This window comes from Nuphar pumila, chromosome 3 (genome assembly GCF_984573655.1).
Source record: "Nuphar pumila chromosome 3, dmNupPumi1.hap1.1, whole genome shotgun sequence".
NCBI lineage: Eukaryota > Viridiplantae > Streptophyta > Magnoliopsida > Nymphaeales > Nymphaeaceae > Nuphar > Nuphar pumila.
In genome coordinates this window covers 145,141,948-145,286,126 of record NC_143251.1, presented here as the reverse complement: position 1 = coordinate 145,286,126, position 144,179 = coordinate 145,141,948, and the positions used below count along the sequence as shown (strand labels likewise).

The 144,179-nt window shown below is 38.8% G+C and overlaps 7 protein-coding genes and 1 long non-coding RNA gene across 10 annotated transcripts; 5 read left to right on the top strand and 3 right to left on the bottom strand.

The window, feature by feature from the left end:
• The first annotated feature begins 6,370 nt into the window (after positions 1 to 6,370).
• Positions 6,371 to 6,949, top strand: LOC149844276 (receptor-like protein kinase THESEUS 1). Its single transcript, XM_090001067.1, has one exon. The coding sequence runs from the start codon at positions 6,371 to 6,373 to the stop codon at positions 6,947 to 6,949; it is 579 nt and encodes a 192-aa protein (XP_089857193.1).
• Positions 6,950 to 7,933: 984 nt separating this feature from the next.
• LOC149844275 (uncharacterized) lies at positions 7,934 to 9,859 on the top strand. Its single transcript, XR_016431187.1, has 3 exons — positions 7,934 to 8,479; positions 9,087 to 9,701; positions 9,845 to 9,859. It is a non-coding gene; the product is annotated as an uncharacterized LOC149844275 (long non-coding RNA).
• Positions 9,860 to 22,163: 12,304 nt separating this feature from the next.
• On the top strand, positions 22,164 to 23,044 carry LOC149844274 (GATA transcription factor 15-like). Its single transcript, XM_090002113.1, has 3 exons — positions 22,164 to 22,390; positions 22,498 to 22,662; positions 22,747 to 23,044. Exons 1-3 carry the CDS (start codon positions 22,319 to 22,321, stop codon positions 22,939 to 22,941), a joined length of 432 nt encoding a protein of 143 aa, XP_089858239.1. The 5' UTR covers positions 22,164 to 22,318; the 3' UTR covers positions 22,942 to 23,044.
• A 5,902-nt stretch (positions 23,045 to 28,946) lies between these two features.
• LOC149844273 (importin subunit alpha-1a-like) lies at positions 28,947 to 38,017 on the bottom strand. 3 transcript variants are annotated; one of them, XM_090000469.1, is made up of 12 exons: positions 37,930 to 38,017; positions 37,504 to 37,715; positions 36,946 to 37,042; positions 36,771 to 36,862; positions 36,548 to 36,679; positions 36,271 to 36,456; positions 36,021 to 36,184; positions 35,763 to 35,841; positions 30,520 to 30,648; positions 30,035 to 30,162; positions 29,572 to 29,946; positions 28,947 to 29,484 (listed from the first exon to the last, which is right to left on the bottom strand). In XM_090000469.1, the coding sequence occupies exons 2-11, from the start codon at positions 37,711 to 37,713 to the stop codon at positions 29,574 to 29,576; spliced, it is 1,590 nt and encodes a 529-aa protein (XP_089856595.1). In that variant the 5' UTR covers positions 37,714 to 37,715; positions 37,930 to 38,017; the 3' UTR covers positions 28,947 to 29,484; positions 29,572 to 29,573. The 3 variants fall into 3 exon arrangements, with proteins under 3 accessions (XP_089856595.1, XP_089856594.1, XP_089856596.1); XM_090000468.1 differs by having other exon boundaries at positions 37,504 to 37,739; positions 37,930 to 37,989; XM_090000470.1 differs by lacking the exon at positions 37,930 to 38,017 and adding an exon at positions 37,827 to 37,897.
• Positions 38,018 to 78,826: 40,809 nt separating this feature from the next.
• LOC149844272 (uncharacterized) lies at positions 78,827 to 80,388 on the top strand. Its single transcript, XM_090002112.1, has 3 exons — positions 78,827 to 78,871; positions 79,474 to 79,558; positions 79,671 to 80,388. Exons 1-3 carry the CDS (start codon positions 78,860 to 78,862, stop codon positions 80,375 to 80,377), a joined length of 804 nt encoding a protein of 267 aa, XP_089858238.1. The 5' UTR covers positions 78,827 to 78,859; the 3' UTR covers positions 80,378 to 80,388.
• Positions 80,389 to 81,713: 1,325 nt separating this feature from the next.
• Positions 81,714 to 91,952, bottom strand: LOC149844271 (PRP38 family protein). Its single transcript, XM_090000463.1, has 6 exons — positions 91,264 to 91,952; positions 90,733 to 90,854; positions 90,480 to 90,570; positions 84,068 to 84,188; positions 83,897 to 83,961; positions 81,714 to 82,566 (listed from the first exon to the last, which is right to left on the bottom strand). The coding sequence occupies exons 1-6, from the start codon at positions 91,551 to 91,553 to the stop codon at positions 82,035 to 82,037; spliced, it is 1,221 nt and encodes a 406-aa protein (XP_089856589.1). The 5' UTR covers positions 91,554 to 91,952; the 3' UTR covers positions 81,714 to 82,034.
• A 5,260-nt stretch (positions 91,953 to 97,212) lies between these two features.
• On the bottom strand, positions 97,213 to 117,117 carry LOC149844270 (putative polygalacturonase). The gene is made up of 7 exons (XM_090001066.1): positions 116,926 to 117,117; positions 116,625 to 116,855; positions 106,406 to 106,756; positions 105,616 to 105,736; positions 105,047 to 105,221; positions 104,758 to 104,828; positions 97,213 to 98,461 (listed from the first exon to the last, which is right to left on the bottom strand). Exons 1-7 carry the CDS (start codon positions 117,115 to 117,117, stop codon positions 97,791 to 97,793), a joined length of 1,812 nt encoding a protein of 603 aa, XP_089857192.1. The 3' UTR covers positions 97,213 to 97,790.
• A 5,906-nt stretch (positions 117,118 to 123,023) lies between these two features.
• On the top strand, positions 123,024 to 130,198 carry LOC149844269 (pumilio homolog 24-like). Its single transcript, XM_090000462.1, has 18 exons — positions 123,024 to 123,345; positions 123,451 to 123,729; positions 123,835 to 123,888; positions 124,070 to 124,131; positions 124,223 to 124,304; positions 124,474 to 124,597; positions 124,691 to 124,774; positions 125,464 to 125,578; positions 126,152 to 126,302; positions 126,410 to 126,523; positions 126,788 to 126,859; positions 127,676 to 127,726; positions 127,833 to 127,883; positions 127,991 to 128,101; positions 128,225 to 128,443; positions 128,546 to 128,620; positions 129,103 to 129,344; positions 129,724 to 130,198. The coding sequence occupies exons 1-18, from the start codon at positions 123,064 to 123,066 to the stop codon at positions 129,857 to 129,859; spliced, it is 2,304 nt and encodes a 767-aa protein (XP_089856588.1). The 5' UTR covers positions 123,024 to 123,063; the 3' UTR covers positions 129,860 to 130,198.
• The last annotated feature ends 13,981 nt before the right edge of the window (positions 130,199 to 144,179 follow it).

Genomic DNA, 144,179 nt, shown 5'->3' with positions numbered 1-144,179 from the left:
CTCGATCCTTCTTTAGGGATGGCAGTGGACCCAGGGAAAATGGGGCCCTGCTCCGCCTTGCCCCATTTGAACGGGGGACGGAGGACATGAAACGGAGATGGATGGCAGAATTTTGAGAAGGGGCAGGGGTGGAGACCTTGTCTCGCCCCAGTCCACTGTCATCCCTATTCAAGGCATTGATGAGGAACACATGTGACCCTTAGAACAGAAGAATTTCAGGAACTCATGCACGTACCGATACGATGCTTAAAATGTAAGGACCAATGTTGTCAGTATTACTGCGTATCTAGGGATGGCAGTGGGGAGGGGCGGGGCGGGGGACAAGGTTTCCACCCCCGCCCCGCCTCAAAATTTTATCCTCCACCCCGCCTCTGCGGCGGGGATGGATTTTATCCTCCACCCCCGCCTCCATCCCCGTTTCATACCCTTCATCCCCGGTCCAAACGGGGATGAGGCAGGGCGGGGATATTGCGGGGAAAAGTGGTCGGGGCAGGGATTAGGCGGGGATCGTGACGGGGACGGGGCGGGGCGGGGAAAAGTGCACGTCCACCCCCGCCCCGCCTCCGCAGCGGGGATGGATTTTATCCTCCACCCCCGCCTCCATCCCCGTTTCATACCCTTCATGCCCGGTCCAAACGGGGCGAGGCGGGGAGAGGCCCCGCTTTCCCCCGGTCCACTGCCATCCCTATGCGTATCGCCCTGTATCAGCATAAAATCAATAAGATACTAACTTGAATTAGCTATTTTTTAATAAATATAAAAAATGCTTAAAACGATTAACACTTTAAAGATATTTATAATAATATTTCAATAACAGGACCTTCATAATTTGGATCCAGTATTGTGATAAGCTTGATTAAACCCATCTCAGACCCACTTCAGAATGGTGGACCTGGAAACAAGATGATGGTTCCCCGATCCACAAGTTTCAAAACAAAAGACGACTCGGACGAGTCACCCCACCAACCGGTTCGTATCAAACGGGCAACCCCAATACGACTCGGAGAGAGTGACGACAACGCTCCAACGGCGTCACGTCATCTCCCTCTTCCCCGCCAGCACCGCTCCACGATATCACCACGTGGCATCCATTCAGTTCTCCATCTCTCTCTTCTTTCTCTCTCTACAGAAAGTAAAGAGAAACTTTTCCTCATCTTTTCACACTCCTCACTTCTTCAAGCTCTCTTTTTTCGTCCCCTTCCGCTCCTCCTTTCAACAATGGCCGGACCCCACCGGAAAACGCCGCTACTCCTCCTCCTCCTCTTCCTCCTGTTCGCGACGAGCCGCCCTGCATTGGCGTGGACACCACCTCTGGGCATCCTCTGCACCGCGTGCGCCACCTGCTGCAATCCCGCCGAGCCGCTGCCCCCTCCGCCACCACCACCACCTCCGGCCCTCCCCGAGTGCCCTCCTCCTCCCCCTCCTCCCGTTAACGAGTGCCCGCCTCCGCCGGACGCCACCGTCTACTCCTCCCCTCCTCCGCCGGCCTCCGACCTCCCCTACCCCTCTCCGCCATCGCCCTCCGGCTCCGGCTATATCTACTCTCCACCGAACCTCCCTTACTTCCCAGCCCCACCACCCCCGAACCCCCTCCTCCCTTACTATCCGTACTCCCCCAAAACGCCTAGGACCTCCCCTAATAAGCAGCAGCCGGGGTCGTCCGCCAACCGCCTTCGTGTAGGACCCTCCCTTCTGCAGTGTCTCACTTTGGGGGTTGCCCTTCTTTTGGCTCCCCATCTCCTCAGGTAACCACCACCCTCTCTCTCTCAAGGAAGAGCCACAGAGGCAGAATCGGTATCGTATCAGGGGATCCAGTTGAGATGTGAAAGGGAAAGATGATGAAGCCTCGCAATGGATCTCAGCCGTTGAATTATGTGGTGTATAGGTTGTTGTTAAGCTTTGATTAATAAGGAATTGTTAAAATTGATTTAAAAGTCTTTACTTTTCTTTTTCTTTTTCTTTTTTTGGGGGGTCTGAGGAGAGGAAGTAGTAGGGTGGGGGAGGCGCTAAGGCTGTTCGATACTTCAAACTGATATATTGGGACGTTAAATAATTGTTTCTGTCAAAGTGTTATAAGGTGATTCTCTGGATACTATTGTTGTTATAATATAATAAAAGATGCAGCTATTCAATGCAATGTTTTTGTGTACAGCAATTCTGCTACCAACCGTCTATCTTGAGATGGACGGTCCCTTGCAAGTGTGCTTTTTTTTCTTCTTCTTTTCTCATTAAGGTGGAGACCCTATAAACAGTAATGGAGTGGCATGTGCTTTGGAAATCTCTGGAATGTGGCTTTGCCTTTGTTTGCCTTTTTTCTTTTAGGGTGTTTGCATATCATTGAAACGCCAGAATTTCCTGGAATTTTTGGATTTGGGGACATAAAAAATCATAGAAATTGGTGATTTTCAGTTGCATTACAGCCACTTTCAAATGGATTCAAGAAGCAATTTGATGGGTTCCCATTATTTTTGCCTGTTCTTTTGGGAATTCGAAAATTCAAGAAGCTCTGTGTTTTTAAATGGCATAGAAAACGAGGACTCGAGGTAATTCAATTATTCAAGTACTATTTCAAGGTTTTGAAGTGGTTGCCCTACACTTCAAGAAAAAAAAAAGAGTGGTTGCCCTACACATTTTGGACGTTGGAACAACGACTCAATTTGATGTTCAGATTAAAAACAGAGGGTCTCCTGTAAGATTTAAACAAAGTCTACTCTCTCTTCTTCATGGCTTTTCAAGTATTTGACTTTGGCAAATCCAAAGGTGAAGAAGGAAATGCATATATATATATAGAGAGAGAGAGAGAAAGAGAGAGAGAGAGAGAGAGAACTGAACATATTAGACTCACTTTTCTTAGGCCTCATAGTTTGAAGTGTTTTATGATAGATCTGAACCGTTAGATGTGTTTAGCATACTCGATTTAGTGGGAATCCACTCTTGGATTATGTTTTCTCAACGAAAAATTGTGATTTTATGAGCCGAAAAAAACTGATACCTTCTTGGCCATTGATTTTGGATTACCGAAAAACCCTGTATACAGGTCAAATTGCAAAAAATATGATTTTTGAAGGTATATATATATATATATATATATATATATATATATATATATATATATATATATATATATATATGAGTAGTTACCTGAAAATTTTGTGCCAATTGCATGCGTACCGATCATGCAGAACACATTTGTAGGGAAGCAGATCAGGTCATGCTGAACATGAGCGTTTTTGCTCAAAACCACGTGGCATTCATCCAAAATGCAAAGAGACAGCCACGATGTCAGCATGAGCAAAAACGCTGACCTGATCTGCTTGCCATTTGTAGGGTCAGATTTTTGAAAAATAACATGAAAACTCTCTGATATATCATGTTTTTTTGTTTTGAGAAAAAAAAAATGAATTTTAAGCATTAAATATTTTAAAATTGTAGACTGCTGATTTTTTAATCATAAAAAAACCTAACCTGGTGTTGGAATAGGATGATCCAAAAGTTGATTCTCACAAAATCAAACATGTAAATCATATCTAAATGGTCAGATTTTAAAAAAAATAAAAACAATCTTTCTAAAGCTTGATAGGCACGTGGCAGACACAAAACACAGTCAGACACTTACGCACCATTTTATATATATATATATATATATATATATATATATATATATATATATATATAGAGAGAGAGAGAGAGAGAGAGTAATGGGTAGGTGCTAAATAATACGTGCTAAATGGGCTTTTATGCTCATTCGGTATTTTTTTTTACAGTTTTATCCTCATAAATGTGCTGTGCATGATTAATTTATGAGAAATCCCTGAATCTTGAGTTTTGTGTAAGAATCGAACACTTCAAGAGCTGATTCTTATGAAATCAAGTACATAAATCATATATGTATGGTTAGAATTTAAAAATAAAACAAAAAAAATCTGAAAAACACATTTAACACATATCATTTAGCATATTTTATTTAGTACCTACCCATTACTCTCTCTCTATATATATATATATAGAGAGAGAGAGAGAGATTATGCATGCTTCACGCGCTAGTGGATAGATGCAAAGTCAAACAAACTTGGGTTGTGTGTACTCAACTTGTTAAGGCTACACTCCTGCTGGTGGTCGTCATGCACTACAAGAATTTGGCGGATTAGCGATGGACGCTATCCAACGATAATCCATCGCAAATTCATCACTAATTCGTTTAGCGATGGATTGACGATGGCTTAGCGATGGATAGCGTCTGTCGTAATTTCTTGGTCGCTAATTAGCGACAGGTCTGATCTGTTGCTACTTTCATCGCTAATTAGCGAATGTCATGATCTGTCGCTAAATAATGACTGATTTGGTTTTACGACAGATACATATTCATCGTTAAAATTTAACGATGAATATGTATCCGGCTCTAATATTCATCGCCAATTTAGCGACGGATTAACGATGAATTATATTCCGTTGCAAAACACCAGCTAATTCAATTTTTGAGACAGATAAATATTCATCCCTAATTTGTCGCTAAATTGGCGATGGATAATATTCATCGCTAATCTATCATAAATTTTAAAACAAAAAATAAAATTATTTGAAATATAAATATCGAGAAAAAATTTCTCGTTACACAATTTATATAACCTGTGTATAAAAAATAAAGTACACATAAAAAATATATATACAAAGCAGATGAAACAAATTTAACACAAGTTATAAGTGAAACAAATTTAACAACCCACCATAATCTTCACCAAGTTCTAATTAGTTACAAGTGAACATATACAAAGAGTTTTGTTTGAAATAACAAGTACGTGAAACAAATTCAACACGTGAATCTAATCCTCGCCAAGATTCAGAGCATCATCCTCTTCATTGTCTCGATCTGCCCCTTCATCCATGCCTCCATCAGCTCCTCTACGATGATCGTCTCCAGCATCCTACAAGAGAACCAAAATGTTAGTATTGATAAACAAAATATAATGAAATAAATTATATGCAATGCACCTAATCTAAGGCAATCAAAATAACATGGTTGAATGACACATAGACTAGCAATAAAGTGAAGGACATTAACATAATTCAGATATGTGTTCTAAGGTTGTCAAAAAAATGTCATAGTGATTCAAGCATACATATATCATTTATAAGGCTGTCAAATAAATGTGTTATGTATCACAATCATGCATATATGTGTTATAAGGCAGTAAAAAAAAATCATAGTGATGAAATCATGCTTATATGTGTTTTAAAGTTGTCAAAAAACTTTCATAGTGATTCAATCATGCATATATGTGTTATAAGACAGTCAAAAAAATTTATAGTGATAAAATCATGCTTATATGTATTCTAAGGTTGTAAAAAAACTTTCATAGTGATTCAATAATGCATATATGTGTTCTAAAGTTGTCAAAAAAAATTCATAATGATTCAATCATGCATATATGTGTTATAAGGCAGTCAAAAAACTTTCATAGTGATGGAATCATACTTATATGTGTTCTAAGGCTGTCAAAAAACTTTCATAGTGATTCAATCATGCATATATGTGTTATAAGGCAGTAAAAAAATTTATAGTGATGAAATCATGCTTATATGTGTTCTAAGGTTGTCAAAAAACTTTTATAGTGATTCAATCATGCATATATACGTTATAAGGCAATCAAAAAACTTTCATAGTGATGAAATCATGCTTATATGTGTTCTAAGGTTGTCAAAAAAATATCATAGTGATTCAAGTATGCATATATGGTTTATAAGGATGTCAAATAAAAGTGTTATGTATCACAATCATGCATATATGTGTTATAAGGCAGTCAAAAAACTTTCATAGTGATGAAATCATTCTTATATGTGTTCTAATGGACGCGGCGGACGGCGTTCTGCGCATCCGCCATGTTCAATATATACCATAATTGTTGATCCACCTCCCCCCTGTTACAAAAAGAACAGGAACGAAGGGAAAAAAATTGTGCATCGACGGGCGTTCTCTCTTTGTTTGCTCTTCTTCCTCTTTTTCTCATGATTCTTCTTCTGCAAGCTTCAGCACCAACCCTAGTGTCGTTGGATCTATCTTGTTTCTCCGGGTTTGGTTCCTCGCCGACGGAAAAATCTTTGACGAAATGCGGCTGGCCGAAGAGATCGGTGTGTCCCTGGTCCCCGGAGAGATCAACGAAATGCGGCTAAGCAGGTCTCTGTTGGTTCTCCTTTCAATGGTATGTCCGTTTTGGCCTTGGAGACTGTCTACAGGCTCAATGTGGGAGGTCCTAAGATCACCCCAATCAATGATACATTATGAAGAACTTGAGAGAATGATAGGGTTTACCTGTTCTCTAACAACTCTGTGACGGTTGCATATGTGGATCCAACCTCCATTAACAACGGAACGATGGTCACCAAGGAGATTGCGCCCAATTGGGTATATGCCACTACTAAAGCAATTGCAGACGCGAATGTTTTAAATGTCAACTACAACATCACATGGTCTCTCCCCGTTGATCCAAGCTTCTTGTATTATATACGGCTTCACTTCAGTGATATCATTAGCAATGCTTTGAATGAGCTCATCTTCAATGTGTGTGTCAAATTTGATTATGGGGCAACTGGTCTTGATCTCTCCAAGAAGACCAATATGTTGAGAAGATCATATTATGCATATTTTGTTTTCAATACCTCTCTTGGATCAACTCGCATAAATGTGAGCATTGGCCCTAATTCGACTATTTGGGATAATGCCAATGCCACTCTTAATGGTTTAGAGATCACGAAGATCAGCAATGATGGTGGAAGTTTGGATGACCTGCTTTTTGTCCGAGACATTTATTTTGGTTCACAGCCGAAGAAGATGAAGTTGACATTCGTTCTTAGAGTGATAGTGGGCAGTCTGGCGGCAGTTCTGCTGGTAGCTATGGATTATCGTTGCTTTGTCGTTCTAATATCGAAAAGGCGACTCCATGCTCATTCGTGACTGTCATTGCCATTATATGGAAATTCACACACCATGAGCAAAGTTTCAACTACTTCTCAAAAGATCGGAACTGCCAGCTTTATCTCTTTGGCAAATTCAAATTTGGGGAGCTTATTCACCTTCCAAGAGATATTGGATGCAACCAACAAGTAAGTTTGATGTGGGTCTGCTTCTCTGTGTAGGCGACTTTGGCAAAGTTTACAAGGGAATGATTGACGATGGCACCAACGTTGCTATCAAAAGAGGAAATCCAATATCGGAGCAAGGTCTCACTGAGTTTCAGAATGTTGTCCAAGCTTCGACAACGTCATTTAGTTTCTTTAATTGGCTACTGCGATGATCTCTCTAGAGAGATTGAGATCCATATTCAGGGCAAAATTCCAATTCTAAATTCATATTCAGGGCAAAAATCCATGATTTAAGATATAATTGCATAATTGGATTCATATTTGGTTAAAAAACTATAATAAACTTGTTAAAACATGTAAAATAGTGAACGGATCGGGTCATATGATCCAAAATAAAGTAATTTGACCTATTATCCATGATTGTCCAAGTTGTTCGTACATTGTCATCAAACAACAGACATTTGGAACATAGCATTTAAGTAAGATCCAAACGAATGTTGAACTTAGAACAATTGTTATAGAACGAACAAAACCAATGTTTTGTTCCGTTGTTTTTCTTCATTTTGTCCAAACCTGAACTATCCATCAAACATGCCCTTAGAGTACGTTTGATGCACCGTTTCCAGTGTGATTCGGACGAAAATCTCGTTGGGAACGATGATTTCTAATAAATGTTGGATGCACTTCTGCCGAGTTCGCGTCCTTATACACATGACTTTTTCGTTCCACCCTCCCCGTCCTCCCCGTCTGTTACAAAAGTAACATGGACGACGCTAACGAAAACTTCTCGACGGGTGCACCTTGTCTCTCAAGGGGGGTTGCCGTCGGTGCTTTGTCTGCGTCGAGGGCCAGAGCCGCAACCGCTCTCAAGTGCGAGATCGGCATCCTTCTCCCTAAACGTCAGCGTGCTCTCGAAGCTCCTCCCCTGCTTGTGACTCTCCATCTTCGGAGATGGCGAGTGACGCAACGCCAGCGAAGGTGGCATTTGCACCACCACCAACGGCCCAGACTCTCGATCACAACGTCCCTGAAACTGATTTCTCTGACTCCCAATCTCTCCCCACCCCTTCGCCCAGCCATAACTGAACCCCCATCCTCAAACAAGCGAGTCTCGTAAACCCTAATTCCCCTGAAACCACTGGGATCACCGAGTTCTGCCGATGTTGAGTGCGATATAAAAGGAAAGGAAGAGAACCCATTTTACCCAATTCACTCTTTCCACCATGAGAGCTCGGATTGGGCAGCTCAGATGCTTCGCGTTGGTGTTACTCCACAGATCCCCAGCAGATCGACCTCCGCGAAATGAGTAGAAGAGGCGACCTCAATCCTATAAACTCCCTCCAGAGTGAGGAATTCATGTTCTTCTCAATGGAACCAACAATCTAGAGACAGAGAGAGAAAGGTTATTCTTCCTTGTTGTTTTTCTCTCCTTTTGTTTTTCTGCTATTTCGAGTATGGTGAATTGAATTGAATTTTCGGGTAGGTGGTAATTTTGTTGAGCCTTAGCTGAATTGAATTAATCGTCTTTGTTGAGATTTTCGAGTACGGTGATGTTTTCCTTTCTCAGATATTCATGAGTGTTGTAAAGTACTGTTCACATTTTTGTGCCATTTCTGAATGCTACCCATACTATGGTTCTAATGTGTTCTTCTTTCCTGTGAGATTTATAAACATCTTTTGGTGGGTCATTCTTTTGTATTGGAATTTTGGATCTTCGGTCGTATCCTACTTGATCGGAAAAAGGTGAAACCCATCATTGTCATTTATTGAATTTTTGATACTCAACGATTTAAACACTTTTCGACAATGTCATGTGGTTTACGAGTATCTATCTGTGTGAGCAATTCAGCTTTCTAGATGGTTGTGGATTTTTGGAATCTGATTGATTTTTTCAGACATGTTTGTCACACAATTGTTTGAGGTTTTCTTAGTTCAAGTTTTTCATTCACTTGTTTTTGTATTTGCGTAGTTCCTGAACTTGTTTTGTGATGATCACTTTTGGTTCTCAGATATTTAGGTTAATTCAGAAGGAGGATTGGTATAAGCCTGACATTTCTCCCTCTCTGAGACTTGTTGATCTGTGATCTCTTCTCCTTCCCGTGAACTCATAGAAGAGGAATGACTGATTAGCTCACAGACAACCAAAGCACTGAATTCAATGAGGCCTTCAGCATGTTTGATAAGGATGGAGATAACTCTCTCTCTCTCTCTCTCTCTCTCTCTCTCTCTCTCTCTCTCTCTCTCTCTCTCTCATAGCATGATTTTGTGATGTTTCAATTTAGGATTTACTTGATCGTTATGTTGCTGGGATTAATTAATGTCTATCAAAATTCATTGTGAAATGGATTTACTTTATAGTGTTTTGATTGTTTTCTGTGAAAATTTTGGGGCGATTAGGTTTTTGTGATAAAGTTTTGGTGTCGCACATTCAGAAGATTGAAGAAGCATAGCAAAAAAAGGAAAAAAAAAATGTTGAAGAAAATAAAAGTTGATTTTTCCCTCGTAGGGTTTCCCTCTCTCTTTCCTCTTTTCTTTTCCCTCTTTTCTTCTTTCTCCCTCTTTCAATCTCTCTGATTGTTTCGTTGCCAAGGTTGCAGACAAAGAGGAGAAGATGGAAGGCTAAGGTTGTTTAGTTGCCTACCCTCTTTTCTCATCCTATTTTTTTATTTCTTTATCTCCTTTCTTTTTGTTTTTGTCTTATTTATTCTGTTTATTTTCCTTTCTCTCCTGATGATTTAGATCTGACTATGTGAATGTTGTCATGCAGCTGCTTACTATTTTGTTGTTCAAATGAGGTGAAGAAATGAGTGGAGAGAACAACAACAATTTATCTTGTTGGAGAGGTAAAACATTTGGTCTTTTATTCTCTTATTTTCTTTAACAAAAAGTTGTTTTCTTTTTTGTTGAAGATTGAGGGATTTTTCATTTTCTTATTTTTTCTTTTGCCATGGGTTTAATTCGACTTATATTTTGTTATGCTTGTGATTTTGCATGTGCTTGATATTTTACCTGCTACAAAAGCCCTGAACATAAGGGTTTTCATTGTGCACAGTATTTCTTTGGTTTCATTTTGGGGAGTTTCAACCTACCGACTTAAGAGTTAACTATATTGCTGCACCCACTCATCTAGAAAACTGAGTTGCATATCCCAACAATTCCTGAAGCATGCATGATTCAGTAACACAATATCTTCCCGGAAGCACCTCAAATTCAAATAAAGAGAGAAAAATTGCCTACTTTGTTTTAGGGAGAGGAAAGAAAAAGAACATGCATACTTGGAGAAGGGGGGCAGCGGGAAAACAACCAACTCACAAAATAAGAACTGAAGGAGTGTTTAATCTAGAATCAAAGCATATGTTGTTGTTAATCATGTTTCCTTAGAATTTGCGAGCTAACTTCAAACGTAATAAGAAACACTCTTTTATTCTGTGGTTACACACACACCATGAAGGAATTTTCTGCCAGAACCAGGTAAATGATAAAACTCTTTTCATTTCACTACAACTCAAATTTTTCTCTTCATTCGTAGGGAATAATTGTCTATATGTGGTTTGTAAGTTCAAGGCGTTGAACTTGGCTAATAGGCAATTGATGAAATGGATCATGATAAGATCATATTCAAGGGGTGAAGCACCTGCATTTTGTCTTGATTGCGGCTGTGGCATATGTTTGCTTTTTATATCTCAAGAATGTTAACTAGGCCTTTGTAGTGATTGTCATTATCATATATAGAAGTGTTGATGGTTGGACTTGGATCAGGTTGATGACCTAGATGCTGGAAACAGAAGCATTGATCTTAATTAGATGTTGACTGGATGTGAGTGACACTAGCAAGACTTGGTCTAGGAGTTCAGATTAAGTTCCCTGGGAAGATCCAAACTGATTAGCCTAGCTGGGTGGGAAATCTATTGCATGGGCAGACATCCAAACCTGAATTGATGGGAAGAGGATATTAGCAAACTGTCTGTTAACTGGGCCTTTGAATTCCATTATCACATTTTAGCTGCCATTTGAATTCCAATATCTAATCTTGCTAACATTTTATCTACCTGCTCTAGTAGAAAGATTGTGCCTTGGGTAAGACAAAAGATAGATGTGAAAGGTAGTGCTTCATACACTTGGGTTTTTATTCAGACCTAAATAACTAGGTCTATGTAAAACACTAGGGTGATATCTTTATGATAGATAATTTGGAAAATTCACACAGCTGATACTGTTTGTGGGTTGTAAAAATTCTCATAAGAAATTGTCTTGCTGGAAGCATTACCATATATGCACTTTGTATTTATGCTTGCATATTTGTTTGCATGTGCATATGTATACTACACCTCCCTTTATTCTTCTCCTGCTCCTTCATATTTGCTTAAGCTATCAAGGACTCTTTCATAAGCCTATTGAGTGGTTGTGGTTAAGCATCTTTATATGTACTTTAAATATTGCAGTTAGTTTGTGGATGAAGTTTTGTTTCAATATCGATATTAATTCTTTGTTTCAATCCTTACCAGTTAAGCATTCTGGCTAATGTTTACTTGTACAATCATATCTCAAAGAAAGAGAGGGAGAGGGTTGGTATAAGTCTGACGTTTAATTCAGATGCATTTGCAGGTTACTTCACTCCTTACCAGTTAATGCTTGCTCATTTGTCTCAAAATTTGAAAGTATCTCATATTCACTTAATCAGTATCAGTTGCAGCTTTTGCTTAGAGAGCTCTTTGAACAATTCTAAGGTCAAAGGGAAGGTTCTGGTTTATCGACATGTTGATAGTTTTGCTGACTCAATGTTAGCTAAGAGCGTGGTGGTAAAAGCAGCTGGGGGTGTAGAAATGATTTTGATCGATGAAGATAAAGATGTTGCTATTCCTTTTATCATTCTTGCTGCAACTGTTGGCACAAAAGTCAGAGACAAAGTTCTAGCATATATTACCAACACAAGGTGTAAGTCCCTGCAATAACCTGAACAAATAAAAAATTTACTTGTTCCGAACATTATCAATTGTTAAGATAATTTTTATTTGACTGATTTTCAGCTTCTCTGATGATTAATAAAACTTATAATTTCTAGCCTTATGGATTTTGTTATGATTGCCTTGTTATTGAAAATCATTTGTTGTTTCTATTATTCAATTTGTTTTCAAGAGAAATTTATGGCACAAAATTATGTTAGTAAGCAAAGATCTTATTCCTTATCTTAATTCATCTATTTTCTTCCACCACCCGAACATTAAATGTTGTTGATGTCAATCTTGTTCTGCTATAAATCAATTTGAAAATCATATTCAGGGCAAAAAACAATTTGATATTCATATTCAGGGCAAAATCCAATTAGAGATTCATATTCGAGGCAAAAATACATATTAAGGCAAATATCCAATTCGAGATCCATATTCGGGGCAAAAATTCAATTTGAGATTCATATTCGAGGCAAAAATACATATTAGGGCAAATATCCAATTCGAGATCCATATTCGGGGCAAAAATTCAATTTGAGATTCATATTCGAGGCAAAAATACATATTAGGGCAAATATCCAATTCGAGATCCATATTCGAGACAAAAAATCTATATTTGGGGCAAAAATCCAATTTGAGATCTATATTTGGGGCAAAAAATCAATTTAAGATCCTTATTTAGAGCAAAAATTCATATTCGGGGCAGAAATCTTATTCGAGATTTATATTTGGGGCAAAAAATCAATTTAAGATCCTTATTTAGAGCAAAAATTCATATTCAGGCAGAAATCTTATTCGAGATTTATATTTGGGGCAAAAATCCAATTTCAAATCCATATTTAGGGCAAAAATTCATGATTTTAGATATAATTTCACAATGAATCCATATTCAGGTAAAAAACCATAAAACTTGTTAAAACATGTAAAATGACGGGCGGATCGGGTCATACGATCAAAAACAAAATAATTTGACCCATTATCCATGACTGTCCAAGTTGTCCGCACATTGCCATCAAACAACGGACATTTGGAACATAGCATTTGAGTACGGTCCAAGCAAACGTTGGACTTAGAACAGTTGTTACAAAACGAATAGAACCATTGTTCTGTTCTATTGTTTTTGTTCATTTCGTCCAACCCTGGACAAGCCATCAAACATACCCTCAAGTAACGCCACCAACATAGCATTTGAGTACGGTCCAAGCAAACGTTGGACTTAAAACAGTTGTTACAAAACGAATAGAACCATTGTTCTGTTCTATTGTTTTTGTTCATTTCGTCCAACCCTGGACAAGCCATCAAACATACCCTCAAGTAACGCCACCATGGGGTTGCCTGCATGGCGAACAAGGGTGGTTGCGAAGGTGCTGAGATGAAGGCACTGGATCAAAACTCACTGGTGCATGGGTGAATCCGTCGCTTTCAAAGGTGGGAAGTGGGCCTTGTACGGCAGGGTGGTTGAGCCTCACCCGGTTTTCTTCCTGTCAGCAAGGGTTCCTCATCGTAAAAAAAAACAGATAAGTTAATCGGACATGGATCTGCCTCTGAACACAGGAATTCTCTGATGTTTGAAATCTGACAATAGTTGGCGTCGCTCTTTGACATTATGGTATTGGTCCAATAAAAAGTAGTTGGAAACAAAATTATAAAGGGATTAGATTCAATACAATCCAATACCACGTAAGTCTATACCAAATCCAATTATACATCAGAATCTTATTTTCAGATCCGTATGCAATAAAATATGTTGGTTTAACATGATCCAATCCACGTCATGGTGACAATTGGTTAGCCCGGGAGCTGGAATCCAGCCACCATGAAAGCCTGATGGATGATCCAGTTCCACTTTTGGGTGCAGCAGTTCATTTCTAGATCGGATTTTGGTCAGACCTGAAAAGTTAGATCAAAATTCCAACCATTAACATTACTACAAGTCTAGCAACAAAGAGGGCTAAAAACAAGCCCCTTTCGTGGTACCTGATCCTGATTTGACCTGAATCCAACTAAAACACGTTTGTCCAAATAAGACCCGATTAGACAGATCCAAACCCCACTCTGATAATATTGCATCGTTCTTGTGATGTTTTAAGTTTACACCTAGCGGTGCATATGGATTGGATTCGGTTGGACTTCCTATCCGAATCTGGCACATTTTCTTGGTTATAGATTTAATATAAGATCCAAATGTATATAAATATTGTATTCAAACTTTCATGGTCAGATCTTTTGGATCAAACTACAAACTCGGATCAGTTTCTATAAATCAAGATCTAAATACAGATGAAATCTGATCTGTTTGCACTTTTCATATGTGAAAGTCTTCCTTTGCCTCGAGATCAAAGCTGGGTATAATCCCAAGTGAGAAGGGGAGGACCTAAAAATGATGGGGGGTTTTCCCCTTGATCTAGTGAAAAAAAAATAAAAAAAAAAAATGCTAAATTTTGCATTCATGTTCAACTCTGTTGCACCGGATTGAGTTCAAAGTGGCATCGGCACTTGCTGAATATTCAAATTCGAATCTACTATGATCACTACACGGAAATTGGGCATTACCGGCCGTTTTGTTTGCCGGTAGTAGTCTTCACAATTTTTATACCAGACCCGGGCCTGACATGAGTTCCGATCAAGACTCGCAATTTTTCAATGTAAAAATGGAAAAATATTATTTTACCAGGTATGGTCCGGGTCTGGATCATGTAGTTCTGATTGGGTCTGGGTGTGATTTCTCATATAGTAGACCTGAGTTGAGTCCGGACCTGATATCATACCCGAAAATCTGGTCCAAGTCTGATCCAACCTGTGTCAGAACCAAACCAAACCCGTTAACACCCCTAGGTGAAATGCAGGGCAGGATTTGGAGGAAAGGTAGTGCTTGGATAACTCGGTTCCCACATGGCAAGGACAAATCCTAGCAAAGCCTATCCAAGACATTTTTTGCTCAAACATAATTTCCTTTTTTTGAAGAAACAAACAAAAAAATTAAAATAAAATAAAAAAACTCCATTTGGATGAAAGCATAATGGATTTCATTCCTACCACTTAGGTCAGATATCAAGTCAAGTAAGCTGCAAGTGACAAAACGATCAAAATCTCGTTTTTCAAAAACTTGTGAGAAATTGAAATTTTTTCATAAATCTTGCATTTTTTCGCAAAATCTCGTTTTTCAAAAACTTGTGAGAAATTGATTTTTTTTTTTTTTGGTGATTTGGCAAAGCATGCATGACCCACATTAAAACAACAAGAAACATCATAAAAATTTGAACTCCGAGTAGTTTATGGTAAGCTAATAACAATCGACTGAAACGTCACAGCCTGTGGGGGCAAGCGAAGGACTCCAAACCTCTTGATCTTCCAATATTTCCTCGTCTTAACAAAGAGATGAATTGATGCTATAAAAATTGATGCACAAAGAATATACACAGAGATACTATCAAATTGATGCACAAATAATCAATAATAGTAAGCAAGGCCTGCATGAACTAAAAAGTAGAGACAGATCTTGCACTCAACAAACAATGATACGAAAGACAATAAAGCAGTAATGTGTCTTCAACATAACCAGAAGACTTTTTTCAGAGAAAGCAATATATAGAGAGCCATAAGTCTCTATACCTTCATATTCATATACCAAATATCAGAGGCGTTAGAATCAAGTGGTAAGATCCATAGCCCTAAATACTTGTACATGAGACTTTTGTCAAACATAAGGAAATTACAATGCCCATAAGAGTAGACAGAGATGGCAGCCTACAGTGAATGTTAAGAACAGATGGGACCCTGCAGATGGCAATTTCATATAGCAATCATATAAAATATGTGCAGAAAGCAGTCTACAACACATTATAAGAACGTATGGTACATTCGTTTGCTATAAAAGCAAGCATGATGGAATTATGTTAAATGCTCAAAAATATTAAAGGGAACTAGGGAAAAACTATAGAGTAACATCACCATGAACAAAATTATCCAAAACTTCTTGAAATTGTTCTTGGTTAATTGTGAATAAAAAGAAAAACACAGCAAGCTAAGAAGCCAATTTGCTGAGCTCATTCACATGTCATTTCCATCAATAATCCATCCCAGTTATTGGTTATCTTATCAAGCGTGTCCATGCTCGCAACAATCATGCATAGCTAATCTCATCAGTAACTGGAATACAAAAGTTATGACGCTTAAAACCAGGATAAGGAAAATCCAACCATCACTACAAGGAACTGTGTTTTTAAAGGTGACACTTTAACAACGACAAAAAAAAAAAGTCACCATTAAAACAAGGCAGTAATGGTGCTATAAATGTATCAGCGACCTTAAATATTGCCGTTATAGATAGGGATGGCAATGGACCGGAGGAAAACGGGCCCCCACCCCACCTCCCCCCATTTGTACCGGGGATGGAGGACATGAAACAGGGATGAAGGCGGAGATGGAGGTTAAAATCAAAACCCATGGGGATGGACTTACGCTTTCCCCTGCCCCGCCCCGTCCCTGATCCCCATTAGTAAAATGCTAAAATACTCTTTTGGGATGACAATCGATCGAGGGGAAATGGGGCTCCGCCCCGCCTTGCCTCGTTTGGACCAGGGATGGAAGGCAAAATTTTGAGATGGGGCGGGGATGGAGGGCAGAAGTTTGAGATGGGGCAAGCATGAAGTCGTCATTATATGCTATAACGGTGATCTCATAGTCATTGTTATAGGATATGATAGGTTTAAGACCTCTAACACCATTATAGCCTTAAACCTGCAAAAAAATAAATTTTTATATTAGTTTTAAAATAATTTTTTTTTACAAAAATTGCATATGAAACAATAACAATGCAAATGAAATTACTCAAACAATAACAATTTAAACATTACATTCAACAAAATTCAAACAATAACAATTCAAACATTAAATTCAACAAAATTTAAACAATAACAATTCAAACAATTACAATTATACAATTAAATAAAAGTATATGATATCTTTTAATATTTATTAACCAAAATAGAAGTTCAAGTTGCCTAATCATTGACATGATTGGCTGAAATCTTTCTTATCATTGACCCAATGCAATCACTCAATAGTGAATTAATCAACCAATCATTTTCATGTGCCAACGAACTAATCCTACTTCTCTCTGATTTTCTGTCATAAAAAAATAAAATAGCATGTTAGTACCTATGACAATTATTAAAAACGCAATGCTCAAAATCATAAACGCTCAAGTAAATATAAAAATATACTAAAATATTATCCCCTTGTTATACATTAATAAGAATTTAAGATATACCAACAAAGCACTTGATAGAGGCTTACATTGGAGTTAAACATGCCCTAAGAGAAATGTAGCTTCTTCACAACAATACCACAAAAAATAAATAAGTAAATAAGAGTGTTTTAAAAAAGCAATTTTATTCTCAAATTAAGTAACATTATTTCACACTTAATTATTTTCCTAAAAAATACGAAAGCACATTTGATTTAGCATATTTCATTTAAGAGAGACCCAATACTCTATATATATAGTTATAGATTTCGAACTTTTCTTTGCTTGAAAGGTTTCTCCTTCACTATATATATATATATATATATATATATATAAGAGAGAGAGAGAGAGAGAGGGTTATCCTTATCACCATCAAAAGAGGATCATTTCTTGACGAGAAATTAAGTAGCAGGAGATGAGTTCATGTATTTTTCAAGATGACAATAATTAATCTTAACATGATGATAAATATAAATATAAAAGCACATTTGATTTAATTAGCATATTTTATTTAGCACAGACCCATTACTCTATATATTTATATAATTGAAAATTTTTTGGCTTTTTTTGTTTGAAAAGTCCTCCTTTATAGCGATATATAAAGTCATTGTTATCTATAATAGTGATATATGAAGCCACTGTTATTGCCACAATTCTAGCTTCATGAATTTTGTGTAGTCGTTATAAGAGAGAAAACAAAAAGTGTGGGTAGAAATGAAAAATGTAGTAAATAAACTTGAAAATGAATAAAACTAATAATCAACATTGTCTAGGCTTACCAGCAAATGGTGGGTTGCTTCTGGCATCCTATTTTCTCTTATCTCACTAAGACTACTCTACAGAGCAAGATCTCGCTCACTTCATCTCAAACACAACAAATAAACAAATAAAACATCATAGATTTGCACACACACAAAAAATAAAAAATACTCATAGAAAAGGGAAAAAACAAAAGGAGTGGCTAGAAAATTAAAATACACACAAATAATGATCCACGTAAATCCGACGGAAACTCATTTGGGCCATATTTTGTGATATTCGTAAAACAAGGTATCAGATTCTGATTCTGATTCTGATAGAAGAATTCGATCCATTTTCATGCAATCCTACCGTGGGAGCGGATCGACCAAAAGATAACCATCCAGATAAAGCAAAGCACATTTGGGCCCTGTTTTAGGATCCATATCCGACTATAATACGACGGTTTGGGCCAAAGTTCAGACCTATTCCGAGTCCGTCTATGACCCTACAAGTACAACCCTAGCGTCGTAATGAAAAAGTGGTAATGGGTCAAACCCGGAACCCGAAACCAAAAGCGACTTAGGGTTTACACAACAGCCACGAATTCTAATTTTGGCGGCACCACGTTTCTTGGGAAAACCGAGGGAGCGGGAAATTGCGAGAAGGTCTTTGACAAATTTGTCAATGACAGATATACCCCTTCCGGAAATTACAATCACAGGCATGGGTATTTTGGTCACTGAAATTTTTTCGGGACCAGCCTAACCGATTCCTTGTGTTCCCTGTCATCTTGGTTCTCGTAAGACACTTCAATTGGTAACTGGATTCGGGTTGGGTCCATTTGGTCCGGTTTGAACTTGAATAACAGCTGGCCTGGTTGGGCCAGCCTGGTGGCCCCATTGCCATTTGTGTTGTTGAAAATGTCTGTACCAAAGGCCTGAGCTCGGCTGACTTTAACTGGGCTAAGACCAGGTTCAATTGGGCTCCAGCCTGAATGTTGGTCCAGGTTGACCGTAGCCACTGCTAACAAAGGCTCGAAAATGAGACCACCAGCTCATCATTCAGCTAGGCTCAGCTCGGAATTGAGCTCGGTGAGTCAAGCTGCGAGGCAGCTCGTTTAGGTAATTGAGCCAAGCACGAACATAGCAAGCTTGGCTTAACTCGTATAGGCTGATTAATATATTTTAAAGAATGAGACAACTCATGACGAGCTCTTGGACCAAATCGAGTGATATCCAGATCCAAACCCAACCAATTGACAGCGCTTTTTGCCGAGTCATCCAAGTTTGATATCCGAGTCGAACCGGTAGCATGTAATATCAAATGACTAAAAAGCCCTTCATCTTCCAATCTGGCCAATTCTGTGAACGGTGGAGATTCTTCTGAATTTTAATTTAATAATTAAAATTTATTTATTTTTACAAGAGTTGACCAAGAAAGAACCTGCAGAAGGTGACAACTAGAGCCTTTCTCCCCCCAAAAAATCCCTAGGGGTAGTTCACAAACCGCCGGTCCCCAATAATTACGTAAGTACCAACGTGTTTCCCAACCGCCTCAAGGGGTAAATCTGGAATTACATCCAAAAAACAGAACGGTGCATTTTTGTTAGCGTCCTATGCTCTTAGTTATCAAAACCGAAAATGACGCATTTGTCCCTCGAGTGCCTCGTTTCATTCGTTGAATTTTTTCTAAATAAATGTCTCGTTTGGGATTTTTACCTTTGATGTGGACACGTGTCATGCCTCCATGTTTTGCTTTTTTACTGCTTTGTGGCTTTGTTAAGGTTCTCGACATCTACGCCCTCACTTTCCGTTTTGCCATTTTCGTAATTACCTTTTATAGGAATGACTAGCGTATCCTTGACGACACCATTCCCTTTTTACCCTCGTTCGCATCCCGGGTCAAGATCCCGATCCGTCGAACGACTCGGATCTTATAATGTCACAAATCCGGGTCCTGTTTCTGGTGAAGGAAAATATCGTGATGAGTTATGAAAGTGTGCTCAAAGAGGTTTGGCGCAGTGGGATGAAGCCTACGCAGTTGGACTAACCGGCTGTCTGTCGAGGTTCCATTCCCACTGGCATCACCCTTTGTGTCATTAAGCCTAAGCAAGGCAACTCCCTGAGGATGAGGGAGGCACCATGGTTTTAGGCTGCCGAATAAGTGATTGAGGGTTGGCGAGAAACGACCAGCATGACCAGGTCTCTTACCGAGGAGGTAGTCACTAAAATATCAGAACTAGAAATATGGGCATTTCCAACACTTGTTTTGCAAATCTAACCATGGTTTTACGCTGCCGAATAAGTGATTGTAGGTTGGCGAGAAACGACCAGCATGACCAGGTCTCTTACCGAGGAGGTAGTCACTAAAATACCAGAACTAGAAATATGGGCATTTCCAACACTTGTTTTGCAAATCTAACCATGGTTTTACGCTGCCCAATAAGTGATTGTAGGTTGGCGAGAAACGACCAGCATGACCAGGTCTCTTACCGAGGAGGTAGTCACTAAAATACCAGAACTAGAAATATGAGCATTTCCAACACTTGTTTTGCAAATCTAACCACGTGGATGCGCTTGAATTTGCTACTAATAAACCATTGGATCATGTATTTTTCCATGAAAAAAATGTGATTTTTTAATGATTGAATATTTATGAAGATTATGAGTCATTGATCTTAAAGCCTTAAAAAATTATCGGTTATGCATCAAAATCGGATTATTCAAGAGCACATTCTTATAAAACCAAGCATGTAGATCACATAAGTATGGTTAGATTCAAGAGAAAAGAACAAAAAAATCATGAAAATAGCTGTTCACACATTAGTTCTCATATTCTAGTGACTCGTTCGAGAAAAATCTTGAAATTTTACTAGCATATTAAAAAACTAAAAAATGTAAAAACATAATCAAAACGAGTCAACATCGCATTAACATAACCATAAAATTCCAATAATTTCTAAATGTTTCGATAAAAACATGAAAGTCTCAAAACATGGCTGATATTGGTTACTATGGTTCCGAGACAATGAGCAAAATACATGTAACACTAGTCCTGCTTAAATAAATAATCGATGTTTAGTTAGGTCTCGGTTCACAAGTTGGACCTATCTAGGGCTTGGAAGTTAGATGAGCCGCTCGTGATCTACTTGTACATGAGTGGGGTTTACCCGGACCCGACCCATACCAAACCTTATAGGATTCAGGTATAGTGATAAATAAGAAAACCCAATTAAGACCTAAGTTCAGACTCAAAGATCCGATTAATACATTGACCCGGGTATAGTTTGTAAAATTTTATACCAGACCTGGGTCCAGTCCGAGTTCCGATTAAGGCTTGCAATTTTTCAATATAAAAATGATAAAAAAAATATTGTTTTATCGGGTATGGCCTGGGTCTACGTGGTTCATGTAGTTCTTATTGGGTCTGGGTATGATTTCTCTTACGGTGGATCAGATTATATTCGGATCCGGACCTGATATCATACCCAAAAATTGGGGTCGTCCCACCTGGGTATGAACTAAACCGGACCCTTGCTATCCTTGCTACCTTTGCTACTTGTGCCACCGGATCCATGGAAGTGACAATGGATCTGGTTCTTTGACAGAATGAACAGGATTCAAGTCCTGACCCATAGCAGTATGTAGGATTTGTGAGCCACTACTGTCTATGCTATTGGATTTGCTACTGATGTTAGGTGAACTCTTTCCCGATTGCAGAACCTAACCAAGTCTATCAAGTTATCACACGTAGAAAAAGATGGGTTGTGAGGATCAACGCTCAAAGTCATGAGTCATGGGTTATGCAGTATTGAAAGCTTGATTTGAGTAACTGTCTTGGCTTGGACGAACCATGAATTCAGACTGGTTCCGAGATGGTTATAATCCGAGACGAGACAAACCACTGTGGACTTCTCAATGTTGGTCTTTAGGCCTAATGCACATGGATAAAAAAGTAAAAAAAAAAAAAAAACTTCTACCTAGTGCCGACTTGGGCAGCAAGCTAGCCAAGCCTTCTCTACAAGGAATGTGTGTTGTCTCTGTCTCTATTCACCTCCCTATAAATCCCATCTTACCCCTAGTCATTCTTTGCTCACAAACGGTGTTGTAGGGCGATCTTGCTAAGATCTCTACTTCAACAACTTTTTTCTCACACGAAATCTGTTTAGATCTGTTCTTTCGGAAATTTCCTCCTTGTTGGTACCGACTTAAAAAGATATTTCAAGTCCAGCGTGTAAAGAATGAGATCTCCCCTCTCTGGCAGATACCCAACCTCCCCATTTTGAAAGTTGGTAGTTTCAGAGATGTTTCATCCATTTATGTCCCCCAAAGAGGAAGATCACAGTACCATAGATCTCAATCTTGATCCTAATGAGGTTAGTGCTTCCTATTTCTTGATTTTTGGTTATGTATGAGTCTTGTTTCTGACTAACTTTTAGTGTAACAGTCCTTTTGAGTCTTTGCCTCTGTTTTCTTTGATCAGGTACCTGAAACATCTGATTTCAAGGAAAAAACTGTTAGAAGGGAGGAGTTTTGGGGTGTGGGGAAAAGGATTGATGGGGTGAAGATGGGTGGGGATTCTAGAGTTTGTGTGGATTGTCAGACTACAAAGACTCCCTTGTGGAGGAGTGGGCCTCAGGGGCCTAAAGTATGTTGGTTGATTACAGGATTCTCTTTTTCTTCTTGTTTTCATTTTTTTCTCCTGTTTTTGATTATGGCGTGGTTTTTGCAGTCTCTGTGTAACGCTTGCGGGATTAGGTACAGGAAGAGGAGGAGGGCGGCTGTTGCGTTTCATAAGGAAGACAAAGAGAAGCAAGGGAGGAGGAAGAGTTTGGGGGTCCCTTTCAAGTTTAGGCTTCTAGGAAACGAGGAGGAAGAGGCCGCTGTATTGTTAATGGCCCTCTCCTGCGGCTCTGTGTATGCTTGACTCTCTCTCTCTCTCTCTCTCTCTCTCTCTCTGGAAAATGGGAGAAACCAACATGGTACCTTCACCTATCTATAGTTAAGAAATCTGAAATCTAGAAATTATAATCTCTCTCTCTCTCTCTGGAAAATGGGAGAACCCAACATGGTACTTTCACCTATCTGATAGTTAAGAGATCTGAAATCTATAAATTACAATCTCTCTCTCTCTCTGTCTCTCTTATATTTGCTAGCAGTGTAACTATTGAGTCCATTAGTAATGCCCTAAAAACTTCATGAATCTCAGAACTTATGGATGGAAAGGTGAAGATGATGAAGATGGACGCACGCAACCATCTTACCAACCGTTTGTACCGTAGCCAATGATTTTGTCACTTTTTGCTTTGCTCGACTTGTGTGGAGTATGATAATGATGAGTCTCCCTTCAATCTCACCTGTAACTCTGATTTTGCTACCATGGAAAGAAAGGAACTACTTGCCCCCAAAGGACCATCAAGTCGGTAACCACCATTTCTTCTGAGTTGTAGATCACCAACACTCGAGTACAGGAAGATGAAAACCTTTTATGTGTCGGTTGGATTTATGATCAACTTGATTCTACCTCTGTGGCTTGAAGTTGGACCAAGTTGAGAGCTAGGTTCTAAGGCTCGACTAAGTTCGTCCAATACGAGCTAAAGCTTCTCCATATTAGTGGATTAGAAAGGTTAGCGTTTTAGCATTTTGTTCAACTGAGTCCCAACCAAACTAGTTAAAAGGTCCGTCAGTCTGCAAGACCTTTTAAGTCTGAGTTGTCCAGTTCGGGTTAGTCTTGCACCACTCTTGTGGGTTGGTATGGTCCATGTCACCTGCAAGATTGCCGTGCAACGCCTGAGCTTGGACAAGTTGCCTGAGTCACGTGAGTATCCAGATGCTTTTAATGCACCTACACTTTTTTTTATTTATAACCCGAATAAACCACAGGCACAAAGACCTGGTCGCACTGGCTCAGCCTGCCAGGAACGCGTCGATCCTCCCGTTTGATTTAGCAATCAAAAAATCCTATGGTCTCTTCCCCAAGAGCTGCCTGGCGATGACAGAGGAACCCAACCTGCCTGCCTGTAGGGTGTGGCTCTTTTGTTTCACAACAAGACCAGGACGTTTATCCCTTCCCGACCCAATCACTAGCTTATGAGTTTACTGATAGGTCACAGTTTCTTTTCTTTCTCTTTCTCCCTTGTAGCTGTCACCGGAATTTCCCCAAGTGTGTCCACGCCCCCAAGACGGACTTGACCCGAAATCCATTCTCGCAAACAAACACACTTCTTACACACACCTAGGAGCACCCCTTCCTGCATAGTCGAGGTCCCTACAAGGGACTCGTCCCTCAGGGTTCCTGCATATCCATGCAAGACCCAAGTAGGTGGGTCGAGGTCCCTACTATGGATTCCTGCCTCAGGGTTTATGCTATGAGTTGTTGGCTTGTGCAGAGCTGATGCTCATGAAAATCGAACCTTCTAACTGTTAGGTTCCACTTCGCCGTGCACCTGAACTTGAAAGCAATGTTGGGGACCATGGTCTGATCTCAGGTGGCTCGACTTGCACTCATCTTACTATGGGTTCAACTTAGCAAGAGGCTGAAATGATGCAAATGGGTCTAGGGTGTGTAGCTAGATCGGTATGTAAATATATGGTGAGTAAAAAAATCATGGTGAGAGATCTAGTTTGAATCCCTCTGCCACATGGGGCTTAAGAGATATCTGGTAGGGGTTGCCTAACCCCAGGCCTATAAAAAAAAACATGGTGAGAGAGCACTGAACTTTTGATGATGAGTCGGTTTTCAGCCTGTTGGTGATATATGGTTTTTTTATTGTCCCCGGTGCCTGCTTGGGAGGCGTTTACTTGCACATACAGAACAGTCTTTTTTGGACACTATTGCTTGGGAGTTGGGAACGCTTCGTTTTTATTTTGCAGTTTTTGTCCCAAATGTTCCGGAAACCTCTGCTTCGGGAGGAGGGGCGTAATACCAAGAGACACCTAAAATGTATCTTGCAGCACGGTACACCATGAGTGTTCCAGGTGTCTCTCACGTCCGATGTTTGCGTGACGCAGTTGTCACTGCAATCAAACAACTGGTGTTGATGGTGTGTCAAACCTTTGGTTACTATTGGGTCTAGTGTGCATCGTCTGGGGGATAAGTTGATCTTTTATTGGTTCAATGCAAAGTATGAGCTGGATTTTTGGTTGGTGTGCAGGTTATTTTTATGTGATTTCCCTCGAGGAATGGTGGAGGCAGCTAAATGACATATTGTTCGATGTTGGTGTTGCTTATAATCGCTATTGCTGGATCTTGTTAGGTCGTGGTCTGCGTGAGCTGGATTTTTGATCGGCGTGCAAGTTGGCACCATTTCCATAAGAATGGTGGATACCGGAAATTATGATATTTTATGGTTGTAGGTATTTCGTGAAAGAAAGTGCAGGAAAAAAAAAAGGAGAAAAAACTCAGAAATCTATCAGTCCGAGAGTGTTCGTCCCTCTTGTGGCGAGCAGAACACTAGTCAGGTCGGGGACGATCAGAGGGAGGTGGGGTGACCAAGTTGCTAATCGAGGTTGGGGTATATCCCATTGCTGAAATGATACCAAAAGAAAAAAATTTGATAATGCCAAAAGAATTCAGAATAAAAATGCAGAGGAAAGAACAAAAGAAAGTGAAACAATGTGTATACTTCAAGCAGGAGGGTGCAACCCTTTAGCGGATAGGCGGTCCTCCTCCGCATTGACTGAAGTAATAGCACAAATGAACTACCATACCACTACACCAGTCGCACCAGATCAGATACACCGCAAATTTCACTTATGGAAGTGATACATGGGTCCCATCACCACAGAGAAAGACATTGGGTCCAACAGATAGATGGTACACATCATGAAGCACACACACACTATTATTTGGATGCTTCAATGATGCATACTCTGTCCATGACCAATGCATTTGGATCTTGTTGTCCGACGAAGGTGCTCGAGCGAAAATCTACTTAGGGTTATCGCTGACCATCAGATGTAGGCTCATTGAAAGACTCAAAAGATGGTGAACCTCTGCAGGGGTGATGGTCATCTCACCCAAAAAGAAAAATGAAACATGCCACTTCTCAATTAATGCCAAGGTCAGCTTTCTATTGGTTTTTAATATCGCGCCAAGAAACTAAACCCGATGACATTCTTCTTATTCATCTTAAGAAGTTTAGAAGCATTGTTCAGAGCACTTTAGTATCTCAATTTTAATGATTTAGGTCGTCGCTAATCCACAGGTCTCTTGTACTCGAAACAAACTTTGTTAACCAGGTTTCTCAGTTTATGCATGCTCCTAGAAAAAGTTATATGAAAACAATTAAGAGAATTAAACGAGCGAAAAATTGATTCACACATAACCATAAACACTCACACACCCCGAATATAATGTAGTTCGGATCAGTGTGATCCTACGTCCACGATACCCTCACCTCAATACGTTCACGTGATGAGGGGTTTATTCTCCATTGATGTAAATATATAGAACATACATGTGGATAATGACTTACAATAGATGACGTTTTTCTATGTGAGAGTCCTTGAATGACTTCATTTGATGAAGACGCGAGTGAGAGTCTTACCCATGTGAGAGTCCAAGGTCTTCATTTGCTTGAGAGTCCTTGTCTTTATAGGTTTTGTTGGACTCCTTAACTCTATTTTATTTTATCCTCATTTGTTTGCTTGGCTTTCTTAACGGAGAGGGATTCCTTAATTGTGAGAGCTGCTGGCATACTGATAAAAGTTAAAAAAGGCAAAATATGGGGAGTCATAAACTAGAGAGATTTTGAAATGTTTCATAAATCTGGCATTTTTTTGGCAAAATCTTGGCAATAAAAAATTAATTAAAAATTATAAAAAATAAAATTTATAAAAAATATAAACAAAATACATTTAAAAATAAAAATCTCAGGGGTTTTAACAATAAATATCTGCTAAAACCGTAAATATCACGATATTTGTCACAGTTTGAAAATCTCACGAGAAATTGCCATTTTAAACTTTCAGGCAATTTCTCATGATATTATCGTGAGTTTTTTTATAAATCTCGCCATATTTGTTACAGAGGCTGGTGGAACGTTCTTGTTTATTGGATCTGGATCAGTAGTCTAACAAGAATCCTAAGGTATATACAATGAATATAAAAAAGAATACAAAATTAAACATTGGGAGTCAGTCTGCCGGCACTGACTCGCATACCCCTGGGGATTTTATTGCTGCAAGTTGTTTTTTTATCAAATGGACTGTTGATGTGATTTACATCATTCATTTATTTAGTGAAGGTGGACATTTAAAATCACCAAATCCAACTTGTATGCAAGGATTTTTTTGGCAATTCAGGAGTATGCAGTGTTTACATTTTCACACCATGACGTTTCTAAACTATTAAGCAGGCGCCTAACATTTCACGAAAGTGCTTCTGTTAGGGTACGTTTGAAAGCAAGAAAAACTTTTATAGGAAAAAAAATTGCCTACGAGAAGTTTTGATATGACAACTTTTATAAATGAAAATTTTTTGCTTGTTTGTATGGCACTAGAAAAATAGTGAAAATGTGAAAAATGAGAAGGGGAGGGAGAGAGAAAGAGAAAGATATCTGAAAATGGTGGTGGACAGCTTTTAAGGAGAGGTTCAAGATATAGAAAGAGAGGGGTGGTCGACCACACCGAAGAGAGAGAGAGAGAGAGAGAGGGAGCTGCAAACGGTGGTGGGCAGGAAGATCTTGTGGCAACCCCATGGCATGTGTGGTGTGGCTAGGCAAAATTATTTTTTATAGAAAAAAAATTCTTCCACTTGAAGAGTGAAAATAAAAAATCATTCTTTAGAAAAAATATTCTTTCAAAAAATCTCATTTGAAACGTTTGGAAAAGTTGCCTCAAAGGTTAAAAAATCACTCTTAACTTTTGCTAGGTCATTACAAAAAAAGGACGGTTTGACCTTTCCTTTTCTTTTAACTATTGGATTACCAAAACAAAGCACACCAATGTAGAAGACGTTTGAAGTGAGAATGGGCATAACCGAGTGACGATGATGAAGAGCGAGAGTTTTTCCTTTGTTCACCATAGAAGCAGAGAGTTTTTCCTTTGTTCACCATAGAAGCAGCTACACCAAATTTTTGTTGTGGGGGCACATCAACGCTTGAAAAAGCTTAACGGTCAAACAACGGCCTCGCAGCTTAGCTCATCAAGTGGAATCTATCATACTAATCATCTCTCTCTCTCTCTCTCTCTCTCTCTCTCTCTCTCTCTCTCTCCATTCTTTGCACAAAATAAACAACAGCGCACCTTTCTAATGAGAGTAAATGATAGCACCGCCATGCATACTTTCATGGTGGACCCATTAATCGATCGGATCAAAAGCCCCCCTCATTGTAAATTTGAATGACAGTGGGTGATACAATGATGCCAATCCAAAAAATTAACACTTTCCATGGAAAACTCACCAACTATACAGGTAGTAGTAACTCAGGGTTTACTGCCCGTTTCTTTAGCGTAAGTTCAGGTTCCTAGTCGCCAGGTTGCATCCAAACCGGACAGATCCCTGTGAACCTGATTTTCCATTATTTGGTTTTAACCCACCAGGTCATTCTTACTTCCAAAATCTAGCAACAGATGAACAGATTATTGTGAGCATGGACTTACTCAGATAACAAGTTTTCATACATTTGAGCCTTTATTCTGGATCACACGGATGCTCTGTTCCTTGTAACCACCATCGTTCATACCAGCAAAGGAGTTGTCTCCTGACTAAAGAGGAGCTTGGTAATTGATGACTCAGCATAAGTGAATCTTACATTGTATTAAGCTTGTTATTTTAGATTTTACTGTGAATATTTTGGCACCAGATGAACTCAGCATGCACATAAAGGCCGCCTTCCACAGACTTACAATGATCCTTTGTGCAACGACCCAAGAGGAGATGCTTTTAGTGATTATATTTAACTACAAAAAAAGCATACCCTACAGCAATGATCCAACAGAGGCACTATATAAAGGAACACTGAGAACATGTAATCCCAAAATACAAATAACACTTTCCCTCTTTCCATTGTTGCATAGTTGCTAATACTTTCTAAAAACTCACTACAATATCCCAACGAGGACCCCCTTAAAGACCCTTCCCACTAAAAACACATGAATCTCAAAAGAAGCCCCATAAGCTAATATGACAACCGAAACTCTGACCAATCCTTATACAAATAGGCAAAATAAGAAGAAAAAAGACTGGATAAAACTCTTTAAACACCACCATCCGCCAATAAAGGCGCCAGCACCAGCACCTCCACCACTACCACCACACCGACAGACCCCCGACACCGCAGGCCAGAAAAGAGTGACAAACAAGGACGCTTCCTCTTTGCAAGTGACATACCCTCCAGACAATCCAAACAAGACTTGAATCCTGGCTACCCTTATTAACAGTAACAGGGAAGACCTCGACGACCATACCAGACCAATGACATGCATCCCTTCAGACCATCCACAACGACAACCCATAACATCCAACCTGTGTTAACCAAACATCAGCATCAGATGCACGACAGCATGACAATGAACAAAGACAACTTGAATTGTGGGAACAGTAGACTACTACCTCTAAGAGAAATTGAATTTAGCACCCTGAGGTGGGAGCTCAGTCTCCCCAAAGCGGAAAGCCCGCTGAGGCTGGTCGCCAGGAGGCAGTGCCTCATCTTCCTCCTCCAACCAGTAGGTCTCAAGAATTTTAACAGCCTTCTCATAGATCTCGGTATTGTCATGAGACTGCAGATTCTCAATCTTCTCCAACCCCTCAGCATCATCAATCAATTGTGTGTATTGATTCACACCTCCAGTGTTGCCAATGTTCTTCTCTGCTTCCCCAATCTTCAATATGTTCTCTAGCCCTTCAAGACAAACTGTCACAATTCTCGGGTCGGGGCAAACAAGAAGATCGCACAAAGGCTTGATGCAACCTTGACTCACCAGATACCTATAACAAGATTCCCAATTAGAGAAAAGATTATTCCTTAAAAAATGGATGAAAGTTTTTACTTAAAAAAGAACCATTAATAACATACTTTATTTGATCATGTGTGCCACCTGAAGTGGCATTTGAGATTGCCCAAGCTGCTTCCTTCTTGATGTCGAACTCAGCTGTTTGAAGCAACTGAACAAGTGGCCGAATGATATCAGCATCAATCACAGCCTGCGAACATAAAAGCAAACCTCAGTATACGCTGTATTAATAGAATGCACAAAGCTCTGTTAGCCGAAATCTTCTACTCAAACGGAAGGTCAGCTATGAGTCCTAGTCATGCAAGTTATGAGATAAGGAAGGTTAAGACCTTCCTAGTTCTCTTTTCTCCTCTTTGCAAGAAAGCACCTACTTGTCCAGGAAATGGTATAATGCTTTCTAACCACTGAGAAATCAGGAACTCTGAACTTATTATGCAGAAAAAACTCTTGAACTGAGAGGCATCGAAATAAAATTTCTTATGATCCGGTAATGAAAGCAGGGAAGATGTCCTTGGACTTTATCCATGTTAAAAAGAGATACATGTACCTGTATCTGTTGCTTGTTGCCAGCAGTAATGTTTGAAATTGTCCAGCATGCTTCCTTCTTTATGCTTTTCTTATGATTGTGTGTCAAAAGATTCAACAGGCGCGGAAGTGCTTGGTGGTTGATAACATACTGAAACAATAAATAAATGTTATCAGAACATGGAGTGAGAAATGAAGTGTACTCTAGAACACCAACACGTATTCTAGAAGAACACCATGTCCAATCTTATACAATACGAAGCCTCCAAAATACTAAAGATTAAGAAAAGATGGAATTAAAACTCATAACAAAGATAAGGGCCACACAGAAAAGTGTTGAGACACTAATCTTAATAAGTTGACATAACAAGAACCCATGACATCAAGTGATTGGCAACGTCAATTGATAAATAAAGGCAATGCTGCTAATATCTCTCTCTGGTTCTTCTTTTCATTCATTGAGAGAAGAATCAAAGAGAGGAAATAATTATTTTCATTCTCCTTTTAGAGCCTGTCTTTTGGTATATTCTCTAGGCTTCCTGTTTGATTTAATTTTTCATCTAATCTACCACCTTCATAACTTACCATGACTATATCAATATAATAATGACATGCATTCATAATATTGCTTTACTTTCTTATTACTTCATTTTTCTGTTACTATCACTTGTTTATTTCTGTGTGTTTGGGCTTCAGTGCTTCACTATAAGGGTTCTGTCATCTGTGTGATTATTGCGGTCTACTATTTTTTACACTTTATAGTTAAAATAATATTTTTATTACTTTATTTTAAACTTCAGATTTGTCTTTAGTATGCCTCATAAAGGGAAAGTTTTGGGTTTCCTGATAAATCATGAGAAAATGTCACAAAAACCTTGAAGATCAAAAACACAAATAGAAAATCAATTAAAAAAAAAGATCGGGCTTTAGTTCTCTTTGGTAAAAAAGGACAGGCAAAAACTTTAACAGTAAAAATGATAAAAAATAATGGCATCATATTTGAAATATAAATCGGTACTGCTGTGGCAATATTGTTAAAGATATTTTCAATTATCCAATATCTTGAAAACAACATGATCGTTTCTATTTTTATTGGTTCCCATTACATCAAGATGAAATTAGAATATTTTAGAACTGTTTCCTATATATGTAACAATGACTTTCATAAATTTAGCAGTAAAAAACAATCCACTGACCAATCAAAAAATATGCCAAATTGATAGTTTAAAGCTTTCACTATAACCTTTAAATTAAGTCTGTGAACTTTATACAACAAAAAACATAAAAATATAGACAAATATCATTGCTTGATCATCACTGAAAATGACGAAACTGACAACAAAGAGTTAGGAACCTCTACATTAGTTTAGAACTATATGCATATGCAAGGACCGACTTCATCAAAATTGCAACTGAGAAATATCATTGAACTAAAATGATGTTAGAGAACAGCTAAGCGCTTAACTACGCAAACCCATGGTTTTCATCATGAAGAACAACAGTTCACAACTCCAAATCCAAAGACATCATGTCACTCTGGCAGTAGTCAAATGTTACTGTCATAGTCATTGGGAAAGAAGGGAGGAACCAGACTTACCGGAAGCGCCTAACCTAGTGGGGAAGAGCGCTTCCCCGAAGCGCATTTCAGAAGCATGAAAGATCGCACTTTCGAAACGCGTTGGGAAGCACTAATTTTTTTTGGGAAGCGCACTTCCCCCTCGCTTCCCCCCTTTTTTCATTTTTATTTTTTGTTTTTTTTTTGTTTTTGTTTTTGTTTTTGTTTTTTTGTTTTGTTCGCTTCCCCCTCGCTTCTGAGATAATTCTTGATTCGCTTTTAAATCGTCACACGCTTCCAGCTTCCTAAAATTTTGAAAGTGCCATGCATCCCGCTTCCGCTTCCCGCTTCCTCGACTGGTAACCATGGGAGGAATGATAAAGAAATCATCATGTACAAAACAGTAAATGCATCATGAGGCAACAAGGGATAGCAATCCAAATCCAAAGACACCACGTCCCTTTGGCAGTGATCAAATGTTATCTCCTACTGAGAAATAAAAAAGGAAAAAGAAAAAGTGATTTAGTAGTGCTAGGATCAAGATTCAGGAATCCACCGTTTTTCATTTTTCCTAGATTTAAATGTAAGATAGCGGGTGGCATGAGAAAGGTGGCTAAGGAGGTATTGGGTGAGTCTAAAGGCGATGCACCGCTAGGTAAGGATACATCATGGTGGAACGAGGATGTCAAATTAGCTATTAAGGTTAAAAGAAAGTGTTATAGAAATCTAAGTAAGAGTCGTGATAATGAGAATTTGGAGAAGTATATGATATCAAAGAAGGAAGCTAAAAAAATAGTTTGAAACGCGAGGGATAAGGTATATAAGGAGGTTTATGACAAATTGTATACCAAAGAGGGCGATAAGGATATTTATAGGCTTGCAAAGATGAGAGATAGGAAATCGAGGGATCTGGGTATAGTTAGATGTATCAAAGATGAAACGCAAAGGGTTTTACTCAAAGATGAGGAGATTAAGGAGAGATGGAAAGATTATTTTGATAAGCTATTTAATGGAAGTCATGCTCAGGATCTTAGAGACTTCTCCATTCCTTTTCCTGAGATAAATCGTGACTTCATGCGCAAGATTCAAAAGAAAGAAATTGCAAAGGCTTTGAAGAAAATGAAATCAAGAAGGAAGCGGGCCCAGATGGTATACCTATCAAGGCTTGGAAATGCTTGGGTGAGAAAGGTTTAGAATGGTTGACAAATCTTTTTAACAAGATTTGACGGACAAATAAGATTCCTAATGAGTGAAGGAATAGTACTTTGGTGCCTCTATATAAGAATAAGGGTGATATACAAGATTGCACAAACTATCGTGGTATAAAACTCATGAGTTATACTATGAAACTTTGGGAGAGGGTGATTGAGTATAGGTTGAGGAAGGTTGTCATGATATCGAAGAACCAATTTGGTTTTATGCCTGAAAAATCAACTATGAAAGTTATACATCTTTTTAGACAACTTATTGAGAGATATAAAGAGAGGAACAAAGATTTGCATATGGTTTTTATTGATTTGGAGAAGGCATACGATAGAGTACATAGGGATGTTCTCTGGTGGACAATGACGAAGAAAGGTGTTTCTCTCAAGTACATTAGTATAATCAAAGATATGTACGAAGGAGTAGTAACCAATGTCCGCACTTGTGGAGGGGTGACAACCAATTTTCCTATAACGGTTGGGTTACATCAAGGATCTGCATTAAGCCCTTTCCTATTTGCTATAGTGATGGATGAGCTTACGAGATCAATTCAAGAAAATGTGCGGTAGTGTATGTTGTTTGCTGATGATATTGTTTTGATTGATGAGTCTAGAGCTGGGGTTAATGCTAAGTTAGAATTATGGAGACAGACATTGGAAGCAAGAGGTTTTAAGTTGAGTAAGAGTAAGACAGAATAAATGAAATGTCAGTTTAGTATGCAACGAAGTAGTGATGGGGTGTAGTGAAGCTTGGTGAGCAAGAAATACTGGTGGATGACTGTTTCAAATATTTGGGATCTAGCATTCAAAAGTATGGAGAAATTGATGAAGATGTAAATCATAGGATAAAGGTTGGGTGAATGAAATGGAAAAGTGCAACTGGAGTGTTGTGCGATCGTAGAATGCCATTGCGGTTGAAGAAAAAGTTTTATAGGATGACAATTAGGCCCACTTTACTATATGGTACAGAATGTTGGGCTGCCAAGAGACATCATATTCAAAAAATGAGTGTAGCTGAGATACGTATGCTTAGATGGATGTGTGGAAATGCAATAAAAGATAAGATTCGAAACGAGGAGATACGTAAGAAGGTAGGCGTTGCATCCATTGAAAATAAGATGAGAGAGAATCGTTTACGGTGGTTTAGACATATTCGGCAAAGGCCTAATGATGCTTCAGTTAGAAGAATGGAGAAATGAGAAAATATATTAGTTAAAAGAGGTCATGGTAGGCCTAAGAAGACTTGGATGGAGATGATAGGAAAGGATATGAATGCTTTTAACCTCACCGAGGACATGGCATTGGATAGAAATGATTGGAGGAGAAGGATTCATGTGGAAGACCCGGAATGATTTTCTTTTTTGGTTCATATCGCCAACCCCAATTGTTTTGGGATGAAGGCGTAGTTGTTGTTGTTTGTTGTTAAATGTAAAATGCACAAATATTCAATATCGGAAAGAATATGTCCTAACCCTTAAATGAAAATGAAAAGCATTCCACTACCACTGGCATCCATATCGAGTTTAAATCCAATGTACCAGAGAACAAAGACAGACAAGGTTCAGTTTTGTGGCTGAACATCTGTTCATATGACAATGACAATAATTAACACTAGTGTGAGACGTGACTGCTATAAATTCGAACACTTGCTTTGAATGAAAACAAAATGAATCCGTGACCTAGAAATCAAGCCTCATGGGAACGGGGTGCAGTTGGGAATGATTTATCCAAAGGATGAGATGAGTTGAGAAAAAATGTGAGGCACACTTTCGTAGTTGATACCACAACACAACCTTGACTTATAAGAAACAACGAAAAAGCCGGGGTCCAAATGCCTAGGCAGCTAGACCATTTGTTACGCAACCAAGGAAACAATGGAACACAAAAAGACCTACCTTATGTTTGCCTTTCTAGCATACTAAGCAACCAAAAACATAAAAGACTGCTTGGAAATTTTCCAAATCTGTTTCATTGTTTCAGGCAAGAACGATTTTTAATAGGAGATATCACTTATTAATACAAGTTGGGAGGGAAAATAGTAGCAGCATAAACAAAATATCTCAATAACAATACTACACAAAAAGTTTCACAGTATTATGGGTATCTACAAAATATGATTGGAACAGTTACATAGGTATATATAAACATGGTTGCAAACTCAACTGCTCTCAAACAAGCTACTTCATCTTTGACAGGCATGTTATTTGAAATTACTTACAGGATTACAGCTTTCATACAGCCACGTAACACAAACAAGAGAAGTAACATCTAAACACATATATCAAAGGCAACAATATCTCTTCATACAAAATCAAAGTATAATTGGATCAATATTTTTAGGCAGAATTGCAATGCTGTTATACAAGTGAGACACTTGATAATGATTTCCCAGGCTATTGGTAAGTGCAAAACAAGTGACACTCACAAAGGAGAAAAAATAAAAGGAAAAAGATCTAACAACAAAACAACCACTTAACAAGCACAAACATGTTTTGCAAAGATACATACCTGAGTTTGTTGATCATCACCAGTAACAATATTTCCAACCGTACGAAGTGCAGGAATAAGCACTGAAGGCGAAGGATGACTTGGAAAGGAAACAAGGAAATTGTGAGATGTGCAGATTCAAACAAATAAATAAAATTTGCAGTGAATTATTAGAACTTTGGAGAAGCTCTAATAAAAGGCCAAAGATTTTGACACCACACAAGTACCATACATGTGAGCAAATTATTAGAACTTTGAAATGTATAAAGAAACACATACAGGAGAAGCTCAACAAGCCTGGGGCAGACTCCAGCATCAATGACTGCTTGTATTTTGTCATTTGTTCCATCAGAAAGATAAGAAAGCGCCCAGCACGCATCAGTTAGCACCTCCTCATCTGCTGAATGGATGAGGCGCTGAAGTGCAGGAAGTGCAGGTTTTGTCTGCATCAAAGTGGAACAGAAAGATTACAGCATACACATAGAAGAACAAGCAACAATCGTCAATCTGAAATGGGTATCATGTAAACCTGTTCGAATGGTGGCTGAGGCTTGCCCCGACAGAAGTTTGATAGAGTCCAAGTGGCATTTCTTAACATAGAAAGCTTCGAGTGCTCATTTAGTTGGGCCAACAGTGGAAGTAAGGCACCATGGCTGAGAACCAAATCTCGACATTTTGGAGAGTCACCAGCAACATTTCCCAAAGCCCACACGGCCTGCACAAAGAGTGTGAAGAAAGTTAAATGTCAACAACCACATTCATATATAAGCTTCAAAAAAAACCAAAGAGACAATACCAAAAGCTACCTGTTCTCTGACATCATCGCTGGGTGAATGAAGCAACTGGACAAAAATAGGAACTGCCCCATGATCAATCACAACTCTGGTGTTCTCTGAAGTTCCTGAAGCAATGTTTGTCAAAGCCCAGGCAGACTCAAACTGCGAAATCCCAAGAGCATAAAACCTAATAAGAGAATTTCTTGCAAACAAGAACATACTACAATGCACCGAACATGAAATGTATACAAACCTGAAGTTGAGGAAAATCCGATCGAGTGAGGAACTCAACAAACCGCGGAACTACACCAGCTTGAATAACCTCTTCGATGGGAGGGCTGCGTTCTGCTCATGGGAAGAAAATACATATTCAATACAGCGAAAAAGAAGCAATCAACAAGATGTCCAGTACTGAATTAAACCTATACCTATAGAAAGGAGCTTTCTAAATTGCGTGGTTGCTTCCAACTGCAAGCTGCTATCGTCCGACCATACCCCCGCAACCATTGCAGGAAGAGACTCCAACTATTAGAAATCAAATTTTCCATGATAAGAAATAATAAACAAGACCAAGCAAAATAGCATCATCAACACAAGAAAATCGTTCCCTTTGCCTTCAATTCAACTAAAAATTGAAACACCGAAAAATATAAACAATCAGCGAACTTCCAAACCAATACAATCATACGGACCTACCAAAACACCAGGAATTCTAAAAAAAGATAACAGAAATTATAAAGACAGAATTTAAAACTTGATCAAACCCCAGATCAAACACCAATAATCTTTATAGGGCTTTTTCCATTCGAAGAAACCCCAAGATGTGTTGCCGATTGACGAAACAAATCCTTCTAGGGTTCTTCACGTTCGAAAAAACCCCAAGATGTGTATCCGATCAATAAAGCGAATCAAGCAAAAGGAAGAGCGATGATTTCAGGAGGCGAAATGAATCGATTCAAGAGAGAAAAGGGGATCTATCAAGGTACCTTCTTTTCCATGGTGGTGGCCGGCAGGGTCGGGACGAAGGCCTGGGCCTGCATGCCCTCCCTCCGCTTCTTCAGGAGGTTCTCCTCCCTCTTGTTCTTCCTGATCTCGACCATGTTATCCTCCCTCTTCCGCCGGGCTTCATCAGCGTCCACGGCGACCTTGTAACTCTTCTTGCGGACCTCCGTCCGAGAGTTGGGCCTCAGAGACATGGCTGCAAACACACCCAAATAAAAACCTTAACCCCAGAATCCCCCACAAAAGGGAACCAAAGTAAAAAAAAAAAACAAATCAAAGATTAGAAACCCTAACAACCAAATCGAACCTTAGGCATCCAAACGGAAACCCTAAGGTTTCAAAAGAAAACAGACATCCTCAATGAAAGCAACAAAGAAAAGATAAAAAAAAATCCCAGACAGAGACAGTACCTGATCGGAAACCGAATTCGGAGAGGAAGACGAGAGCGAAGTGTGTGTGTGAGAGAGAGAGAAAGAGAATAAAATGGCACAAGGGCGAAGCGCAATATTTATGTGAGAGATAGAGAAACTAAAATACCCCTACTTATGTGGTTATTTTCTAAATTGTTCTTCCATTTTGAACTTTTAACCTTCGTGCATTATCTTATCTTAAGACTTTGTTTAAACTTTAAACACGCTTAACTAAGTACCTAATTACACCATCCCTATTCATTTGGGGGTGGAGAGTTGTTGGATTTTGGGATGGTTTTGTCCACAAGGGGAGTGTGTTAGGATTTTGAATCTCCCTATATATGAACCCGGACCTGGCTTAGTCACGGTAAGAATCCATGCCACAAATATTGTTGATTTAGCCAACAAGGGCTCTGCTCATCTGGTAGGGGGGCGACTTGTGAATGTCACCAAGTTGAAGGGATGTCACAAGTTCGAAACTCATGGGTGGTGTCCCTTGCCACAAAGTCGAAGCTGAGTATACTTTCCAGTGGGTAGGAAAGACTTTAAGGGTTTTACCAACTGGACATCACCAAAGTGTGGTTGGTGATGGGAGGTTTTCTCTTGAATTATCCAAAAAAAAATATTATTAATTTATATTTATATAAGCTTTTCACATTTTTTTTATTGTTTTATATGTGTCGATATTTTTTTTTAGATTTTCTTAAAATGAAGGGTTTGTGGGTGGGCATCTCTTGCTGCAAGGTTGATGTTGTGTGTACTCTTTGATGGCCTAGTGGGACTCATGCTTGCGAGCGAGGGGGTCATTTTGTTTGGTTATGTCAAGAAACAATTTTTTTTAATTTAAAATTTGTTTTTTCAATTTATCATGAGATTTTTTATTTTTTTGAAAAACAAGATTTGTAACATTGGTTTAAAAGGATATGAGGTCTCCAGTCGCTTCATTCCTATTGAGATAGCTTCACACGGTCAAGTTTGGACACTGTTCATTAGAGTGTTCCCTATTATGGGTGATTATTTGGAAACCCTAGAACCTTGTAGTTTCGTTTCCGTCAGCTAGATTCTCCTATCACAGTTATCAGAAGCGCGCTTCTGAAGTGAGAAGCGACACGTTTCTTCTTCCAAAAAGTGGATGCGTGAAGGTGGGTTTCCCCTTGCTTCCTCTTTGCTTCTTTTTTTCTTTTTTACACACTTTTTCTCTCTTTTTTTTTCTTTCTCTTTCTTCTAGTTTTTGTGTTGGCTTCCAAAATAAATCTCCATTTTGTTGCTTAGTAACGAAGCTCTTTATTATTACTAGAAAGTATCATTAATCGGTATTCAAAGGTGTCCATACCCTAACACCTGGCTAGGCATCTCGGCTTAAAGCATTTGGAAGGATACCGTGAACTCAATAGCCCAAGTGCGTGTCCCTTTCTAGTTAAAAGCAAGCAGAAAATATCTCCTGTAAGCAAGCAAGGAGAGCACGTATAGAGTTTTGCATCACATGGACACCAAAATAGGGCCATGGTGTCATCTCTTGACCTGTGATGAGCCGACCAAACCACGGTTGCCAAATGGTTGTAATGTGTTTCAAGCCAAATCCATATCTTTTGGAATCATGAAGTCTTAAATCTTCATATGTGAGATTCAAAATCATTGATTCTCTCTCTCTCTCTCTCTCTCGGGACTGATAGCCTCGGATTTTATCTGTATTTTGTGTCTATTTTTTGGCTTATGTGTTCTTTGTCTTGTTTGTCGGTTTCAACGGCTGTTGAACCTGTCGTAATGTTGATATCTTTGATTCGGCTCTCTCTCTCTCTCACAAACACGGGAGTTTAGATTTTCTCACAAACAAGACAATTTTCTAATATCAGTTTAAAAACAATACATTAATTGGGTGAAACCCTGCAAGCTTAACATTTTAAAGATTGCTTTTTAGTTTTGATAATCTTACTCACCTTAACAGCTTCAATGAATTGCAATAAATCATCAAATTTTTTTTTATAGTCAAGCTGAGGGATGACCCTCGGAATTCTATGGTTGTTTTGGAGTCTTCAAGTTTTAGAAATCGTTGCTGCTACAAATCGTGTGCTTGAAGGTAGAAGACCTCTTCATATGCTAGTTTTGGACATTGTTAATATGTTTTTTTGTTTTTGGACAGAGAAAGCTGGGGTTAAAACTTGCAACGTTCCAACACAAGGTGACGTGCACTAAGGACGTGTTTGGAAAAGATAAAAACTTTCTTAGGAAAAGAAAGATTTGCCGATGAGAGTTTTTGATATGAGTTCTCCAAAAGAAAGTTTTTCACATGATTGTGTAGCATGAGAAAAATGAGTGGGAAAATGTGAAAAGTGGGAGAGAAGATAAAGAGGGTGGTGGTGATGGTGGTGGGATGGATGGTGTTGGTGTTGGTGAGGGTGACGGTGAAATGGTGGGTGAGATGAGTGATAAGGAGTATACAAATAAATTTTCTCTTGGTAGGAAACATTCCTCTACCGCCGCCCCCCATAGAGGAATGTTGCTTATCAAAAAGTATTATTTTTAGAAAATTTCTCTCAGCAAAAAAGTCTCATTTAGAAGGGTCGAAAAATCCGCAAGGATTTTCCATTTTGCATCACTTTTCCTACATCTCTCTTCCAAACTTACCCTAACGGCTCCTGCCAGACAAGGGGAGCCACCATTGGTTTGTTAATATGTTTTTTGGTTTTGATAGTTTTCAATGCATTTTTGTTCCCAAAGAAGCAAAATTATGTGGCTAGGAGTATGACAAGATTAGAAAGTTTTCAGGAAGACCATATTTGAAAGGATAATCCTCTCAACCCGTTCCCGGATGTTAATATACTGCTTGATTAATCTGGTTGGGGCCTGCCTAACCCCTGCTTGCCAATAAAAAAAAAACTGGTGGATGACTCCCACGGGATTCAAACCCTAAACCCCTCGGTTATGAATAATTCAATCTAATCGTTCAGCAATTTCATGCCAAGCCTTATTTCATTATTTAACGAATGGAATTAAAACTCATGAAAATTTGTCCAGGATTAGCTCGATAGAATGGTTCTTGGGAAGAATTTTTTTTTTTTTAAAGACGCAGACGCCTACCAGTTATACTACTATACCATTGAGTTTTGAACATGCAATGTCCCAACACAAGGTGACGTGCACCAGCTACTCCTACCATACAAGCAGAGCTCCGTTGGTCAGTTCTTGGGAAGATGGTTGAACCTAACTTTGCCAAAATCAATTCGCCCCGAGAACTCGTGGATATCCTTTGCTAAGGTGCTCACCGAAAGTTTACCATGTATAAGGGAAACATACCAACGGGCTCAGCTTGTCTGGTAGGAGCAGCTAGTGCATGTCTCCTTGTGTTGGGATGTTGCAGGTTCAAAACCCAATGGTATAGTCGTAAAACTGGTAGGGCGCCTAACCCCAGCTTGTCTTTCAAAAAGAATGTATAAGGGAAACCTTTTAAATCACTACAAGAAAACTGTTAATTAGCGACGGATTTTTTCCGTCGCAAATTTGAGACAGATTAGCTAGAGAAAACTTTCTTCATGAATTCCTCGTTAAGTAGAGACAGATTAGCGATGAAAGTTGTTTCATCACTAATTAGTGACAGATTAACGACAATAATTTTTTCGTCGCTAATTCTCAATACAAGAAAATATTTTAGCAGGGGATTTAGCGAGGGAATTTTTCCGTCGCTAAATCCCTCGCTAATTTTCGATTTAAACCGAGCGTGAAATTTTTCCTCTCTCCATGTTCGAAATTTAAATCGACCGCGCTCGATTTAAACCGACTTCGATGATGCAGAGTGATCACTGTGCAAGTCAGTTCATGGTGACGACGATGATACAGAGTGATCGCTGGAGGACGGCGATGCCGGTTCATGGAGGATGACGACGCCGGTTCATGAAGGACGCCGACGCCGGAGAGCATGCCGGTTCACGGAGGACAGCGATGCCGGTTCATGGAGGACGACGACACCGGTTCACGGAGGACGGTGATGTCAGTTCATGGAAGATGACGACGCCAGTTCACGAAGGACGGTGACGACGGAGAGCACCGGTTCACGGAGGACAGTTTATGGAGGACGGCGACGCCGGTTCACGGAGGACGGCGATGTCGGAGAGCACCAGTTCACGGAGGACGATACAAGTCCGACGATGAGGCAGAGTGATCGTTCTATGCAATGCCTGTCAGGCGCGGTATAAGTCCGGCTTATTGCTGCCGGAATACCGCCCGGCAGGGATCAAATTTTTTTTTTTTTAAATTTAGCTACGGAATTAACGACAGATAAGTTTTTTCGCTAATTAGCGAGCAAAAAATCGTGATGGCTTCTATCCATCGCTAATCCGTCGTTAAACAATTTAGCGACGGATAAGCGATGGATAGCGGCCGTCGCTAATCCACAATTTTCTTGTAGTGAATGTCTATCTCTATCTCTAGGCAGGTTCCTCATCATTAACAAAAAAAACAGGTAGACTAATTCTTTCACAAAGTAGTGTAGTCATTAATCATACCCTCTTTTTCTTTTGTTCAATCTCCTGCACCTTAGTGTCATGACCCACTATCCTTTTTTTATATTTACAGGGAAAAACCACCTCAGGTTTAGAGACCTAGCTGTGTTGGATCATACCAGTATACTTACAGTCGTTGTCCTGACATTATAAAATTCTAGTTGGGCTTACCCCCACAATCCCTTGAGATAAGATATCCCAAGGCCAAAAAAGGTAAAAGAAAAATGGAGAGAAAAAAGGAAAGAACAACTAAAATACTAATTGACTATACTAATCTCTCTATACTTGTGTAGTTTTTTTTCTTTATTTGTTTAATGATCTCTGTCAAAAAAATAATTGAAAAATATTACGTGTCAATCAAATCGTGACACGTGTTAAAGCAAAAAATTTAATTTTAAAATGTTTTTTATATTTATTAAAAAATAGCCGATTCAAGTCAGTATCGTATCAATTTTCTTTGGATACGATGTTCATAAGCACTGACACTGACAACACTGGTCCAAACTCCATGGATGGTCATCATTCCAATTTTTTATTTCTTTAAATGATTAATCTTATAGAAAATGATAGCAATGCATTATTGAAATAAACCGTGTACTTATCCACACAGATTCAGAGATCCACTGTAATGCCCCAAAATTTCAAACTTGCTAACCTTTCAAAAAACAAACAAGAGACTAGAAAAAATCTCTTTCCTCCGGAGTTTGTTTATAAAATCAGCGGAAGACTATTCTTTTGTTAATTCATAAGGCAAGCTGACAACTTTGGGCATGTTAGCTAAAAGAACCAAAACTCAAAAATTTAGATATCCCAAGGAAAATCTGTTACAAAACCCAAAACGTCCAGGACGCGAGCTAAGAGCAGGAAGAAGAAGTCTTAAACCCATCTTGTCATCGCGCCATCGCCCGTGGTGTACCCATAGAATGGGTTAGTTTCGCGAAAAACTAGTAGGTGCACAAGAGAGACTACAGGAAACCGAATTAAGTACATTTAATTTAGTATGCTAAGCAGTTTAAAGCAGATATGCAGTTAAACAAGTAAGCAGTGCAACATGGTAAGCAGTGCAACAAGGTAAGCAGTGCAAACGGGTAAGCGGTGCAAGCGGGAAAGCAATTCAAAACAAGTAAGCAACACAACTGTCAAAATGTAGCAAGATGATTCATTTGATCGTAAGCTATGAACTACCATGCAACAACCTTGTTCTCGTTCCTAAAACAGGGTCTCTGCATCTAATCATTATCAGGTCATCGTTTATCACTCTCACTACTTCTAACAAACGCTTTGTCTTGAACCACCTTAAACTATTCCCATCTCTCAAGGCCTTACGTGACCAACTGTCACCGGTTATGACTCACCTAAGGTGTCATACTTTCTCAGAAAAACACACCATTCCATAGAAGGTCCAAAACATGATCATGATCTGAAATCGCTAAAGATCTGATTCTCACATCAGGGTTCAGCATGTAATCATGCTAAAGCAGAAAGCCAAAACTATAGATTCATAAGTGGTTATCCCAAACAATTTTGGAAGATCATTACTGCTCACCATAACTTTTTATGGTAATCAAAATCACAATATCCATGTCGGATCGCTAGGTCTGAGAAAAAGTACGACCTCACAAGAAATTACCGCCCTAGATGGTATACCTGGTCTTGTACGACACACTTCCTCACAGGAGTTCACCGTCTTTGCGGCTACTCGCTCTTGGACAATATACTTCCTCACAAAGATTCTACCACTCTAGCCGGGTCACTTGGTCTTGATCATACATACCCTCACAGAGAAACCTTTGGAAACTCGATCCTCAACAAATGTCATATCCAATGAAAATCATTGTGATACACGCATCAATACAAAAGACCGCTCTCAGGGTCGATAGCCACTATTACAATTAACAAGATCAATGCCGGATCACCTGGTTTGAGAAATGTATAACCTCACAAAGAATTTCGCCCTAGATGATATACCTGGTCTTGGACCATACACTTCCTCACAAGAGTTCACTGTCTTTGTGGCTACCCGTTCGTGGACAGTGTACATCCTCAGAGAGAATCTACCACTCTAGTCGGTTACCTGGTCTTGATCATACACGCCCTCGCAGATAATCCTTTGAAGATTTGATCCTCAACAGATACCCTACTCAGTGATACATGCATCGATACAATCAACTGCTCTGAACCATCGACCGCTCTTAGGGTTAGTAGCCACCAATATGGGCACAAGCATGTATATCAACAATATGCATCGTATCACTTCACATGGTAAAACAAAATACATGATCACTCATTCCTCCAATAAGGTTCCATGAACCATGAACATATTATCGCATACTCTCAACATTTCTTATCACATGGCACATCAATCATATCACACAGAAGCATATAATATTACGCATCGAATTATTGTCACAAGGAACATTGCAATCCTCAAATAGAACCTCAAAGCATGCGTAAACGACACATGAGAACACACAGATATGGCAATCTAGTTGATTCTATAGGTGAAGAGTAACTAACTATATCCGACATCCAAACAAAATAACTGAATAAGACAAGTACTCATAACAATGCTCATGATACATACAATTACCATCAAATGGCTCAGTCCATCAGCAAGTAATTAAATTAATCGTAAGGCATAAATCATTGCATCGCAAGCCATTCATAAGTTGTACATGATAAGCAATCATACGGCAGTAGTTATATCATAATATGTAAGCAGCTTATAAGACAAGCGGCAACATCAATCCTAGTTGCCACCAGTTCATAGATTACGAGCTGTATGTAATCACATCAATCATAAGAGATGCAAGCCAACAAGTGCTACATTACAACAAGCACCAAGTAGTTCAACTAACAGGTAAAGCAAGTTACATGCTAATATGTAGCAACTGGCATAATGCTATTATACTAAGCACTTAACTAGTATGAGAAGCTAGTTATTACTCAGCAAAGAACTGCGTAAGCAGTTTAACCAAATAGAGTAACGCCTTGTTAGGCATGAATAACTCAACGAGTAGCATACTGAACTATCGAGCAAGCGAGCAATCAACCAGTGTGAACAGACTTTATGTTTCGATATTACTGGCATGCGGGTTCGCGCAGGCAAAACGTAGAAACAATTGAGACTAGTTCAGGCGTTTGTTATTTTATGTATTTTCAATAACCCGAATAGCTAGTTGAGTTCACTCATAAAGGGACGACTTTAGCTGAGAGAGGATTCCCCAAAGGCAGGTAAGCAGTGTCACAGATGCATTCAACTTCTGCAGAAGTGTTGAGCTAACTATTGTAGCCCCCTTCCCCTAACTCCAATGACTGGGGAGGTCAGATTATTGCCCATGGGGTGGTTGTTAACAACCTGTCCATTGGAATTTTGTACTGCTCTGTCCTCTCCCTTGACAGACAAGAAGAAGCGAATGGGTGCATTAGGGGTTGCTTAACTAACGACCTATTCTATGTTATGGTCTTTAAATCACTCGAGCATATTGCCTGTGAAGACGAATAGTACTATTTTATGTGATTACAGCATTGTGTATTTAACACTATTTGAGGTCGCACGACCGTCTTATCTGATCATCGTAGTACTAGCGTATAGTGCACAACTATAAGTACTCTAGGATGAAAGGGGTATAGCTCCTCAATAAGAGCCTCATCAGAAGTGTTTCACAAAGATGTAATGTTTCTCAAACTTTACTTTGCATTCTTTATCTTTTGAAACAGCCAGTAGCTTGTGCCAACATTTGGTATTCAATTTTCTCGAATCACATCTGTTATTGGGGTATCTACATACCTCGCATGACTTGATAGACAGGATACGGGTTTCCCAACAGAACCCTCGTTAAGAAGTTCGCTCAAACTCCAATTTGGGATCACCCGAGATATGTCGAATAGACAAACAGAACCAGTCAATCACATCCTTCCAAATGCTTTGATTTGGGCAGTCTTTGATGCTTTTGCGCAACTCCCTAAATCTCAAGTCTACTATGCAAGAACTGCGTACACGAAGAGTCAGGATCTTTGCGAGGTATCACTCTCCTTAGACGATGATGTATCGCTAGCTCCTGACTGAACTCTTGTCGCAAGAGAGAGAGTGGTAGATGTCTCTTGCATCCTCCACAAGGATGCATCAAAAGCATATGCAATGAGCAAAAACCTGAGCATCATCTACAATAGCAAGGCAGTAACAACACATGCAAAAGCAAGAGCCTGAGCGCATAGCGCAACGGCAAAGTAAAGAATGTAAGCAGGAGTGCAACACAAAACCTTTGAGCAATGCACGACAACAAAGTAAAGACTATAAGCAGGAGTACAACGCAAAACCTTTGCGCAATATGCGACGACAAAGTAAAGACTGTAAGTAGGAGAGCAACGCAAAACCTTTGCGCAATGCGCGACTGCAAAGTAAAGACTGTAAGCAAGAGTGCAACGTAAAATATTTGCGCAATGTGCGATGGCAAAGTAAAGACTGTAAGCAGGAGTGCAACGCAAAACCTTTGCGCAATGCGCAACGGCAAGTAAAGACTGTAAGCAAGAGTGCAACGCAAAACCTTTGCGCAATGCGCGATGGCAAAGTAAAGATTGACATAAAGTAAAGGACAAGGATCGTGAATCTGCGTCCTTGAGTTAAATGCGTATTCGTACAAATATATATATATATATATATATATATATATATATATATATATATATATATATTTACTTATTTATTTATTTATTTATTTAATGGTCCTTTTTAGTTAATTAAACTCAATTCAATTGTCCAAGTCTTCTGTGCAATCTTCCTCTACCTTAGAGAGTTGCAAGCTTGCTGACGTCTGCGGGTGTAAACAATTGACGGCTTGGGTCGTGGAGCGCGAGCGGGATCCGTCGTGCGAGCTGCAAAAGTGACAATCTTAGCAAGCTAACACCAAAAATAGAAGGTCAGGGACACTGCCGTCGTCCTGACGTGAAGGAAGAAGAGGCAGAGGCATCATGCCCTTGCGCACATGATATCAGCGCAAGAAGTAGGGGCAGGGGCTGCGAGCCCCTGCTGACCTGCTGTCGGCAATCTACAAGGAGGCAGGGGGCTGCACCCCTACCTGAAGAAGGCAACGAGAAAGGCTGAGGCGTTGCCCTGCCTGCCAGAAGAGTAAAGAGACAGATGACCAAGCCCCTACACGTTCGCACAAAGGGGGAGGCAGGAGGCTTCGCTCTTGCCTGCCAAAAATGCAAAGAGGAATGGACTTGGCCCCTGCTTGTCGAACAAGTAAACAAACAGGGGGCAAAGCATCTGCCTGACGCCCGAGAAGAGGGAGCAGGGAGGGGGCTTGGCCCCTCCCCTAAACAACGGGGGTGCGGGGAGGGGCTTGACCCCCTCCCTTGTCGTAACAAGGAGTAAGGAGGGGCTCGGCCCCCTCTCCGGCCATAACAGTAAGCAGGGAGGGGCTCGGCCCCTCCTGCGTACTACGAAGGCAGTGAGGGTTGAGCCCTCCCCTGCGAAGATCGAAGGCAGAGAGGGCTCGAGCCCTTCTCTACGATAAACAGAGGCAGAGAGGGTCAGACCCTCCCCTACGCATCGAGACAGGGAGGGGGTTCGACCCTCCCTGGTAAAAGAAAAGGCAAGCATGGGGGCCCAAAACCCCTGCCAGAACCTTTCTTATAGGTGGCAGGGGTTTTACTTTTGCCGACCTGTCGGCAAAGTGGCAGGGGCTTAAGGCCCTACTGGACGGTCATCCCTTGCCGTAACGGACCGACAAGTAAGGGATTTTGCCCTTCTCGGTTGACGAAAGGAAGAAGCAAAAGAGGAAGAGGATGCTGCAGAGGGGTACGCACCTGGGTTGCCAGCGGTAGGTGATCGGACGCAGGGCGAGAACGGAGGGTGTCGGCTGAGAGGCCGTCAATGAGCCCTCGAAATGGGGGCGGCAAAGGTTGGGAAGGCGCAACCGACAACGAGTCTGGGTTGTCATCGGGTAGAGAGGTGTCGTCGACAAGGTCGTAGAGGGGAGGTTATCGCTGGCGAGGGTGAGCTCCAGCGGTGCTGTCGCCGGTGGTTGTGCTTGCCGATGACGGTGGGTTGACGCTTGGGGAAAGAGGGTGAGTATTAGGGACAGAGAATGAGAGAGGAAGAAGGAGGCGGGGGTTCTCTTTGAAACCCCTGCCTCGTTGTCTTCAAAAGACACGAAAGGCGGTGCCTCCATTGGGTTCGGATCGGTTTCGGGTCTGAATCCGACCCGAATCCAAGCTAATCTAATTTTTTTCGCGGTTATTACATTCATATGGATGAGGAATAGCTTATCCATACAGCTACGAATGGAAGAAATGAAAAGTTGTTCCTTGATTATAGGCATCACCAGATCAGCACCAATGATGCACAGCGTCCATTAGGCATCGACAGATCAAAAATTTTCTCCTTTGACTATGTTTTCTTTTTCTGATTTTATGCATGTAGTTGCAACTGTATATTTTTTGTAACCTATAAACATTGTATCCTTTATGTCGAATGGGCATTGAATCAATAACAGAGAAACTATTCATTTGTATCTTTTATCATGGTATCAGAGTATCTTTCATCATGGTATCAGAGCATATGTGTCGACCCTGTTTCCTTCACCTTCGTCTTATTTCTTCTAATTTTCTTTTTTTTGAAAAGATTGTTGTTCTCTCTTTAGGAAAAAGTAAAGTTAAAAAAAGTTTTGTTTTTTATCTCCAGTCGAAAGGGGGTTTCTGTCTTCATCATCTCAAGCCGGAAAGGGGTTCCTATTATCTCCAGCAGAAAGGGGGTTTATGTCTCTGTCATCCCCATCCGTCAAGGGTTTTTGTCCCTTGTCCACTGATCATTGTCGGAGCTACTCTGGTTTCTGCCTCGATCGACATTTTTTTAGCCCTCTGTTTCGATGAAAGACGATCGGCAACAAGATTCTTTTCTCACTAGGTTCTCTGGTTTGTCTGTTTCTTTGGAAACAATAGGTGTAACATCCACTACATTTCTAAAAAAAAATTATATGAAGTATGCTTTAGTGTTTAAAATTTCGTGTTCTAGGCCAGAATTGCTCATAAATTTAGCGTATATTGTTTTCTGAGGTTCTGAATCACGCAAATTCGCTTTACGAGGCGATTCAGGGCCAGCCACGATGAATCTAGCCTTGATATTTCTAGAGTATATTTATATTATACTAAATTAGTTTCACCCCAAATTTGAGATCTAAACAAGAAAAATATCTCGTTATTTCATGGAATTGCCAAAAAGGGGTATATTGGTAAATATGAGTCGGATCGAGGCCCAAAATTATCGAAATTGGAAATTTAAATATATATTGTTATAATTTAGGCCTTCATGCATGAAAAATAAATTAGAAATAAAACTTTTGAATTAATTTAAATATATCCATTTAAATAATAAGTAATTAGGGTTTTTACATAAAGTAAATTATAAATTTCATAAAACCTAAAAGAAGTTTTTCAAAAAGTTTTGAAAGGAGGTTGGTTTTGGACATTTAAGAAAGATGGTTGGCATGGGCCCCACCTTATCCAATGGTTATTTAACAAAAACATTGTGGAAATTTCAAAAAAATTTAATTTAGTATGCCTTTTTGAAAAGTTTGTAAAAACAAACTTTTAAGGCTTAAAATGGAATTTTTACAAGTGGGTGGCTTAGCCCCCATAGGCTGGACGCCCCTTCGGGGGTAGCTCCAGCCCAACATTCAAAAAAAATAAAATATAAAGTTTAAGATTTAAAAAGGTTTGACCTTTGGGTCAAAAAGGTGGTCTAGGGAGACCTACCCTCCCTATTTTAGGGAGTGTGGTTGGGAGCTAGGCTCAAGGGTTGTACACCCTTGAGCTAGGTCCATTATTGAAGGGGTCAAACCCCCTTGGACCTAGCCTAGCATAAAGAACCCTGGGAGAGAGAGGGGGGGGGGAGGGGGGGCGTGAGAGGAGAGATCCCTCCATCTCAATGAAGGGCCTATAAGAGAGGGTGAGGAGAGAGAAAACCATTTCTCTTCTCCTCCCCCATCCGATTTTTTTTTTATTCTCTCTAAGAGAGAGAGAGAGAGAGAGAGAGAGAGGTGTGTGTGGTGGAGAGAGTGTGCAAGTGAGGTGGTGTGGGAGCCAATACTACACTCCAACCGGAATCCATCTCCGTTCACTCGCCGGAAAAACCTCAAGGTGAAGGATTTCAACCTCCTTTTCCATTTTATTTTGGAAAATACATGTAAAATGATGGGAATGATGCCCTAAACATTTTGATTCATGGCTTATGCTGTCCCATGGTGAAATATGTATCTCTTAAGCATGAACACACACTCACCATGGGACTTACGCAAGCGGGTCTTCCCTTTTGGCGTTTTCGGAGTTCTGGAACTCTGGAGTCCCCTCTGCTAAAAAGACCGTATCTCACTGGATACTGGTCCAAATGAGGCGATCTTGGACTTTTCAGAAAGGGGAGACGATGCTCTCTAATATTTGTGTTTTCAGTTTTTACTGGTTCGGTCTGCAAACCTATCTAAAAATACCCGTTTTAGAGGACGTCCAAGGATTTCTATCAGTGTCCAGGAAGTCCCCGACACTGCCCTGTCCAGTAATCGGATGGTATCTCTCAGACCGATCACCAAAAATTTTCACTCTAGGACTTTTTGGAAAGGTAAGACCATTAGCTACGACTTCTGTGTTGACAATTTCTTCTGGTTCGTTTTATAAATCCCTCAAAAAGATCCCTTTTAGCGGACTGACGGGTCTCCGTCAGTGGTCCTAGAAGTTCCAGACACTGTCTGGTAACCCGACGCCGGTTCCCAGACCGCAGGCCGGATCTGAGTGATCTTGGTCTCTGTGCGAAGCTGAGAAATGGATCTACGAGTTCCGTGTTGAGAATCTTTGCTGATTCGGTGCGTACGGACCTCGAATCGGGTCATCTTTTAGGCGATTTCTGAGCAATATATATAACTATATATACATATATATATAAATAAATAAATAAATATAGGGCGGGACTCACTGTGGCACGCTACAACCTCTGCGGCGTCGTGTATGGCAGGGTGGTCTGACCCACCTCAGGGTTCATACCCACCCGTAGGGTCTTCCCCAATCACATGGGAAAGGTGCGCCACATGGGACGCCCCACGGTTTTGGGTAACCGGGTGCGCATTTCACCCGGGGCAGCTTCTTGTTGGAGCACGCCCCAGCAGCCAGTAGGTTGCAGCCTTGCTGCTGGCAGTCGCTAGGCCAAGGAGGTTTCCTCCTAGACCCGGTAGGGTCTGGTCCAACGCGGACCAGACCAGCTGGTCGCTCGCTAGCTTGCCTTCCATCTACACCTTAGTCGCACCCCATGGTGCAGGCTGCTTGTGGCCCGTTGCGGGCTGCTGCCTTAGTAGCCTGGGGTCTGACACATGGGTCAGACCAAGGTGGGGGCAGGTCTGGTATGGTAGACCAGGCCGCCCAAAAGACCCCGGTTGGAGCCCTACGGTGGCGGCGGGTGCTAAGCGCGCCCGCAAGACTTAGCCAACCACTAGGTGGTTACGCGTCCTGCTGCACCCACCCGGTAGCCTCGTTGTAGAGCCTAGTGAAGCTCGTATTGGTGGTTGTCTCAGCCCTATGAGTCTGGTACAAAATGCCCAAACCACCTATTTATACGATTTCCACCTCGCCGCCAAATCAAAAGGCCTGAAAATGCACGTATGAAGGCAAACCGATGAAAAGCCACAAATGGAATCCTTGCGGCACGTGTATATTGTCCAAACAGCCCGTATAGTACACTTGGCACCAATGATGCAAGGTACGGAACTGCCTATAGGGTCTGGTGGGCTACAGTTAGCCTTAATGGCATTTTGGCACATGTTGTGTCGTTTTACCCTTGCACGTCACGTCAATGGTCCAGAATGACCACCATAGCCTTCGCTGCCACATCGTGGTGAGTATGGAAGCGGGTATAGCGAGGCGAGTGGTACGCTACCCATGTAGCTTATTACGATTCCTAAGTATTGGATTTTTTGACGTTTTCAGCAGAAAACCATCGTTTTGGCCTTTTTGGGTTTCACTAGTGCGATGACCCATCATGGATGTGTTGACGTAATCCCTGTACGCATGGGGTTACTTTAAGAATCATTCTCGGCACTCATAAGTGTTGACACTACGAATTTTCCCTAAGTGAATGGCTTCGTTACGCATTGGAGCCGACGTAGGGCGGCGGAAATATGTATATTTGGGAAATTCGTGCTTAAAGTTTGGGACACTTGTTGTCGTACGATCATGATGATATATATATTTTGAGCCTGGTATCGCTAAAAAATGTGCCTTTATAAATATGTGTTTTAAATTTTGATAATGTGAGGTTTATGCACCTGGCACATCATGGCACGTATGTCACCCGTTTGGATTTGTCGAGTACATTTTGTTTTGGCTCATATTTATATATCAATGGATATACGACGCACCAGAGGCATGCCTTGCACTCGATGTGACATACACCTGGAAAGAACTGAAAGCATTGTAGGGTATGACACTTTCGACCTATTGAGGTTTGGGACTCGGTTGGAGTCTTTGGGCAGTGACCCAGGTTCGTGAGAGTCTGCTCACACATTGTGTCACCGTAGGTATAAAATGAAAAGGTTACAATATCGTCTTCACAAGCGATGTGCTCGTGGTGGCCGTGAGAGGCTGAGCACATGGATGAGCAGGCCAAGTCCTCGTTTGCGTACCCCGCGGGGACCACGATGCACAACTACCTCGAGGGAAGGTATGACTTAAAGAATGAGCCTAAATAAGATAAACATGTCGCGCCCCATTCGCCATTTGGTCACCTAGGGAGAGGGTGAATGGTACAGCCCCGAGTGGCGTGTCGTTACTACGACCTGTTCTTTTGAGGAGTCGATGTGCCATTTGACCTCAAGTCACTCGGAGTTAGGGAGGTCAAGGTTGCCCTCTACAGGGAGCTTTGCTACTGCAGTAGTTCGGATTGCAATCCTTTGCCCCTGCAAAAGGTTTCTTCTGGCTGCGTGTCGCCCGCAGGTGGTTGTCTCGGTTTGTAGCATCCCCGGTTACCACAATAGAAATTAAATAACAGACGCCGGGTGCATGTCTCACAGAACTCGAGGGTCTTTCCTTCGCGTACCCGAAGGAGGTTAAAAAGAAGAAAATAAAGACTAACCCAACAGACTGACGTACAGTAGTTGGTTACTTGCTTACTTTAGCATTGCTTGTATTTCTATTTAACTGTTGTACTTTGTTGGTTAGTTCATGCTCTGTTTCAGCTGTTGCACTGTTACTTACTTCATTGTTTTACAGTCTTCTAGCACGAGCATTTACCTGACACTTGCACATATATCTGTCACTTTACCTGTTTCATGATATGTGCCTTTTCTTTGATAAAATGGATATACAATATTGTTGTTCTTCACCAACTCGCAAGAGTTTTGACCCCATTTTATGGGGATACAGGTGATGAGTAGGTGTAGTGGCGGTGCGACGACGTACGATTGGAGACTTGAGACCCACACTTAGTTGTAGATCTTGGTCCTTGTCTTGTTTTGGGGTTTGAGGGGAGTTTTCCTCTCATTTTGGGAGAGATTGGTTGTATGGGTGTTTTCAGTCTCATTTTGTAAAACTTTGATATTATATGTAATTGGGATGAACATGTGGTTTGTATCTTTTACCGTGGCCCGCCCAGACTTGCGGTCTTTGCTTACCCCTTTGCACTTCTGTTATTTGTTTTAAACTCTTACATCAAAAAAAAAATTTGCTCAAAAACCAAAGGTTTTTTCAAGGTCGGGGTTTGGGGCGTCACAGAGATTGGTATCAGAGCAGCTTTAAGTGTGGTCCAAGACTTCTACGTGCATTGTCCATCGCACTGTAAGTATGTTTGGCTAAGCTAATTCTGTTGATTATTGTTGTTTCCTGTGCTACTTAGTTTATATATGCATGCTTTGAAATATGGTTTGATAGATGTCATGAGACACAAGGTATGAAATGATTCTAGAAGCACTATGTGACCTAGGTCCAGACGTAAGATCCTTAGATCATGCTGTGAAGCATTTTGCACAAGGTGTTCAAATGATGGCACCTCCGTGTGCGAGATGTAAAGTCTATCATGAGAGACAGATTTGTCCACGTGAATGGTATCATTGCCCTTGTTGTAGCCTTAAAGGGCACATTGAGGCTGAGTGTTGGCGTAGACTAGAAGACCTAACAGCTGACTCAGTGAGAGATTTGCATACTTCGTTAGGTTTACCTGAGTATACACCTTCTCCTCCTCGTCCAAAGCGAAGACGGTGCGGGAACCGGAACAGCTACCGCGACCTCTACACTAGTAGGAAGTGAGAGCAGTCGCACTGATATAAATGTTTTGTTAGGACACTCAGTTAGTGTCTGCGGTTGTTACGGAGGAGTGTATCTTGTAACCCTATTATAGAGGATAATTTTGGCTTGTACTAAATATATATATGCATCTTTGATCGTATAGTGAAATCTTGTTTTGGTATCTACTCTTTGCTTATACGAGTCTCCTTGTTGTTAAGATGGCTTGGCGTGAACGCTGCAACAATATCATGGACACCTTGAACAACCTGGCAGAGGTTGTAGGCAGGCAGACCGAGGCCATGTGTGCCATGGGGGAGAACATGCAAGCCTCTCAAAGACGAGAGACTCCTGTTCCTACTCCTTCGCCAGTGTTAGGAGCGACAATAGTACCCTACAAGCAGTTCATGGCTATGAACCCTTCGTCGTTCGATGGGAAGTCTTCTCTTGAGGCAGCCGAGGACTAGATACGAGAGATCGAGCGGATCTTTCGTGTGCTGCAGGTCAGTGATGACCGGAAGGTGGACTTTGGCACATATCGGCTCCGGAAGGATGCCGAAAGGTGGTGAGCGACCACCTTGGATGTCAGGTTTGCAGGCGGAGCCGTTACGTGGGAGCAGTTCATAGAGGTTTTCTACGCGGCCTACTTCCCGACCCACGAGCGCAGTTGGAAGATGCAGGAGTTCCTCGACCTTCAGCAGGGGAACTCTACTTTGGCGGACTACATCACAAAGTTCAGAAGCCTAGAGCGCTTTTGTCCGCATGTATACATGACCGAGAAGGAACGAGCGATGAAGTTCGCTCGCGGTTTGAAGTTAGCACTGCGTTTGAGAGTGATCACGCGTACTCCCTAGACTCTTGAGGAAGCCGTGGAGACGGCTACACTTCTGGAGCAGGAATGGATAGAATCCCAGAAGACTCCACAGTCTAGAGGGAAACAGCAGCAGATAGGCCAAAAGAGTTGGCCTAAGAAGAGATCCTATCAGCAGAACTCGGGTGGAAAGAAGTCTGCCCTGCCAACGAAGAAGAACTATCAGAACAACAACCGTCAGCGACAGAATCGTCAGCCCCAGCAACAGCAGAATCAGGTACTGGCGACATCGGGATGCCGGAAGTGTCGTATGGATCATCCTGGCCGACCTTGTCCTCGTGACATCGGAGGATGAATCTATTGTGGCAAGATGGTCCACTACATCAGGGATTGTCAGAAGAAGCAGTCCGATGATCTAAGGAGGAACACACCAGGAACGTCGCAGCCAGCACCTCAGCGACCTCCTCAACAGCAGTAACAATAATCGTACCCGCCGCAACAACTTTCTCAGTAGAAGACAATGGCAGGGCGTGCCTACGCAGCCACTATCGAGCAAGTGACCAAATGAGAGTTGGTCCAAGGTACTATTCGAGTCGCTGGTCATGCAACTTTTACCTTGTTTGACTGTGGTGCTTCTCATTCTTTCATAGCTTCAAGATTTGCTAGTTCTTTCCATATGTCTGCTATATTATTGAATTATCCGTTGGAAGTTTGTACACCGACTGGTGATCAGTCTATGTGTACCTTGTACATTCTGAGCGTAGAGGTGTCAGTGGCAAGTCAGAGCTTGTCAGCTGACTTAATTCTGCTAGATATGATGGAGTTCGATGTCATTCTAGGCATGGACTGGTTATTTGAGTATCATGCACAGGTTCTGTGCAGAGAAGGCAAGGTGGTGTTCTACCCTTCTGATCGTCCAGTTTTGAAGATCAGCCTTGCTCGACGACCCGTATGAGACACTCGTATGATTTTATCATTTAAAGTTTAGAAATATCTGCGGAATGGGGATACTGCTTTCTTGGTTAGTATCGCTCCAGTTGAACAAGTATTAACCCCTATCGAGGATCTTGACATAGTTCGGGAGTTCCCCGATGTGTTTCCTGAGAAACTGCTTGGATTACGTACCTCCGAAGCATGAGATCGAGTTTTACATTGAGTTGTTACCTGGAACGACTCCGATCTCGAAGGCACCGTATTGTATGGCTCCAGCAGAACTCGAGGAACTGAAGCGTCAGTTGGAAAAGTTGATGGAGAAAGGGTTTATCAGAAACAGTGCATCGTCGTGGGGTGCACCTGTTTTGTTTGTGAAGAAGAAAGACGGATCTCTGAGGTTGTGCATTGACTACAGAATGCTCAACCAAGCAACGATTAAGAATAAGTATCTGTTGCCGAGAATAGAAGATCTCTTTGATCAGTTGCAGAGAGCGAAGATATTCTCGAAGATCGACCTCAGATCGGGTTATCATCAACTCCGGATCAGAGAAGAAGATGTCTCGAAGACAACTTTTCGAACTAGGTACGGGTTGTATGAGTTCGTTGTGATGCCTTTTGGGCTCACGAATGCACCAACAACATTCTTGGATTTGATGAATCGTATTTTCCGTCCGTTCGTGGATACGTTCGTGATCGTATTCATCGATGATATCTTGATCTACTCAGAGACCCTTGAGCAGCACCGAGAGCATCTGCGTATTGTGTTGGGAGTACTTCGGGAGCACAGATTGTTCGCCAAGTTCTCCAAGTGCGAGTTTTGGCTTCGACAAGTCATGTTTTTGGGTCATGTGATATCCAGTGATGGTGTGTCAGTTGATCCAGCAAAGGTCGAAGCGGTGTTGGATTGGAAGCAGCTTCAGTCTGTTACAGATATCCGCAGTTTTCTCGGGTTAGCTGGTTACTACCGGCGTTTCATTCAAGACTTATCCATAATTGCGCTTTCATTGACTAAGCTTTTGCGTAAGGGAGTCAAGTTCGAGTGGACTAACTCTTGCGAAGAGAGTTTCCAGATCCTGAAGACGAAGCTGACTACCTCTCCGGTGTTAACTTTACCTTCTGGTAGAGGCGGCTTTGTGGTGTACACAGACGCCTCGGGTACAGGATTGGGATGCGTGCTCATGCAACACGGTCGTGTTATTATGTATGCTTTGCGACAGCTGAAGATTCACGAAAAGAATTATCTGACTCATGACTTGGAGTTAGCAGCTGTGGTGTTTGCCTTGAAGTCCTGGCGACATTATCTGTACGGACATATATTCGAGGTCTTTTCTGACCATAAGAGTCTCAAGTATTTATTTTCTCAGAAGGAATTGAATATGAGACAACGTCGTTGGCTCGAATTTATCAAAGATTATGAGTTCACGTTGTCTTACCACCCTGGTAAGGCGAACGTCGTTTCAGATGTGCTTAGTCGCAAATCGAGCAGTGTTCTGGCTAGTCTGGTGTGGAGCCAGAAGTTGATCGAAGATTTCGTGGCTTGGAAGCCATTTGCGATCGGAGGCGAAACGATCAGATTATCTGGGTTGGCCATTCGGTCAGAGTTCTTGCCTAAGGTTATCGAGGCGCAAAAGCGAAACGCTCAGTATCAGAAGTTTGTCGACCGAGCTCGTGAAGAGGGCTCAGTCTTTCGTATTGATGACAGCGGTTGTATCCGCATGAAGGGTCGACTTTGGGTGCCAAATGACCCTGAATTGAGGAAAGAGATTCTTGATGAGGCACATCTGTCAAAGTACACCGTTCATCTTGGTGGTACTAAGATGTTTAAGGACCTTCAACGAAGGTATTGGTGGAACGGAATGAAGCGTGAAGTCGCAACGTATGTTTCGAGTTGTTTGACTTGTCAGCAAATCAAGATCGAGCACCAACGTCCCGGTGGTTCCATGCAGAGGATTGAGATTCCTCAGTGAAAATGGGAGGATATCACGATGGATTTTGTGGTAGGGTTACCGCGAACCAGGCAAAAGCACGATGCGATATGGGTGATTGTGGACAGACTCACCAAGTTTGCTCACTTCTTACCTATCTGAATCAGTCAGTCGCTTGCGAGCTTAGCAGACTTGTACATCCGAGAGATTGTACAGCTATATGGTTTACCTACATCTATCATTTCGGATCGTGATCCCAGATTCACGTCGCGACTGTGGGGACAGTTACAGTCAGCTTTGGGGACGAAACTGAAGTTCAGTACCGCTTTTCACCCTCAGACTAATGGCCAGTCGGAGAGAACGATTCAGACGTTAGAAGATATGTTACGGGCTTGTATGCTCGACTGGAAGGGTGAATGGGATTCACACTTGTGTCTGGTCGAGTTTGCCTACAACAACAGTTATCACGCTAGTATCGGAATGGCTCCGTACTAGGCTTTGTACGGGAGACCTTGTCGATCTCCGTCATATTGGGATGATATTAGTGATCGATCCACTGAATCGCTGATTGTTCTCCAACACTACACTCAGCAGGTGCAGAAGATCTGAGAGCGTCTGAAGGCAGCTCAAGACAGACATAAGAGTTACACCGATAAGAGACGGCGAGAGCTTCAGTTTGGTGTGGACGACATGGTTTTTGTGAAAGTATCACCGACGAAAAGCGTCTTTCGTTTCGAAAAGAAATGGAAGTTGAGTCCTAGATATGTTGGGTCGTTCAGGATCCTTGAGAGGATCGGTGGAGCAGCCTATCGGATTGAGCTACCACAGCAGTATGCTCAAATCCATAACATTTTTTTCACGTGTCGATGCTGAGAAAGTACATTCCTGACCCATCACACGTCATCCGATACGAAGATGTCGAGGTACAAGAGGACTTAATTGTGGCCGAGAGACCTGTTGAGATCGTCGATCGTCGTGATCAAGTTCTACGTACCAAAACCATTCTGTTGGTTAAGGTACGGTGGCAACAACATGGCATGGAAGAATGCACGTGGGAGCCCGAGGCCAGCATGAGGGAGAAATACCCTGATCTTTTTGTTGCCTAGCGTTCGTGATTTCGTTGACGAAATCGGTTTTTAGGAGGGAAGGATGTAAGATCCACTACATTTCTAAAGAAATTTTATATGAAGTATGCTTTAGTGTTGAAAATTTCGTGTTCTATGAGAGAATTGCTCATAAATTTGGCGCATATTGTTTTTTGAGGTTCTGAATCACGCAAATTCACTTTACGAGGCGATTCAGGGCTAACCACGATGAATCTAGCCTTGATATTTCTATAGTATATTTATATTATACTAAATTAGTTTCACCCCAAATTTGGGATCTAAACGAGAAAAATATCTCGTTATTTCATGGAATTGACAAAAAAAAGTATATTGGTAAATATGAGTCAGATCGAGGCCCAAAATTATCGAAATTGAAAATTTAAATATATATTATTAGAATTTAGGCCTTCATGCATGAAAAATAAATTAGAAATAAAACTTTTGAATTAATTTAAATATATCCATTTAAATAATAAGTAATTAGGGTTTTTACATAAAGTAAATTATAAATTTCATAAAACCTAAAAGAAGTTTTTCAAAAGGTTTTGAAAGGAGGTTGGTTTTGGATATTTAGGAAAGATGGTTGGCATGTGCCCCACCTTATCCAATGGTTATTTAATAAAAACATTGTGGAAATTTCAAAAAAAATCATTTTAGTATGCCTTTCTGAAAAGTTTACAAAAAACAAACTTTTAAGGCTTAAAATGGAATTTTTGCAAGTGGGAGGCTTAGCCCCCATAGGCTGGACGCCCCTTAGAGGGTAGCTTCAGCCCAGCATTCAAAAAATAAAATAAAATATAAAGTTTAAAATTTAAAAAGGTTTGACCTTTGGGTCAAAAAGGTGGTCTAGGGAGACCTACTCTCCCTAATTTAGGGAGAGTGGTTGGGAGCTAGGCTCAAGGGTTGTACACCCTTGAGCTAGGTCCATTATTGAAGGGGTCAAACCCCCATGGACCTAGCCTAGCCTAAAGAACACTGGGAGAGAGAGGGGGGGGGGGGGGGTGAGAGGGGAGAGCCCTCCATCTCCACCTCTCTAATCCCAGCCCTCCATCTCAATGAAGGGCCTATAAGAGGGGGTGAGGAGAGAGAAAACCATTTCTCTTCTCCTCCCCCATCCGATTTTTTTTATTCTCTCTAAGAGAGAGAGAGAGAGAGAGAGAGAGAGAGAGAGAGAGGTGTGTGTGGTGGAGAGAGTGTGCAAGTAAGGTGGTGTGGGAGCCAATACTACACTCCAACCGGAATCCATCTCCGTTCACTCGCCGGAAAAACCTCAAGGTGAAGGATTTCAACCTCCTTTTCCATTTTATTTTGGAAAATACATGTAAAATGATGGGAATGATGCCCTAAACATTTTGATTCATGGCTTATGTTGTCCCATGGTGAAATATGTATCTCTTAAGCATGAACACACACTCACCGTGCGACTTACGCAAGCGGGTCTTCCCTTTTGGCGTTTCTGGAGTTCTGGAACTCTGGATTCCTCTCTGCTAAAAAGACCGTATCTCACTGGATACTGGTCCAAATGAGGCGATCCTAGACTTTTCGGAAAGGGGAGACGATGCTCTCCAATATTTGTGTTTTCAGTTTTTACTGGTTCGGTCTGCAAACCTCTCTAAAAATACCCGTTTTAGCATACGTCCAGGGATTTCTGTCAGTGTCCAGAAAGTCCCCGACACTGCCCTGTCCGGTAATCTGGTGGTATCTCTCAGACCGATCACCAAAAAATTTCACTCTAGAACTTTTTGGGAAGGTAAGACCATTAGCTACGACTTCAGTGTTGATGATTTCTTCTGATTTGTTTTGTAAATCTCTCAAAAAGATCCCTTTTAGCGGACTGACGGGTCTCCGTCAATGGTCCCAGAAGTTCCAAACACTGTCTGGTAACCCGGCGCCACTTTCCAGACCTCTAGCCGGATCTAAGTGATCTTGGTTTCTGTGTAAAGCTGAGAAATGGATCTACGAGTTTCGTATTGAGAATCTTCGCTGATTCGGTGCGTACAAACCCCGAATCAGGTCATCTTTTAGGCGATTTCTGAGCAACATATATAACTATCTATACATATATATAAAAATAAATAAATATAGGGCGGGACTCATCGTGGCATGCTACAACCTCTGCAGCGTCGTGTATGGCAGGGTGGTCTGACCCACCTCAGGGTTCAGACCCACCCGTAGGGTCTTTCCCAATCACGTGGGGAAGGGGCACCACATGGGACGCCCCACGGTTTTGGGTAACCGGGTGCGCATTTCACCCGGGGCACCCTCTTGTTGGAGCACGCCCCAGCAGCCATTAGGTTGCAAACTTGCTGCTGGCAATCCCTAGGCCAAGGAGGTTTCCTCCTAGACCCGGTAGGGTCTGGTCCAACATGGACCAGACCAGCTGGTCGCTGGCTAGCTTGCCTTCCATATGCACCTTAGCCGCACCCCATGGTGCAGGCTGCTTGTGGCCCGTTGCGGGCTGTTGCCTTAGTACCCTGGGGTCTGACACATGGGTCAGACCAAGGTGGGGCTAGGTCAGGTATGGTAAACCAGGCCGCCCAAAAGACCCCGGTTGGAGCCCTACGGTGGCGGCGGGTGCTAAGCGCGCCCACAAGACTTAGCCAACCACTAGGTGGTTACGCGTCCTGCTGCACCCACCCGGTAGCCTCGTTGTAGAGCCTAGTGAAGCTCGTATTGGTGGTTGTCGCAGCCCTATGAGTCTGGTATGAAATGCCCAAACCACCTATTTATACGATTTCCACCTCGTCGCCAAATCAAAAGGCCCGAAAATGCACGTATGAAGGCAAACCGATGAAAAGCCACAAATGGAATCCTTACGGCACGTGTATATTGTCCAAACAGCCCGTATAGTACACTTGGCACCAATGATGCAAGGTACGGAACTGCCTATAGGGTCTGGTGGGCTACAGTTAGCCTTAATGGCATTTTGGCACATGTTGTGTCGTTTTACCCTTGCACGTCACGTCAATGGTCCAGAATGACCACCATAGCCTTCGCTGCCACATCGTGGTGAGTATGGAAGGGGGTATAGCGAGGCGAGTGGTACGCTACCCATGTAGCTTATTACAATTCCTAAGTATTGGATTTTTCGACGTTTTCAGCAGAAAACCATCGTTTTGGCCTTTCTGGGTTCCACTAGTGCAATGACCCATCATGGATGTGTTGACGTAATCCCCATACGCATGGGGTTACTTAAAGAATCATTCTTGACACTCATAAGTGTTGACACTACGAATTTTCCCTAAGTGAATGGCTTCGCTACGCGTTGGAGCCGACGTAGGGCGGCAGAAATATGTATATTTGGGAAATTTGTGCTTAAAGTTTTAGACACTTGTTGTCGTACGATCATGATGATATATATATTTTGAGCCTGGTATCGCTAAAAAATGTGCCTTTATAAATGTGTTTCAAATCTTGATAATGTGTGGTTTATGCACGTGGCACATTATGGCACGTATGTCACCCGTTTGGATTTGTCGAGTACATCTTGTTTTGGCTCACAATCGTATAACAATGAATATACGACGCACCAGAGGCATGCTTTGCACTCGATGTGACATACACTTGGAAAAAACTGAAAGCACTGTAGGGTATGACACTTTCGACCTATTGAGGTTTGGGACTCGGTTGGAGTCTTTGGGCAGTGACCCAGGTTCGTGAGAGTCTGCTCACACATTGTGTCACCCTAGGCATAAAATGAAAAGGTTACAATATCGTCTTCACAAGCGATGTGCTCGTGGTGGCCGTGAGAGGCTGAGCACGTGGATGGGCAGGCCAAATCCTCGTTTGCGTACCCCGCGGGGACCACGAGGCATAACTACCTCAAGGGGAGGTATGACTTGAAGAATGAGCCTAAATAAGATAAACCTGCCGCGCCCCATTCACAATTTGGTCACCTAGGGAGAGGGTGAATGGTACAGCCCTGAGTGATGTGTCGTTACTACGACTTGTTCTTTTGAAGAGTCGATGTGCCCTCTGACCTCGAGTCACTCGGAGTTAGGGATGTCAAGGTTGCCCTCTACAGGGAGCTTTGCTACTGCAGTAGTTCGGATTACAATCCTTTGCCCCTGCGAAAGGTTTTTCTTGGCTACGTGTCGCCCGCTGGTGGTTGTCTCGGTCTGTAGCATCCCCGGTTACCACACTAGAAATTGAATAACAGACGCCAGGTGCATGTCTCACAGAACTCGAGGGTTTTTCCTTTGCGTACCCGAAGGAGGTTAAAAAGAAGAACATAAAGACTAACCCAACAGACTGACGTACAGTAGTTGGTTACTTGCTTACTTTAGCATTGCTTGTACTTCTATTTAACTGTTGTACTTTGTTGGTTAGTTCCTGCTCTGTTTCAGCTGTTGCACTGTTACTTACTTCGTAGTTTTACAGTCTTCTAGCACGAGCACTTACCTGACACTTACACATATATCTGTCACTTTACCTGTTTCATGATATGTGCCTTTTCTTTGATAAAATGGATATACAATGTTGTTGTTCTTCAACAACTCGCAAGAGTTCTAACCCCGTTTTATGGGGATACAAGTGATGAGTAGGCGTAGTGGCGGTGCGACGACGTACGATTGGAGACTTGAGACCCACACTTAACTGCAGATCTTGGTCCTTTTCTTGTTTTGGGGTTTGAGAGGAGTTTTCCTCTCATTTTGGGAGAGACTGGTTGTGTGGGTGTTTTCAGTCTCATTTTGTAAAACTCTGATATTATATGTAATTGGGATGGACTTGTGGTTTTTTATCTTTTATTGTGGTCCGCCCAGACTTGCGGCCTTTGCTTACCTCTTTGCACTTCCGTTATTTGTTTTAAACTCTTATATCAAAAAAAAAATTGCTCAAAAACCAAAGGTTTTTCCAAGGTCGGGGTTTGGGGCGTCACAATAGGCGCCTCCTCTATCTTCTCAGCCAATCTCTGGCTGATTTTATAAAAATTAGTCCCAACTGATTTGAGAAGCAGAATCTTGGAGCAGGATTTCTTCATCGATTCACTGTTCTTTTTTTTCTTGATCTCGAACTTAGCATCATGGAAGGAACAAGCTCGTCAGCCCTGTCAATTACAACAGAAGATCATACGAACCCATTTTATATTCACTACTTTGATTCACCAGGTACCATGTTGGTCACTCAACCCCTTACAGGTGAAAATTTTACTATGTGGTATTATGCGATGAGCATGGCGCTCAGCGCGAAAAATAAAATGAGATTTGTAGATGGTATTATTCCCAAACCCTCAGAACCTCCAACATTAGTTGATGCATGGTAAAGATGCAACAACATGGTGCAATTTTGGATTCTGAATGCTCTACATAAGGACCTGTCTTCCACTTTTATATATGCTCAAATGAGAGAAGAGGTATTGTCTGAACTGAGAGAGACATTCTCTCAATCTAATGCTCCCATAATCTACCAGATTCAACAACAAATCATTAATTGTAAACAGTAACATACTTCAGTTGTTGTCTACTTTACCAAACTCAAGGGTTTGTGGGACGAGTTGACTTCATATAATATTTTACCATCTTGTGCTTGTGGAGTTATGAAATCTATCTATGATATGCAACAACATGACATGTTAATGCAGTTTTTGATGGATCTAAATGAAAGCTATAACCACGTTATAAGCCAAATTCTTTTGATGGATCCAATACTTACAGTTGTCAAGGCTTATTCACTCATCATTCAAGAAGAAAGACAACGAGAGTTGAATGTTGTTACTCCATCTGAATCCATTGCTGCTGCAGGTTTTCAAACAAAAGAATATTCTAAAGGTGTGGCAACAAGAGGTCATGCAAGACCATGCCCTTGCTATGACCATTGTGGTAAAATCTGGCATGTAAAAGGAAGATGCTATCATCTGGTGGGTTTTCCAAATAAATTCAATTCCAATGAACAATCAAGGCCCAAGGCAAATGCCACAAATAGCTTGAGTCAATCTATCTTGTTCAAGCCCGAACTCTTTCAAAGGTTTGTTGAATTCATAAACCAGCCAAACCAAGCCACTATTGAGCCTAAAGTAAATCTGGCAGGTACATCTCTGAACCCAACTGTATGTCTTTCAATTCAAATCATTTGGATCATTGACACTGGTGCAACATATTATATGAAAAATATGCTATCATGTCTTGAGAATCCTACTCGTGCCACTTGTCCACCAATTGGCCTACCTAATGGATCACAAGTCTCTGTTTCACATATCGAGAATGTGACATTGTCCCCCAAACTCATTCTAAAAAGTGTCATCCATGTTCCAAATTTTAATTTCAACCTTATATCAGTTTCCAAACTTTTCTCAGACTTGAATTGTAATGTGATATTTAACAGTGTATCTTGTTTCGTGTAGGACCATCACTCGATGAACATGATTGGGACGCGCAGAATGTCTAATAGCCTCTGCATCCTTGATGAAGACAAACTTGCAGCCATTTCCTTGAATTTCAATAAACCTGAACTTTGGCATTGTCGTTTAGGTCATGTTTCCAATTCTCGTTTGAAAACTTTAGCTGATTTAAATTATGTCAATCATAGTTTACAAATAGTTGATTGTTCCATTTGCTATATAGCCAAACAATCTCTCTTACCTTTTCCAAATAGCTCAATATCATCACAGTCCATTTTCGAGTTAATTCATTGTGATATGTGAAGTGGATATCAAGTACCATCATTATCTGGAGCTCATTATTTTTTAACTATTGTGGACGATTTTTCACGATCAACATGGGTTTACCTTATGAAATACAAGTCTGAAACATGTAGTATTATCAGAATTTTTTTGACTATTGTTCAAACACAATTTGGAACCAATATCAAGAAGTTTAGATCTGACAACTGAACAGAGTTTTTTTCCAATGATATGCAAAACCTTTTACGAGAAAAGGAAATAGAGAGACAACATAGTTGCATTGCAACTCCCCAACAAAATGGGGTAGTTGAGCGCGAACATCGTGACCTTCTTAATATGGCACGAGCTCTTCTTTTTCAAGCTCATCTTCCCCTAAAGTTTTGGAGAGAAAGTGTTTTAACTATTGCTTATCTTTTAAATTGATTACTATCTTTCTCGATTTCACATAAAACTTCCTATGAGGTACTACATGGTCGTGTTCCCAAATATGACCATTTAAGAGTTTTCGAAAGCTTATGTTTGCTACTAACTTACATAAAACCCACAAGTTTGATATGCGTGCCAGAAAGTGTATATTTTTGAGATACCCGTATGGGCAAGCAACATACAAAGTATATGATTTAAAAATGAAAGGTTTTCACAAGCCGAGATGTCAAATTCAATGAGTTTGAGTTTCCCTTCAAAGGTCAACATGAGTTCCAAAATGAAGGTAACATAGTCATCCCTTTGCCCGTTCATGACATATCCATGAAAGACTTCCAACAAATTCCTTTTGATGAGGATCGTTCTCAAGTCACTTCTGATATACAATCTTCAAATTCGTCCAATTCAGACCGAACTGAGAATCCAATTAACGATCCAGAAGTCCCATCTGGCATAACTCCCGATTCTCAAACTCGTAGATTTTTGCATCCAAAAAACCCACCTAAACATCTCAAGGATTACTGATGCTTTATGACTTCACCCGTCTTCAAATCAAGTTCATTAAGTGATGGAATTGCAAGAACAAAAGGTACTCATCATCCCATTCTCTCTTGTCGACAAATTTTTTTCCCTTTCACATAAAGCTTTCCTTTCCAGTCTAACTCGAATCCAAGAACCTACTAGTCTCTCTCAAGCTATGCAAGAGCCAAAGTGGCAGGAAGCCATGAAAGTCAAGATTCAAGCATTAGAAAAGAATGAAACTTGGACACTCACTAAGATACCACCAGGAAAATATCTCATTGGATGCAAATGGGTCTATAAGATTAAGTTCAAATCTGATGGATCTATTGAACGATATAAAGCTCGCTTAGTCGTCAAGAGGTATACTCAAACAGGAGTAGATTACAACGAGACATTTGCCCCTGTTGCCAAGATAACTACTATCAGGTGTGTTCTTGCTATTGCTGCTATATGCAATTGGCATTTATTTCAAGTCGATGTCAACAATGCATTCCTCCATGGGGACTTGCAAGCAGAATTCTACATGCGCTTACCACCGAGATTTTCACGACAGGGGGAGAACCTTGTTTGTCATTTAAAAAAGTTCATATATGGACTTAAACAATCATCTCGGAATTAGTTCTCAAAATTATCTGAGCTACTCAAAGAGAAAGGGTATTTACAATCAAAGGCGGACTATTCTTTCTTTTCTAAAATCAACAAAACAGGCAAGGTATTCATTATTGTTTACGTTGATGACATCATCATTGCTGGTGACAATCTTGAAGAAATGGACCATCTCAAGTCTATCATCAATGTTAGATTCAAGTCAAAAGACCTAAGAAAATTAAAATATTTCTTAGGCATAGAAGTGACGCGGTCAACACCAGGAATATTCTTATCACAACGAAAATATACATTGGATATTCTTCATGATGTAGGCTATATGAATGCACGACCTGGTGCTTTTCCTATGGAGCAACACCTAAAATTAGACAATGAATATGGTGAGGTTCTAAAGGATTCAACCTCGTTCCAAAAGATAGTTGGAAAACTTATTTACTTAACCATCACTAGACCTGATATTCTACATTCAGTTCATGTGTTAAGTCAATTTATAAATCAACCCCGAGTACCCCACCAAGAAGCCATGTTCAAACTACTCAGATATTTGAAAGCAACACCAGGCTATGAAATCCTACTTCGATCAGATAGCCAACTTCAAATTAACGGGTACTGTGATTCAGATTGGGCATCATGCCCTATGACCCGACGATCCACCAATGGGTATTGTGTGATGATTGGATCCAGACCTGTCACATGGAAGACAAAGAAACATACCATTGTTTCTAGATCATCTGCTAAAGCTGAATACTGATCCATGGCACTTGTGTGTTGTGAGTTAACTTGGATCAAAGGTTTACTTGCGGATTTGGGGATACAACACCATTACCCGATGAATTTATTTTGTGATAATCAGGCAGCCCTACATATAGCTGCAAATCATGTTTTTCATGAAAGGACAAAGCATATCGAAATTGATTGTCATGTAATCCATGACAAAGTCCAAAGCAGAGAAATCCAAACCTGGTTTATATCTTCGGCAAATCAAATTTCTGATTTGTTCACTAAGTCTCTGAGAAAACTTGCGTTTCAAAAGCTACGAAGCAAGTTGGGCATGCTCGATCCAGGAAGCCCAACTTGAGGGGGAGTATTGAAATAAACCGTGTACTTATCCACACGGATATGGAGGAGATCCACACAAATGCGGAAGAGCTTATCCATACAGCTACGAATGAAAGAAACGGGAAGTTGTTCCTTGATTGTAGGCATCACCAGATCAGCACCAATGATGCATAACGTCCATTAGGCATCGCCAGATCAGAAATTATCTTCGATTCTGTTTTCCTTTTCTGATTTTATGCGTGTAGTTGCAACTGCATCTTCTTTGTAACCTATAAACATTGTCTCCTTTATGTCGAATGGGTATTGAATCAATAACAGAGAAATTATTTCAATTATCTTTTATCATGCATAGTAAAGGAAAAGGAAATCTCTCTCTCTCTCTCTCTCTCTCTCTCTATATATATATATATATATATATATATATATATATATATATATATATATATATATATATGCTTCTTTTCATTTATTTTGGTTGTTACATACATGCTTTTGCTTAGTGGAAATCGGCCCCTAGATTGTCAGATTATATCGAAATGAAATCATGATTTTAGGTGAAAACGTGATCTAGATGTTGATTCCTAGGATTTGGACAATGCTGAATCCATCCACCAGATCTTATTGGATAAAAAAAAACTTGTGCTATGCTTATATAGAAGCCCCTGTACCTCATGCCACCATGACAAACCATTATATATATATATATATATATATATATATATTTGTGTGTGTGTGTGCATCTACCTACACGTTGATCACGGAGGGCTTGATGGACGGTCAGTGCAAAAAATGCTAAAACTCATTTTTTACGTGTTTTAGAGGTTTTAACACAGTTTTTGGCTGCTGCTAAGGGTCTCAGTAGAAAATGAAACCTTTAGCGGCGGTCAGCTAAAGAGGCATTTTTCGTGTTTTTTTGTGGCAGCCAGCTTGAGAGAGAGAGAGAGAGAGAGAAAATGGATACACAATTAATGTTTATATGTATAGAGTGGTCATAGGCTCCCAGTGGATAGGGGATGGTATTAAGGGCAGCAAACGTAGTATCCATGAAAAAGAAAAAACGTTCATGTTTTCAAAATAATGCTGAATGAAGCACAAATACAAGCATGGAATTTCAATTTCTACTATAGTCATAATTATCTGCTTTATTGGAAAGAACCTTGCAGTAGTTCTTAAGATGTTGTCCACTTTTAGATATCTTTTATGTAGATATAATAAATTTTAATTGGAAACTGTTATTTCTTTTTCAATTTTTGTATTTTAAATTCCCTGTATTTATGATTTTCTTGACATTTTTTTAAATAAAATTTCAATTTTGATGTGAAACTTTCCCTCCTAAGAAGATGCAGTACCAATAATCGTGACATTATTGCCAACCTAGAAAGCGTCTATTCTTTTAGGGCTAGTTTTCTGACCAGGTTGCCCATGGTCTTGCTCGTTTGGGCCCAGACTAAGCTGCTATTCAAGTTCAATGATGGGCAAGGGACCAGTCGGCTGACCTAAGCTCGTGAATGGGCCCGTGAGCTCAGTGAAATTGTGGACTCGAGCCAGGCCGGGCCAACATTGCCGATAGTTTTGCGTCACAAAAGATGAGTAGGGTGTGCGTGGGACTAGGGGTGTCAACGGGACGGGTTGACCCGAACCCGACCCTTACCAAACCCTATAGGGCCCGGGTATGGTGATAAATAAGAAGACCCGATCAAGACCAGGGTCTGGATCTGAAGGTCCAGTTAATATATGGACCAGGTATAGTTTGTGAAATTTTACACCAGACCCAGGCCTGACCCGAGTTCTGATTAAGACCCGCAATATTTCAATGTAAAAATGATAAAAATTGTTGCTTTACCGGGTATGGCCCGGGTCTGCTTCATGTAGTTCTTATTGGGTTATAGTGGGTCCGATTAGATACGGGTCCAGACCTGATACCAAACGCAAAAATTGGGGCCAGGTCTGGTTCTACCTGAGTCCGAACCAAACCCGACCCATTGACACCCCTGGGACTCCTATGTCCAGGCCATTTTGCAGGTCGGTTAAACTATGTTATCAGCATATGTTTTTCAACATCAAATTGACCCAACGATATCTACCTCGAATCGAATCGGCCGAGTCTAATCGAATTGGCCGAGTCGAATCGAATCGACCATTTTTATTATTTGAAGTGAGCGCCGGTTCAAGCACCATACAACATTGGCAATTCAGGTTAATTTTTTTTTTAATAAATTTTATTTTAAATACACCGATTGAAAATGGCTCGAATCAGACCGAGTGGGGCTTTTTTTGGAAGGGTCTGTTCAAACTTCAAACCCCCACGGGGGCCAACCCAACAGTCCTATCCCAGAAAAAAAAATACCAGCAACAATAAGTAAAAAAAAAAAAAAATTGCCCCTACTTTCTTACACACTTATAATTGGTAGGATATACGATCCAAGTCTGATATGTTTTTTTTCGGATATGGATCCTTTAAGTAAGATCCAATTGTACACTCAGATCAGATTTGGATCTCTTCAATCAGATTCAGATCAACAATTTAAGTCGGATCTTGATTTAATTGGATTCAAAATTAGACCCGATTACATTGTTTTTACATATAAATAGATTGTTTTTTTTTAAGAGAATTTGACCCCTTAACCTTTTCCCTTTGTTTTTCTTGTTATGGTGTAAGGTGGGCTCCTTTTCCTACTGAAATATTACAACAGAAACTGTGTTCTCGTAATGGTGTCCATGTGTCTGACTCGTTGTAAAACTTTAAGCCTTACATAATGTGCATGTCTTAGTCCTAGCTACCAACTGCCAATCAAGATCCAGTCGTCCCTACTTGCATACCCTATCATTATTCTGTCCCACAGATCTCATTGCTGCAAGTCGTTTTCATTAAATCTGATCCCATAAATGTGTTCCACATAGTTCATTTAGTGAAGATCAGCGTTTGAATAGCCAGATCCTGACCTGTGTGCAGACTTTCTCAACCATTCAAAAATCATGGTTATAATAATGTCTAAATTTTGTAACCTTTTTTTTATTAATAACCCCAAAAAACTGCACCCAGCACGAAGACCTGGTCGATCTGGCTCAGCCTGTCCTGTCATACCTATGATCGCCGCCGAGGCTAAGACCCTTGCCCGTGGGACCTATGTTACGTGTTGGCTTGCGTGATGCTCATGAGAATCAAACCTTCACGGCCAAGGCCCCACCCCACTAAGCTGACCCCCATTGGAGCTAAATTTTATAACTTAAATTTTTTTTTTTTATTAAAAAAACATGATCCAAAGGTCGATTCTTATCAAATCGACCATGATGCATCCATCTACAATGTCAGATTTGATCAAATAACTAGCGACAATAAGATCTCATGGTAGGGTATGAATATAGAGAAAACTGAGTTCCAATTGGCCAAGTAGAGTCTAAAGTATATTTTTTTACCAAGCCAAGTGTCATTAGTTTAACAAACATAGATATGGAAGTCTCAAGAGGACTTACTTTTCTTGTCTGTCAGACCTTCCCATTTAGATTGGGTAATATTAATTTACATGAATTATATTTGAATCCCTCACAATACTGGTGATATGATACTCGAATTACTCTTAGATCAAAAATAATGTAAAAATACTCCTTGAATATTATATTTATCTTTTCCCTTTTGAAGTTGATAGGGCTGATAATGAGAAAAGGGGAGGTAGTGGGCTTAGGGAGAAGATGCTGACCCTTTTGTCCCAAGTTCTATTCCCACCAGTCTCCAAAGGAAGTTTGAGACTTAGAGTAGGTGAAGTGGGATGGAGACTGCGAGTGAGTCCCCCGACCCCTACTGGAAGGTGAAGAACGGCACGACACCCCCAACAGCCCGGGGCCACCGGCATGCCTCCCCCCCCTTTGGGAAGTTTCTGGGCGAGTGTAAGTAGAGAGTTCCATGGCCGTTGGTTCCTCTCTTAAGGCAGCCTTGGTGCAGCAGGAGGAGCGGATGCTTCCTTGTCTTTGATATAACAACAATCGAGATGAAATTCAACAAATAAGTTATTATCTCTAATCAATTTATTGACTGACATCGAATTCTTTATGATATGAAGAACATGCAACACATCTTTGAGAAGAAGATAAGCTTTAGAGAAATAAATCATACCAGCATTATGAATTTGCAAACTTGAGCTATTGCCAACTTTTAGGGTGTCATTGCCTTGATATTCAGAATGAAGAGACATATTGCTCAGATCATCGGTAAAGTGGTGAGTCACGCCAGAGTCGGGTACCATGAATCATCATCGTACATCATAAGAGCAACATGATAAATTTGCGGAGAGTTTGATTGATAAAGTAAGACACATTGAAAATACTTCTTTGTCGTGTGACTCGGTTTATCACACATTTGATAAACCACCTTGTTAGATTGATTTCTATTACCTCCATAATTTTGTTCGCTTTAAGGTTGATTATAGTTTAAAGAATATCCTCTATTTCTTCCTCTATAACCGCCTCGATTACCATTATTATTCTTGCCTCTATAGCCACCATACCAAATTGAGTTAGAATTTTGATTTTGATTTTGACGGGTAATAAGATTAGTTGTGGGCATGGTCAAATCAAGAATCAGCTCATTTTCACTTAGTTACGTTTCATGGATCAACAAAAGTTCATGAAGTTCATTAAGTGTGATAAGTTTGGTACGAGTTTCAATAATCGTACAAAACAAATTAAATTCAGAAGGCAGGCTACGAAGAATATGCGCCATCAAGTCATCTTCAAATATTGGCTTGGATGCAACAGTCAGTTGATGCAAAATTCTTTTCGCATTCTGTATATATTTCTCAACACTTTGAGAGCCTTTCTTTAATTCAAATACATGATTTTTCAATTGCATAATTCGGGCTTGGGATTGGGCAGCATAAGCCAGCTTCAACAAAGTCTAGAACTCATAGGACATTGAGAGTCCCATAACATGGGTATGGATCGATTCGAATAACAATGAGAGAATCCAACTAAGTAAAAGTTGGTCTTGACGATGTCATAATATGAAATCTGGATTGATTTCATTTGAGTGCATTTTGAATTTCAATGGATTTGTTCCATCAAGAAGACCAATAAGGCCATATGATTTTAAGATGGGAAGAAATTGTGATTCCCATAACAAATAATTGTCGGTTGTTAATTTGGTGATCAAAAAATGATGGAGCCTAGATTAAAATTTTGATTGAGGTAAAATCATATTGAGTGTACCTAAAGCTTCTGACCGGCTTTCGGGCTGTGTGGAGACCTTGTCCCCCACCTCAGTCCACTGCCATCCCTACATCCAGGTCTGGCAGACTAATAACACTGATCAACAGTTGTTTAATTTTGTACACAAGTCTTTGAAATAAACCCGTAGCGGTCTGCCTAACCCCAGATTTCTTATGTCGAAAAAAAAGGGTTAAACTTCTTCCATGTATACGGGTGCCTCACGAGAGACAGGTCCATTAAGTGACCTGGTTCTCGCCACTAGGGTTCCTCACCATTGAAAAATAAATAAAGAAATGGTGCCATTGAAAAATGGTTCATACATCTGGAGGATGCATATCCTTTGGCTTTAGTATCATGACAGGGATAAATGACTCACCCTAAAAAATATAAAACAATGCCTCTAAAATTTGAAAATTCGTGGATCTTTTGAAGTCCTAGCTTCATCAGTGAAAACTTTTGGACATCTGGTGCCGTCTGTCCATGAGAATCCCTTTATTCCATCCAAAGGCAAAACTTGTGTTCGCTGTTTGCAGTTTCCAATGACAGGAAGGAATTTCAAGGGTATAGCACAATGGGATCCTTTAGCACAATCAGATCAGATTCGGACCTGTTCAATGGGATTTGATTCGGATTCAAATCATCATTGGATCTCAAAATGATCCGAATCAAAATCTGAATAATTACATTTTTTTTACATATAAAATAGCTTTTTTTGTTCTATTTTTTCTGGTTCTAGTGTTAGCACGTGTTTTGGATTCAGATCCAGCATTACATCTTTGGATCTGATTCAGATCCAAACTCAGATTGGAATCTACTGTTTACATTTTGGATTTGGATTTGGATTCAGATCTGACCCGAGCCTGACCCATTTTCACCCCAATCTGGGTTGGACGCTAAACCAGGCCACTTTCAAGTAAGGCACACAGGCAGGTTCATCATGTGGGGCCAATCAAACAGTGAACACTTGCGTCCCACAAAAATGGAACGTATCTCTTGCTTCCCACATTGTAGGTACGCAAAAGTCAGATCCCATGGGGTCTGAAAACACTGTCCAGGACACACTCGTCTGTCTTGAATAGTATGTCCGGCCAGTCAAACTAGGCCTTTTCAATTGGGTTTGGCCAGATGCCTGATGCTAATACGTTCCTTAATTGGAAGTTTAGAATTCAGTTCAAATGTGTTTGGATTCACTTGATCAGTTTTTTTTTTGGATTTGAATTAGACACTGACCAGAATTGCATGTTCCCTTCACATTTGCTTCCTTGTTGCTCAACACTGAACATGTAGGAGTGTTTGTTTGTTTGTTTGAAAAGAGGTCGCTTATTATGCACCAGCGCTGCATGATAAGCATGCAGCTCCACTGCTGACCACCATCAATCTCAACATTTCTCGAAATGGACACCACACCCAGCCCTTCCTGCCTAGAAGAGGTAAGTGGACCTCCAAGAATGCAATCTAGATTGAAATCTCTCGATTGATCTTCGCATATGGGCTATTGAAACGATTAGCTGCACGCTTTTTTTTTTTGTAAAATTAGACATTGAAAACTTAAATTGTCACATAATGATGAAAATGGTTTTATCATGATATTTTATTGAAAATCTCTCATTATATGGCCTAGGGATGGCAGTGGGGCGGGGTGGGGGACAAGGTCTCCACCCCCGCCCCGCCTCAAGATTAGAACCTCCATCCCCGCCTCCATTCCGAGCGGGGATGGATTTTAACCTCCACCCCCGCCTTCATCCCCATTTCATGTCCTCCATCCCTGGTTCAAACGGGGATGGGGCGGGGCAGGGATGAGGTGGGGAAAAGTGGCAGGGACGGGGTGGGGAAAAGTGGCGGGGACGGGGCGGGGTGGGGAAAAGGGTACGTCCATCCCCGCCTCCATCCCCGAACAGGGATGGATTTTAACCTTCGTCCCCGCCTCCATCCCCGTTTCATATCCTTCATCCCCGGCCGCTTTCCCCCGGTCCACTGCCATCCCTAATATGGCCTTTACAGCGCCATATGGTGCATTTTCTTACTTTTGACATTATTTCCTAGAATCACTATAATATGAGAACTAGAAATATGGGCATGTCCAACACTTTTTTTGCAAATCCAACCATGTGGATGTGCTTGGCATGGTGAATTTGCTAAGAATCAACCATTGGATAGTGTATTTTTTATGAAAAAAAAAAGTGATTTTTGAATGCTTGAATATTTATAAAGATTATGAGCCATTGATTTTAAAGCTTTAAAAAAATCTAGTTTGTGCATCAAAATTGAATGATGGGGTTCTTATAAAACCAAGCATGTAGATCACATCCATACGGCTAGATTCAAGAGAAAAGAACAAAAAATCCATGAAAATCGCAGCCCACACATTAGTTCTCATTTATTCAGTTCTCATATTCTAGTGAATCGTATTTCTTATATATTTTATCGAACATTAACAGCATTCAATTGATAAGTTACCGTTATTATTTACATTCAAATTTGTAAAAATAGGCAAAACTTTTTGAAAGAGGTGTTTTTGATATTTTGTTTTGGGTTTAGTGCAAATTGGTCCCTCCAGCTACACCAAAACTGAGCTTTACCATTGAACAGAAACATGCTTTTAAAGCGCCAGTGAAGTGCCGCCAAAGATCCCACCGCCAACAGTACGCCCGATGTAGAGAGCTAGGCCTCCGCTAAAGGACTTGTTTTCATAAACCCTTTAATATTTTAGCGGGACTTCATAAATGCAGCTGAAGGTTCTAAAGTTCCAATAACGTTTATGAAGCACCGGTAAAGTACACTTTAAAATGCCAAAAGTTCCCATATTATAAATTAATGTTTATATTATATGGTTCATATTAGAATATTATAAATACATATTTATTTTACATTATCTCAAAATACAATAATTTATATTAATATATTATAAATTAATATAATATATATAATACATATAAGTATCAAGAAACTAAAAATGTCATCATTGTGCAAAATTAATGCTAAAAATATAGAATTTAACTTAACACGATCAAAATCAAATGCTCAGTCATTCCTTCCACCAAAAAGATTGTTTTTATTCCTCTATTTTTTCTTTACACATAGTGTGATATTCGAATAATAATGTGAGCATCAAAGAAATGCTAGTAACACACACACACACACACACATATATATATATATATATATATATATATATATATATATATATATATATATTAATGGGTAGGTGCCTGACCTTTTTTGTGCCAATCTTGTGCCTACCGAAATTTAGAAAGATTGTTTCTATTTTTTCTAAAATCTAACCATACATATGTGATCTACATGCTTGATTTTATGGGAATTGACTTTTGTATTGTCTGATTCCAACACCAAGTTAGGTTTTTATAAGATTAAAAATTAACGGTCTATAATTTTAAAAAATATTCAATGCTTAAAAAACATTTTTTTCTCAAAAAAATATAATTCAAGTGTAACACATTTGTAGGGTGAAATTTTTTAAAAACAACCTGAAAACCCCTTAGGCACATACCCATTACTCTCTCTCTCTCTCTCTCCGATTGTTTTCAATAAGCTTGTGCATTGCATCTTGGTTGATGTGTATGCAATTTTGCACCTCTGCTGCCCTGGTCTCCTCCGCCTTTAGCTGCCCTCTCTTCCTCCTGACCCTGGTTGAATTTGTCGAATTTTCGTTCTTTTTTGGCCTTCTATCCTCATGTTTTTCTGTTTGCTTTCGTGTTTTTCGGCCCTTGGTTTGGGTCTGCTGTTTGTTTGCTCGCAGGCTCAACGTTTGACCCTTTGTCTTAGTAATGTTGATGTTTCTTTCGTGTCTCTCTCTCTCTCTCTCTTTCTCTCTCTCTCTCTCTCTCTCTATATATATATATATATATATATATATATATATATAGGTGGTGGCTACTTTTCTAACAGCCTAGCTAATGGGGCTTTGAAGGGTTTTTTTTGTGTTTTTTTCTTAAATCTGGCCGTACAGTTTGATATGGTCAATTTACTAGGTAACAACACTTGGATCATCTTTTATTAGGTTTAAGAATGGATGGTCAAAGATTTTCATAAATATTCAAAGCTTAAAAAATTATTATATATAGGGTGTTTGTGGTACTGAAGTATTATAACTTATGGTGGTATACACTTGATTTACATAGATCTAATCTTCAAAACTAAAAACTAAATTTTGGATCATATTTAGCATGTTCTATTTGATATTTTCATGTATTAAAGTTGACTCTGACATAAAGTTTTAGATCATTTTTTAAAGTATTCTTATCTTCCTGAATTGTGAATCACAGAAATCAAATTCTATAAGATCTTAGACATATAAATCCTTCCAACATAGTGAATAAGCGGAGTTTTATGGTTAGATCTAACATCTGGAGGCTCGATTCGTGCAAACAAGAACATGTGTGTGTAGGTCTGTTTCGGTAGATGGGGTAATGTGGGATCTGATGAGATAACGGAATCTGGTGCTAGTAAACAAGGGCAATGTTTTATCAAAAGAAAAGGTAGGAAGATTAGATGATATAAAGCAAGGAAACACCAGCGGATGTACAAAGAGTTAGATATCCTCCACCAAAAGCAGCTTTGATTTTTTTGACCAAGGGAAAACAAATTTGGCCACTTTTAATTTTTTTGGTCGGTTGAGGATCATCCAATCACAATTTATAACTCGATGGTGGCCTTCCAAAGAATAAAGTCCCCCTTTGCCTGAATGAACCAAGGGTTTCTTCCCTCCTGAGCCCCCTCCACTCATTTCTTTTTGAGAGGTCATTCATACATCACATATCTGTCATAAAGCTAAAAATGAGTACCATTCTTTTCATCCCTTGCCTCAACTTTTCGATATTCTCATCTCTTCCCATCTCCCTCCTTGTGTACATATACCTCATTCTACGTTGGGAATGCCAATTAACCTCTCTCTCTCTCTCTCTCTCTCTCTCTCTCTCTCTCTCTCTCTCTCTCTCTCTCGGTGAGCCATGACTATAGAGGTATGATATCCTCCTATATCACAAGTTCATCTATGTACAATTAGGGTGGTTTAATGTCAAATGGGGTTCTTTCTAATTTTCTAATAGCTGCCTAATTAATGTTTTGGAATAACCAAACATCTTTTGTTGAGTAGCCCTCGGCTGTCAGACAGGCAGTCAGGGTTCGATTCCAGCCGGTGCTACCCCCTTGCATAAGACAAAGCTCAGCATAAGCCCTGGGGGCAAGGGTCTTAGCCGCAGAATTTTACCCCCTAGATAGTCTATCTAAGATCTACCTGCTAGGGGGCTCGGGTTCCTCCTAATAAATCAAAAAAAGAAAAATGTTGTGTGATCTGAAGATCCTTGTTTTGTTTTAAGGTTGCTCATTATCATCTCTTGTTTATAATTTGTTGAACATTCAGACGATGGTTGATCAAAAACTGCATTGATTTCAAAAATATTGTTTGTAATTTCAAGCACTAAATCGTTGGTGTTCAAGGGTCACTATAGTTTTTCAGAACATAGTGTATGTTTGTTAATTTACAAGCAGATCAATTTAACTACACAAACTGGTAATAGGTGTTTTTCTAATCTGGTCATTCTCACTCTGTCAATGTTGACAGAAGCCTAGTGTCACTGAAATCCATGTCAGGATGGATTGCAATGGCTGTGTTCAAAAGATCAAGAAGGCTATCCATGGCCTTGATGGTGAGACATTACAATCATTAGTTCCAATCATGATATTGTTTAATTTCCTTGTTTGGTATTTCTAAAGAGGCCTTTTATATGAAAACTAACATGGTATGTGCTTCCCTTGTAGGTATATATGAGCAATACATAGACTTCCCTCAACAAAAACTGATCATTGTCGGTTGGGTTGATCCTCAACTGGTCATCAAGGCCATAAAAAAAAGAAGGAAGACAGCAACCATATGCTCTCACTCACAGTTCAGTGAAGCCAAGCCTGATTCAAACCCCCCGCTGCCAGCTGAGACCGCAACTCCACCCATTGAAGGAGAGCAAAAGCTAGCTGAAGCAACACCACCAACTCCAGAGCCAGCCAATCCTCCTCCAGCAGAAACCCCACCTGCTGAGCCTACCCCTGCACCACCAGCAGAGCCTACACCAGAACCACCACCGGAGCCGGAGCAGCCCGCTACCGAAGCTACACCACCCACTGAGACATCCACTTCACAGCCACCAGCTATTACAGTGATCAAGGAAGTCACTGAAGATACCCAACCCATAGATTACCACTCAAGGGACAATGCTTATAGTGGACATTGGTACACTTACCATGGGAAACACGAAGTGCCCCAAGTTGCAACTTATGCTTACTCTTACGCCTGTAGGACAAACGTGCATGTGATACCTGAACCTGTTCATTACAGGACAGAACCATATTCACGGTACTATCCTGTGGAACACTATATGGATGATTACCCTAGCAACCGTGGCAATGGGGATGGGAGCAGCATTACTTCCGTCCTTAGTGACGAAAATCCAAATGCCTGTAGCTTGATGTAAGAGGTGGAGTTTTGTCAATGTAGTGGTACAAGGCTGGGAAATGAAAAAAAATCACTCACGGTTCGGCTGGTACTTGGCTTATAAAGACCTCGTTCAAACTTGTAAAATAAGCTTGGCAAGCTGCAACACAAATAGCAAATGTTCAGCTCAGCTCGGCTGGTTTAGTAACAAATATATAAATCACATAATGTAGCGTAGAATAAATAGTTGAGGTGTTTAGCTTGCAAGCAGTATGGTTTCAGCTTTGAAACAATGTATTTTTTTAATAAACCAGTAAACTTGAGCTTGGTTGAATAAGCTTGAATTTTAAATCCTATTGCTTCCAGCTTTGAAACAATGATTTATCTTTTAGATGAGCCAACTTGAACTTGGCTAATTTAACTTGGGCTTAAGCTTGACTCAACTCGTTACAAAAGTAAGTGAATCTTGAACGCCTTTTGTTCAGTTAGTTTGCTCATTGGTGGTCTAAATACCACAAAAATGTAGAGAGAGAGAAAAATAGAAGCCAAAAGAGAGGGTCGATGCTTTGCTTGTTCATGAGTGCATGGAGGGTAGGTATTCTTTCTTCGCTTTTTTGCATCGAATAGAAGGGCCTCAAAATGGAAAGAATTATTCCAATGCCTTTTGTAGTCTCTTGCATATCTACGGGACAGAGAGACACCGTTCATATTTGCTTTGGATGAGCTCTAAACATGGGATTTGGTAAGAGATGGATAACACTTGGACTATAACAGTCATGATAAAAGAATCCACCAATTAGTTCCAATCTTCTTTCTTCCGTAAAAAGCCAAAGTGACTTCTGCAGTAGCTGCCACCATTGATAGCCGTGTATTCTGCCTCTGCACCAGATCTCTAAATTATTCTTTGTTTCTTGCTGCTCCATAAGTTTCCGTTCGCTCCCATTATAGACTTTCTGATCCTAAAAAATTTCGGCCATAGAGGGCTTTTCACTTGCTTCTATTATTTCCATAACCTTCGAAGATAGCACTTTAACCCTAATAATTCTCGTTTACAGGGGAAGAATTACATTTTCTCGTATTTGTAGTTCGTAAATCTTTAGCCCAGGCTGCCATTCGGCATTATCCTCTCTCTCTCTCTCTCTCTCTCTCTCTCTCTCTCTCTCTCTCTCTCTCTCAGCCCAGCTAAAACTCGGTTGATTCAGCAAACAAGCTTGTCCAAGATGTATGTTCTAGTTACTGGAAACCCAGTTAATCCACACAATGTCCATACGTAGAGGCCAGACATACTGGAAATTGAACCTATATCCGATCACAATGATCAAGCGTTGGTTTTGGTATGCATGCTTCATAGAAACCACACCATAGCGAACAAGAAATCCGAGAAGCATAGGGTATTACATCTGACGTATCAAAGCTTAGGCAGCATTATATTGTACTATAACCTAACATGTAATACTAAAAGTAGGTGATCAACACACAATACACATCATACAAGCACTCAAAGGCAAAGACAAAGCCCTATAATGAATATTCCATACCTCGTTCGGAATGAAAAAAGTACTACAAAGCATATGATACCTCAAGGTCTTACAGGCTTCAGAACGTCTTTGGAATCTCAGGCTCAGGGCGCTTGGTGCCCTCTCCCCTCTTCTTCATTCGTCTCTTTTGTCACTCTCATCAAGGCCTCATTGCGGACATCACACTCTTAAAGGCTTCAAACCCAGAGAGGCTCTAAGCCGGTTTGCCTCGGCAATCTCAGGGTCAGGGTGGTCGGTGCCATCACTAGCATCCTCTTTCTTTTCTTTCTTCTCTTTCTTCTTCCGCTCCTCACGGCCATCATTCTCATCATGAGTATCTGCCCTCCTCCGTCCCTGAGGGCTGGGGCTGCGACGTCTCTTCCTGTGCTCTCCATCTCTTTCACGATCCTTCCGATCTCTACTCCTGCTCCGACTTCTTGAGTGGCTTCGACGCCTGTCCTTGTCCCGGTCTCGGTCTCTCCTGTGATCTCTACCATCTCTATCTCGGCCATAATCCTTTTCATCCCTAAGGCGATCCCTGTGATGTCTCTCCCTCTCCCTGTCCCTATCCCTGTCCCTGTCCCTGTCCCTGTCCCTGTCCCTGTCCCTGTCCCTATCCCTATCCCTATCTCTTTCTTTATCCCTGTCCCTGTCCCTTTCTCTCCCTCTTCCACGATCACGATCGCGATCATAATCTCGGTCATAGCGATCTCTGTTAAGAGAGTACGATAAAAAGAATATATGAAAATAATGGCAACCTAGAGTTTAGAACTCACACAGAAAACAAAGCGGGAAAACCAATGTGACAATTAAGGACCGGGAACAAGAATATAGATACACTAGGCAAACAAGCAGAACTAGTAAACTTAAGTTCACATAAATGCAATAATTCACCTCAATCATGACAAGGTGGAAACTTGGTATAAAGAATAAACAAAGGGGAACAAAATGCGTGTATGACCCATCATACTTCTCACTGCACACTACCAGTGCAGAGAAACCTGGCAGAGTCATCAAGATTTTTTGTAGGAAACATTCACTCTGCCAAAGGCCTGATATGCCAATAGCAGTGACATGACCTTGAATACAAGGCACTGCTTAACCAAAAGGTTTCCAGAAGACACAAAAATGCTTCGTTACATACAAAGAGCTATGCATATATAATACATGTGTGTGTGCATGTGCATGCCCCTGCATGGGTGCGTGTGTCTGTGTGCATGCTTGCATGTTTTAGCAGCCATATAGGATAATAATGGTAAATCAATGCGCACATAACAATTTTCATTCCATTGCATATGTAACCTTTTGTTAAAAACTAGTGAAATTGGAAGACCTTAAGCATGATAGAACATAAGTGCTATTATTACCAATATCTGAACAAAATCAACAGACCATCATCAAGGTATCAAACAATTTTAAATTCAACGTCAAAAAAGAAATCTCCAAAATCAATGTCAACCTTAGTATTCCACACGTATGTAACCAGTGGCACTAATGGAGAACTTTATAGAAAGCAGCAACTGTCTTAGAAAGTTCCAATTCAGGGAAACAAAAACACTGGAGCACTCAAATAAAATTAAAAAAAAAAGGAAACCAAATCAATGAGAAATTCAAAAGTTCCCACTATTTCAAGAAGAATCTTAAGAAATTTGAACAGTATGATGAAAAATCGTGATAGATTATAACTAGGCAAAGGTTTAAAATCATTGGACAACTTTGTATTCTAAAGTTTGGGTTTCTTGAAAGGGTCAGAGTTAGATATAGGCTTATGGATTTGAATCTTGGACAGAGATCATGAAACAATGAGGAAAACATTAGGGAAGGGAAAGGGAGATCCACACAGCCTCCTCGACAGTAAAGGAAGTCAACAGCATGACCAAACATCATGCACGTGCAATAGGAAATGGTTAAGGAATTGAATAGGTAACAAAATCTTATGAAATGAACAATTGGCAAGATTTGCAACGCCAAATAAATGTAGACTGGTCAAAACTCAATGGTGTCATAATAATAATCAGCTCATAATAAACCTGTATATTTACCTGTGTCGATCACGTTTTTTGTCCCTATCCCTGTCCCTCAAAGGACTCCGTTCCCGGTAATATTCCTACAGAAAGCAAATCACAAACATTAAGTAGAGGGCCTAGAGGCCGATTCTCATCTAAAAAACCAGGTGGTTAGATGGAATTAGAAAATGAATAACAAAGGCTGACCTTATCATTTGCCCCATTTTCTAAGGCATGATCATCCTCTTCCTTTTCTTCTTCCTCCTCAAAATCATCTTCCAGAGCACTTCTTCTCGGTTCTAATTGCCCTGCTGATTCCAGAGTCCATCTGTCCTTGTAACAGACCACATAACAAACTCATTAGCATACATCATATAAAAGTAGCAGGGGTCATGTACTTTTATAACATTTTAGACATTTACATGGCACTTTAAAAGACATTTTAAGGAATTTTAAATTTGTTTTTCTCTTTTCATTATTATAAAAAATATGTTACGCACCCCTAGCCAATCAGTTGCTTTTAGGATTCTACCAGCCACGCCCCTCCTCAATTTTCATATATCAACCATATGCTTATATTTTATAGAAGGTGCTCAAACCATTTCCAAACATTATGATCCCACTTGGTAGAAACAAATGAACAGATGATTCATTCTTTTCTACTGTTTTCTCTAATTGAGGTAATTATTTGCTTAATTTATTTTATTAGAATGTTTTTAATTTTAGCAAATAGTTAGGGCTTTAGTTGTCTTGTTTATCTCACAGGAAATTAATTTGTATCCTGTTTACAAACTCATTTTTTAACCAAAGCCCGCCCATATGCAAGGGCTGATACACTGCCAGTTCCTATTAAAAGGTCAACCATTGAAAACCAATTGCAAAACAGAACTTCCAATCAGACAAATCACAGAAAAGATGATCCAAATACCATAGGTGGATGGTGGCCTGAGTGTAAAAGAATAGGCTATTACAAAGTCTGGAAAGAAATTTTTTGGCAATGCAGAAAATATCCTATGATACTACAATATATAGGCTATGTCACATGGGTGCGGGTGCGGGTGTGGCACTTTCAAAAAAGCCGGGTGCGGGGGTGCGGCAAAAATATAAAAATTATATATATATATATATATATATATAGTTGGACATAAATGACCCTGGGTGCATTCAATGCACCCAGGGTCAGGTTGACCGCATTGGGTGCAGGTGCGGCACCTAGTTGGAGAATCCCTGTGACATATAGGGCAAAAAAAATTCCTTGACAAAATTTTTTTAAGTCCGAAAATTAGACCAAATGACCCTGGGTGCGTTGACCGCACCCAGGGTCGGGTTGACCGCACCCTCGTCGCGTCGACGCAGGTGCAGCACCCTGCTAGCTGAATCCCTGTGACATAGTATATAGATTACGTCCAATTCTAAGTGAATTGCAATGTTTTGATTAACAATCTCACTAAGCATACTATATCATGTACTCAATGCCTTAACACATAAGAAAAGTGTTATCCAATCCAAACAGCTCCTCATGTCACTGGTCACTGGTGAACATCTATGTCACCTGGGTACCAGAGCGGGTGCCAGCACGGGTACGGAGAGTACGACATGACAAGTTAGAAAAATGTGGGTATGGGGACACGGCTATATATATATATATATATATATATATATATATAATAACCTTTTTAAATGAAAAAAATAATAACATTTTAAATGTAAAAGAGGAAGAAGGGGGAAAGTGATTTTTTAAAATAAGAGGTTGTTTTAAAAATATGTGTTTGAAAAAATATAAAAAGGAAGGGGTTATTTAACCACATTCCCACTGCCTCTCTCTCTCTCTCTCTCTCTCTCTCTCTCTCTCTCTCTCTCTCTCTCTCTCTCTCTCTCTCTCTCTCTCTCTCTCTCTCTCTCTCGAGACCCCATACAAGGTAGGTACTCTCTTCTCTCTATTAAAAAAATATAAATAACAACAAAAAAGCTAAGAAAATAATAAGTTTTGCATTATTTTTTTTCCAAAAATATAAAGAAACGTGTTTTAAAGGTTTTAAAATATAAAAGAAACAAAAAAATTAGGAAATGCTGACTTAAAATTTTAAAAATAGAGTTTTTCAAAAAATATCATGATATTATTGTGATATTTTGTCTTCTGGCGAGATATTACCTTTAATATCGGTATTTCTCACGATATTTTCAAAACATCGCAGATATCAGTTACAGTGTGTGTGTGTATATATATATATATATATATATATTAACACTCCCCCCTCAAACTTACGGTGTGACATTCAAAAGTTTTAAAAACCACAATGCCACTTATGGGCTTAACAAACACAAAAAAGTGTGAAAACCATTGGGTGCACATAACTCCTCATATTGAAAAACATCTTTTGTCTACATAAAATGACACTTAAATAAGAGGCAAACCTCAATATTCAAGTGTATCAGATACTAGAACAAGAGTATAATACAAATACACAAAAAATGTGAATAACCAATAGGTGCACATAACTCAACACATTAAAATAGCATTTCTTGTCTACATAAAATCAAAACAATAACTTTTGCAATAATATAAGATTTAATCCATAAGGACCAAAATAGTCACAATCAAATAGTCATCACTTAACAAAAAACAATATGATCATCCAATGAACATTAAAGGCCAAATAAACAATTAAGTGATACAACTCACTCACAGATGACAGAACCAAAGATCAAATAACTTTCAGTTAGATCCAAACACTGGCAATCTAAACTAACAAAATAAATGAGGTGCACATAACTCACCCCAACAAATATCTCTGGTTCAAACAAAAGTAACATGGATCAAGACGCCAATCACCTATCAATCAAACCCAAAACAAGTGCCAACATGACAATAAAAAATAAGATGACTTGAGGTGCACACAACTCACCTCAACGGCTAACTCTGGCTCAACAACATCGAGGTGCACAAGAAACAGATGAGTGATACAACACAATCATAGAATCAGACGTCAATCAAGTGTCAGTCAGAGCCAAATCATTTGGCAATCTATACTGACAAGAAGACAGAAGTGCTCACATAACTCACCTCAACAACTAACTTTGTTCCCATACAACTCACCTCGATAAAGCCAAACAAATAATAATATATGTATCGAAAGAAGAGGGATGAACTTACAAAGCCAAATAATAAAAACCTTGAAAGACACATTTCAATGAACAATAACAGATAGAACAAAAATTTTCAAGCCAAGGAAATCCTCAAGTAATGCAACTATAGAGCCTTCAATCACAAACAGAAATGTCCATCAATATTAAGTGGATTCTCTAAGAAACATATTCACAAACCCCACAAAAGAGTACACAAGAAGGCTCACAATATAAAAAATGATATTTTATTGAATATCATAAATATGCAATAAAAGCATAACACTTAAAAGTCATGTAAGGCATCATGATGCAAATAAGTTTTAGTAAAAACATGCAATCATACGAAAAGATAAAATGCCCACCAATGAGTCTTCAATTATAAACAAGCATGTCCATCAATAATGGACAATTACTAATAGCACCCACAAAGGGCAAACACAAACAAAGTTATCATAATTCTCAAATTAATATTTTATTAAAACTAGGTATGCAAAAAAACATGATATTTAAATCTCATGCAAAACATGCAAGATAATGTTCATTAAAGAGCCATGAGGCTAAAAAATAACACGATCACAAGTATCACAAAAGGGCCAACAATAAAAACATCCAAATAACATAACTATTTTTAATAATTTTTAAAAAGTAACATGTTTAAAAGGCATTCATAAAAGTGAATGATTCCTATAAGAAATCATACTCAATACCTTAGTAACGAATAGATAATGTCATTCATCATATAAGACAATCACAAGTGCACAAGGATCATATATCAATATAAAAATAATTTATTAAAAATTAAAAAATAGCAAGGTATCCATGATCACTAAGATCCTAACCACATAAATTTTAAAACTTCATAATTTATTTTAGGTTTCGCATAAGAATACATCAAGAGTAAAGAAAGAAAAAAAATCAAACAAAGGTTAAGCAAAATCTCATAAGATCATATTTGTGAATGACACACAACACCATTTCAAATTATTAAAATATTTGACAATTTTTTTAAAAAGAAACAAAACAAAGTTCAATAATAAATATGAACATGATTTAACATTTATAACCATGAAGTGTTCAAATAAAGCATCTAAATGACAACAATGAATGCTTAAGAATACTAGATCATATACGTACATATTAAATAAAACGAGTTCGAAAAACTAAGATTCAAACTAGATCACATAAAAGCATGCACATATATAATTTAACAAGATCAAACAAATATTATAAACCTTATAAAACATTTAATAAAAAGAAATCCAACAATAATTTCAAAAAAAAATCAAGATGTTAGTTTTTAACAAAAATAAACAAATATTTTTTAAAGATAAGAAAAATGACTGCAAGTAATACTAAAGTTATTAGATACATACCGGGTCAAGATTTTACTTGAATCCAAGCCACACAACAATCACAAATCCTTGACAAACTCGAACGAAAGAATCCTAAGACCCAAAAAAGGCAAAATACCAAGAAAGATTTCTTGGCTCTAATACCATGTAATGAAATATGCGAAAATACAAAGCGAGGGCCTCTAAGGGTTTATAAGATCATAAACACAAAGTGCACATGCACATACACAAGTCCAACTAAGGGACAATACAAGAGCACAAAGGCACTACACAAGCACTAAGTGCATTCAAGACATCAAAGAACCAAAGAGAGGAACACAAAAATATAAAAAAATATTCATCTTATTGAGCAAGAATGCTTAAGAAAAGTACTATCTTACAAAGAGGAGAAAGGCACTATATATAGAGCCAAGATGGGCATTCACTGTTCCAAGAGTCATATCCCAACAATCCAACAGTCATGTAGACCCCCTACACTATACAATAAAGACAAAAATAAAATAAAGAACAAGAATACAATATTGTCCCTAGTGGACATACACTATTTACATGAAAATAATAAGACCAAAATGCCACTAGAGAGTATTACCTATTACATAACATACAATATATATATATATATATTAACGGCTACAGGATCTGATAAAACAGAATACCATGATATTTAAACTTGGATAGTAATATTGCACTAAGAGTCAACAGTATTTGTATTTGTGAATCTAGGACACATAGAAAAGAAAATTCATGACAAAAACAGACAAGTATGCATGAGCATTCTAGGAATATTATGAGATAGACATATTAACAGCTGGTTGCACAATAAAAAGAACAAAGAAAGTGCAGTAGAGAACATATGAAACCTTGGTTAGTGAATTTCCAACTATATTTCTTTTTTGGACCATAATGATCATTTTATGCAACATATCATTTTCAAAGAGTAAACTAGACCATAATGATCATTTTATGCAACATATCGTTTTCAAAGAGTAAACTAACTTGTAGAAAGAAGAGCCTCAGTATACATATGCATGTACATATATACACATTATATATGTATCTATATATAATTGGTATGCCTTTATCCAATCTAAGTATGGACCAGGGTTTCCAGAAATGCTATAGCACTCAGGGAAGCATGCTTCCCCGAAACACGTTTCGAAAGTGTGAAACACATTGCTTCCAAAATGTGCGGGGAAGCGACCCTTTTAACACTCACTTCCTAATATCAGGAAGTGAATTTTCTTCTTTCTTTTTTTTTTTTTGGGGGGGGGGGGGGGCTTGGAGCCTTTAACAAAAAATGTTTTTTTTTTCAGTATCGGGAAAACTCAATTCCTATTCGCTTTCCACTCGAATCCTATGTCGCTTCCCTCTTCCCTTCTCACTTTCGAGACGATTCCCAATTCGCCTCTAAGTCATCCCGCGCTTCCAGCTTCCTAAAGTTTTAGAAGTGTCTTGCTTCCCGCTTTTGCTTCCTCGAGTGGCAACTCTCTGGTATGGACCATGTTACCTTTTTATGCTTTATTACATGTCTTGTAAATCAAACCCCAACAGATGTGATCTCCCTAGATCATCCATTAGTGAGAAATTTCTTATGTTAAGACAAGTTTTCAAAAGAATCTAAAAATCAATGGTCACACCATCAAAACAATTTAATCCAAAGCATGTTTTCTAGTAAATAAATGATGATAAATGCATCTACATGCTCATATTTCTATAGTAAAATGGGCTCCTGGCAATCACCCTTTCTCATCAATATGAAACTAAAGAATGAGAATAAACTCTTTTGGTCCTACATCAATGAGAAGTTCTACTGGGCCCATCTTTGTAAAGTGGAGAGAGAGGGAGAGGGAAGGAACTATACACAAGTTTGATGGTTGAGATATCATGTATTCACATGGAATAGGCTTCAGTGGATGTTACAAGCATCATCAATGGTTGGACAGACAGTGCCTCCCTTGAAAATTCATCATCATGCTTGGGATAAATAAGCTAATGTTAACTCAGCCTACGTACTAAGAAATTGAAAACCTCCCAAACGTACATGTGCTATGCCGGAATTGACATGAAGGAAAAAAGGTGCATAAATAAGCTTTAAGCACATTTCCAGATTCAGGAAAGAGATGCAACTTTAGAGAAATCACCTTTTCGGAACACGTGGAAGAGCAATATCACAAGAGTAGTCTTTTGTAAGAAGCTCATCGATAAACTCATCAACGTGGCTCAAAGCGAAACCTGATAAACAATGGAAGGATGTGAACCCGATAAAGTTAGTTCAACCGCCAGCAAGCATCAAAAGACAACTTCACACACAGGTGCATGTCCAAATAAACAAGCTTGTAAAGGTAAACAAATATGCAACCCCAATTTATCATCAAGGCCCTTTGGCACACTTACTTCCATCTGGTAATTTGAGCCTCAATTTCCGATAATCATTATATAAAGGCTCGAGATATTGGTAGACATCGGTTGCTTTACCCACCAGCCGCAAATAAAACGCCCCTAATATCCGAACATATCTGCTCCAAAAAAGATAAGCTAAAAAAATAAATAGACAAATTCTTCTCTGAAGCACTTAAATAAACAGGTAAACAATCCAAAAAAAAAAAAAAGTGAATAAAAAACTGAAAGGATGAATGATTCGAGTTCACTGTGAGCGTACACGCGTACACGCACGCACACACGTGCGTTGCTCCTGCCACCAGACCACACTTTTTCTATTTCGGAACAGAAGAGAAGATGAAGCACCAATTATACATTCATTTCGTCATTAGCAATTGCATTAGAAGACAAACGAAGCCAACCATTCACTACAATAGGAAAACCCCTAAACTCAATGAAACAAGAAATGCAAAACCTCTATAGATCCCAGGAAATAATAATAATAATATTAATGAACAAATTAAAAAAGGCAAGTTGGGCATTTACTTATAATCTTCGTTCTTGATGAATTCGACTACGATTTCCTTCTCCGGCTGGATCTGAAGCATCTTCATCACCAAACACATAAAAGGAGTAGCCTTCCTGTTCCCGCCATACGTTCCGCCGAAATGGTCCAACTCCATGGCCTTGTCGACAAGGGTTTCCGCGGTGAGGCCGAAGCATTGCTCCTTCCAGTAGGTGTTCTGATAGATCTTCGACCTCAAAACCTTCTCGATGAGATTCTGAGGGTTCGTTCCGTGGATGCTCCTGGCTGACGGATCAGTTTTATTAGCCATTCAACTCCCTCTCTTACACTCCCAAAATCCCTCGGAAAACTTCAACGATTCTAGAAAAAAAAACCAAAGTATCTCCTCTTTCCGAGCGTGGCGAACGCGATCGCTCGCTCACTGCAACAACTTCACTTCTTCTGAACTCTTTCGAAACAGAATCGAGGTTCGGAGACGATATTCAACCCTGCAAAAAAGATTGAAACAAAAACCCTAGAAGTTTTCTCGGATTGTTGATGAATGAAATGAAGAGACGCCGAAGAAAACGTCAAAATTAAGGAGAAGAAAGAAACTAGAGATGAGAAAAAAATGGGGTTTAGTCCCTCCGTCGCCTCTTTCTTCCCATCTTGCCCAGAGACGAACTCGGGTTTTGAGAGAAACCCTAAACCGATGGAGACGGAGAGAATCGAAGAGGGAAAATAAAAGAAAACGGGTGAAAACGCAAAACATCGTTTTATCCTAAGGTTCAATTTTCGGGTCCAGATCTTACCCGAAACATTTTGGGTCGAACCAGATCAGGATCCTGTGTCTGTGTTGATATGAACCCGGATCTGACTTTAAGCTGCTGGTGACGAGTCCTGGTCCGTGTCCTACCTGGCCTGACTTTTGTCCGGACCAGATCCGCGTACTGGTTCGGATAGAAAATACCAGATACAGTGATTTTTTTATTTATTTTTACTATGCAAAGGTTCAATTTTCGGGTCCAGATCTTACCCAAAATTTTCAGGTTGAACCTGATCATGATCCTGTGTCTGTGTTGATCTGAACCTGGATCCGACTTTGGGTGCTGGTGATGAGTCCTGGTCAGTGTCTTACCTGACTAGGGATGGCAGAGGACAAGGGGGGAAATGGGGCCTCGCCCCGTTTGGACCGGGGATGAAGGACATAAAACAAGGAATAGACCGAGAATGAAGGTTAAAATCAAAACCCGTGCAGGGATGGAGGCGGGGATGAACTTACTCTTTTTCCTGCCCCGTCTCCGATCTTTGTTAAAAAAATTATTAGTATACCCTTATATATATTCCTAACTGTAATGTAAAACCCTTTCTTGAATTTTTCCTCTCTTCTTCCTCTCACAGAGTTGAGCTCCCATTTTTCTTTTTTCCTTTCTCTAATGATGAAATGTGATAATGATGAAAGGATCGGGGAATCGAGCCCCGCCTCACCTCGTTTGGACTGAGGACGAAGGACATGAAACAGGGAATGGACCAGGCATGAAGGTTAAAATAAAAACCCATGCAGAGATGAAGGCACAAATAAAGGAAAAATTTTTGAGACAGGGCAGGGGTGGAGACTTTGCCCCTGTGCTCCCGCCCCAGTCCACTGCCATCCCTATACCTGACTCGACTTTGGCAGGACCAGATTCGGATACCAGAATAGTAGAATCCAGACATAGTGCAATTTTTTTATTATGCTATTGTAATTCAGGGGCTGATTTAATACTCAAAATTATGATCTGTTTTTTAAATAAGACTTATTTTAAAAAAAACATGTTTTATTGATATATAAATGCAATAAAAAATTTAGTAATCTTATAATATTCACATTTTTATATTGTTGTATTTTATATATTTCTATATTTTATACATTCTAATATTTTTTGAGATATCTCAAAAAGCCAAAACTTTCAAATATCAACAAATATTTCTTAGTTAAAAGAAGACTTGTGACATTGATTTTTCTTATGCATTTTGGATTACTATGCAGGTGACTAAACATAATGCCCCAGGGGGTTGGCTTAGTGTGGTGGGGCCTTGGCTCTTAGATGGCAGTCAAGGTTTGATTCTCATGGGCATTGTCCGTCTGCGCAAGCCAATGCATAGCATAGGCCCGAGGGTAGGGGTCTTAGCCTCAGAGTTTTACGATGCCGGCACAACGACCATAGCTATAGCAGGCTGAGCCAGCGCAACCAACTCCCATAATCTATTTACAGAGTATGGAGCCAATGACTTTCACAGTCAACACAGCCTTCTTGTATTTTCATATCCAAATTTCATTCACCACTCCCATCATAACCATTGCTCTAGTATAACCATGTATTTTTCTGCTCCTATCATATCGCATTTCACCTTTTGTTCTTTTGAGCAGGCTAAGGAAACTCCTCATCACCAACTGCAGGCCTTGATTGGTAAAATACATAAGGCCATCCCTGGTGGCTAGGACTACATTTGATTTCAACCTTGCGATATTGTCTTTGCAAAATGGTGTGATTATCGAAATACCTACCAATATAATGAAATCTTTTGCATATCTAAAATTTTGATTTTTGACTTTTTTAAGATATTTTTTGCCAATGTTTCTAAAAATGTGCAAACTTTCTTTTACTGTAACAAAAAAAAATGTACATGCAAGAGGATATTCACAAATATAGTAGGAACCTTTACAACTCATGATGTCAATGTTCTCAAATGTGCAAACCTCATTTTACTAAATACTCTCACATTTATGAATGTTTTGACCTTTACATGTGAATGTCCTCACACATTTGTAAATGTTCTCATGCCTCTACCCCTTATGTGATTTTAGTAAAAAGAGGTTCATACATTTTTTAGAACCTTCGTATACTATGAGTTGCGAAAGTCATATTATATTTGTGAATGCCCTCTTGCTTGTGCCCCTTATGCATTTTTTTAGTAAAAGAAAGTTTGCACCTTTTGAAGACATTTGTAACAATGAGTTGTGAACGTCGTGTAATATTTGCAGAGGGACAAAAATATCCTTAAAAAGTCAGAAATCAAAAATTTAGATATGAAGTGGATTTAGGCAACGTGTGAGGCTTTTTTCAAAAATGCGCTATTTTACAAGAATAGTGCAGTCATTTTCCGTATAGCTAAATACAATTATTATGGATATAAAAAAATTTGTTGCCATCCCATGTTAGGTGGCAAATCATGATTTCCCTAGTCAGGAAGGCCAAGCGCTTTTGGGTTGTTAAAAGCGCCATAGGAATAGTCATGTGGACGAAAAAATTTAACTAAAAATTGAACTTGGTTAAAAATAAAAATGAGTTGTGTTTTTGTCTGGACCATGCAAGGATCCAACCTAAAAAAGTAAGATCTGAAATTCTGAATAGATAGGCCAACTACTAATTTGTCCATTTTTAAAAGATTTCAGTTTGGATTTGGATTCTAGGCCTGAATAAATTGATCATATTGTATGACGAAAATGATGTGTTTTACATAATGCCTTACAATTTTGAAATCTATTCGATGTTCAAATTCGCAAAATTTTGATTATAAAAAGATATTTTTACCTTTCACATAAGTGAATCCTTCTACATATGCAAACTTTCTCTCAAATATCCAAATATATGAATTTCTTCATAAATATGTGAATTTTCTATCACATATTTGTGAATGTCCTTCTGTCTATGTTGTTTATATGACTTTATTAAAAGGAAGCTCGCACATTTTGGGGACATTTGCAACCACGAGTTGTGAAGGTCTCTAAAATATGCACTTCAAGATATGGTTTTATATCAAAGTAAAAACAAAGCTTCATACTCCAACAAAAGTTTGCACATTTTGGAAACCTTTGCAACGAATGTCATATTGTATTTTTGAATGTCAGGACACATCAAGCAAAAGGTCTCATGTCTGGTATTTGTAAAAGTATCATTAAAGGTAAAAGCATTTAGTGGCACTTCAAGAGCATCACTAAAGCCTTTATGAGAAAATCGTATATTTGGAATAAAATTTAAACATTTGAGAGAAAAATCACATATTTAAGAAAAAATTCACATACTTTCATATTTAAAAAAATCACATAATTGAGAGAAAATTCACATATTGAAGGAAATCCACACGTACAAAAAGTAAAATGGTCCTTTTATAGCCAAAAATTTGCAAATTTCAACGTGGTGGGGAAATAGAAAATTGTGGGGCATTTTAGAAAGTGCATCATTTTTGTTTTACACTATGCGGTTTATTAAATCCTTCATCTGTTTGGAAGATTGATTTATGATTTTTTACTACATTGAATGTATTATTCCCAAGTACAGTTTTCATACAGCCACATAAGAGCACCCAAGGTAAAAGAAATAAATATTTAATTATGATATGACCTTGAGAGATGGGAATACCAAAAACTGAATGCTTGAGCCATTGGATATCCTCTCCAAGATGTAGTTGGATTTAGAAGATGGATGCACCAACTCCCAACCCCTCTCCCAGATTTGATAAATATAAGTACACCCAAATAGTGGATGGTGATGGAAACTCCCTGAACCAACTCCAACACCACCTTCTACCGGTTTCCACACAAAGCCTAAATGTGTGCAACTGCACCTGACCACTCTAGAAAGAAACCAACCTTCTCTTTGGAAATTAAGGGTCCTTCAAAGAAGACAACCAAACTTACTAATGAGGCGGTTTGTGTCAGATACAGGAACACTCATGCTTACACTCTTGTATCATGGAAAAATGATCACTGTATGCCAAAAATGATGTGTTTCTTGAAATGTGCTTCAATTTTCAAAATCTACCAATGCCCAAATTCATAAATTTCTGGCTATAAAAGGATATTTTTACCCATCACACAAGCAAATTTCCTTCAAATATATGATATTCCTCCTAAATATCTAAATATGTGGATTTTCTTTTACATATTTGCTAATTTACTCCTAAATATGAGAATATGTGAATTTCCTCATAGATATATAAATTTTCTCTTAAAAACTTTAGCAATACTTTTGAAACGTCACTAAAAGCTTTAGTGAAACTTTTGCAAATACTAGGCACGAGACCCTTTGCACATGTTTTGACATTCACAAATACAGTACAACATTCACAACCATGAGTTCAATGAATTGCATAAAGGGCATAAGCAGAAGGACATTCACAAATGTACATATGTTGACGAAATTCACATATTTGAAAAAAAATCACATATTTAGATATTTGAGAAAAAGAAGAAAATTTGCTTGTAAGAAAGGTAAAAGGTCTTTTTAGAATTTGATCAGGGGGATTTCAAAAATTATAGGATATTTTAAAAAATGTGTCATTTTGGATGTACAGTACGATCATTTTTGGCTCATGTCATGCTACTTCAAACAATAAGAATAAAGCTCTGTTTTAGGAGCCAGGAGATAGTATTTAATGAGGATGTAATTAATACTGCCTACCAACACTGTTTTGAGATATGAGAATGGTGTTGGGAGCGAAGATGGGTCATTTTCAATAAAATCCTAACAAGGATGTGGACAACTCCAGCCTTGTCTCTCCGCTCCCATCACCCCTCTCATATCTCCTCTAACACCGGCTCCCAATCACAGGCTACATTATTCAAGAAAAGCGTGTCCAGTGGTGTCCTCATCGTGTCTCTGTGTGGTAAAATACAGAGCCAATGGAATCTACACGTTAGTTTGGTTCTCAAAGCTGACCGCACATTGGAAACAGGGAAGGCTTCCTCCCCGGCACGGTTGTGTTGGAAGACAATGACAGTTTCGGACTACTCTTTTTCTTCTTCACGCAATTACTGCCAAAGAACGGAGCAGCATTAAGGAAACGCGCCACGCAACAAATGGCCCAAAATGAATGCCAAAGTGGCCCTTTCAATCAAGCCAGGTACCACCACAAACCCACTCTCTTTAATCTTTATAACAGGAGACAATGAATCAAGTTGTAGTAATCGATGACATCCATGATAGCAGCAAGCAATTAAATACAAATGAAGAAAAATAAACTCTCACTGTTGATATCCACGATTAGCAGACAACAATTAAATACATACAAAGAGTCTCTCTCTCTCTCTCTCTCTCTCTCTCTCTCTCTCTCTCTCTCTCTATATATATATATATATATATATATATATATATATATAGACTGTGAATTGGTTTATATGGAAAAAGAGAAGAAACTGCAAATGAGCTAAGCACCGATAACATGGCTAAATCCAAACAATAAAAAATTTCCTTACAGATGAATCAAAGAAATGAAGCTGTACACTACACATATGACCAGCTGGCTGCCCTGACACAAGCCACTACTAGATCTCTATCACCTCATCAATGACATCAACAATGCAATTCTATGGCCGTGCTAACACGGCAGTGAAACATGTACACCAGAGAGAGAGAGAGAGAGAGAGAGAGAGAGAGAGAGAGTAATGACAAGGATAACAGAAGGATGATGGACTTTATTGGCAACATGAGAAAAAATTAACAAGCATAGAGAAGGGAACGGACCAATTGAGATTTCTATGGGCTCATGATACAAATAGGCTGAGAACACGGGGAAAGAAAAGGGATCATGAAGATTGAGGGTAACCATCATCTCCTGAAAGATAATAGCAGACTGATGTTGAATTGGAGATTTGGTTTTGGAGGGCTAGACATGGTTCAGGAAAAACAGAATCAGAGAAGCCCATTACATTGGAACATACCCATGAAACAGAAGTTCCAGATGCAAGATCCATGTTAACATCTGAAAAACAAATTGCTGTAAATGGTGCCTGCTGAATCCCATCAAGTTCACCAGCCATGCTGATATTAGTCCCAATCACACTGGTCACAGTAACACGACCAACAGCAGGAAAAGCTAAAGGATCATAGTGATCTGGGTGTCTGCCGGAATGACCGGTAAATCTAAAAGCCACTTCCACATTTTCCATTTCAACATCAGAGATGAGAATATCCTTGATATAACCACCTCTGCCTTGGGTTGTTTTAATTTTGATGCCATTGCGAGAATTACAAATGTGGGCATTTTCCACATGTATCTGATAAATGCCACCTGACATCTCACTACCTAATGCAAAGGCAGAAGCAAAAGGAGATTGCAGGAAAACCCGTCTAACGTGGATTTCTGAAGTGGGCTTTCCATAAGAAATTCCATACTCATCCCATCCACTCTTGAGCACAATTGCATCATGGCCGACACTAACAAGGCTGTCCTCAATGCACATATTCACACAAGAATCTACACCCAAAAAAAATTATAGATTACATCAGCATGTGATAAAAATAACCATGTTGGGCACAGTTCAATGCTTAAATGAACTTGAGAGGAATAAGAATATTACTTGAAGTAAGAAGGCTTTTTTTTATTGGCAGAAGCATGATGTTATGTATAACTTATGATACAGATTAACAACATTATCATCCATATACTGGTTGACGTCAAATTCTGGTCCATGTTTTAATCTGTTACATTTCATGTATATAATCGTCTGTAGACTCTCCTCTGGTTTGAATGACCAGGAACCCCTTTATATTTTTCTGAATCTGCAAGTTACTATCAGGCCACTAATAGGCTTGCTCAATCACCAAATCTATCAACATATCAATCGGTTCAGAATGGCATTCAACGCATCCATGTTGCAGAAGGACAATCTACCACTAACAACACAAAATCCTACACTGTTTAGTGTATGTCTGAACTTGTTACACTAAACAAGGCAATAAATTTATTTGGAATGGAACCCTTGCTGAATGCATATAATGAATAAGGAGTATGGTTAATAGGTTCCAAAACATTTGATGCAATAGAACAGAGCTACTGGACTCCCCTTGTGATAACCGCTACAAAGACTGCATCCCATGTAAATTTAGGGCAAAGGATTGCCAACAAAAGATCAGAAAAAAACACTTCCTTTTATTTGATTTACAGTGAAAAAGACCAGAGGGCCCAGATTTGAATCCAAAAGCTTCTTTAGACAAGACTTTTAATGTATCACCTCCCTATGTCTCTCATTTATTTTTTCATAGTTGGTCATATGAATAGAAAATACCAAGTCCGAAGCATGGGGATAGCAAATTACATGTACACTTGAAAATCACCTAGTATCCAAAGTCAGCATCATCAAACAGGTGTTAGTGGCAATATGTAATGAAACCACGAGAGAACAAATACAATGCCACAGCCACAAAGGTGCACACTCACAAGTATAAAAAAGCTCTAATGAGCCGAATACAAAGAGCCAACACACAATCTCTCAAAAGAGAGCATCAACACATTAAAAATAAGTCTTTATTCAAATATGATTTTCAACAAGCATAAGGAATACAAGGGGAAGGAGTGCCTTTAAATAGGCACTCCATGTAACAAAAGGCTGGCTCAACTAGCTGTTGGGCCAGCCCCAACGGCTAGTTGGACCAGTACCCAATGTTGTACAGCTGCCATTACAAAAGGATAAAAAAACTAAAAGTAAAAAGAAATAGAACATGAGGTTGTCAGTTACTAGTGGACCGACACTTGTTATGAGATAAAATTACTGAAATACCCCCTATGGGTATTTCAATTTAGATTCGGCTAGCAGGGTGCCGCACCCGTGTCGACGCGACTCGACACGGGTGCGGTCAACCCGATCCTGGGTGCGGTCTTTTTTTTGGATTTTTTTAAAAAAAAAAAAATGCCCTATGCTGCGATTTTTTTTAAAAAAAAATTCTTCTGACAGCAGCTGTCAGCTGCTCGAAATTTAAAAAAAAAATCTTCTGACAGCAGCTGTCTGTCAGCTGCTGCTGTCAGCAGCTGTTTGAAAAAACCAGCGTCGGGGGAACCCCGACCCCCTATATATATATATATATATATATATATATATATATATATATATATATATACACACATTTTTGCCCCTGCCGCACCCGGGTTTTTTGGAAGTGCCGAATCCCCGCACCCGCACCCACGTGACATATTATATATATATATATATATATATATATATACACAAATGTGTCACATATACAATACATTTTAACACCTTCCCTCAAACTTACGGTGTGATCACTGAAAGTTTGTCAAGAAAAAAACAAAATTGAGGCAACGAAAGCACCTTGGTGAAGAAGTCTGCTAGTTGACATTCAAAAGTAACATAAGGTAGAGTGATGGTGTTTTTCAGAAATTCTTCATGCATATAGTGGCAATTCATTTCGATAAGTTTGGTTATTTCATAAAATGTATGGTTGTCAGCTATGTATATTGCATTCTTATTGTCACAACACAGTCTGGAAGGTGTTTGAAGATGAACGCCCATGTCTTCAAGTAATTTTCGCAACCAAACGATCTCTAATGGTGCCGTAGTCATTGCACGGTACTCGACTTCAGTGGATGATAAAGATACTATATATTTCTTTTTGCACTTCCACAATACCAGAGAATCACTTAAAAAAACATAAAAATCAGTAATTGAACATTGATCATTTGAATCTCCTTCCCAATCTAAGTCAGAATAAGCAATCAAATCAAGAGAGAAAGAAGATGATAGCAAAAGACCTGGAGAGGTAGAGGTTTGTAAATATCTAACAATTCTCATCACAACACTCATTAAAACTGTGGTAGAAGAATGTTGAAATTGGCTAGCAGTATGAACTGCATGCACAATATCATACTTAGTAATAATTAAATAAGTTAGAGGCGCCAATCATTTGGCGATATGGAGTAGGATCATCTAGAGGTGTCACATCATTAATCTTCATCTTGTCATTAGTAACTCATCAGTAATGTCTGACCTATCAATAATATCATTAGCAAACTTGGTTTAAGAAAGCAAGTATCCTCTAAGAGAGTAAGCAACCTCAGTTCCAAGAAAAGATTTGATAAATCCAAGATCAATTATTTCAAAATATTTTTTGAGGATACATTTAATATCCTTTACTCCTTTGCCTTTAGTCCTTTGCCTGTAATGATCATATCATCAACATAAAAAAGAAGTATAACAATATATGCATCAAATTTCTTATTAAACATAGCAGTATCAGTATAAAAAGATTTAAAATCAAGCTTTAATATAACAGAACTAAAGTGATCATACCAGGCTTTAGGTGCCTCTTCCAACCCATAAAGAGTTTTTCTCAATCAAAATACCTTACTAGAGGGGACTTCATATCCAGGACGTGAATCCATATAAACCTCTTCTTTTAAACCTCCATTTAAAAATACATTTTTAACATCCATTTGGTATATAGGCTAATCTTTAATAGCAACAACAACAATAAGGGTCGTAACTGAAGTCATCCTATCTACTTGTGCAAATGTCTCATAATAGTCTATTTTGTATTCTTGTGCATACCCTTTGACAACTAATCGGAACTTGTTTCTTTCTAGAGTCCCATCACTCTTAGTTTTAACTTTATACACCCATTTACAACCTATAGTTTTCTTACCTTTAGGCAAATCAGAGACTTCTCAAGTCATGAATTTTTTGAGTGTTCTTAATTGTTCAATCATAGCTTTTACCCATTTAGGATATTCTTTTGCTTTTTTAAATGTGGTAGGTTCAAAATAAGGCAAAATACTAGCTACACAAGCCCTATATTGAGGTGAAAAAGATTCATATGGAACAAATCTATGAGAAAGTCTAGAAATCCTATCTAATCTTCCGACAACTTTAGTTTGTTGATTTTCTAAGGTAGAGTGCCTTTCTAAGGCATTTGGTTGACTATCATTGTCACGTTTTCTAAATTGAATTATGCTAGGTCCTCCATTTTCAATGTTTTCAATAACCAATTTTGTGAGAATTGGTTGTAGTTCCAATGCGGATACATCAACAAAATGCCATGAATTTTTACCCATGAGGATTCTTTTCGCTGCCATGGCCCACATGTATTTTTCTCATCAAATTTGATGAGAACAACAGTTACAATTTCTTTATCGGCCATAGTGGAGGAAAAAATAGAGATAAGAATGAGAATAAAGAAGAAGAGAAGAAAGCAAGGAAGAAGTGTTGAAGAGGTTTGATGGTATGCTTCCCGAGACAACAAACCAACGAACCAATGCTCTACCACTCTCACGAATCTCAGCTTTAAGCTTATGCCCAAAAGCACCAAAGGCTCTACTACTATGTAATGAAACCACAAGTACACAAATACAATGCCACAACGTGGCTACAAAGGTGCACACTCACAAGTATAATAAAAGGCTCTAATGGGCCAAATACAAAGAGCCACACAATCTCTCAAAAGAGAGCAACAACACATAAAGAATGAGTCTTTATTCAAATATGCTTTGCAAGAAGCATAAGCAATACAAGGGAAAGAAGTGCCTTTAAATAGGCACTCCATGTAACAAGGGAACAGCCCAACTAGCCGTTGGGGGCTGGTCCAACAGCTAGTTGGTCCAGCACCCAATGCTGTACAGCTGCCATTACAAAAGGATAAAAAAAAGAAAAATAAAAAGAAATAGAAAAACATGAGGTAGTCAGTCCCTAGTGGACTGACACTTGTGACAAGATGAAATTACTGAAATACCCCTGATTGGTATTTCAGTTTACATACACAGTAAAAGACACACACACACACACACACACACACACACACACACACACACATATATATATATATATATATATATTGAATATATATATATATATACAATACAAATGTGTCACATAAAAAATAATTTTAACAGAAAATTCCCTTGCAGCCTTGTCTTGCATTGTAGATTTGCATTTCCTCTGCATCATAATTTGTTGTATGCCATTTACGATGGATTTACTTATGCATACCAAATATGAAGTTTTTGTTTACTTTAATCTCTCCACATTCCTTAATCAAAGTCTAAAACACTGAATTTTCAGCATCTTAATCAAAGTCAGCATCATCAAAGAGGTGTTAGTAGCATATTCCCTTGCAACCTTGTCCTGCATTGTAGACTTGCATTTCCACTGCATCATAATTTGTTGTCTGTCATTTATTAAGCTTTTGTTTACAACTTTACTGTAATCTCTCCACATTCCTTAATCAAAGTCTAAAATACTGAATTTTCAGCATCATATGTTGAACTTTCATGTTAAATGCTTCAATATATTTTTATCTTTAAGACAGCATCATTAGGAAATATTTTCTGCATTAAAGATGACTATCATAATGAGGGCAGACATTCTTCATCGGTAAGCCCCAAGCTATAAAGGCAAGTTATTTATTTCTGCATTAAGTACTGCTTTTAGTGCAAGTTAATTCTTCAAAACATCTTCTAAGAGCAAAAGTTCATAACATGCATTATTAACTTGTCGGACTCCACAATTCTAGGCATATTATGTTTAAAATTGTAGATCTGGTGTATGATGCTTAACAATGCAAGGAGAACCCGAACCCCGTGGAAGAACATGGCTATCATTTCATTGGCGGTTTTTGTAATGAGATATTGCGGAAATATAAAGAGTGCATACAAGCACTTACAACAATGAAAAAGAGACAATATCACAAGTCCACAAAAGGACAATACAAGCACAAGCCTTTAAGAAGGCAACAATATAAAAAGCCTCTTATTGAGAAGAGAGAGAGCTCTCAAGAATGAAAAATATACAAGGGGATCACCCCTATTTATACACAAGGGAGAGGAGAGAAAGAGAGGCAAAATGCCTCAAAAGGAGAGCCCAAAAGGGGGCTCCCATGGAGTCGTTGGGAGCCCCCAACGGTCACAGGGGGCTCCAACGACTCTATGGTTGGAGCCCCTTTTGGCCTTTAAAAAATACAAAAAAGAAATTAAAAAAATAAGAAAAGAAAAATACATTTAAACAAAAAACTGAAAATAGTTGTTTTCTAAAACAACTATGTGAAATTACAAAAATACCCCTATCGGGTATTGATGTAATATATATATATATATATATATATATATATATATATATATATATATATATATATATATATATATATATATTAGATACATTTTAACAGTTTTTACCAAACCTATTACCTCATCTACTTCAATTTATAGGCCTCTGTCAGAAAAAGAACTTGAAGTTTTACAGCATTCTTTTTTGACACAGAATTTTAAATTCATGAAATACAAAAATATCTGCTCAACTTAAGGCTCTGCTTGGGAACTGGTAGTTAAGGCAGGAATTGAAGAATTTGATTGGAATTGACCCAAACTATTCTTGAAATGGTTGCTGCAGGAGTGAACTAAGAATACATCAGAGGAATCAACGAGCTAGTTGAGACATTTACTCCTTTGTATTTGTACCAAAAAACTGATATGTCAGATACTGTCTAGAGGTGGTATTGCCAATTCGAGGAATTGAAAGGTTTCATTTTTTCAATTCCATAAACTTCCTCCAACTCCCAGCTCCCACACATAGCCTAAAAGGAAACAATAAATAGTGAAATTTTACTAAATCTATTAAAAAAAACTAGTGATATAAGTAGATTATCCAATGTGTGGCTTACATGACTCCCAGACTCTAATATGTCTAACTCCTGAAGCAGTAAGAAAAATAGTCGAGGAAAAAAACAAATAAAAAAAGGAAAGGGGAAATATTGCGAACAATTTCTAACCTGGAACTATACCATCTGTATAAGGTGAATCTGGTGGAGCATGGACCGTTACATTCTGAACCTGCACATTGCTGTACATGATAAAAAGATCAATGAAGAATTCTGTGGGATGTAAAGAACTTTTCAGTGATCTCTTTCCAATTAAGGATCAAGGATAAATAGATAAGATGCATATAACTTAGTAATAATTTATTTTCTTTTTTCCTTTCTTTAAACTTGGTTTTGAACATTGAAATTGCCCGAGAGCAGGGAAGAAACTTTGAGCACCACATGATTCTGGGTTCCGTACCTGCTATAGACTGGATGGATGCCATAAGCAGGGGAATTTATGAATGTCAGGTTTGAAATAACAATGTCATCAGAGCTCGTGATTTCAACAAGATGAGGCCGGCTATAGTTCAAGGAATGAGAATGAAATGCCTCCCACCATACAGCACCTTGGCCATCAATAGTGCCATTGTAACCTGTTGCAATTAATATAAGATATCTACTCAAATTCACTCAAATAAAAATAATTAGACAGTTATCTGGAGAGAGAGAGAGAGAGAGATCATTCCATGTGCATAAAAAAATTGTTGAACTAATCTTCTTCTGTAAGTGTAGAATTCAGACAAATCAAATCATCAACTCCCAATACCAAGCACAGCATCAATCTTTAGCTCAAGGCACAACTCAGTTGAGTCAACAAAACCTCAAGCTTCCAACAATGATTCAGGCATTTCAATGCTCAAACAGGTCGGTGAATTGAACTGGTTTATTCTAGTTCCATGACACCCATGGTGTAGTTTTGTAATCCAACTCGCTGAATTCCTGATTTTAAAGCTAAACTAAAGACAGACAGATAAAAAATAAACATGCCTGTAATCACCACATCTTTCAATTGGTATCCATTGATCAAACTGCTGTGCCTTCCACCTGCGACGTCCAACCCTTGACCATACGAAGGCAAAGGCTCAAGGACAGGCCAGTGAGATGCTTCCTGCACGTACAAACAAGGAAATTTTAATCATGGAGATAATCGTAGTGAGATTGATGATCAAAATATCAGCATATGATGGCAAGAATCACCCCATCCAAATTTCAAAGGGATTCCAATTTCCATCCATGAATTTTTGAGTCCCAGGCATTCCTGTAACTATAGTTGCTAATTCCAAATCGATCCACCATATTAAATCAGGAAAAGCACGATAATCCCCACCACCAACGACCTTGGAAGGCTAATAATAGTAACACTAATGAATTACACTTGTTAGGCCTAAATCTCACATTGTGCTTCGACTATTCTGAGATTATCAATAATAACTCTTTAGAAGGATGAAAGACAATCTTAAACAACCAATACAAGTAATCTAAAAAGTTACAAACCGAACCAAAGCTGACAAAGAACAGAACACTTCACAGTTAATTGTCATCACTTCATGATGGTGACTCCATACTAAATTTTGCCATCGACCAAACTAACAAGTAGCTAGGCCAGAAGGATGATGCAACCCAACTGGGACCAATTATTGTCCCAATACAACTAAAAACGTGAGTCATCTCCAGGCAATCATTAGGTGATATATTCCAGAAAAATTACACAACAAATAATTGAAATTACAGAATCAAAACAGACACAGAATGGGAGAGAGAGAAGATTGACACAGACCTGTGATCCAAGGATGACCGCATTTCTGTCTAAGAACAGTGTGAGATGGCTGGTGAGATTGAAGCTCCCTGTCAGCCATTTTCCTGCAGGCACATAGAGCTGAGCACCACCCTTATCCGCAAACGACTTGAGGTAGAAGATGGCATTCTGGAACGCCAATGTGTTCAATGCGATCCCATCCCCAACTGCCCCAAACTCCAAAATCGATACACTGTGAGGTCTGGGTCTCAAAATCCTGTTGTCTTGACACTGCCAGCCATCAGATTTCTGCAATACAGAAGAGTAAGCACTCTTACTCTTTCCTTCACTGCCATTTACACCATGGCTTAGAACCAAAAGTACCAACAGAACCTGCAAAACAGTGCAAAGAAAATCAACAAAGTGACAATGACAAATGAACTGCATAACCATGTTATTCATCAAAAAAATTGCCAGCATGAAAAGACAAAACAGATCAATGACAATGACTAGGGTCGACAAAGGAACAGATCACCTTTTTAAACAATCACTAAACCCATCAACATAAAGATCGGATCATGTGAAACATTTCCCAGAATTTCCTGAATATACATGAGAGAACTTAAAAATGCCTGTTGGTAAACTAATTAAGGCTGTCGCTGAATATGAACCAGAGGGAAAAAAAGAAGCAAGATGTCAACCACCAATAGATTAATAAAATTGAAATGAATAAGCCAATCAACGTTATATACGAAAGGCAAAGATGATTATTTCATGGAAGGAGAAAAAATATCATTTTTTCAACCAAAAGAATACAATGACCATATAGAACATAAACAGAAAACCAAAATTAAAAAATAAACATAAACCACTCAAAAACATGAACAAAAAGAAAGGCCCAAACAATGCATTCTATGGTGAACTCAACAGAAAAAGAAAAGAAAATATCACATCTTTGAGAAAAACAATGCGAATTCAACACAATCACCAACAAAAACCACAGACAACAGAATCTAGACTGCCCAACAAACAGAACTTCACCAAAACTCAATCAAAAGATGCATGCCATGAAACACCAACCACTCAAAGAAGAACAAATTTTGATCACACTAAACATAACTGAGAAAAACAGTGTAAATCACACCAAAAGAGAGAGAGAGAGAGAGAGAGAGAGAGAGAGAGACGAACTATAACCATCAACATTACGAAACGAAAACAGGTTCAACCAACATTGAACCTACCGGGAAACCAAACATATACACATGATCAAGTAACCACAAACCAAACCAAGAAACCAACGTACTTACTAGCCTCTTCATGAGCCAGACCAGCAATGGTGACTCAGGGAACCAACAGGAACAGAGAGAAAGGGAAGAAGAGGAGGAGGAGGGGAAGGGGGGAGGCAGGTCGACAGGCTCGGCTCCATGCACAAAATGGAGCCGGTCAGCATTAGAAAGTTTCTGCAGCCAATAAGTAAACAACATGCCTTGTTTTCTATTCCTTTGTTTTCCTTCCCATAATTTGCATTTATGGCTGGCACGCCGACATTAAGAACCGATGAGCTAGGCGTAGAAAACGGCTGCATCATCCCCTTGTTCCGTTTACCAATTGTCTGTCTAGCTCGGAAAAACATTTATGAGAATAAAGTTACCTAAATACCCCTCGTTGTTTTGTTCGAGTACCAATCTAGGCATTCCTTCTTGCACCTCTTTTTTATGGTTTCGATTTTTTTTTATGAGCAAGCTGGGGTTAGTCAGACCCCAGCAGTTATACAACCATGCCATTGGGATTTGAACTTGCAACGTCCCAACACAAGGTGATGTGCACTCACTACTCCTACCAGACAACTGGAGCACCTTGGTTTAGATTTTCACAATATGGAATTGATGACTTTCTAAGAGTGAAGCCCACACAAGGGCTCCGCTCATGTGGTAGGGATGATTTGTAAATGTCACCAAGTTGACAAACGTCACAAGTTTGAAACCCATGGCAGGCATGGAGCTGGGTGTACTGTAGTGAGCTGAAGGGACCTTAAGGGTTTTACCAATCAGAGGCCAGTTAATGTGTAGTTTATGATTGGGGTTTTTTCCCTTTTAACTATCTAAAAAAAAGTTTCTGAGAGTGAGATACATTCATCTTAACTAAGATGCAAAGGTCAAATCCCTGTTTCAGGATGAATTTGAGATTTTAGCATTAGTTTACCTCAAATCTCAATACGGACCCATGATAGATTATGTACACTTCTAGGACCTGAGACATTCAAACACACCCTAAGCATAATGTTGGTTAAAAAAACTTAAAAGTGTGTTTGATTGTCATAGATTTGATAACTAGGGCTCCCATCCAGTGTGGGGGCTCACAAATCCCCAGTTCTTCAAATAGATTACCTCATATCCTCAGTTTGGAGACCCTCAAACGCCCCCTAAATACATAGTTCTCTAACACAAAGAAGAAGGTAAGGTTGTGCTAGAAAACCATGCATGTGAGATCCTGACCATCTCAAATCACCTAGTATATGAGATCCAAGGCAATCAAACACACCCTTATTATTGGACAAGTAACAATGTAACATGACTGGCTTAATTTTTCATAGTTTATGTCAAATAAAATGATGAATTAATACTGGCCGCTTCTTATTTCCTAACTTGCAATGGCCAACATAGCCGATGATGTGATAACTTTAAGTTATTAAACTCTTTGGGGAAAGGCTCAACATAGAGATGAACTTACACTTCCCCTGCCCTGCCTCGCCCCACCTCGTCGCGCCCCATCCCACACCGCCATGCCTTGCCTTACCTCGTCGCACCTTGTTCTTGATTCTCGTTAGTAAAATGACTAAGATACCTTTAGTTATTTAATACAATTATATATAACTCTTATATATATTTTTAATATTAAATTTCTAACCTTAAAGCATTGGATGTAGACGGGGACACGGTAAATTTGAGACAGGGTGAGGGTGGCAGTCCAAAGTCTCCCCTATCACGAGAATGAACCGGGGATGGAGGTCACTATTTTGAGACGGGGCAAGGATAGAGACCTTATTCCCTGCACCTGCCCTGGTCCACTGCCATCCCTAAATGAGACACTGCCTTATGTTTAATAATGTGCAAACAATAATCAACTAATAATTTGTTTATGATCATTTCTACAAAAATGCCAATACGTGTAGTGTAGTCAAAGCCACAATGCCAATATATACTTGTTGAGCATCCGAGTCAAAGATATTCAAATGCATCTTTAGGGTACGTTTGAATGCCTCAAATCTCATATTTGAGGTATCTCCTCAAATCTAAGATTCTAGGATTTGAAATCTAACCACTCTCCATCGGATTTCAGATCCATGACACTCTCCTCTTTATCCCACAAGTGAAGATCTCAAATCCAAGGTAACCTCACATATTAGATCCAGCGTTTGCAATATCCAAGATTTTAATGCCACACTAGCACCACATCAGCATGCATGTGTGCCACATATGAGATCTGAGGCATTCAAACATATCCTTATTGGGCATTTGCATGTCGTAAAAAATAGGCATTTTTCGAGAAAAAGCATCGACGGACATGCATTTTCGCCGTGCTCAAACTTTTAAAACAAAAAAAAAGGGCATGGAATCCCTCAACGGGCATGCCAAAATGCACGCTGGCCCCCCATTTTCCGTGAAAATAGTTTCCGTGGCGGGGGGAGTCCAATTCCATTTTCGCAGTAGTGCATGCACCCCCTTTAGTGACATGCAAACGCTCCTTTGGGGTTATTTGGTTGTGCTCTTTTAGAATCACTCTCTCACTGGAATATGAGAGTCATTCTAAAAGAGCTCTGATTCTCATTCAAACGAACATGATAATGAGAAATCCACAAATTTGATTCACTTTCATTTTTTTTAAAACACAACCAAACTTACCCTTAATGACTAGAGCACCCATAAAAAAATTATCAATTAATAATTGGTTAATAATCATTAATTCTAAAATGTCATTACTTGTGGTGTAATCAGAGCCTCGGACAAGTCGAGACCCAAACTTAAATTTGCCAATTCATCAATTTTGTCAGTTCAGATAATTCAGTCATAAATAAAAATAAAAGTCCTATTTCTGTAATTTCCTGCTCCTTCATCCGGCTCAGCTTGATGCAGTGCCCTGGAGGAGCTGAATGAGCCGAAGCCATCGTTTTTTATGATGACAAAAACAGGCCCATAACAATTCATAATACCAAGAGGGAAAAAGAGGTGCTCCTTGAAGGGAATGAGAGGGTTTTTCTAGTCAATTACGTCCGGGGGACTTTTCTGGAATTAATTAAGTTTGCATTTCATTGGATCTCTTTCCTTCGGGGCTCGAGCGCACGTGGATGCCAGGAGGACATGGGACCCACACTCAATCATTCTCCAAATGCTATCCTGGACTCGCTCGACCCGTCTCTGGCTCGTCGATATTACCGAAATACCCTCACAGTAGGAAAAGGATGGGCATATCGGTTTAACGATATTACGTAAATACCCTCGAAGAAACACATTGCCTCTCTTTGTTTCAGGCTCTCTGACGTAAAATGCCCATGAAAATGAACAAATATCATTTTTTCCTGAGAAAAAAAAAGCTCTCCTAAGAATGTTGTTAGAGGATATTTTCGTCATTTTCAAAAATCATGAACGTGCAGGCATGGTTGCTTTGAGACTAGATTTATGTACCGAAACTACCCTTATATTATTTTTCTTTCCTCTTATAAATTTATATTCCGAAATTACCCTTAATATGTCATCTTTGTCGCAGCCTATTTGTCTCGTCCTTTGATTAGACTCGCATATACAGGGATGTCAATGGATCGTGTTTGGATTGGAGATCTGATTAGTTTTTTTTTTTTTTTTGTATAACCCAAAAAACCTGCTACGCGTTGGCTTGATGAAAATCGAACTTTAAATGCCCATCGAACAACCAAGGACCCACCCACCATGCCAACCCCCTTTGAGGCAGATATCTAATTAGTTGATTTGGTAGAACTCGGATTAGGTTTCTTATGCAGCTGCCAGTCTGAATCTAAATCCTATGGATAATCTAATTCAGCTACATATAAAATATAACTAATTAGCTAATTTATCTTGGTTCGAGAGCCACTAGAATATGAGAACTAGAGTGTGAACCAATTTTCTAAAATATATATTATTTTATCCGATCGTATAGATGTGATTTACATGTTTGGTTTTAGAGGGACCGGCTCTTGAATCATCGGATTGCTTTAGATAAGCAGAATTTTTTGAGGCTTGAAAATTGATGTTTCATAATTTTTATAAATATTCAAGCATTCAAAAATCATGTAAAAGACTCATTCAATGGTTGATTCCTAATAAATGGAGTTTGCAAAAAAAAGCATTTCACACACTAGTTGTCAGACTCTTGTGGGGCCCCCAATTCAGTATTTTAACTATTTTGCATTTAGCTATGGATCCCATTAAGCTTGATCTGATTAGGTCGGATTAAGCAATGCCTAGGTCTGAACCAAGTCTGACCCATTTACATCACACACCCACATGGCTGCAACACAAATGGATCCAATTTGATCACATATATATATATATATATATATATATATATATATATATATATATATATATATATATATATATATATATATATATATATATGATTCACATCAAACACATTATTCTTGGATATGGATATTGAAACAAATCAGAATACATATTTGGTTCGGGTTCAGGCCTATATGATTGGACTTTTTTTCTTGGTTTGGATCAATAATCTTATATAGAAACTTGTATTCAGATCCTAATCAACTCCAATTCATTTACACTTTGTGCATGCAAAATCCTTGTTTTCAACTTCTTTTGCTGGACATAGAATTTGCATATGGATTCAGTTGTAGTACATTGTATCTAGTTTAGATTTGGGTTTGGATTCATAGCTATTACATAAAATCTGGATTTGTATTTAAATTTACTGTCACAAATACATGCATTGTTAGAGATAAGATTATGAAAGGATCGATCACAAAATCTCGTTCTCAAATGGACTCTCAAGATAGTGTCCATATGAAAGGAAAACCGTTTAATGAAGATCAGACAATCGATAATGATAAGAGACTCCAAACCGTCACCTACTAAAGATCAGTCGTGCTTACCTAATTCTGAAGATCATAATAGAAAAGAAAGATCTTCAGCCAAGATTTCTATTCCTAATTCTAAGGCTATTTCGAATTATTCCAAATGTATTAAACAACTTGACTCTCATTCTAATCTATATAAAGATAAAAAGAGAAGAGTCTCTATTCAACATTGAATAGAGAGACTATCGTGGGCATAGGTGTTTACCGAACCACGTTATATCGACCTTATGTGTGTGTGAGTGTATTCAGTGTATTGAGTGTGTGCGTCCTCTATTATAGTATCAGAGCCATAACGATTGTATCATCAATGGCAAGGTCACCGTCATCCACCAGCAATACTCAACAGCCCAAAAGCCAGTCAAAAGCTTCAGGTACTCTCAATATGATTTTACCTTAATCAAAATTTTAATCCAGGCTCCATCATTTTTTGACCACCAAAGTAACAACCGACAATTATTTGTTATGGGAATCACAATTTCTTCCCATCTTAAAATCATATGACCTTATTGGTCTTCTTGATGGAACAAAGTCATGTCCATTGAAATTCAAAATGGACTCAAATGAAATCAAATCATATTTCATATTATGGCATTGTCAAGACCAACTTTTACTTAGTTGGATTCTCTCATCGTTATCCGAAATATCGGTTTATACCCATGTTATGTGACTGTCAATGTCCTATGAGATATAAACTTCGTTGAAGCTTGCTTATGCTGCCCAATCCCAGGCCCAAATTATGCAATTGAAAAATCGTGCATTTGAATTAAAGAAAGGCTCTCAAAGTGTTGAGGAATATATACAGAATGCAAAAAGAATTTTTCATCAACTGACCATTGCATCCAAGCCAATATTTGAAGATGACTTGATGGCGCATATTCTCCATGGCCTGCCTTCTGAATTTAATTTGTTTCGTACGGCCATTGGAACTCGTACCAAACTTATCACACTTAATGAACTTTTGTTGATCTATGAAGCGTAACTAAGTGAAAATGAGTCGATTCCTGATTTGACCATGCCTACGACTAATCTTATTACCCGTCAAAATCAAAATCAAAATTCTAACTCAAATTGGTGTGGTGGCTATAGAGGCAAGAATAATAATGGCAATCGAGGCAATTATAGATGAAGAAATAGAGGATATTCTCTAAACTATAATCAACCTTAAGGTGAACAAAATTATGGAGGTAATGAGAATCAATCAAACAAAGTGGTTTGTCAAGCGTGTGATAAACTGGGTCACACGACAAAGAAGTATTTTCAATTTTGATATGAAAGATATGGGTGAGGCTGCTTATGTACTTGTCATTGGGATCCGTTGAGACAAAGTAAAATGTTTTCTAAGCCTCTCCCAAAGATTCTACATAAATAATTTATTAAAGCGATATGGGATGAAGAATTGTTCTCCTACTTCAACACCCATATCAAAAGGTGACAAGCTGAGCCTAAAGGATTGTCTACAGGACGATGTTGATAAAGCACAGATGAGTGCTTATCCATATGGATTAGTTGTTGGCAGCTTGCAATATGCGCAAACTTATTCTCGTCCAAATATCTCTATCGCAGTAGGGGTACTTGGTAGATTTCAGCTAACCCAAGCATACCCCATTAAAAAGCTGCCAAAAAAGTCTTGCGGTATTTACAAGAGACAAAAGACTATATGTTGACGTATCATAAAGTTGATCACCTCGAGATCATTGGCTACTCAGATGCAGACTTATGAGGACGCCTTGATAGTAGAAAGTCTACTATTGGGTACGTCTTCTTACTTGTTTGGGGCACGATCTCTTGGAGGAGTGAGAAGCAGACGACCACTGCTGCTCACACCATGGAGGCAGAATTCATAGCATTGTATGAGACTACCTTGCATGCCATATGGTTGAAGAACTTCATATCACAATTAAAGGTGATCGATTCTATTGAGAAACCACTTAAGGTCTACTGTGATAATAAAGCTTTGGTGTCCTTTTCGAACAACAACAAAAGTACTACGTCATGCAAGCATATGGAGCTGAAGTATTTTGTTGTTAAAGAAAAGACAGAGAATTATCTAGTGCATATTGTCAATATTGGTACAAAAGAGATGATTGCTGATCTTACTAAAGAGCTAGCACCGAGATTATATTCCAAACATGTATTGAGGATGAGCTTATTAAACTCTTTTTGATATATGCATATGATTAAAGTGATCACATTCAATTCTTTGATTCTCGTTATTACTTGTTTGTTGTTAATCTTATAAGGATTAGAGATTCAACTAAGGATCTATAGAATAGATTACAAAGGCTAATTTATTCATCAAGTCATTCCCATAAAGTTTTATGGTTAAGGGTTTATCGTCGAAACAAGTGGGAAAATGTTGGGATAAACTACCACGTTGGTGTGGTGGTTACCCACGATGTTGATAACCCTCACCCACGGAAGGTGTTTTTTCTGTTAAACCCGCATAGAATAAAAGGGAAACAGTTGCACAAACCGTTTCCCACTTTGTGCCTATAAATGAGGTATCATGGGCGACCCCAAAATATATAGAGAGAAAAAGATATACGAAAATACTGGGAAAATCAGAGAGAGGCACATTGAGGTTTCTTGCTTTGCTTACCTCTCTATTCAAGGGGTTTTCCCATTCGGCAAGGGAACTGATCCTTCTTATAGACTGCATCCGGTAGCCTATGCTCGTTGAGGGCTGCAGTTTGGCTGAGGAGAAGCCTTCCTCTGCTACAGCCACCACCAGCGGCTTCCCTTACTCTGGTCGTCACCACCAGCCATCGATCTCGGTTCACCGATGGCGGCATCAGGTACGCCTTCCTGCTGTTCATTGTTTGTGTGCAAGCTGAACCCAACAGCAAAGGCGTAGCTGGGGGGAGGGGCAGGACTGGGTTGTAGCCCAGTCCTGTCTCCCAAAACAATTAATTTTTTTTTTTAAAGCCCAATCCTAGCCCAGACCTGACTGCAGCAAATAGTTTGATTCGTCTATATGAAATAGATTTTTATTAATAATTGTAGCCATTTTTTATTTTATCTCAAAAAAAAATTTTGGGGGCGCTGCCCCGAACCCCCGACTATCACACATTTTTTTTTTGCTACACCCCCGTTTGCCCCCCCCTAACATGAATCCTAGCTACGCCCCTGCCCAACAATATGTTCCTTTCCGATGATTAGACCAGGTGAACTTATTTTGCAGATCTGCAATTTCAACTAACTCACCACACAAAATGAATTCATTGAACTGAACGCAGAAGCTGTGAATAGGAGGCCCGCCAGTTTTGTCACTGTGATTGCACATAGCATTAAAATCTCTAAGGAGCAAAATCGGTTGATGTTGCATGTTATCAACTTGCATCAAAAGTTCTGTGAGTGCAACTCGATGTAGGGGAGTTTCGTAGGCATGTACATGCCGAACACAATAAATAACTTTTGAAGAGTGGAATGGAAGAGCTGAAATTGAAGTAGTGTGTTTGCTGGAAGGAAGGAATGTTGATTGTTCGAGGATTTCATAGCCAACATCTACAAACTTCGCTTCTCGTGTCCGAACTATTAAGAAAATACGAGAAGTTATGATACCTTTTTAGGATAGAATTCAGGCACTCCGGGGACAAATGGGAGTCATGGATGAGAAAATAGGTCAGTGTTGTGGTTAGTGAGAAGATGGTGCAAGTCTCGCTGAGTGACTTTATTCGTGAGACCCCTTATGTTTCAAGATCCAACCTTCATTGGGAACAAGGAGATGAGGTTGTTGCATTCTCCTTCTCTTGAGTATGCTCAAGAGACGACGATTCCATCCCTACTCCTATTGTAGCAGAGATGCTTGAGGGATGCACCAACTTGGTCTCAACATCCATTGAGATAGTAGTGCTCGATTGTGGTGGCTTAACTTGCCATTTTATTAGACGACCTGGAACAGAGAGGTCACCTGAAAAGCACAATATGTCAGAAGGTGCCACTCATTTACCTCCTTTTGATTTTTTTTTTGTTAGATTGAGACTCCACAAGGCTAGGGGAAGATCCATTGGTTTTGTGGGGTCGTCGGTTCATAGGTTTTGTGGTAGTGTGAGAGGCCAAGATAGCGGGGGAGTCATTTGAGTAGGAGGAGGTGGGACAACTGTCAAGGGATGGTTGGGTGCTGATTTAAACATGACAGTGGCAGTTTACCATATCAGGATTTTGTGGGTTCTTGCCAGAATCTGGTGAATTCTTGTTGGTATTCAGGTGTTTCTTGTCAGAAGCAACTACTGTTGGATGATGATTTGCAGAGTTCTTGCTTTGAACGTTTAAGCTATTAGCAAGCTTGAGAATCACATTGTTCTTGGCCACATTGTCGCAACATGACTTATGGGAGGGTGCTCGATTCTCATCTACTTCAAATCTGGGTGGAACTTCAACCTAGATTAATTTGGTTGTATTTTGGAGCCCGAATAAACATCTGATTGATGCTAGCATTCTTGAAAATCACCACTGGGGGAAGATCAGCTTCCATCGCGGTAGTTGACTGTTCTCCTTTAACTACAGCAGCCCAAAGAGCTCCTCGCTCAATCCTCCACTTCATCATTGCATGTCCTCTAATCAGGCTTGTCTTGAGGTTGTGGCAGTGGAGTGGTGTTAATGGTTCACCATAGTTGGGTTGCACTTGTTCTCCAGAGCCCATAATCAACCCTCACTGATCTACCCTTTGATGCTTCCTAAAATATCAACCCTTGATATGCTTGAATTCTTGATCATTTGCAAAAGGTGATCTTTATGGTTCATTTTTTTTCTATATGGCAGAATTTAAGGAGAACCATTCGTGTTCTAGGATTCAACATGTCTTGCTTGAGGATAACTATGGTGGTTATATCCCTCATATTTCATATCATTCATCAGTTAAATATTTGAACTTGTGATAGAGTTGTCTATTTTTGATAAGTAAATATCATTGGCTTTATTTAGTATTACAATTAGAAAAATGTCAGATGTCAAGTAAGAACTTATGAAACAATAAACATTTAACCACAACTATAGTTATCTGTAAGGGAGGTTGAAACCTACAAAACACTTAAATTTTTCCTTTTTATTCTTGCAATATATGTAAAGTAAATAAAGACAATAAAATTTTTTTTAAAGGCAATATCAGGTTAGTACCATTGGGGTTTTGAACATGCAACGTCCCACCATAGGGAGACATGTGCATTTACAACTCCTACCAACCATGAGGAGCTCCCCTTTGGTATAAAAAAAATTATACTTCCTATACATAAAATGATCAATCACGGTCAATATGGTATTATGTGACTTTATGCACACCAGGTCCACAATGAGAAGTTTTTTATTTTAATCTAATAGTGTATTTTTCAATTATTACAAATCTTTTATCCTATTCTTGCTTTTTTGTTTTGTCTCCTTAAATGGATCGTGCTAAAAAAAGTTATAAAAACTAATATAATTTTTTTATTATACAAGATAAAAATACTATTAGATAAACAACTAAACAAAATACAACACAATAACATTTTCTATTGATAATAAAACTCTTATAAAATTAATGGCATAATTTTTAACTATATTAGATTAAAAAGTTATAAGAAAAATCATGAATTTTTAATTGTAAATAAAGCTAATGATATTAATTTATTAGGAGCCAAAATCAACTTTATCTTATGTTTAAAGAATTTAAATAATAAAAGTTATAAAATAATATTAATTGCACTATGACTATAGTTATTTTCAGGTAAGGTAAGATGAGTTGAAGCCTAGAAAACACTCAAATGTTTTTTATTTTATTTTTAATCTATGAAAAAAATAAAGATAGTAAATAAAAAACAAATACTTCTTATAAATACAATAATTAAATCAACACTAATGTGGTATTATGCAACTTCATACACATAACTCTTTATCTGAAAGTGCAAAAACACTAAAAAACACACAAATATTTTTTGTTTCATTCCTTAATATACAAAATTTTTAAATATAAATAAAAACAAAAAATAGATGTCTTATACTTAAAATGATCATTTATCATGAATATGATACTATACAACTTCATGTGCACACCAACTGTTAAAAATTAAAAGTTTTTTTTTATCTTAAAGTTAAAATTTTTAATTATTGCAAATATGTAACCATATTATTACAAACTTGTTTCTAGCTATTTATATATGTTTTTTGTACTATGATATGAAACCAATTTAAGGAATATGCCTTCATCATCAGTAATAAATAGCAAATCCTGAATCGATGCACCACAATCCTTGATTATTTTACTTTAAATTCAATGCCATGAGAGAAGCAAACAACAAATGTTTATCCCCAAAAAATGGATATAAGGGTTATGATTCTGGTGTATGAACCTTCGCTTTGCTCGACCCTAAACTTCTTTTGAATTATACCAAAGATTAGCTTTGAACTAACAATTAGCCTTGATGTGTTGTGACTTTTTACAGTTCCGAGTAGCTTAATTTGGAGGCATGACAGGAGTATGTAGAATTCTAAAAACTAATAAAATTTTTATATCTTCTAAGATAAAACCACTATTGGATAAGTAACTGAATTAAATATAATAAAATAGTATATTTTATTTTCAATAGAAACTCTCATACAATTTATGACATAATTTTAGGTTATAGTGCACTAAAAAGTTATAAATATTAAATTGTATAATGGTTATCATACTATATAAATAATAATATTCATTTACTAAGAGTCCAACCCAACTTTATATGATGTTTAAGGAATTAAACAAAAGAAGTTATGAAATAATCAATGTTTTACCATGACACTAGTTATCTTCAGGTAAGAGGGGATTGAAACTTACAAAGTACTTTATTATTTTCTCCTTTATTTATGTAATATATGAAAAAATAAATAAAGATAAAAAATACTTTATATTTAAAAGTAATTAAAACAACACTAATATGGTATTATTCAACTTCATGTACACCAAGTCTTTCTAAAAAAACATTAACATTTTTTTATTTAGAATGTATTGAGTTTTGCAAAACCATTAGTTATGTTTATACCAATATGTAATATTTTTTAATTTATTACTTTTACAATTTGTTTATATGAAAAGTACAAGGTGTGCTTAATTTTGTTGATCATTCTGTAAGCATATGCCTCAAAAAGAGTGGTTCAAAAGAGGACACTTGCCATTCAAAAGAAACTCCTATTTGGTTTTTAGTGACTTTTATTTTCACTTTAGTGGGTTAGATATAAAATGTATAAACCATTTTTAGAATAAAATCATAAAATATATTATGGTTTATATAATTTTTATCTTATTTTTTAATATAAACCTATTTAATAAATGCACCCACTAAGATTTTTATTTTTAGCTAATATTATATATATTTTCACATATAAAAATTATTAAATAAATTATTTTCATAAAAAATATTTAAACATATAAGTTCTTGCACAAACTAATATAGTATAATAGAATATTTTGTTTACTTACAAAACAAACTCTTATACAATCTACGAAATAGTTTTAAGTTATGGTGTACTGAAAAGTTTTAAATAAATATTAAAAATATTAAATTGAAAAATAATTATCACACTATATAAATATAATAATATTCATTTACCAGGAGTCTAGACCAACTTTATCTCATGTTTAAGAAATTAAAACATTAAAAGTTATAAAATAATATACATTTTACTGTGACTACAATTATCTTTAGGCAAAAGAGGTTGAAACTTACAAAAAACTTGAATATTTCTTCTTTTATTTATGTAATATATTAAACAAATTAAATAAAAATAAATAAATACTTCTTATACATAAAATAATTAAACCAACACTAATATGGTATTATGCAACTTAATGTATACCAAGTCTTTTTTTAAATTTTTTTATTTATTTAAGGGGTATTGATTTTTGCCAAAAAATTCTGTATGTTTATAACATGTAATATTTTTTAATTTATTGTTCTTATAATTTATTTATATAATAAAATTTTGCATCCTCTCACAAAGCACCAAGCAAAAATTACAAGGGATGTTTAACCTTAATTATAAGATTGTGAAGCGTATATGCAAATACGAAACACATAGAAAACAATATGAAGCACAAGAAGCAAATAAGACTATAAAACCAACATGCAAACTTACTATAAAAGAATTATAAATTTTAAATATGAAAAACTATAAAAAGCAAGGTGGGAAAAAGTGAGTAGAAAGTGAAAAGTGAGAAGGAAAAATTAGGGAATCCAAAGAGTATTTATTTGAGAAACAAGGAGGAAGTAAGCTTTTCATTAAAGAGAATCAAACTTAATTAGATACCTATTTAAAATGGAACTGAGAAGGGAATCTGATTCATCTAGAGAAAAGTTACAACTAATGTTAAGATGAGAAACTTGGATGATTGGAAAGTGAAAATAATGATCAAGCTAAAATAAACACAAATTAAGTAGACATTAATTATAATTATTGTCATAAGATAACTAAGTTGAAAGTTGATAGATGACCATTGTCCCAACACTTATATCAGTTCATAGACGTTGTAAAAACACAATAATAATAAATGTACAAAAAAAAAGTCAAGAACACAACTGCACTTGAAAGTTGAGAGTTTGAATTTACCTGTTTGTTGTTGTGGGAGCCAAGTAAGCAGATAGAGATATGTGGCAAAGCTATCAACATCAAATGCACCAAAATTTCTATCACAAAATGAAGTAAAAAACAATTTTGTTGGAGTATACAATTTAAGAATGGTAAAATCCTGTAAAAAAACTGGGAAATGAGATTAGCAGCTCGCTGTTCAGCTTGGCTCAACTCGTTATATGCACATCTCTACTTGAGAATTGGGGTTAGAAAGCCAAGCTATGAGTCAACTTGTTTAGGTATCCGAGCCAAGTATGTGCAAAGGAGACTCGGGTCAGCTTGGCTGTGTAAGCTTGTTGTATATATTTCTTTCAGATCATTTTTCCAAACTGTCATAGACCTATTTAAAAAAACATACTTGCATGTAGTAAACTGTAGATAGTCTATCTTTATCAATAAAAAATAAAAAAAATATGTATTAGTTTAAACATTTTTTTTATGTTTGGATGTGTTTTTAGCTAAAAAAAGCAATAATATATATTGCACTAAAAACCAAAACTTGTTTTTTAATAAATAACCAATGATAAATTAATCTAGAAGATTGTATTGAGCAAAAAACTTATGCAAGTATGTTTTTTAAAAAGGGTTGAGAGATAAATGACTACATATTTCTCTCAAGCTACTTGGTCTAGATACGTTCTTGTGAGTATAAAAAACATTAGCTCAATATCGTTAGGTGTTGACCCAAACACGGCCCAACTAATATATGATTTTGGTTTGGGTCATGATTTTTGTCAGATATGTCACACGAATGAACTTTATTTGTGTATTATGTATGTAATTTAAGTGAGCATAGTTTAAATTCAGCAACTAGTGATTATATACCATCCTCATGAGATGATACCTGACCCGACCCATTGACAGCCCTAACCAGGTACAATCTAGAAGTTTGAACTAGTCATCTAAGCCTCAAAGGGTTTCACATAGTGGGATGGGGCCTAGACCGCTAGTCTGGTGGTTTAAGTTCAATTCTCATAGGTGCTGACCTGTTGCGCAAGCTGAAGCGTGACAACTAGGGATGGCAGTGGGGCGGGGGACAAGGTCTCCACCCCCGCCCCGCCTCAAGATTTTATCCTCCACCCCCGCCTCCATCCCGGGCGGGGAATGGATTTTATCCTCCATCCCCATTTCATGTCCTCCATCCCCGGTTCAAACGGGGATGAGGCGGGGCGGGGATATTGCGGGGAAAAGTGGTCGGGGCGGGGATGAGGCGGGGATCGTGGCAGGGTGGGGAAAAGTGCACGTCCATCCCCGCCTCCACCCCCGGACGGGGATGGATTTTAACCTTCGTCCCTGCCTCCATCCCCGTTTCATACCCTTCATCCCCGGTCCAAACGGGGCAAGGCGGGGCCCCGCTTTCCCCCGGTCCACTGCCATCCCTAGACAACTCTACGAGGGTAAGGAGTAAGCCCAAAGAGTTTTACTACGGCAAGCAAGGTCAATGCGGTTAGGTCTTTGTTCCTAGGGCTGTTTTTCCATATAAATATAAAAAGAACTAAGGGCATGTTTGAAAGCGAAAAGGATATAGGAAAAATGATGAAAAATGAAAAATTCATATGGATTTTCTATCCTTTTAAATGAGAGAGACTTTTCCATTGAGAGAGTTTTTCTAAAAAATACACTTTTTGATAAGAAGGTGAAAGAATGTTTCTTACCAATAAAAAATTTATTTTTACTCCTCACCGCCACCACCCAGCATCTCACCGTTACAACCACCCTCCTCTTTTCTTAGATTTTTTCACATTTTCTCTTTGTTTTTTTCATGCTACACAGACAAGACAAGTGATTTTGAGAACTTCTCATATAAAAAACTCATCAGCAAAGTTTTCTTTTTTTATGGGAGTTTTTCTCTCTTCCAAACGTGGGCTACGGCTGAAAATAGACCCAGACCCGGCCTTGAGCACACACGGGCCCACCCAGACCCGAGCTGCAGTTAGGTTTTCATCGATTCCCTCTGTTCCTCTTCACACAGCAGAAGCCTTCTTCCCTACTGAAACTCTCTCTCTCTCTCATGGCGTCGGAGAAGCAACACTTTTCGAAAAAGAGGAAGCCAAACCCTAACCCTAATGCCACTCAGAAGGCGAACCCTAAACCCTCGAAGAAGCTCAAATTCGCAGACACCAGTCCTTTCAAGAAGCAGCAGAATCCGACGAAGAAAAAGTTCATCAATTCTTCGAAGAACCAATCTGGCGCGAAACCGAATTCTCTGGAAAAGCAAAACCATATCTCACACAACCCATCCGAAGGCGAAAACCCGTCGAAGAACGATGGAAGTCTCCGGTCGACATCCAAGGTCTTGAATTCGACATCGCAAACCCGTTCTTTTTCCTATTTTCGCATCCTGAAATGGGCGCTGTTTCCTCGCTGAATGATTCCTAACATTGATCGGTGACTGCAGGAGTTGACAGAGGCGAGAAAGAAGAAGAGAAAGCCAAACCCTAACCCTAATGCCACTCAGAAGGCGAACCCTAAACCCTCGAAGAAGCTCAAATTCGCAGACACCAATCCTTTCAAGAAGCAGCAGAATCCGACGAAGAAGAAAAAGTTCATCAATTCTTCTAAGAACCAATCTGGCGCGAAACCGAATTCTCTGGAAAAGCAAAACCATATCTCACACAACCCATCCGAAGGCGAAAACCCGTCTAAGAACGATGGAAGTCGCCGGTCGACATCCAAGGTCTCGAATTCGACATCGCATTCCCGTTCTTTTTCCTATTTTCGCATCCTGAAATCGGCGCTGTTTCCTCGCTTGATGATTCCTAACATTGATTGGTGACTTCAGGAGTTGACAGAGGCAAGAAAGAAGAAGAGAAAGCCTAATTACGCTCTTCAGCATGTAAACTTTTCTTTTCTTTTGTTTTGTTTTTCCTGTTGTTTTCATCATCGTTTAGGATTAAGTTGGCATTTATAGTTTGTTTTTATTTATTTATTTGATTGATTTTTTTTTGTTATTTTTGGAATCGTTGTCTCTAATTTTGCCGGTGAAAATTTCTGCTGGGGGCAATGATCGAGTTCAGGAACTTGCATTGCTATGGGAGAAGATGCGCCGTCGTGATATTTCGAAAGAGGACCGATCTAAGTACAACCATTATCACTAAATTTCCTTACGATGACATTTTTTTCTGTACCGTGTTTTTCTGCCTCTTATGCACGATTTTGATGTAAGTCAGGCTAGTAACTGATGCATTGAAGAAGATGAAAGGAAAGATCCCGGAAATTGCGGGTTCTCATGTTTCTTCCCGTGTTTTGCAGGTTGGTCTATGTGTGCTTTAAATTTGAATTTTTTTTGCTAGATTGATGGTGTTTGGTTGTAGTTTATGATTATGATGGATTCAAGTTATTGGTGTGTTATAACTTGGTTTATGACTTTACTTGAGTTTTTTAATTCTATTGGTTTGTTTACGTCGGAATACACACACAGACTTGCATCAAATACTGCCAGCCATCGGAGAAGAACAGTATCTGCGATGAGCTGCGATCACATTTCCTTACGCTTGCTCACAACAAGTATGCAGTTCATCTTGTCAACAAGATGCTGGATAACGGTAATTTATGACAATTGCGTAGATGGGTTCAATAGAAACTGTTGCTTGCATTGTATGAGATATCTGAAATGCACTTTGCTTCCTTCTTTGAAGCCAGTAAGAGCCATCTGGACACGTTGATCTCTTCCCTCTCTGGGCATGTTGCTTCACTTCTTCGTCAACAGTTTGGATCAGCAGGTATTCTGTTTACTTAGAATCAGGAACTCCCATTGGCTCATATTTATCAACACTGCAACCTGCGGCAATGCTCTCAGCTTTTGCCAGCCTCAAAATGAGGGTGTTATTAATGATGCAAGTATTAGTGCATCCAAAGCACTAAGAAATTCAATAGTTATGCTATTGTTGTTATGTGTAGAACCAGCTTTTTATGGTCATGATTTCATTGTGCTGCTGCTTGGTCCATACAAAAGAAACTTTTTCTAAGCATTTATATGTTTTATGGGATGTTTTAATCTATGATGCATAGATCATCCATATTTTGAAAATATCATGATTTTATCGTCATATTGTCTGAAGTCTTATAATACTGGAAAAACATAAGATTTTCAAGATAATTGCCTATTTTGAGAACATTGCATTTTTTATCATGAGATCATAGCGATTAAAAGCAATTATATGGTATTTACACATTATCTGTATTTTTGCTTATATTTATTTATTTTCATACATAAAGACATTTTCCTGAGAAAAAACAGATTTTTTTTCTTCCATAGCCAAGATTTTACTGAGAATGCAACGAGAGCAGTTTGATGATATGGTTGAGCCTGCTCTATGACTATTTTTTACAAATTCTGATATGCCTGATGTAGTCATTAGGTTGTACTGTTGTAGCTTATCCTTGTTGACTAAATTTTCATTGCGTGCAGTGGTTGAACATGCATTCAGGATAGGAAATGCAGCTCAAAAGAGGGCACTCTTGCTGGAACTATATTCAACTGAGTTTAGACTGTTTAAGGGTTTGAGTTCCGTGAGTGAGGGGAGGTACGATTATTAAGGGATAAATGCCTTATTTTATGGTCCATTTTGTTCAATTATATTACCTTTCTGGAGTCATCTAGATGATTGCATTTCTACTGGTAGCTTCAAATAAACCATATCTAACTATGTTAAAAATCGCAAGACACAACTCACTGAAGATGATATGTTTTGTTGACCCCTCAGCCAGTTTAGTGAGTTTTGGACAAATCTAATTTTTAGGATTTAGGACTGCTCACCTAAAGTCAGTTTTTGCTTACCTGAAAAAAAAGGACTTGGAAATACTGTGATGAATTATTCAAAAGTTTATGTGCAGAAAATGTTAAATCAAAAGATTCAAAACACATCAGGAAACAAATGTTTGCATCTATGAGTTTTTGTTTTTTTTCCTTTGCAAAGTTATATATTTCCCTTTCTTGGATGATATTTTCTATCTTTATTGGCCAGTGCTTTTTTATATATGCCCTAATTGGTTTTGGATTCCCCTTCTCAATTTAGTGCATCACATTGTGGTTGGTGGTCTATTAATCAAAGGCAGTGTGCAGACTTGACGATCTATGTTATTATGTTTTTTAACAGGTTAGTAGATTTAATTTCTAGGCATGGTCTTCAAAAGTCTTCAGTTCTACAGCACATGTCCTCTGTACTTCAACCAATATTGAAGAAGGAAATAGTGGACCATTCTATCATACACACTGCATTAATGGAGTTCTTCAGCATTGCTGACAAAGTAATGGACCCGAGTTGTTTTTCTAAATCACATATTTTTACTTAATATGGCAACATTAGACGAAAACCAAAATTTGTTATTCCCATCTGAGTTGAGCTTGCTTACAGTCTCTTGCCACGGATGTAATACAACAGCTGTGTGGACCAATTCTTATTCGAATGATTCACACAAGAGATGGAGCGAGGGTTGGTGTGCTTTGCGTCAAGCATAGCTCAGCCAAGGTATTTCCATGAAACTTCTGCTCTTTGTTTTCCACATGTAGTTTTATTTTTCTTTTTATTTTTCCTGGTGAGAATTCTGTTCCTATGATAACTCCTTTTCAAATTTCAAACCATATGGCACTACAACTCTTAAATTGTTGCCTGCAAGGTGGCTACAACTGATACAGATGCTTCTTGCTGTTGCAAAGATTATATCCTATTGATGGCTAAAATTTCTTTCTACTATTATAATTAGATATCTAAACTCACTCAATTTTCTTTCAGGAAAGAAAGAAAATTATCAAAGGCATGAAGGGACATGTTCAAAAGATTGCTCTTGATCAATATGGCAGCATGGTAAACTAAGTCTTTTAGTGTTCTTCTTATTTTATATTGGCATTGATTGTTCAAACCCCATTATAGTCTTCTCATCTAAAGTTCATATTTCTTGGCATATGTTTGGGAATTTTTTCAGTTATCTATTTGTATATATGATCTAATACTTTATTAAGGTGTTCTTTTACTAATTGGAATTGTAGTTTTGTTGCCTCAAAACTTAGGAAAATGTCCTTTTTCTCTTATTATTATTATCTTCTTGATTAGTCTTGATATTGTAAAGGCAATTTTGAAATGTTTGAGTTCAGGAACTCCAGGAAAGTGGTAGTGGTTTAGACTAGAATTGTATAAATTGGTAAAATAGTATCATAGATTGTGAAAATGGTAGGAGACAAATATGATCTTCCTCTTTCTCTGTAGATAGTTAATATTGTTGATTTCAACAAGATCCTTTAGTTGCTTGAATGTTATGCAAAAAAAGTTCTATGTGCAGCTTCTGATCTTTGTTACATATAATGACTTTGCTACGTTCTTTTTTCTTCTTCTTTCACTTTTTTTGTTTGGAAACAGAAAAACACTGACCCGTGCATGTTGGGTTCTTTGTTGCATTTGAGGGTCCTACAGATAGTCTGCATTCTTGAGTCTGTGTTTGTTCTTGTACAAAGTTGTATAATGGTCATGGTTCCAGTTGTTGATTGTTGGGAAAATTACATTCTTCTTGTTAAGCGTGTTTCTTAGTTTTTAAGGTTTAAGATTGATGTTTATATGTAATAGTTGTCTCAGGTTAATTCTTGTCATTTTCGTTTTTAATTGGTTTCTCTATTCTTTTCTTTGCAGGTTCTTACTTGTATTTTATGTGTAGTTGATGATACAAAACTTATAGCCAAGGTTAGTTGCCAGAAACTTTATGGTTCTTTTAGATAAATGTTTGGATGTTTTCATGATTTTTTTTTTCTGTAGGCTTTTGATGGTGATACTCTTGATTTGATTCCAGGTGATTATTCAGGTGCTACAGTCAGGACTCAAGGAACTCATTTTAGATAAGGTTGGTTTTCTTTTATTAAATGCCTTGAACAATTGAAATCTTATGGTAGTCAGTAATAATGCTAGTTAAATCTATTAGCGCTTAGCTCTTCTTTGTGGATTTATCAGAATGGAAGACGGCCATTGTTGCATCTGCTTCATCCATATTGTTCACGGCATTTTGGTCCAGATGATTTGGCAATGTTGAACTTATTAGTTCCTTCTTTATCAAACGCTGAGGCAATTTCTCTTGAAAAATCCCATATTCATGATTAATATTTGAAGTAATAAATTATTGTGGATATGCTAGATGACTCAGTAATCTAATCTCTACCGAATGATCTGCTTTCTTTTCATTTCTAGGGACAAAAGTTTGAAGTTAACACTGAAGTAGTCAAGGAATCTGAATTATCAAAAACTGATCAATCTAGTCATGTAAACACTGATAATGGGGTACAAGTTACTGAGGATGCTAAAGATGATAGCTCATCCCCTAAAGAAAGTGATAGTTTGGCAGACAAGGGGAAAAAGGATCCTTCCTTGCGAAGACTTGAGATACTGATTAGCAGTGGGTTGGCAGAGGTTTTGTCTTTTTTTTTTTTTTATGTATTTGCTTCCAATGAATCTGTTTATTTGCATGCATGTTACTAGCTACTGAAGCTCGTTCTGTTATTTCGCATGCAGAGCCTCATCAATGTTTGCATTGATAATGCGGCAGAACTTTTGCGGTCTAATTTTGCAAAAGATGTGATATATGAGGTAATCATCTCTTGGACCTACAATTGACTGTTTGGAACAATAATTTCAATCATAAATTCAGGACTCCATATCAACTTCTAAGCCATTCTGTAAGTGTGCAAGCGACGAGCGTGTTGTTAGCCATGTTATTGTTATTGTAATCATTGGATAAGCACAGAGTTATGTAGACCTCTAAAATCTAAAACACTTATACATGCCTACCAGAATTCGTGCTTTTGTTGGAGCCACAAAAATATTGTAGATTCATAAGTTTCTGGCCTCCATGCACCTTTTTGTTTTCTTTCATCTGAAAAATCTTCAGCTGTCCTGTACATTGAGAATGGGTCTTTGGTCCAATTCTTCACTCGCCATCAACCAGATATCAAAAGGTTACAACTTCACTAATAGCTTGATATCATACTGTAGACTACTGATTAACTTTCCGAGGGTAGACTACTCATTTTCTGCTGGTTTTAATGGTAGATTTTCACTTATCTTTATAGGTAGCGAGAGGTGGAGCCGGAGGTGTGCTTTGGCAGACCTTGGCAGGCAAGTTGGACGCCCTTCATGTGGCTATATCACAACTAGGTGCTGGAGCAAAGGTGGAGTCGCAGGAGCATGTGTTTGAGAACTTCCATTCAAGCAGGGCAATTAGAAAATTAATTTTGGAGTGTCCTCACTTTGCTATTACCTTGTGGAAGTTGGCATTGAAGAATAGGTGCAAATTTTGGGCTCAGGGTCACAGGTAAGACCATTTATAGACCCTTTTCCACTTTCAAAATTAAACTCTTTCCTTTCCAGCGTATAGAAAACTGCACCCATTTTGAACTCTAGGGCAACTTTGCAACGTAGCCCTTGTGCTCACATTGGAGGATATGGGTTCAAGGTCATCCTTAATCTCCTGCAGCATTAAAATATAATATCTGATAATTACACCCGTAGATCAGTAGATGGGGCAAGATCAGAGATTAGTTGTCTTTTAATTTGACCCAAAGTTCTCAACTGCATTGTTGGTTCAGCCCAACTAGACTTAAAGTCCCTCTCATAATCCTTCGTCATGTCCATATTTGTTTTTCTAATCATTTCCATATTTATTTATTATTTTTATGTTTTTGGTGTTACAGTTGCAAGGTTGTTTCTGCATATATGGAATCCTCTGATCAAGAAGTGAAAGATCTAGCCAAATCTGAAGTTCAACCGTTGATAGATTCTGGTCTTCTCAAAATTTTGGAAACCAAGAAACCTGAAACACACGGTTGAGTTACTGGGGTCATGTGCATAAATATGTGGTTCTATGTAACACACATGAATATCAAGATTTTTTCAAAAGTCTGGTTTTTGTTCCTTTTAACCACAGGCCAGAACCTAGTAACGCATTCTCTGAGATGAGAGTTACTGTGGAGCTTTCCAAGCCTTTGCTGTGGATGGTTCCATACCCGGCCAATCGTTGTTCGGGGCAATTTTGGTTTGTAACGAGTTAAGCATTTTATGCATCTTTTCTAGTTTGGTTCACACTGTACCCATCCAAACCATATTGAAGGTTTGGAAAAATTTTGGCTTATGAAATATGGAGTTTTGTCTTCCCTGGTTGAGAATGAATTATGAAGGATTCACTGCGTCTTTGCATGCCCAGTGCGGATCAAGTAGCTGTGTGCTAAAATCACACAGCTATCAAGGAAGGCAAATCAAAATCTTACAACACTTAGGGTGAACATTGGATTTATCTGATAAATTCACTGTGCCCATGATGATTTGGGATTGAGGGTTCCTTCCGTCTTCATTTCTGGAAGGCGACTGCTCTGGCCTTTGTTTTAGTAAAAACAGATCTCAAGTTAGTTTTTGTGAAAAATTTGATATCAATTAGGTTGGATGTGCCAGACCATATCTAACTGCTTATTGCAGTTGCACATTTCTGCTTTAGAGTATTTAGGTTTATAGCATGTTGATCTCCGCTGATAGTTTAGCAGTCGGCTTTCACATTGTAGTTTGATGGCTATGCTGTTCATGATTTTGCATTTCCCAAATATTCTTAGATGCCACAAAGGCCATGTTATGATTCTCTATAAAAGAAATGTACAATGAGAGTAAAGTTGCAGAAAAGTTTCCATCACACCCTGAGAATGGTGTGTTTGGTTGGAAAGACGTATGGGTTTGTGTTGCAATTCTCATAAACTGGGAAATCTGCTTTTCCTCTTCTATCCTGGTAGTTTCGTCTGCCATTGTAATCTTCCGTCCCACGAAGATCATCGGGTGGATGACGGGAATCAAGGAAGGTGGAGCATTCTAGAGGAGTCCTTTGATGAGGGTAGCCTGGAGATTTGAACATGGCAGGATCAAAGATTGGAGATTCATTTCTAGGTGTTTGATGATAGATTCTGATGGAACTGGCGATCACTTTTGCTTCCTCCCTTATTGTCTCTTTCATTTCCCTTCTTGCTTTCTCCAGCCCTGCTCTTCTCGAAGAAAACTTTGTCTCATTTACCTTTTCCTTGTTCAATTTGTCGATCGGACCACAGGTTGTAGATGATGTGCATCTCTTACATCTGGTGCATATTCTGTTGGATCTTTCTATGTTGAATTCCATTCTCCTTGTTTCGTTCGAGAGGCACGCATATGCCTGTAGTCATTTTCTTACCACACACATATCAATTGCTAGCAGACTAATGGAAATAAGGAAAAAGATTGCATGCACTACGCAGCTGTGTTGGATAGTAAAGCCTCTATGATGGTTTGCTGCCTTGGGTGAAGGCAGATAGTTTTTCTTTTATTTCCCCCAGAAAAATCTGTTCAAAGCGACCCGAATTTGTACAAGTAGCGGTGCAAGAGTGCTGGTTTGATTTTTAGATTCGCAGTGTAATTGTCCTAACAATGGTGTTGGATTAAATGATGCTTACCTCCGAGACAAGCTTAAATGCAACCTCAGCATGACGATGCTTGTTTTTGTCAGGATGGATCTGCAAGGCTGGGAAAATAAAGAAGGGAAATAAAGATAGGGAAGGGAAAAAAAGGTTCATTAAACATTCAAAGCTGTTCTTTTTTTTTTTTTTCTGTTTTGGATCTTACCCAGTTGATGATAACGCTTCTTGATGACATCAATTCCAGCATTCTCTTCTACCTATCTTCATAGGATCAACTCTTATGAACAACAGAACAGAATATTGTATATATATATATCAAAACTTTGAAGATTACAGAACTGAAAAGGAAATCTAATGGATGGTGAAAACATACACGGAGAACTCGATACCAATCGACAAACTCTGATGTCTCTGGACAGGAGAGATGGGGATTGCATGAACAAGATCTTGATGAGATGGAGCAGATCTCTTTTACCAACTTTGATTTCAACTCTTCTGCACCTTCCCCAGCTTTGACCATTTTCCCTCTCATCTCCCCAACACCAAAACAAGGAGACGAAAGGAAAATGGCAATACCATTATTATTGGAAAGCAAGAAGGCAGGCAGGAGGGATAGGTGAAGATGTTTCTGTGGGTTTAAAAGTTTATGTTCTCTGATGAGAGAGAAAGCCGAAGGCTTCACCTCTCCAGTCAAGATTTGAAATGGTTGAGTTGGTGGGAAAGCTGGGGGAGAGGTTACCGTTAGGTTTGACACGTGTACGAATCTTGGAAGGCTAGCATATTGAGGTGGAGTTGTTGGACTCCCTCTTGTAACTACTCTCCCATGTTTACGGGATGACGTGGGGAGATCATCATATAGCTCATACAGGGTCCATGAAACGGATCTAATTAGTGGTTAGATCCGAATTGGGCTTGGGTCAGGTTTTATCAGATTCATAGTCTGACCTTTTATCTTTACTTGTTTTTTCAAGTTTTTACTATGTTCATACTTTTTGCTTTTCAAAATTGCGTGCCATCTTGATCAACGCAGTTAGTGCACGTCACCTTGTGTCCGGACGTTGCAACTTCAAAACCCTGTATGAGTTGTATAATTGGTGGGGGCCTGCCTAACCCTAGCTTTCTTCGTCAAAAAACAAAACAAAAAACAAAATTGCGTGCCATACTGCCATCTTGATCAACACAACTGAAGCTTGTCAGGCATGTGAATACAAGTAAGCAGTGTGACAAATATCGCTAGATTTATGAAAAATCTTGCGATAATATCGCGAGAAATTGCTTGAAAGTTTAAAACAGCAATTTTTTGTGAGATTTTTAAAATATCGCGAGATTTATGAAAAAACATAAATACCGCAATTTAAACACGATATTTATGTTTTAAACAGCTATTTATCATGAAAAAAAATCTTATATTTTTATTTTTAAATAATTTTTATTAATATTTTCTTATAAAAGATGATTTTTATGTTTTTTAATTAATTTTTTATTGCCGAGAATTTGCCAAAAAAGCACAAGATTTATTGGGTTTTTTTCAATTTCTCGCGAGTTTTTTAAAAACAAGAAATTGCCGTTAAAAACATTTGTCACTATGCAAGTAAGTCGCATTAGACAGGTATAAAATAACGTTTTATTTATGAGATTGTTGGGATGTTTTTTTTTTAAAGGGAAACTGGGGTTAGGCGGACCCTTACCAGAACAAGGGTCGCCCCCATGTGGCAGAGGGATTCGATCCTGAGCCTTCAGCTTGACACAGGACCCTGCTTACCGCATGGGATACCACCTGGGTGGTGAGATTGATGGGATGTCTACAAAATTTCTAGCACAAATGCATTTTTGTATTAATTACACCTTCATTAAATACCATCTCCACTCTCACCTCCTTCCATTTTCTGCTCCCAAACAGACCCTTAAACTTGTATACTCACCTCCTTGCATTTCGGGCTCCCAAACAGACCCTTAAACTTATATACAAAGTCTTGCTGGGTTCAAAACAAACCCCTTCGATATATTCATTCATATCAGTAGTAAGCATATAAAGAAAATTGGAGGCTGGACAGACTCCATAACCATGTGGGCAGCAAGAACTTAAATATACGAATCAGCCACAATGTTTCATGAATTAGTTCTTTCTTGCTACCAACTGGGGCTCCGCTTGTCTGGTAGGAGCACTTAGTGCACATCACCTTGTGTTGGGACGTTGCAAGTTCAAATCCCAATGATATCATTGTATAACTGGTAGGGGTCTGCCTAACCCCAGCTTGCCTTTAAAAAACAAAAATAGTGCTTCCTTGCACCATTTTTAATACGAAGCTACCTTGGCTGCAGGCGTTGTGGATTCCTATGGTACTAAACGAAGAGGGCAATTCAAATATGGCTCCTTGAAGTGCTGTCTCCCTCTTCGCAGATTTACCTCTCTAAAATAGGAGTGTAGAAAAAAAAAATTGGTGTGATAGTCTGGGGTTCGGAGGCAGCGCCCCCGATTTTTTTTTTGAGATAAAATAAAAAATGGCTACAATTATTAATAAAAATCTATTTCATATGGACAAATCAAACTATTTGCTGCAGTCAGGGCTGGGCTACAAAAATGGATAAAAATCAATTTCATATGGAATCAGGGCTGGGCAAAGACTGGGCTTTAAAAAAAATATTTTTTTTAACTGGCCCAGGAGGCAGGACTGGGCTACAGCCCAGTTCTGCCCCCCCCCTCCCGCTCCGCCTATGCTCTAGGCCATACAGCTATTTTGGCTAGAGAAGATAGAAGGCAAGAAAGCTAAAGAAGAAGCAAGAGTATAAGGCTTTGATTGGGAACCTTCTTTTCCTGCTTGACAGGTGAAAAGGATAGGGAGACTCAGTTCAGATTAGGTACCAGTGCATCTACAACTTCTTGTACTAATTCTCCGGTATAGATCTACTTGTTACCTTTCCTTTCCTTTTCTATTTTTTCTACTGACTTACCCACTACCACTTACTGACTCAAAAGCAGGAGTTCCCTCCACCTAGAAAAGCTGTCTCATCGATTGACACTTCTTGCTTATGCACATGACTTGCTTTTCTGCCACACACTGCCGATGGCCCCACCCCACTCACCCTTTCTTTCCACTTTCGGGAAGCCTTTCTTTCTTGGTGCCATGCTTATAGAGGCAATGTGGCTAGTCTTCAATGAAGATAAGATATTCAGACCTTGTTAAGTCTTCTAACCAGCCATCTATCCGTCTCACTGCAATCGTTCTCCCCGAACCTAGTGACCGTTGTAAGGCTATATGGTCATAAGGTGATTATTGAAGGCTATTTCAACAATCACTATGTTTTAAATGCAAAGAGACGTCTCTTGGGGCTGAAGGGACTTCTCTCAAGGATGTGTGATAAACTTAAACTCTTTGCAAGATTATAAATGCAGTAAAATAGTATGAAAATATACGGTTACAAGAAAGACATTCAAATTGTGAGTTGAGAGTATAGACTTCCCTGGTGATTTTGAGCATAAAAACATATACTTCACCTTACAGTAATTCTGCACTTGTGCATTCAAATCCCTACATTGGTATCAGAGCAAGGTTCGTTAGAACTCCTAATCAGTGATCGTATGTGCCAGTCGAAATCATGTGCAACACTACGAATCAAAACATTTAAAACAAAAGAGAAAAAAGGTCACTTTTATTTTTTCTATTTTGGGCAAATCAGTGAACCAAGGGTTCTTGAATGCAAAAACTCAAAAGAAAATGAGGGGACATTGACTCTCGTTAAAAATCAGCCAGTAGTCACCGTCATGTAGAAATCCCGTACGATGTAAAATACCAACATAAAATAAAAGGGGAAAGGAAGAGGGTTTGACCCTCTTCAGTTTTGTTTTTCGGGTAGAGAATGAAGAGATCACCACCACCAGTGGTGATCAGACATCGATGGTGACCCGATCTTCCTCTCTCTCTCTCTCTTACGGTGCGTAAGATGTCAGGGGGTTTTCTGGTCTGTACCGCCCAGTTTCACGGCAGTGGTCGCATTGCAAAAAAAAAAATGATGGTTCCCTTTATCATTGTCATCGAAGGTGCTGCCTGACGCCGAGAGCAACACACTGAGTGGGTTCTCCATTTTTGGTGGGTCGTTGCCGAAAATCGCCTGCATCAACGTCAATTGAACCATTGAAATAAGAAAAGGGAAAATGAAAAAAAAATTGGAGGGCCCATAATTGTGTTTATCTTTTTCGATCGGTTGGGTGGATGGATTCGTCGTTGGATGTCCCAGTAGAAGCATCGTTGCCAGGGACTATTTGGCCAGATTTTTCCAGCCCTCAAAACCTCACTGGCGGTAGCCTCGTTCTCTGAGGCCTTGCGGTGACCGATCGGTCGCTAGGTGCCATCTGGTGCGGCGTGCTGTCGCCGGACTGGTCGTTGGGTTCCACCTGGTGCATGGCCTCATCACCGGAAAAGGGAACCTATGTGGTTCTTCGAGAAGAAGAAGGGTCGATTCCTTTTAGCATCCCTTTGGAATTTTTGTTCAAAGGGTCTATTTTTTTAAAATTCTAGAAAGAAGCTTACTTTTCAATTTTTAACAAAAAAAGCCTCTGCTTATCATATTTTGTAGAAACAGATTTTTGGTTTTCTGAAATTACAGAAAGATGGTTGAATCTTTTTGTTTAACTCACAAAATTTTTAGTTTGAAGTTTCTATTTTCGTTTTTGCTTTTCTAAAAATTGTAAAAAGATGGTTCATCTTTTCTGATAAACTAAAAAATTTTAGAAAGTGTTCTGCTTTATTGAATTTTTAGAGAACAAAGCATCTATTTTTTTTTTGATATTATAAAAAGATGGACAAAAACTTTCTGTTTAACTCAGAAAGTTGCAGAAAGAGGTTTATGTGCTTTTGCTTATATAAAGCCTCTTTTTTTTGTTTTTTGAAATTATAGAAAGTGGTATTGAGTTTATGAAAATCACCTAGTGCTTGTTTTTGTTAAAAGTATTTAGAATTTAACATTTTTGTGCATAGTTTTGCACATTTAAGTATCTTATTTCATGCTAAACTTGTTTAGAATGATCAAAACTATTTACATTTATAAATATTAATTGAAATAAGCTTTATTAATTCTAATATTTGTTTATAACTAAGAAATGGGTAAATCGAGTAGTCATGGTTGAGTTGTCTAAAATCGAAAAACTCAATGGGACAAATTTTAGAATATGGAGAAGGAAGATGAAATATCTATTAACACATGACACGACTCTACATGTATTGAATAATATAAAATCTTTACTAACTGATAAATCTAGTAAAGAAGAGAAGAAAACTCATAATAAGTTTATCGAAGATGATCAACTTGCTTGAGCAACTCTTCTAACATTTATGCAAGATGACCTCATCCGAGTATTTGAAGACTTTGACACTGCAAAGAAAATGATGGAAGGAGTTAGAAATAAATATGATATGACTTTAGAAACCCACATTCAACTTCTTCTGGAGTAATACAACGCATGCGTGATGAAAGAGTCAGACAATGTAATCAATCATGTGAATCAAATACTGGTAATGACTAAGGATTTAGCCATAGCTGAAAATGATATTCCTGAGCGGATGCAAATCTCCACCATATTGAATAACCTTCCTTCGACTTGGAAGATGATGTCAATTGCCATCAGGTTAAACCAGAAAAGTTTGTCTCTAACTGAGCTTCCTTTGCAATTAGCTCTTAAGCAAGAGCACATGTCAAAAGAAAGAAAGAAATAAATCATGAATACTCAAGAATCCTTCCCTGCAACCTCTCATAGGTTCAAACCTAAAGACACATTCTTCAAGAAATTCAAGAAGAATAAATTCAACAATAAGCGTCCAGTGCAAACTAAAAACTCCAAGATTGCAATCAAAGGGAGCATATTTTTCTTGCAGAAAAATTATGCATTTCAAGAATAATTGCCCAAATAGAACCAAGAAAGCGACTCCAGAAAAATAAGTAAATGGAGAACAAAAAATAGTATGCACTGTGTCTGAATCATTGATCGCAAATAGTGATCTCCTAGGATGGTGGATTGTTTCAAGAGTGGCGTGACATGTGTCTAAGTCAAAGGAATGACTCATGGAGTTGAAAGAGCTAAAGCTTGAAGATCACAAGGTATATATGATAAATAACACCTATAGTGATGTGGTCGGGATAGAGACTTACAGGCTCCAAATAGAAGGGACTAGTCTCCTACTAACAAATGTACTTTATATACTTTTTATGAGAAAGAATTTTTTAGCAGTAGGAGATTTTACTAAAAAGGGCTTCGAAATCCACTTTCGGGGTAACAAGGTCACTATTGGGAAAGATAAAAAAGTGAAGCTCAGGGGTCGCTATGACACTAACCATGGTCTCTTCTGTTTAAATGTATCTCTTTCTATAAATAATGCAATGAATATTTTTTGTTATATTGATTATGCATTTAATGTCGATGCATATTTATGGCATTTAAGGTTAGGATATGTAAATGTTAATAAAAAAAAATTAGTATGAAAATGTGAACCATGCATATCAAGAAAAATGATTAGAAAATATTTTTCTAAGGGAAGTAGGTCATGTAACTTATTAGTTTTGGTGCACACAGATATTTGTAGACCCTTAACAATAGAAATACATGAAAGAAAATAATATTTTATCATATTTATAGATGACTACTCAAGGTATGAATACATATACCTAATTTTCACTACCATATATATCCTAAATAAGGTTCCTTCTAAGGCTGTAAAGCTTACACCCCATGAATTATTGACTGGTAGGAAGCCATGTTTGAATCATTTGCGAAAGTGGGGGTCACTTGCTCATGGATTGATTCCTAGTCTGATGAGAGATAAGTTAGATAACAAGACTATCAAATGCATCTTCATGGGATACCCAAAATGATCAAAAGGATATCGTCTATATAATCCTGAAAAGGAATTTATAGAGAGTAGATAGGTAGAATTCTTGGAAACTAAAGAAAGTAATTTTGATCCTGAAGATTATGATGTTCTTCTAAACATCATAAATGATTCTAAGGTACCTACTCAAGAGTTAGAGTATAATGATCTAATTGTGAATAATAAGCAAACTTTACAATCAATAATTGAACAGAAAAGAACAAGGACTTATATTCTTGAGTGAGGAATTATGATATTCCATGGATCTAGATAAAACTCTTGACAACCTGAGTTTTAAATATGTAATTGCTTCAAAAGAATCTGAACTATGAAAAGAAATAATGAAATATGAGTTGGACTCTATAGAAAAGAATAGAGTTTGGAAACTAGCCATATTGCCTAATGAATATAGGATAATTGGTAGTGAGTTCTTAAGAAAAAACTCAAGGTAAATGGATCTATTGATAAATTCAAGGCAAGATTAGTAGCAAAAGACTATTCTCAATGAGAAGGGATTGATTATGAAGAAACTTACTCTCCTATAGCCAAACTGGCATCTATTCGTATCATTTTTACATTGATAGCTTATTTTGATCTTGACCTATATCAAATGAACGTGAAAACGGCCTTTTTAAATGGTGAACTAAATAAAATTATTTTCATGCATCACTAAGAAGGTTTTGAAATTAAAGGTCAAGAGAATAAAGTATATAAGTTGAATAAATCCTTGTATGAACTTAAGCAGTCACCAAGACAATAATATTTGACTTTTCATAATGTTATAACCAAATTGGGTTTTGAGGCAAATAGTCTAAACCACTGCATATATGCCAAGAATAGTGGGAGTAAGTTTACTATGTTATCCCTCTATGTTGATGGTATATTAATTATAAAAATGGCATAGATATGATAAATATAACTAAATTATGGTTAAGTTCTCAATTTGAAATGAAGAATATGGGTGAAGCTTTATATATCCTTTTAATTAAGATACAGAAAGATAGAAAATCGATATTGTTATGTCTAAGTTAAGAAAAATATCTTAACCATATTCTAAAGAAATTTAGAATGGAAAGTACCAAGGCAAAGGGTACTCATATAGTAAAAGACCTAAAACTTAGTAAGAATGATTGTCCAAAAGATGGACAAGAAAAGTTGAATGTTTCCTATACTCAGACAATTGGAAGCCTGATGTATACAATGCTTTGCAGTAGACCTGATTTAAGTTTTACTGTAAGTCTAATAAGTAGATATCAAAGTAATCCTGAGCTCTCTCACTGAGAAGCAGTGAAGAAATTTTTTTGATATATAAGGAAAACTAAGAAACTCAAGTTATGTTATCAGTCAAATAGCTTAAAGCTTGTAGGTTATTCAGATGTTGACTTTGCTGGTGATAGAGATTAAGCAAAGTCTATCTCTGGTTATGTATTTATGTTAGGAGGTGAGGCATGCAATTGCATGATTATGCAAGAAACAAAGGTGTATAGCACAACATACCTAGGAAACTGAGTATATTGCATGTAACATGCCAGTCACATTTGATCGCTTTCTAAATGAGTTGAAATTGGATATTCCATAAGATTCAATTCAACTTTATTGTGACAATAAAGCTGCTATAAGATTAATACATACAACAACTGATAGCTCTAAAAGTAAGCATATTGAAGTTAAATATCAATATATTCATTATATGCTTATGAAAAATAAAATAACAGTGGACTATATTCCTTCAAGTGACATAGTAGCAGATCCGCTAACCAAGGTAGTCACTGATGATGTTTTCACTAGACATGTGGATCAGATGGAACTTAGATATGTCTAAGTGGTGGTGAGTAAAGATCACTCAAAAAGTGTGTATGTAAGGTTTCGATTAAGAACCTGCATATAAACAGAGGATATCCCTTATGGCCAAGTGGGAGATATAAGGCTATATGGCCATAAGGTGATTGTTGGGGGCTATTCTAACAGTCATTATGTTTTAAATGCAAAGAGATGTTTCTCTTGGGTTTGAAGGGATTTCTTCCGAGGATGTGTCTCAAACTTGAACTCTTTACAAGATTATAAATGCAATGAAATAATTTGGAAACATACGATTACAAGAAAGGCATTCAAATTGTAAGTGAGTTGAGAATGTGGACCTCCCTGGCGATTTCGAGCGTAACAACATATACTTCACCCTACAGTAATTTCGCACTTGCGCATTCAAGTCCTTACAACCGCTCGAGCCTTGATCTCATCTACACACTCCATCCCGAGATCTTGTACCCTCCCAGACCAACCCCGCTCGTCGATGTTGCAGCCCACCCTGTATTTCCACCACACCTCTAGCCTCGAGATTCCTGGTATGGCAATCGGTTGACTCCCAATTTAAAATTGTTCATCATTCAAATTCTCATCTTTCTTGGGTGTCACTTAAGGCAAACACTCAGAGCAAGATATGTGCTTGAGACCAGTGATTGCAACACCATATTATTCTATTTCGAGTGCATCACCATGTTGACGCCCAATGAAGCTCTTGCTCTCTTTTCCCACCGTAAATGGGTGTACAAATTGAACCAGCAAAGAACTGAGTTAGTTCTTCCTTGCTAAAGGCAGGTTGTTCTTTTCCTTATGCTACAATTAGTTGTTGCATTGTTTTTTTTTTGGTTTGATATGTTGGGTTTCTCTCCTTATTCAGGCTCACCGCACTCCAAGCCCTATTCGCTGCAGTCTCTTTCTAGCACGTCGCCCAATTTTGTTGAGGACGGTTTCGTATTCGCTGGTCAGCGATTTGTAGAAGTCCTTCTCAGCTGAATGACGATTCAACTGTTTAAAGTTTGTGGATCAGCAATTTGTGGTTTGGGTTTGGAGCTGCGTAAGTCGACTTCGTATTCGCTGGAATAGAGATTTGTCGTATTCACTGGAATAGCGATTTGTCGTATTCGCTGGAATAGCGATTTATGGTTATCGCTAAATAACGATTTGTGGTTATCGCGGGTTAGCGATTTGTGCTGTCAGCAAGACAACGATTTGTCGTATTCGTTGGAATAGCGATTTGTGGTTATTGCGGGATAACAATTTGTGTTGTCAGCAGAACAACGATTTGGAGTGTCGCTGAATAGCGATTTGTGGTTATTGCGGGATAGCGATTTGTGTTGTCAGCATGACAGCGATTTGGAGTGTCGCTGAATAGCGATTTATGGTTATCACGGGATAGCAATTTGTGTTGTCGGCAAGACAACGATTTGGGTATCGCTAGATAGCGATTTGTGGCTTCAGTTGAAAGTCGGTTCGTGACATCACCGCATGGCGATTTGTGGTAATCGTTGGATAGCGATTTGTGGCATCGCAACATGGTGATTTGCGGGTATTGCTGGAATAGCAATTGACGCTCCTGGTGCTTCGTAAGTTATGCAAGATGTTTAGTCTTTTCGCATTTATTGAGGGTCTCGTCCTCTACTTAAGGGATGAATAAGCGGGAAAATAGAGCGTCATCTGGTGCACTCAGAACATTAGAGAAATAGTGTGATAAACACTTTTAGGGCACCGAAAGGGTGCAGAGAGAACAAGAGCAAGAAGTGTTGTTACACTTCTTTCAGGACAGCTTCGTCAAGCTGGTTCTTCAGATCATTTGTTCCTTGTTCTTCTGTGAGGTATATCCTCTTGTTTATTTGTTATACCTCGTGTGTTTGTAAGGCTTATGCCTTTTGGCCACTTTGTAATCTTTGCAAGAAGATAGTGGAAGGTGCTCACCTATCGATCGTCGTGCCTCAGCTGAGAGGAAACCACGTAAATCGTTGTGTGCGTTGTTGGTTTTGTTGTTTTAATTTTTCTTCCACTGTCATCGTTGCATTGTTTCCATCGATTCACACTTGTAGGGAAGACTCGATCCGTCAATTTGTTTCCGCTTTATCCCCAACATCTGGTATCAGAGCTTTGGTTCGTATATTCGTTTGTGAAGTCATGGAGAACAACGTTGTCAGGCGTATGATCAGTTTGAATGATATAAACTAGATGACATGAAAAACTAAGATGGAAGACCTCTTAGTTTGTAAAGATCTGGATGGACCTATTGAGGGTGTCAGCGGCAAACCAGAAGAAATGAAAGACGACAAATAAAAAAAGCTAGACCGAAAGGCGGTCGATTTCATTCGGTAGTGGATAAACAACAGTGTCTTTCATCATGTTTCTACAAAAACTTTGGCGCATGGTTTTTGGACCAAACTAGAAAGCCTTTACGATAGAAAGACGGTAGTGAACAAGACTTTTCTATTTCGAAAGCTTGTAAACCTCAAGTATAAAGAGGGTAACTCTATCGCAGAGCATTTGAACGACATCAAAAGCATTGTGAATCAACTGGCCACAATGAAGATTGTTTTTTATGATGAGCTACAAGATTTGTTGCTCCTCAGTTCCCTTCCTGAGAGTTGGAAAAATTTGGTGGTTACTGTTAGTAACTCTGCACCTGATGGAACGGTATCTATGAGCCAAGTTACCAGCAGCTTGCTGAATGAAGAGACCAAAAGAAGGTCATCAGGTGTTGCTTTTACCTCCGAGGCTTTTGTGGTTGAAAACAAGGGGAGAAGCAGAAGTAAGAGCAAGACCCCACACTTTCGTGGTCAATCTAGAGGCCACTCACACTCGAGCTAAAAAAAGGACGTCGAGTGCTATTATTGCCACAAGAAGGGGCATATGAAGAGAGAGTGCAGGAATCTCAAGTTCAAGGAGTAGAGCAGAGAGAAGAGCCAAAAAGCGAAGCAGGGTGCCACCGCCGTAGTCACAGAAGAAGAGCTCATTGTTGTCTATGACGACACCAACATAAATTTGATTGGTCAGGAGACTGATTGGGTGATTGACTATGGAGCTTCGTTTCATGTTACCTCACAGGCTGATTTCTTCACTTCCTATTCACAAGGTGATTTCAATAATGTCCGAATGGGAAATGAAGATTTGTCAAAGATTGTTGGCATAGGCGACATCTGCTTGAAAACAAACATTGGCTGCAAGTTGTTGCTGAAATACGTGAGGCATGTACCAGACAACCGACTGAATCTGATCTCTGCCGGAAAGTTGGATGATGAGGGCTACAACAACACCTTCAGTGATGGAAGGTGAAAGCTAACCAAGGGTTCCTTGGTGGTAGTCAGAGGGATAAATGCGCGTTCCCTTTACACTTTGCAAGTGAAGATCTGCAAGAGTGTTGTGAATGCTGTGGAGACTGACTCATCCACAGAGTTATGGCATAGAAGGCTCGGCCATATGAGCGAAAAGGGGCTGCAAGTTCTGGTCAAGAAAGAGCTCCTGACAGGTGCAACAGGTACACCTTTAGAACCATGTGTCCATTGCTTCCATGACAATCAGAATAGAGTTTCTTTCCATAGAAGCATTGCATCTAGAAAATGTCACGTTCTAGATCTTGTACATTCTGATGTATGTGGACCTTTGAAGGTCAAGATACTTGGTGGTGCACTGTACTTTGTGACTTTCATTGATGATCACTCAAGAAAAGTTTGGGCTTATACTCTGAGAACTAAAGACCAAGTTCTAATGATATTCAAGCATTTTCAGGCCATGGCTAAAGAAGAAACTGGCAGGCAGTTGAAGTGTGTTCGCTCGGATAATGATGGCGAATACCTTGGGCCATTTGATCAGTACTGCACCAATCACGGCATCAAGCATGAAAGGACCGTGAGGATGACACCTCAACAGAGTGGGGTTGCTGAGAGGATGAATCACACTATTTTTGAGAGAGTCAGATGTTTGTTGTCTCATTTTAAATTGCCGAGATCTTTCTGAGGTGAGGCAATGAGGACAACAGTTGATCTCATCAACTTGTCTTCTTCTATTCCTTTAAAGGGAGATGTTCTAGAGAAAGCTTGTACT

What these genes read in the sequence shown, in the direction of transcription:
- LOC149844276 (XM_090001067.1), top strand. Translation starts at nt 6,371, where the DNA reads ATGGTCACCAAGGAGATTGCGCCCAATTGGGTATATGCCACTACTAAA.
- LOC149844274 (XM_090002113.1), top strand. Translation starts at nt 22,319, where the DNA reads ATGTTTCATCCATTTATGTCCCCCAAAGAGGAAGATCACAGTACCATA. An exon ending in TCAATCTTGATCCTAATGAG is followed by an intron (nt 22,391 to 22,497) that starts GTTAGTGCTTCC and finishes TTCTTTGATCAG; the next exon opens with GTACCTGAAACATCTGATTT. An exon ending in GTGGGCCTCAGGGGCCTAAA is followed by an intron (nt 22,663 to 22,746) that starts GTATGTTGGTTG and finishes TGGTTTTTGCAG; the next exon opens with TCTCTGTGTAACGCTTGCGG.
- LOC149844273 (XM_090000469.1), bottom strand. Translation starts at nt 37,713, where the DNA reads ATGTCTCTGAGGCCCAACTCTCGGACGGAGGTCCGCAAGAAGAGTTAC. An exon ending in TAGAAAGCTCCTTTCTATAG is followed by an intron (nt 36,863 to 36,945) that starts GTATAGGTTTAA and finishes TCCCATGAGCAG; the next exon opens with AACGCAGCCCTCCCATCGAA. An exon ending in GTGATGATCAACAAACTCAG is followed by an intron (nt 30,649 to 35,762) that starts GTATGTATCTTT and finishes TTATTGTTTCAG; the next exon opens with TATGTTATCAACCACCAAGC.
- LOC149844272 (XM_090002112.1), top strand. An exon ending in GGCTATCCATGGCCTTGATG is followed by an intron (nt 79,559 to 79,670) that starts GTGAGACATTAC and finishes CTTCCCTTGTAG; the next exon opens with GTATATATGAGCAATACATA.
- LOC149844271 (XM_090000463.1), bottom strand. Translation starts at nt 91,553, where the DNA reads ATGGCTAATAAAACTGATCCGTCAGCCAGGAGCATCCACGGAACGAAC. An exon ending in ATCAAGAACGAAGATTATAA is followed by an intron (nt 90,855 to 91,263) that starts GTAAATGCCCAA and finishes TTTTTGGAGCAG; the next exon opens with ATATGTTCGGATATTAGGGG. An exon ending in AAAAAACGTGATCGACACAG is followed by an intron (nt 82,567 to 83,896) that starts GTAAATATACAG and finishes CTCTCTTAACAG; the next exon opens with AGATCGCTATGACCGAGATT.
- LOC149844270 (XM_090001066.1), bottom strand. Translation starts at nt 117,117, where the DNA reads ATGGGCTCTGGAGAACAAGTGCAACCCAACTATGGTGAACCATTAACA. An exon ending in ACCCACAAAATCCTGATATG is followed by an intron (nt 106,757 to 116,624) that starts GTAAACTGCCAC and finishes ACTGTTTTGCAG; the next exon opens with GTTCTGTTGGTACTTTTGGT. An exon ending in CGGTCATCCTTGGATCACAG is followed by an intron (nt 105,737 to 106,405) that starts GTCTGTGTCAAT and finishes TTGTACGTGCAG; the next exon opens with GAAGCATCTCACTGGCCTGT.
- LOC149844269 (XM_090000462.1), top strand. Translation starts at nt 123,064, where the DNA reads ATGGCGTCGGAGAAGCAACACTTTTCGAAAAAGAGGAAGCCAAACCCT. An exon ending in CTAATTACGCTCTTCAGCAT is followed by an intron (nt 123,889 to 124,069) that starts GTAAACTTTTCT and finishes GATCGAGTTCAG; the next exon opens with GAACTTGCATTGCTATGGGA. An exon ending in TCAACAGTTTGGATCAGCAG is followed by an intron (nt 124,775 to 125,463) that starts GTATTCTGTTTA and finishes CATTGCGTGCAG; the next exon opens with TGGTTGAACATGCATTCAGG.